The sequence below is a fragment of the Cyprinus carpio genome, chromosome B12 (assembly GCF_018340385.1).
Source record: "Cyprinus carpio isolate SPL01 chromosome B12, ASM1834038v1, whole genome shotgun sequence".
NCBI lineage: Eukaryota > Metazoa > Chordata > Actinopteri > Cypriniformes > Cyprinidae > Cyprinus > Cyprinus carpio.
This window is the reverse complement of record NC_056608.1, coordinates 3,750,533-3,894,711: the sequence shown is the minus strand read 5'-3', so window position 1 is coordinate 3,894,711 and position 144,179 is coordinate 3,750,533. Positions and strand designations below refer to the sequence as shown.

Genomic DNA, 144,179 nt, shown 5'->3' with positions numbered 1-144,179 from the left:
TTTTTGTAGCCAAGACATACAGAAACAGATGTTTAAAAATTAAACTACACTGTAAAAAAAAGATCATGTTAAATTTACGGTAAAATCTGGCAGATGTGGTTGCCAGAAATTCACTGTAAAAATGCTGTGACAATATTTCAGGTATTCAGGGAACAGCATATTGGTAAGCATATATTTTGTTAATGATGTCATTTTAATTTACCAAATGATACCGAAACCTGCTTTTTACCTAAAAATGTAACAATACCCACTATAATACTACATAAAGAAGTATTATGATTCGTAGTTGGTGTGTTGTTCATAACATGTGGAATACTACAGACGGTGCACACAAAGAGCATCAGAGTAACACAAATGACATTAAAATAATGCAATAAACAACTAAATAACATAACACACCCTAATCTACATTACTGACAACAACAAAAAATATTTATATAAAATATAACAATATGTAATGTTACGCAGGGACTTCTATGAACACCTTTTTACTGTTTTTCACCAAAAAAAATAAAAAATTGCAGTAACCTTACATATCCGATTTATACTTTTGAAAAGTAAGACAACTAGACTATTTCTAGAAAATTATTTGTGTTACTCAAATATTTTGAGTGTTGCTTTTACAAACATTTGTGGACTCAATACAGCAGTTTCTAACAAAATTCTAAGGAAGAGCAAAGAAAAATAATACAAATCCAACTCACCAGCCGTTACATTACAAGCAGCACATCCACGGCAGCAAAGCAATGTTATCCCTCTTTTTGAAATGTTATTGAGGGTTTCCTGACAACTTGCTTTGTTAACAATGAACTGTGTGTGTGACAGAGAAATAGAAATGCATCTGCAGGCAATTCTACCCTTAGAGAGAAAGAGAGAGAGAGATGAGAAGAGTGACACAGCGAGTCAACATCAGTGTCAAGTTTGAACTTAATGCCAGTGAGAGAGAGCAGCAAAAAGAAGAAGCTACAGATAATGGAGTGATGAAAAAGAAGAAGAGGGGAATAGCAGAAAAGAGCAGAGTTTAATATTAATTAGACTGCACATATGAAAAGAAAAGTGGGATTTGGGAGGGAAAATGAGAGATCACTGGACATTACTGAAGTGGACATTTTTGGATTTCTTCTCACAACTTAAAAACACATTTATTTTTTTGTTTTTGTTTAGGATTGATTGATTTTAAGGGTTTGGTTTGGTTGGTTTCAAAGACTTGTTTCAATAAATGAAACAAAGCAAAACCAATTGAGCATTTTTTTTCTTTCAATGTTCATTGTGATTGAAAATAAAGCATGCTTTTTTTTTTATCCATCGCTTTAGTTTATCTTTTAAAAACAGTTGGGTTAAATATTTAACCCAACCTTCTGGGCAGTAACTCAACCGCTGGGTCAAAAACAACCCAATGGCTGGGTTTGTCCATATTTACCCAGGGTTTGTCCATATTTTGTTTTTTTATAAAAAAAAAAACAACCGCTGGGTCAAAAACAACCCAATGGCTGGGTTTGTCCATATTTTACCCAGTGTATTTAACCCGTTTTTTTTTGTTTTTTATTATATGGGTTAAATTTAAGTCATGTTTAAATTATATCTTTTTTGGTTGTTTATATTTTAGATTATATTATTGATCATTGATTGAATATTGATGATTTCTCATTAATTTTTAATTTTTTATAAATTATATGTTGTGTGTTGAGTATTGAGTGATGAGTGTTTGTTTTTGTGTGGGTTTGAATAAACCAGTGTGTTTGTGTGTGTGTGTGTGTGTGAGAATTACTCATGTATTTGTGTGTGTGTTGTGTGTGTGTGCAGCGTGTGGTGCGTGCGTCGCGCGTGTGCGTGCAGTTGTGTCGTGCGTGCGTGTGCGTGTGAGTCTGTAGGTTGGGGAACGGGGGATGCCACATTACTTTATTTCCAGTTGACAAGACTTTACATCCCCTACCTCTTTCTCTCTCATACACTGCACATATACTGCTTTATCAAGCAGTTCTTAAAAATAAAATATGTACAATAACATAAAATATATTGTACAATATCGAGCAATTATTATTAGTAGTAGCCATATAGTTTTACATTTACATTACATTTACATTTACATGTATTAAAACAGATTTTGTTATTTATTGTGTCTGAGTGGACATAATAATAATAATAATAATAATAATAATAATAATAATCGTTTACATCGAATAATAATAATAATAATAATAATAAGTGGTAGTAGTATTAAAACAGATTGATGTCTTTATTTACTTATATCTGAGGAGGCATCTTAATAATAACTATTATTATTAAAGCATATTTTTTTTATCTTTTGCTTTTCATAATGGGGCACATCATCATCATCGTTATAATCTTTATATCAGAGTTTATATATATATATAAATAATAAGAAACATAGCCAAGTGTGTCCAACCTTTTGACTGTGTATGTTAATGTCATTATATATGTGCACTATATCATACATATCATAACATTAACCAGATTTTTGGGTTGTGTTCAGATGCATAGTCACATAGTCTAGTGAAAAAGCACGTGCATGCGTGTATTTATGAGTCAGCCGTGTGACCGCGCGGGTCCGTGTGTGTGTTTCTTACAAAGATACATATAGCTTTAGGACATGCATTTTTTTTTAACTACCCCCAACCCCACCACCATCTCTCCATCCCTCTCTACCTCTTTTATTTTTTAGCGCTGGGGGTTAAAAGTGGGTCGGGAGGGGTTTGTGGAGGGACAAGAGATGGTCACCATAGCAACAATGCCACGACAAATATTCATCAAGTCCTTAAAACAAAGCCGATCGGAGCTGCTTTATCAAATAACTCGCGCAGTTCATCCTGGGACAGTCGGCAGAGAGACGAACTGCAACACTTCACTGAGGAGAATGAATAGCTTTCTCCCTCATGTATTCAAAAATAAACTTTCCCGTCTTTGCTTATGACTGGTGGTCGTGCTACTTTAGTGGAACCGTGACTTCCTTCAACACACTCTTTCCGTTTAGGGTCCAGTTCCGCGGTTTCTCCGTCGTTTTTGGTCGTGTTGTGCTGCCCCTGGCGACACCGCGCTGCATCCTCTCTCGCGCCCCTCCTCTGTCCCTGTCACCTTCAGTCGTGCTGTAAAAGCAGACACAGAGCCTGAGGACAGAGCGAGAGGAACACAACCGAGACAGAGACACAGCAGCAGCTCAACAGAGGAGGAAGGTGAACGCGGAGTCGTGTACTGATTATCGTCGGCATCTGTCCGCTTAAACCATTATTAATAAGTGTTAGCACCCCCTTGTGCCAGTTCCCAAATCTTAAACAGAAATTAAACGATTAAAGGGAATTTTTTTTAATGCAACAAAAGAACAAATACAAATAAAAGACAGTATAAGAACAAAATACAAACAATGAGGGTTAAATACATTAATCCAAAGCATAGCCTACTATGTTAGCTTATAAGATAAAATAGTCTTACATGCAATAGAATTATTAGAGTTTCTTAAGAGTTTACATAAACATCAAAATCTTTCTTGAAAACAGGCAAGAAATAGCAATAAATTAATAATAAATTTTAAGTGAGAAGGGTCCAGATCCAAGGAGTAACCAAATAAATAAAGAAATAAATGAAAAAAAAAAAAAAAAAAAAAAAAAAACCTTTTTGGGGTTATACAGAAGTTTGGACGTAAATATTTTTTAACAAAATTGGAAGTCAACTCAGAACAGTTTACAATAAGCACAGTCCCAAAATAAATAATTGATTGTTTCTTCAGACTGAAGACAAAATGAGCAATTGGGGGAAATCCTATTATTAAATTTAGCAAGTTTATAATTTACCTGGCAATTATGGACTTTAATAGAGACTTCAACAACTTTATTAGATAAGAAAAAAAAAATTGTCGAAGAAACCAAAAATCTTCCCATTCTATATCACTGAACATGTTATTTCAAAAACTTTGGTCAACAAATAAGTTACTGTTGTCAAAAATAGGAGAGTTTAAAGAACCTTTAGGGCCAGACTTGACCTAAGTATAATACAATCAGTAATTGCAAAAAAAAACAATGACATGTTCTCTTGTGGGACAGGAAAAGAGAATTCTTGCATAAATTGTTCATACTGTAAGTGAACAGGACACCACGATCATCTAAAAGTTGGCTTACTAAAAGTATATTTTTATCAAACCAATTATGAAAAAATACATTTATTTTCCTGTGTTATATTTTTATCCAAATAAAATAACTACGTGGAGAGAGAAAAAATAAATTATATATACATATATATATAAATTAAGTATATGATTTGAAATAAAGTTCCAACAGGATGTGGCGTTGTTTTAAAAATGTCTTTAACTTTAAATGAATTATTAATAGTGGAAAAATCGACTCTAGCTGAGTATGTGAATTATCTTAACAACAAGATATTACTAATATTCATATGAAATATTAATATTTGTGTGTAATATTAGTAATATTTGTTATGCTTATATAAATTTAAATGAGATTTAGAATTCCAAACAAAGTCTACTATAATTTTGTCCAGTGTTCTTCAAATTTCCACAAAAACATCCAGTGCCATTGCAGGATAGATAACCCGAGATAACCCATCTGCTTTACAGAAAGCAACACTGTAACCCCATTTAAAGGGACAGTTAACACAGAAATGAAAATTCGGTCCTCATTTACTCACCCTCAATTTGTTCCAAACCTGTATGAATTTCTTTCTTCTGTTGAGCACCTTCTGTGGGTAACCAAACAGTTGTAGCCAACGGTAGCCATTGACTTCAATATGTGATGTAAACCACTGAATTCTATATACAGTATATCTATAAAATATATATATATATAATTCTTCAGAAATTCCTTTGTGTTCAACAGTAGAAACACATTCATGCAGGTTTGGAAAGACACAAGGGTGAGAGTGAACCATGCATTTAACAGTTTAACTTTCTGTGTAAAATAACTGCTAATTTCACTGCAGCCTTTTCTGTACATCTCTTTTACTGCCATTCCAACCATGGAATGCAGTCATATATTTTTAAATATTTATTTTATGTTTCCTAATGTAACTTCTAATATTGTTTAAAGATGACATCACTAGATATGTTTTCTACACTGTTTTTGGCCCTCTGGTTAAAATACTCTGCTTTAAGAGGCATTTCTTCTTTAAGAAGTCAGTGTAAACGCCCACTGACCGGGCAATAACTTTGCATATTATACTTGTGAAGCACTTATGATTACAGTTTTTTTTATGATTGCTACAGTTGATTACAGGTGCAGCAGGACGTCTTGTACTGATTTATTCATCTCTATAGGCTTATAAAAGTATAAAATGGGTCATTCTGGCAGCTTGGTTTCAGTAAAAGCTGTTTTTAAACTAACAAGGAAGTTTTGAGTTCACTTCAACTTGCACTATGTTTTTAAAGTACTTTTGAAGATTTAAGATTACACTGGTTGCACTGGTTATTGTAGTGTAAATCCTGACTGATTTAACACTTCAACATGTGACCACCACAAAATCATGATCACAAAATAAATCCACTTATTCTTTGTTGATAACATCTAGGCATTTATGATACACTGAACCTGTTATGCTTGTTTCTCAGTCATGTGCATGTAAAAAAGGTACTGATTGTTAAAACCTGTTTACAAAAGTCCCTGCAACCCACACAGTAGTATTAAATCACATATGCCACACAATTTAAAACCTAAGTAATTCAGCAGCTTTTTAATGGGAAACAATTCAATCAGCCATTTTTCAACAAGCCACAGAACAAGGTAGAAACCTTGAAGCCTTACTAATTTGTTCAAATTACACAAATGATTGACTTGGAGCCTGTATTTTGAAACCTGCATTCATTAGTACACTGCAAACACCTTGCCCTGCCACATTCTCGGACGAATCACCCGAAACAACACAGAGAAACCAAAACTGCTAGGTGAACGAGTGGGCGGGGTTTGTGCTCATTGAGGGCGGGACGGACGCCCCTGATTTGTCATTGTTGGAAAGGTAGACAGATCGTTTGGGGAAAAAAGCGTAGCTAATGATTTTTCTTGAGCGAAACTTCCGAAGTCTTGATCTTCAGTTCTCCTGACTTCGTCAAACAAGGAAGTGATTATTTCTAGAAACATTCGTTTTAAAGATTTGCGTCCATCGCCTCTGAATTCTAAACAAAGTTAAAGTTTTCAGAAGTCCCTGGAACAAAGGTAACGCTACTTTGGTAGGATGCGGTCCTCATGTATTCGGACTGCCTTCGTCATGCTGATCGGTAGGTGCATAACTTTAATTTGTTTTTCTTTCTAAAAAAAAGAACAATTTTTGTTAAAGAATTAAAAATTAATGTAGGTTTGTAACTTTATTGTTTTGTTTTATGTTGGGCGCCATTCAGGGTTCTGGATGGGCGAGGCTCAAGGTAAGAAAATGACCTAATTTGCACTAGGGTTGTGTTTGTCTGTCAGAGAGAAACATACCAGCTAAAATCAACACTTAAAACATTATTATATCCGTTTATACTTAAAATGTGAATTGGTTCACTTAAAACATTATTATATGCGTTTATATATATAGATATCCTATATATCTACCACAGTTTAAAAAAAAGAATCAATGTGTTTGTGTCAGAATGTGGTCGGCCACCAATGGTGAACAGGATAGTCGGAGGTTCCGCTGCGTCAGAAGGTGCGTGGCCTTGGCAGGTTGATGTTAAGGTTGGCAGTTCATTATGAAATATTGTATTTTTTTAAAATTGGGGAGGGTTTAAAGGGTTTTGTTTAATTGGATTATTTTCTTTTGGTTAGTTGGAAAAAAAAGGGGTTGTTGTTTTATTGATTTAAATGTATGCCCTGAATGAAAAATCATTATCATCACGGTTTTTTTATTCAGGTCTCATGTACAATTCTATAATAATTCATAATTTTACATATTTTATTTATTACATATCAACCGAAAAGCTGTAGGCTGAAGCCTTATTTTGCCTAACCTTTTTTAATTATAAGTGTTGTGTCCACTGTCACATTTAATCTATACAAAAATATACAAAAACAGTTACTTAAAGGAGTAGTTTGAAGAAATTTAGCATTTTTTCACTTGCTCACCAATGGATCTCTGCAGTGAATGGGTGCCGTCAGAATGAGAGTCCAAACTGATAAAAACATCACAATAATCCACAAGTAATCCTCACTTTAACACTTCAGTTTGATTTTACTAGGAAAGGTTTTAAAATCTTTTATCATATATAAATGTAAAACATCTTGTATAATCTTAATTGCTGTGTGTGTGTATATATATATATATATATATATATATATATATATATATAGATATATATTAGAGATACTTAGATATCTATATATATATGATATATATATATATATATATATATCTATATATATATATATATATATATATATATATATATATATAGATAGATAGATAGATAGATAGATAGATAGATAGTGTATTTAAGCAACTTGTGTATTTTTTGTTACTCAGTCTTTGAACATAGCCTGATGTTGACATGGAATTAAAATCTATATTACTGTTGCAAATAATTCTAGTCCATCAATTAATGACTTGTGAAGTGAAAAGTTGTGTGTTTGTAAGAAATCCATCATAAAGATGTTTTTAAACTTCAGTCCTCTATGCATAATACTTTTTGTCTAGTGCAAAAGTTGTCTAGTCTGAATCAGGCGTGAGATCGACACAAATCAAGCACCATGTACAAGTTGAAAATAAGTTTAGAACAGTTCTGAACAAATACATTGGTGGTTTTTGACTGGAGAAAGCATTATTATGAATTATGGCCAGAAGGAATGGTTTAAAATAATAATAAAAAAAGGTTGCGTCATGTGGGTTACTTGTGGATTATTGTGATGATTTATCAGCTCTTTGGACTCTGATTCTGACTGAAAATTATACCTTTTTTATGACATTCATACAACTGTTTCAAGTACTTTATGTAAAAGTTGTTTATGAGCTATATATTTGTTTATCACCTTTTTAAATTTACACATTACACACTACACATTTTTAATTCCTTATTGCAGGTTTTCCACAATATACAGTATATACATCTATTTTTCAGGTTTCTCCTTTCCCTTTTTTTTTCTTTTGTTTTATTTTAATGAACAAAAAGCCTTTAAATCTCAGCTGAATCCAGATATCGGTGAAACCTTTAATTATTTTATTGTCTAGGTTTAGGATACATTCTAAATTGTCTGTCAAATCTGGTTTCTTTTCGATATCCTCCTGATGTCTGGATGATGTGCGTTTAGAATGACGGTATGGGAGGTTGTGTGTGTGTGTGTTGTGGTATTATAGTATTGGGTAATTTGTTCTGTGTCTTTTGTTTATTGATTTAAAGAGTAACAAGTATAATCCTTGTTTGCTTAGTTTTCGATATATATATATATATATATATTAGTGCTGTCAAATGATTAATCACGATTAATCACATCCAAAATAAAAGTTTTTGTTTACATAATATATGCGTGTATGCTGTGTATATTTATTATGTATATATGATTACAAACACATGCATGTATACATTTAAGAAAAATTGTTATGTTTATATATTAAATATATTTTATATATATATATAAAAAATAAGAATATAAAATATATAAATGTATATACATGTAAATATTTTCAAAATATTTACTGTATGTGTATGTATTTATATATACATAATAAATATACACAGTACACATACATATAGTATGTAAACAAAAACTTTTTATTTTGGATGTGATTAATCGCGATTAATCATTTGACAGCAATAATATATATATATATATATATATATTGGATGTGATTAATCGCGATTAATCATTTGACAGCAATATATATATAATATCTCTCTCTATATCAATTTCTCTTCCTTGTCCAGCCCTAATGACATCTACTCTTACCTGGTTTATGCGGGCCGGCATCAGCTGAACGGCTGGAATGCAGACGAGACCAGCCATAGGATCCGCCGCGTGGTGGTTCCTCTGGGTTACACAGACCCTCAGCTGGGTCAGGATATCGCTCTAGTGGAGCTGGCCACAGCTGTCAGTTGGTCTGACCGCATTCAGCCTATCTGCCTGCCATATGCCAATGTGGAGTTCAGCAGTGACATGAGGTGCATGATCACTGGATGGGGTGACATCAGAGATGGAGGTGAGTGAGAAACCCATACTACAGGCGTCTGAAATTTCATTAAATATATATTTAACTTCGAAATTACAGTGACATTAAATTCAGTAGTAATCAGTAGTAGTAGTGGTGTGTATGAGTAGATAAATAATAAACAAACAAACAAAAAAATAATAAAAACTGGTTTTAAATGCTTTTAAGTGAAATAAGCCTTTATTAACATTAACATTATTTTAACATGAAATGATCAGTGTGAATGGATCGTCATTATGGGATTTGCTGAAGATTACATGTATTAGTGTTATTATAAAGATCAAGTGTGTTGGATGACAGCAAAGATATCTTAACACCCTAAAACCTTGCACACTGAGTCCAAATGCTTGCTACGGATGCGAGAAATGCAGAAAATAGAACCTGATCTGAATTTTTTTTTTTATGATTGATGTAAAGTTTCGGACGCAGTTTGTAAATGTGATGAAATGTGAGGTCATATTTATTTTTTAACGTGCGAAAATGTCCCACTCAGTGTACGAAGACCTTTAGTCTCTAATGCGCACCAAGGCTGCATTTATTTGCTCAAATTTACAAAAGAGCAGTAATATTGTGAAATATTATTAAAATTTCAAAATATTTTAATATGTAATTTATTTCTGTGATCAAAGCTGTATTTTCAGCATCATTACTCCAGTCTTCAGTGTCACATGATCTTCAGAAATCATTCTAATATTCTGATTTGCTGCTCAAGAAACATAACTGATTATCAATGTCTTCATTTTTTTTTTTTTTTTTGGAAACCAAAAGTGTGGGCTAAGTAAGATTTTAAATAAATTAAAACGAATTGATTCAAATACCTTTATTCTGTAAGGATGCATTAAATTGATCAAAACTGACAGTGAAGACATTTATTATATTATAAAATATTTCCATTACAAAGAAATGCTGTTCTTTTTAACTTTCTTTTCATCAAAGAATCCAGAAAAAATTATAATGGTTTCCACTAAATTTTTAAGCAACAAAAACAATTTTCAACATTAAAAATTAAAATAAGTATTATTAATAATTAAGCACCAATAGTAATCGATAAAGAATTCTGAAGGATCATGTGACACTGAAGACTCAGTCTACATTTCCATCCCAGTTTAAAATATATTATATTAGTAAACAGTAATTATAAATAGTAATAATTAGTGCTGTCAAACAATTATTCGTGATTAAACGCATCCAAAATAAGTTTTTGTTTACATCATATATGAGTGTGTACTATGTATATTTATTATGTATATATAAATACAAATAAATGCATGTATATATTTGAGAAAAATGTTATGTTTGTATATTAAACATTTATATATAAAATATAATAATATAAATGTATGTGTATATATGTAAATATTTTCAAAATATATAATGAATGTGTGTGTATTTATATATACATAATAAATAAACAGTACACCACACACACATATATTATATAAACAAAAGCTTTTATTTGGATGCAGTTAATCGCAATTAATCGTTTGACAGTACTAGTGATAATATTTCACAATACTACTGGTTTTACAAAAATTTAGATCAAACAATGCAGCATTGGTGAGCAGAAGAGATTTCTTTAAAAAAAAAATATTGTAATTATTGCAAACTTTTGGTAGTGTTTGTATATTGTGTGAAATATTGGCAAGTGCTACAAGCAGTGCATAAAGAAATTCTTGTTCCTTCAGTGTGTACAAAGACACAAAAGCACTCATCTTGTTGTTTCTCATGTCTTGTTCAGTTGCTCTGCAGGGCGTTGGGGCATTGCAGGAAGTCCAAGTGCCAATCATCGACTCAAAGATCTGTCAGGATATGTATCTGATAAACCCCACAGAGAACATTGACATCCGCCCTGACATGATGTGCGCTGGATTCCAACAAGGAGGCAAAGACTCCTGCCAGGTAAGGAGAGCATTGCTTGAGGAAAACATATGATTTTTGAAATAAAAATGCAGATGATCCTTATTGTGTCTAATACCCTTCTGTTCTTATGTATTTCTGCATGTGTGCTTTTTCAGGGCGACTCCGGTGGACCTCTGGTGTGTCAGATCAGTGACGGAAGTTGGGTACAAGCTGGAATTGTGAGCTTCGGTCTCGGCTGTGCTAAAGCAAACCGACCAGGAGTCTATGCCAAAGTATCCAGCTTCACTAGCTTCATCCAGAACCACGTTGGAGGAGTCCAGCTCAAGAGCGCATCGAGTCACATCTGGGCTGACCGGGTCATGTTGGTCATCAGGACTCTGGTGATACTGGTATTGGTGCAGCTGCTGAGATAAACACACACTGATCCTCGCACAAGCCAAAAACCTCCTGCCCCAAAACACTGTCCTACGTAAAAAGAGATTTTAATGCCATAGTTTTAATCAGTTTTTAAATGACTTTATTATGTAGTTTCCTATTTGGTTTGTACCAAAAATACACACCAAATGATTTGAAATTAAAGATAAAAGTATGTCTTTTACCACTTGATTAATAATATATTCTTTTAATCATTTGGAACTGTACTGATTAACATTGAGATGATTAAACCATGTAATTAAACTGTGCAAATAATGCCATTTTTAAACTGAAATACTCAAATGGTTCTTGTGGGCAGCTTAACAATTGTGAGATTTGACAGTGCATACTGTAAGATTAATGGACACTTATTTGATCCAGCGTTTTGCACAGCAATTATAAATGTTATTTACCTTTGCATCAGGACATGTCAAATTTTTAAGATCACCTGTGCAATTATGATGTGAAGGATTTAATGCTTTTCTAGAGTTAGTTGTATATTTGTACCTCTTGGTGAACGTTTCTCTTAAAATGCTGTAAATAAACTTTGTAATAAAGTGATTTTTGTAATTGATATATTTTGCATGTTTATATTTATGGTAGCGGTAAACACTGGGGAGTTGACCTGTCTTTAAGCATTAGCATTACTAATACTATCATAGCAACTGTTGCTGTCTGGCATGTTCTCAGATAAGCTTCTGCTCTTTTAATGCAAGTCTATGGAAGGTTTGTATTTGGTTAATAGTAATTTTATATAAAAATCCAAAAATTATAATATTGTTAATGTGCATTCTACATCAGTATTTTTTTTCTTTCCAGGGAAAGTAATCTTTCATTTACATACTGATTCAGGTTCTAAAGGTAATTTGTGTAATCATTTAAATAAACACAGTTGATTTATCTAATCACAAAATAAATTTGACTATGAAAATGCCCACAAATGATTATTTAAAGCTATTTTTGTTAAATGAGAAAATATCACATAGACTTTACAAATAGTAGCTTTAGAAATAAATATTTTATTTTATTCAACATAAAATTTATTACACATAAACATTTAGGCTTCAACGACCTAATATAAACTATGGAACATAAGAGATAAATTGAGAAACGACTGCTGGCTTTGTTACCAACAGTCATCAAAATACCTTCTTTTATGTTCACACAAGAATGGTTTGAAACGACATGAGGGTGAGTGAATGATGACAGAATTTGTTCATTTGTTTTGGGGTGAACTATGCCTTTGTTGTTGTTGTTAGTATTATAGTGAAATTATACTCTAAACGAGAAACTAATTCTGCCAGTAGGTGTTGGTAAATGTCTTTGAGTCATTCATTCATTCGAATGGCTGATTCTTTCAGGAATTAAGTAAATGGTTCTCTTTATGAATGAGTGTTTGAATCATTGGTTCACACAATTCATTCAAAATGCATTTATTCAGTTGCTCGGAGATGGCAACAATCCTGTTATGGCTTTAAAGGTAATTTGTTCTCTGCAAAATTGAGCAAAAACACATATTGTGTTTAAAATATAACACAATATCAACTTATTTACTGAACTGTTGTATAAAATCACATTCAAACTTGTGATATTCGGGACAAAATCATCACTAGTGTGATATTGCTCTAGTATTGCACCAGTATCTCAAATTTTAGAGCATAATTACATTAATTGAGTTGATGCCCTGCATCATAACAGTCAACTATATGAAATGTAAGATGACGTACAGGTGGGGGCGGGGCCAGTGCGTTAAGCTAAAAATCGGGTTATTTCATTATTTTCGTTATTTTAAGGAGTTAAACTGTATACACACACACACACTTTAAGAAGCTTTCAGTTTGATATCATAACATACAGTATACTGCATGATTTAACTATTCCCTGAAATAAAAACAAGAAAATTGCAGTGTCTTAATTAGGCTGATGTAAGAGTAACAAAGGGGGCGGGGCTTAGTCAATATCAATTTGCATATTACTAAGAAGTGCTTTCTATTTATGAAATCATATGATTTGTCAGGGGTGTTTAAGTGGTCTCTGCTATTTTCATAAGAATAATGTGTATTTTTCTTGTGGCAAAGGCTATCATACTTAGCCTTTAGCATTGCATATACTGTATATCCATAAATAATATATTTCTGCCTCGTAGTGATCTGAATCCCATCGGATTGGAATAAGAAGTTCGTTCAGATGCTCGCTGCATCTGAAAGTGAGTTTTGAGCTTTGAAAGGTCCCGTTTTAAATGTCTTACACTGTATATACACCTTTAACATTTCTCACATTATCACAGTTTATTCGCTAACAAAATATGACGAACTCAGAGCTTAACTGTGTCAGAACGAATTCCTCTTGATGATGTCAGATAACTTTGATAGAAATGCATGTAATGAATCAGGTTGAATAGCTGTTAAATTTAAGTACACAATTAGATAATACCAATTTAGGTCAACCAATTACAAAGCAATGATTAATTTTGTTCAGTTTGTGGTGTAAAAAGGTTTAGCAATTAAAGAAAAATACTTAAGCAAAACATGGTCAGGTCAAAGTGTCTGAATAATTTTTGGTCCCAAATTTTTACATATTTTACTGGTAGTCAAGTCACCTTTATTTATATAGCGCTTTTAACAAAACAGATTGTGTCAAAGCAACTGAACAACATTAATTAGGAAAATAGTGTGTCAATAATGCAAAATGACAATAGTAAACACTTATTTTTCAGTTTAGTGCAGTTCATCATTGAATTCTGTGATGTCATAATCCAGCTGAGTTCAGTTTAAATAGTATCTTTGCAATCATTTGCAATCAAGTCAACGATATCGCTGCAAATGAAGTGTCCCCAACTAAGCAAGCCAGAGGCAAAAGCGGCAAGGAACCAAAACTCCATCGGTGACACAATGGAGTAAAAACCTTGGGAGAAACCAGGCTCAGTCGGGGGGCCAGTTCTCCTCTGGCCAGACAAAACCAGCAGTTCAATTCCAGGCTGCAGCAAAGTCAGATTGTGCAGAGGACTCAACAGGTTCCTGTGGTCTTGTCCCGGTGGCCGTCTGAGACAAGGTCCTTAAGGGGATCTGTATCTGGGGCTCATCTAGTTATCTGGTCTCTGCTGTCTTTCAGGGCTGTAGAGGTCCTTTCTAGGTGCTGATCCACCAACTGGTCTGGATACGTACTGGATCTGGGTGACTGCAGTGACCATCTGTTCTGGATAAAGGATAATATTAGCGTAGATGCCATTCTTCTAATGATGTAGTAAGTACATTGGGTGTTATGGGAAGTGTTCCTGGTTCCGATTGACCTAATTAATGCAGCCTAAAAATCCTTTAACTGATTTGGATATTAGAAGCGTATTAGTATGTTATGTGTAATCCAGGTTTAAGAGATGTGTCTTTAATTTAGATTTAAACTGCAATAGTGTCTGCCTCCCGAACAATGTTAGGTAGGTTATTCCAGAGGATTTGCCGCCCGCAGTTGACTTTGATATTTTAGGTATTATCAAATTGCCAGAGTTTTGACAACGCAGCGAACGTGGAGGTCTATAACGCAACAAGAGCTCGTTCAAATACTGAGGTGCTGAAGCATTCAGGGCTATATAAGAAGCAAGATTTTAAAATCTATACAATGTTTAATAGGGAGCCAATGCAGTGTTGACAGAACCGGGCTAATATGGTCATACTTCCTGGTTCTAGTAAGAACTTTAGCTGCTGCATTTTGTACCAGCTGGAGTTTGCTTATGAACCGTGCAGAACAGACACCCAATAAAGCATTACAATTATCTAACCTTGAGGTCATAAACGCATGGATTAACATTTCTGCATTTGACACTGAGAGCATAGGTCATAATTTAGAAATATTTTTGAAATGGAAAAATGCAGTTTTACAAATGCTAGAAACGTGGCTTTCTAAGGAAAGATTGCTATTAAATAGCACACCTTGGTTCCTAACTGATGATGAAGAATTGACAGAGCAGCCACCAAGTCTTAGACAGTGTTCTAGGTTAATACATGCAGAATTTTTAGGTCCTATAATTAACACCTCTGTTTTTTCAGAATTTAGCAGTAAGAAATTACTCGTCATCCAGTTTTTTATATCGACTATGCATTCTGCTAGTTTTTAAAATTGGTATGTTTCGCCAGACCGCAAAGAAATATAGAGCTGTGTATCATCAGTGAAAGCTAACACTGTGTTTCCTGATGATATCGCCCAAGGGTAACATGTAAAGCGTGAAGAGTAACGGCCCTAGTACTGAGCCTTGAGGTACTCCATACTGCACTTGATATGATATGACACGACATGATACCTCTAAATTCACTGCTACGAATTGATGGCGATCATATAAGTATGATTTGAACCATGCTAATGCACTTCCATTAATGCCAATGGTAATTTTTGGGTAAAGGCTAATGCCACAGTTTACTTTATTTTGCTATCCTCACTTACATGAACTATAATGTCTTGCACCCACTAATACAAAAAAATCCAAAAATTCAGTTTCTGAATTCAAAATCTCATGTCTGAATAAATTTTGGTTCGACTGTAAATAACAAAATACTGCAAAAGAATACAAACACACAAATCCCTTTGATAGCTTTATTCAAGACAATACTCTTTGTTGCTGGTGTAAAACGGAACAAATCTGCATGTGGTGCAGCAAGTTTCACTATTTTCTACAAGGCATTCATGCAACATCAAATGAAATCTTTTTCTACTTTCTACAGTCATAATGTCATTGTGCTCTGCTGTGTTTCGTCCATCGTAATACTGCTGCCCTGCTGATGACTCCTACTGTAGTGTACTAGAAAATAGCTTTAAACACTGGTCTGCTAAACAAGTCACCATTTCAAGTGAACTATTCTTTAAACTGATTTAAACTGACTTGATATTCCAGGGTAAATGAATGGCACTAGCACCGCTGAACTGAACTCTTTCTCCCTGGATCTCAATTGCTTGGTTATGGAACTGAAATTCTGAGAATGGAAACCCCTTGAGAACCAAACAGAGCATCATACTTTAATGTTGGCACAAATAAATAATGCATTCGAACCCATTAAAGATAAAGGCACTTTTCTGGGTAAGATTCTAGGTAAAGGCCTTAATAATTTGGAGCCTAAAACATATTCTCTGTACTGTACACCAGTGCACAATACAACCATCAATTTCCTCTGTTCAAGGCCCTCAACCGGTTCTACAAGGGGATGGAGACGAAATGCATGGACTGATCAGGTATCAGGAAGCGTTGAGTTGTCGGAGAGGATCATGGGAGATCCCAGCTGGAGCTCCTGCTGAAGTGACTCCATGTCAGCAGAGGTCATGTGGTGTACCTCGAGCCAATCAGAGAGCAGGGATGCAGACAGGGGGGCCAAGTCATTGTGACTAATGAAAGAGAGAATTGAGACCATTGAAACGCACGTTACATTCAAGTACTGTAATTATCATTGACGTACAGTTAAAAAAATAGAGCATTCACTTTGTGGTGCCCGGGATCTGAACTGACCTTTCCCTGAGGTCGGAGTGCTGGAGTTCGGTGAGAGACTGAGTGAGGAGGTCATCAAGGTCGAAGCCGACTCCGTATCCTGCTCCACTGCCTTTAGGAGTCACTGAGAAAACCGGCGGCAAAATGTCTTCAACCTGGCAGGAAAAACGATTGAGAAAAGAATTAAATAAATGAAAATAGAATCTCATAAAAAATACAGAAATATGTTTTCCAAACGCAAGTTCCAAACAGAGCCCATATGTATGGAAGCTTGTTTGAATCAGGAGTAAAAAAAGTTAACTGCAATTTTATTTCTTTACTTTATGTCTAACAGTGTTAGCTTACTTTATTTTCATAATGCATTTTTTCTTCATTACCTCGAGTTAGAAACAGGCCTCCATGCATAACATAATTTGTGTCAAAAAATAAAACAGAAAGATAATAATAATGTCTTGTTATGACCACTAGGGGGCAACAGTTTTATTTTCAAATAATCTAACAATAAATTAATCAATCACTAAAAATAATACATCATAATGAAACAGAAAAAACAATGCCTTGCATGACCTACTAATATTAATTATTTTTTAAAAATTAAAAAAATAAATTTTTCAAGTTAATTTATTGCTAAAAATAATAAGTAATATTGATAATATGTAATGTTCATGCTTACTTTAAATTTAGAGGTCACTAGAGATGATTTCCATTTTTATATCATGATTTAAATGAATATTTTCAAGTGATTATTTTTGTACAGTTAGACCCTCAGTTCTGGCTTGCAGTCAATGCTTGCTTTATTTCTAGCTTATGCAACATTTTGGAGCAGAGCATGAGTACTGAGAAATGCTGCCTTGGTAACTAGTTGAAATAGTTTTCTATATTTTATTTTCAGTTAACCCCAGCCTGCAAATATTTATTTTAAAATTCCCTAATTATTCCAGGTTATCCTTGACCGCTATAACCCAATAACCCAAATAAATGTCTTTACCCAAATTCAAAAGAAATGATAACGTTTTGTTTTTCTAAGCAAACAAACTTTCACCTGGAAGAAAATAAGCTACTACTAAATATATTGTAGAAATTTAATTTTCTGTAAAGTTGCTATGCAACGATTTGTATGAAAATCGCTATATAAATAAACTTGAATTGAACTGAGAATAAAAATGCATAACAATAATAAAAAAATACCATATGGTTTATATTGGAAGAAGACCCATGATCATCAATTAAATGTTCACCTGTGACTTTGAGAGCTGCTGTGTGACTGTGTGGATGTCAGGGATGCTGTTTGCCGGCTGTCCCGTGTCAGTGAGACCAAGGCAGGATTGAGCTGCAGCTCCGGGAGGCTGTTTTGAAGGGCCCTGGGCATGAGAGCCATTTTGTCGCTCTTCTAAAACGCAAAGTTTGTCCAGGGCTTGAGGACCATTACCGATCTGTGGAATGGAAAGAGGCGTGCTGGTGTCCGAGACGCCAATGCTGGGGTTCAAAGCTGATGGTTTGGTCATAAAGGATTCCAGCGGCAGCAGCTGGATGTGAGTGTTGGACTGCGACTGCGCATGCATGACAGGCTTTGGTTGCGTCTGCATGTGCGCAAAGCCCGTGTGAGCGGGGTTATTCAGTTCAGGTGGAGGCTGGTGGGATTTCTGGGGTTGGTGAGGAGTTGTTCCTGTCCAGTTCTCAAGACCGGTGAACATTGTTCCAACAGTCAGAAACTGAGGTTTTATTATGTTTTTGGCAAAGGCACATGGGGCGGTTGCCACACCAACACTTCCGCCTCCTCCTACAGCAACTATCCCAACGTCTCCATTCTGAGCTGGACCTAAAGAGACGGGCTGTGCATCATGAGTCGGAGTTGGATGGAATATTCCAGCTGCCAAGCACTGTCCCATTTGTGGCAGTATTTGTGGCGGTTTGAAAGCCTGCACTTCGTTGGGTTGTTTTGGCACCATTGATTCTCCCCCATCTGAGTTTGTCTTTACGACATTGCTTCCTTTTGTTGGCTGGATTTGGACCGTTTTACCCTCACCGGTCTTGGCACTATTGGTTTCCGCAGTCTGTGATTTGTCCACCCGGTTGTCCATCATACGTCCCCAGCGCTCCAACAGCTTCTTGTCGTTGTCGCTGAGTAACATGCCACCCAAAGATTCGCCTTGTTTTCCCTCCTTTTTCTCTTTCTCTTTCAGCTTCCTCTTTCGCTCCATCGCACGCTCATGTCTCTTCCTCCGCTTCTCTTCTCTCTCTCGTTGTCTCTCCTGGGCCGTGACTGACTTCTTCTGCTCTGATCCAGAGTTGGAGGAGGAGATGGATGAGGATAAACCTCCAGCAGATCCTCTGAGTAATTCGATACCAAGAGCTGCAGAGCCTCCATCTGGGGAAGAGAGAACCAGTACATTACTGACATGACAGTACTTGTCATTACTTGGAAATTGGAAAAATTGGATAAACGTTAAATTTTTTTTAGATTTATATATCATCTGAAAGCTGAATAAATTCTTTCCTCTGATGTATGGATAGGACAGAATAGGACAATATTTGGCCGAGATACAACTATTTGAAAATGTGGGATCTGAGGGTGCAAAAAATCTAAATATTGAGAAAACCTTTAAAGTTGTCCATATGAAGTTCTTAGCAATGCATATTACTAATCAAAAATTAAAATCGATTTTTGACGCTTTCGACAGCGGCGGTGTGTACGCACAGTAACAGTTTTTGAAGGTCACATTAGCTCACCGGACTGCATTAATTTAATCGGAAAATATTGTGAACTATAATAACAAATAAAGCATTTATTTAAAACTGAATTTTTTTGTAATATTGTAAATGTCTTTACTGTCACTTTTGATCTTTGCTGAATAAAAGTATTAATTTATTTAAATAAAATAAAGAAACTAATTTTACAGACCCTAAACGTATGACTGTTAGTGCGTATTTAAAAGACAAACATTTTTTTTTAATAGTAGAAAATGTGTCTTAAAATTGGGAATTAGTTGGTTTTTATATAGTTCCTCACATGGGGATCATCAAATCTGGGGGTCTGTGGCAGGAAATTTGAGACAACATTCAATGTTAAGCAATCTATGGCCACACTGTGAACTCTCTCACCTCGGGCCTTCTGCCTTAGTGCTGATTTAAGCAAGGCAGCTTTGAGAGCTGCTTTTGTGTCTTCAGAAATTGCTCCCTCTTTTTTTGTACCTTCCCCAGTTGTCGCTCTCCCTCCTTTGCCCAGGGAACGAGTGAGATTTTGAGAGAGCGACTGAGCCTGGGACTGTGTGAGAGAGAGTGAAGGGATCGACTGAGGAAGACTTGAAGTGGGCAGAGTCTGAGAGACGGGGAGGGACGGAAGCATTTGATTGGATGAGTCAAGCTCCTTCTTTGAGCAGTTCGTCACTGTTTCGGTAAACGACGTGTCCTTGTCTGTGGGAGTGGTCAGATCGATGGTCTCAGGCTGGCCGTCAGAGTTCGCGCTGGGCATGTCCACATCCTGGCAGCTGGCCTGAGCCAAATTTGGCAGAATCTGAGTAAGGTGATGTGGAGCTTGAAACGAGTTTGCATTCGTTTGAATTTGTGTAGTGTCTGTAGGTTTGAAGCTGAGATTTGTGTGAGTTTGTGCTGTTTCTGTCAAGCTTTGAGACTGCGGAGTCGCGCAAAGAGTGCTATCAGACACCCCGACCCCCGCCGAACTAGAATGGAGAGGTCTAAACAGGATCTTCTTCCTGATGCCCTGCTTCTTCTTATGGAAGTCCTGGATTTCAGCTAGTATAGCTTCTTTGATTTGTTCTTTGCCCATCGGCTGCTGATCAAACTCAAAATCAAAGGCAGGAACGCACACTGGCTCATCGTCTGCATCGTGGTACTTGGCGAGGTAAGGGTGTGCGAGGGCTTGACATGCACTGATGCGCTCACGAGGGTCAAATCGGAGCATTGCGCCCAACAAGTCCATTGCACTGGGCTCAGCTTGCGGATACAGTGCTGCAAGCGGCTCTGCTGCTTTTGAAGGGAGGCTTCGCACGTAAGAACGCACCCGGTCCGACCCTATTGAGCCAATGATGCTCTCGGGTGGCGTTCCCAAAACCGAAAGAATCAACTGAAGCTGATGCACATAGTTTTTCCCTGGAAACATCTGCCTCCTGCCGAGCATCTCGCCAAAGATGCAGCCAACAGACCAGAGGTCGATGGCCAAGCTGTAGTGGTGAAGCGACAACATGAGTTCAGGAGCGCGGTACCATCGTGTGGCCACGTATTCGGTCATAAATGAACGTGACTCATCGGAGTGGGCCGCGCTTAATCCGCGCGCCATGCCGAAGTCGCCTATCTTCAGTTCGCAGTTTTCATTCACCAGCAGGTTGGACGGCTTGAGATCACGATGAATGACGTTGGCCGAGTGAATGTATTTCAGGCCTCTTAACAGCTGATACAGAAAGTAGCGTGTGTGTTCAGGGGTCAGAGGTTGGTGGGAGTGAATAATCTGATGCAGGTCACTCTCCATGAGGTCAAGAACCACGTACCTAAAGAATGAGAGTCACTTTTAGCACATTAAATATGAGGAGAGAATATGCTTACTGCTTTGAACTCAAGCTTACACTGATTTGAAAGCCGAGTGAGGGACCACAGGCTGGAGAATGTCCTTAATGGCGATGATGTTGTCGTGTTTGAAGTGCTTGAGAATCTTCAGCTCTCGCAGAGTGCGCTTGGCATTTGTCACAACCTCAAAGGCATTAGGGATCTTCTTTATTGCCACCTGCTGGCCTGAATGCATAAATAAGTTCAGATATTAGACAAATTACCAAATAGCTATCCAAACAGATTCAGAATGAACAGATATACACCTTATTGTTCAACACAGAATAAGCTATTTTCCAATTCAATAGTTGCTATAGGTAAATGGCTAGAAAAATAAGTGTAAACACAAACTATTTGCGCTACAAACTAGTTTGTTTATGACTACAATAAATTAAAGCTGCAAGCAGCGATGAAAGGGCCCTCGCACCCGGACTCACCGCCACCCGGTGGCTTTAGGAAAAAAGTGAATGGTGAGCAATATGCATTTAAAGTGTTAAATATAGGAGGAATATGTCAAAGTCATTTATATGTGCCAAACTTCCAGCTGGTGGTGCTATGATTATAACTGAATATTCTTTAGATGTGTTCAGGCCAGGACTCTTATCAAACATGTGAAGTTTGGGGCAGATTGGACATTGTATGCATGAGTATGCATGAGATACAGCAGCTTCCTGTTTCATGGTATTAACAGCATGGTTTATCACTTAGTAAGTGTTTCTAGCATGTTAAGCACTCAATGGCCTATTTTAGTGAGCTGCTAATAGAGCATCGCAGTGTTAAACATGTCACTTCCTGTTGACAGTAGATGGCACTATGACTATAACTGAATATTGTCATTTAGAACTGTTCAGACCAGGACTCTTATCAAACACGTGAAGTTTGGGGCAGATCAGACACCGCATGCCTGAGTTACAGTAACTTCCCGTTTTATTGAATTAATGGCATGCTTTATCACTTAGCTAAGTGTTGCTAACATGTTTTAGCATGTGTGTAGCATGTTGCTAGCCTATTTAACACTTGGTGATGCTTTTTAAGCACTATAACTGAATATGGGCATGGACGTGTATTCAGGCCAGGACTCTTATCAAACGTGTGAAGTTTGGGGCAGATCGGACATTGCTTGCCTGAGATACAGCAACTTCCTGTTTCATTATTAAAATAGTTTGAAGATGTTGGAGGTTTTAGTTTGTGTGAGGGGTTTGTTAATGGTAAGAGGCTTGATTAAAAATCATAGAGAAGATTAAAAATAGCTCACTTCCTGTTGGGTTTTGGATGTTGTACCTGGTGTGTTACATGTGTGTACTGAGTTTCGTAAACGTACGTGAAACGTAGCAGGAGGGGCACTTTGTTGAAATTCATTTGAGAGAAGAGTCGGAATAATAATAATAAATGGAGTAATTCCAATAGCGTCCTCACACCATCGGTGCTCGGGCCCTAATTTAAATTATATGAAAACAAATACCAGTTTGCAAAATTAAGCATCATAACAGCAATTTTTGTGCAGCTAAAATAACTGGAAGTGACACTAGAAGCCAAGTTTAAAAAATTGCAGTGTCCGCTGTTACATGAAAATAAAGTGGACAGCCTACATAAAATTTACATTTATGCATTTTGGCAGAAATTAATGTAATAAAAAAAATTCATTAAAAGAAATGAAATTAACAGTGAATTCATAAAATAATATGGCAAGACACACCAATGTGCAATTTCAAGCAGCAAAACGAGCAGTTTTGTACAGCTAGGAATAGCTGGAATAGCAACGTTTTCAGCCAAAAACGGTAAACTTTTTATGCGTTTTGCCTGTTTGTTTACACGACAACAGTGTTTTGGGGACTGAAAATGCATATTTTTGAAAACAGCTTTCAAAGTGCAAGTTTTTGAAACGCCACCATTTTCGTTTCTGTGTAAACACCCAAAATGGGAATCTTTGAAAACGGTGAGGTCATGCGCGTGCATAGTACATGTTAGGTATGTAGACATGTGCAGTACATGTCGATTTTAAAGGCAAGCACGAACAAACATACACAACAATGGCGGAGTACATGGTACTGTTGTTGATACTCAAGAGTTTGCTAACGCTTCTTCTGCAAAGTGTAGATTTACTTTACCAAATGCGGAGACGCATCATATACAGTACATTATATAATCATCACTTTCCTACAGGTACTAAGGTGACAGCGCCAACTACTGCCCTGGAATACGTAATACAGCATTTTTGGCCATTTTTGTGGATGTGTGTAAACGTGAATCGTTTTGAAAACTTTGTCTTGTATACATGAAACTTTTTAAAAACGCAAGGGAAAAAAAACGTTTCCATTTTTGAATACATCGTTGTCGTGTAAACGTAGCCTATGGTGGATAGGAACATTAATTGATTATTTACATTTTGAATCAAAATAATTACATGATATGCATTTTTCTACACCAAATATACTTATACTATGTTGCAATGGTAAGAAAACCCCTTACAAATTTACATGCAAGTCAGGTAACATGATTGTGTTCTTTTTCTTAATCATTTTTAATCCCCTTAAATTAACAGGCTAAATTCACAGCCCCAATTACAATACATTATCTTAAAAAATACTAATTGCATATAAAATCAGTATACAAAATATACTTATTACATATTAGTAAACAAATTAATAATAACGAACAAGACATTTTTAAAAATACATTTAATTTGATATTTATAATATTATAATTATTATTTATTTTAATATTATCAATATCATTTTATAATAACAATAAGAATTATTACTATACATTAATAATGTTTTAATAATGGTATATTAATAATTATGTAATAAATAGTTAATACTACTACTAATAATAATGAATTTAGTCAAATTATTTTAAGTAATTGAAATGCTTCTTAGCACACTCACCATTGTCTCGTCTTCGGGCTGATGAGACCACACCATAAGCACCCGTACCAATGGTCTCAATAATGTCATATTCTTCCCCAACTTCAAACTTCACATCCAGGGAGTGGGCTTTAAGCAGAGCCAAGTTCTTATCTGCGACTGTATTTGTATCCGTTACAATGGATGTGTCATCATTAGGCTGAGAGGGACCTTCTGTAACGCCTCTGTGATGGTTCTCGTCAGTGTTGCCCTCTCTCCTGCTGTTGCCCTCAGAGGCTTTTCGGGCTGGCACTGCTTGGGTGTCATTTGTCTCGTCCCTCTCATTGGTTGACATTCTGAAACAAAACATTCAGAAAACGGTTAAAGATTTTAGATTTTACTTTCTGTCCAGCTTACTATAATGGCCTCTAAACTTCTCTTGGACATGCCAGACAGTTAATGCACAGTCGAACTAATCTTTCCTATTAATCAGTAACAGAAAAGACAATAATTTACAGTACTTCAAAAACAGAACCACTTTCATGTAACACACACACACACACACACATACGTTTACAGTTTGTTTGAAATAACAATACAAATAATCCAAATATAAAACAAGCATTTATGTATTTATTGTTTCAAGAAATATAATTATGCGAGGTGCACACAACTGCAAATAGCTTATAAACGAAACCATAAAATTACGGAAGCAGATATCACATATATGTAACTGCTCGTAATGGGACACATATACTACATGTCCAGCAGGGCGTAACGTTAGCTGTTGTTTGCGAGCAATTATTCCTGCTTACATGCCGCAGGGGCGTGAGAGCCTGGAGTGGCCCAGAAGAGCTTTAACGACATGTTCACTCTTTCTTTCTTTTCATATTAGAACACAGACCAAAAAACGCAAACATTGTGTAACGAAAGCGGTCATAAATACCTGTTCATATATGAAAGCGGTGGAAATTCTGAGCGGTTCTTTCAAAGCATGTCTATTCTTTGCTATCACGAAGCACCGTTTTACTTCCCTGTGTTCTTCCGTATTGTGTTTGAATGGCAGCAAAGCTACCAATCGGCTCTATGATCGCAAGATGATTAACCAATGAGATTCGACGACTTTGCTTAAGGGGCGGGCTCCTTTGAAGTGTAAAATAGGGTCATTCTTTGGGCGGCGTCGAGTGTAAATAAGAAAGACGCGCATGCTATAACATGTCATAATTTAAATATGGGAATAAATAAATAAATAAATAATGCATTTTTGGTTTCCATGCAACAAAACATTCGTTTACAAATTTGATCTTTCGAACACGTGGACTAAAGACTTAAACCGTACATACATTTATATTCGGGGCCAGTGTTTATAATGTCAGTCCTATTCATCTAACTGGACAATGATCATCTGCTTCCAGACCATCTGCACCGTCCAATTAAAGGCTCACGTCCATATAAACAGAAAAAGGAAAAAAAAAAAAGTAGAATGCTAATAAGCAAAGCAACAGTATAAATTGCGCGAGATTTAAATATTTATTTTTCTTTTCAATTTGCTCTGCATTTTGCTCGGCGTTTCCTCAGTAATAGTTTTCTGCCAGTGCTTACAGTATAAGAGTGCTGAGGTAGATTTAAAACTGAATGTCAGGTACCAGTCCTTGCAACTAACAGATAAAAACGATTACATTTTATCGTATTAGTGCTAAAATGTGTCAGAGACCTGAATGCGGCTCATCAGTGGGGCTGGAGCCTCCACGCGCCACCTGCTGGACAAAAGCGCATCGTCCCATAGGAAACCGTTATAGTCAGTAACATCGCTCGTGCCACGCGTCTCAGTTCTTTGCTCCAATCACAGCACTTCTCTCAGACTTTTCCACGTTGCAATACTTTCAAGGTGGGAGCCTGGCAATTCGAGCATACATAATCTACATTTACACATTGCACGTAAGAGTAGCAACTTTTTAGTCTTCAAGTATAACCTACAAAACAGGTTTTTGTAAATTACTTGTCATAACTTTTAACACTGTTACTGCAATGCCCTCGAGCCATTCCTCTACAGGAGTTCCTAAATGGGAATATCGCGTCCGCCTCGTCCTGTGTTTTCTGGGTTTAGTTCTGTCGGTTTACGCGTTACATGTCGAACTGTCCCGGGAGAACGATCCCGAATATCGCGCGATGTGCGACCTGGGCCATTCCGTGAGCTGCTCTAAAGTCTTCACATCCAGGTAATCAGTGTTGCCATCTTAGCAATTTTGTTGCTAGATTTAGCAACCTTTCAGACTACCCTAGTAATTATTATTATTATTTGTTTTTTTTTGTTTTTTTCAAGAAGTTTTTTTTTACAAATTTAGCTGTTTTTAAAAAAGTTTTTGGCAACTTTTAGCAACTTTTGTAAAGTGACTGAAATGATAAAAAAGACACACATTTTCAACTAAATTACACAAAAAGAGGAAACCGCTGAACAGCTAGCCAGCCAAGCAGCACATTAACATGGAGAGGGCTGGAGACAGATGCTTAACAGTACAAACATCAGTTGCTATTTCCAACAATAATATATGCACATTTATGATACAGCATGTTATTAGCTTGTATATATAATCGTTGTTCAGTTAGGTATACTGTAAGAAAAAATATGTAGAAACACTTAAAAGCTACTAGTCATTTTCTGACAGGATGTTATCCTTTAAGTTGTAACCCCGTAACCTTAAAACACAAAATACAATGTGGAATTTAAAACACAAAATAAATATGGATTGTTCGTTCATATTAACAGTACATTGTATTACTTTTGTGTAGCATACTAACTACCAATACACTGCTTAAAACTATAATTGTTCAGAATGTGCGGTTTGCTGTTTTACTAGTTAATAATAGTTTATATGAAATTTGTATATGTTGTGTTACTGTTAAGTAATTAAATGTTGTAAAAAAATCTGATCATAAAGATGTTACTTGTTACTTTTACAAATTTAAATATTTTATGTTTTATATTATTTTTATGAACAAATAACATGTAAAAACATATCTTTCACTGAGATTTGAGTAATCTCGTGTATTCTACATCAAAACGCTGTTTTGTGTAATGGTTATGCAATGACATCATTACGCAATGACATCACTACGTCATTTAGCAACTTTTAGCAACAAATTGATCTGTCTTTAGCAACTTCCCCTGAAAATTAGTTGGCAACACTGCAGGTAATGCGTTCAGTTCAGGCAGTTTTCATGCATTGATATCACACAGACAGTATTTTAAGGCAAGACACCTCAGGTGAATAGGGTACAAATTTAAAATGTAGGCTAGCTAATGTAACTAACTTTCTTCCTCAGCTAACTGACTAGCCCACATTAGGAATTGTAAACATTTATTGTATTATAAGTTTTCTGAATTGTTTAAATATGCAAATTATGCATAACCTTATTAAATATGCAGAAATGTGCATACTTTTTAAGAACAGAATTCTGAATTTTGCATAAATACAAGTTCAGAATTTTTGGATTAAAAAAAAAAGAAATTCTAAAGGAGTACTAAAGTGGAGATTTCTGGCTCAGTGCAGGAGAAAAAAAGCTAATTTTCTAAAACCAGTCAGGCTATTGTAATTCAAATCTACAGCTGAAAATAGATGAAGTGCAATAAAAATAAAAAAAAAACACTAAAGCATGTATTTTGAATGTTTCATCATTTCCATTAGTCAAACAGTAAATCTCAAAATTGACTAGTGCATGGAATACAGTGTTGTGTCATAGTCTTTGCTAATAAGTTTAGTCTTATGCAACCTGCAAACAGTGAATATTTGCCTGCAAAAACATCCATTATCAATTGATGTATTGGTGGAACTTTGCTCTTTCTCAGATGGGGACGTGGATTTGGGCTCGTCCAGATCTTTACTTCCAAAGACAGCCTGTTAAACCAGCCAAACAGTGTATTGGGAATAATTTTCTATGCATTGCAACTGGGTTTAGGTAAGTGCTGTTAGGCCACTAATTGTTTGTACTGGGACCCCAACAGCTATTTAACCAATAATATAAAACTAAGTGTCATCTGCAAATACATTTTAATCAACAGGCCAGCTGGTGTCCAGTAGAGCAGTGTTCTTCCTTGTCATGTCTTCTTGGGTGTCAGTGGCTGGATCTGTATATCTGGCTGTTATTCTGGCATTCGTCTTGGGTGATTTCTGCGTGGTCTGTGTCTCAACCTACATCATAAACTTTGCTCTCCTCTACACAAACCTAAAGAGAAGGACGGGACTGGAGGGACGTCTGAAGAAAGGGAAGAGCGAATGACACTTTTTTTTTTTTTTTTTGAAGACATCTGGGATTAAGCTGCCTCTAATTTCTGGGGAAAAAGAGAGGAACATGCATAAAATAAATGTTTACAGATAATTGTTTATTACTGGAAATCTTGGCACTTTGCAGACTGGTCTTAGTAAAAAGAAAAATACTAACAATAATCTGGACTTCACATGTTCATAGACACAAATAGGGGAGGAAGCCTCAGTTTATAATCTATTTCAGAATAATGAAAAAACATGTTCATCGAAGTGATGATACAGTTATCAGAAAGTGTGTGATGCTCATCATGTGTTTTGCATCCAGGTCAGAATTTTACATGTACAAGTAGGCTAATGTGAAACCAAGTTCTGATAAAATATTGATTAAAGCTCTATGTGATTAATAAAGTCAGATTTGCCATTAAATCCTGTTTGATTATGTGCTCATGTCTAGTGTATGAACATTTAAATATACAATTTTGCCCTAATGCTGCTGCTGCTTACAGAGATACAGATACTATACTGTATGTATAAATTTCAACATCAGGTCCACTTTGTGACCAAAATAAAATAAAATAAAATAATAAAATAAAATAAAATAAAATAAAATAAAATAAAATAAAATAAAAAAATAAAATAAAATTAAAATAAAATAATAAAATCTTATGATAAAATCAAAAAGTATTAAATACTAGAAGAAAAATAAGTACTAATAAAAATAATATAACTTATTATTATTAAATTGTTAAAATTTTTTTTTTTTTTTTTTTTTAATTTTTTTTTTTTTTATTATTTAATTAATTTTTATTATTAAAATTTTAATTAATTTTTTTTTTTTTTTTTTTTTTTTTTTGTTTTTTAATTTTGTGTATAATCTATACACAACCCCCCACCCCACCCCACCCCCCTATATATATATATATATATATATATATATATATATATATATATATATATATATATATATATATATATATATATATATATATATATATATATATATATATATATATATATATAAAATGCAACAGCCATGCAAAAAAACAAAAAACACCTCACTTTTTCTTCTTTTTGTTTGGTATGCTAAATTGTTGTCCTAAATTATTGTAAAAAAAAACCTACTTATTCTAAGATACTCTTTAAAATTATATTTCTTAAATAGCACATGCATATTGATCTGATGCCTGGCAATTCAGTCTGTAATAGCTTAATGTATTTACTGTTTGAGGGAATTGCTGTTTGAATGGTGACATCTTCTGGACAGAATATGTCATGTGCTTACAGTATGATTTTGGCTATGGTAGGCTAAAACAATTCTTGCAACAATATTCTCACAAATGTTGTACTAAGCCTTTTCAGCTTCTGATCGCAAGTGTAGCCAAACTTTGAAGCACTTAGATTAGTGAGCAAGGTCCTGAAAGAAGAAAAAGAAGAAAAATTAAATGATGATGATGAAGAAGAAGCTGTCCTTGTCTTCCTACTACTCCACAGATACAGAATTTACAGTTCTGGGTCATTCTACAGAAATGTCCACTTTGGGTATGGCAAGATGTCTTAAAATGTATTTCTTTTTCTACAAATTGAAACCACATTATTAGATTACCTTTGACTTTATGAATAGCCTACACATAAATGACAGCCTAATGATTTTTTTTTGGGGGGGGATTTTTTTAAATCTTTTTTGTGCATTTATTTACCCATAAGGAAGGTGACACCAGTGACAATTTTCATGAAAAATGCATTTTACAAAATGGCTGCTGAAAGGAATCAAACCACATGTCGCCAATCATGGTATAGTCACTGAATGAAGTAGTTTAATCAATTTGTATTCTATTTTTTTTTTTTACAATTCCCTAACAATAAAGTAGGTTGTACCAGTGAGTTCAATTAAAAGCTTCACGTGAAATCATGAGATAAATAACAACATTTATGATAACTGAAAAGAGACAGTGCCTTTCTTCATAGATCTTCAGGAAATAGGAAGAAGGAAGACAAGTGATGTCATCAGTGTGATTTCTATTTCCAAATAAACATTTTTTGTTAAATGGTAACGCCAGTGACACAACTCCAGGGGACCACTACTTTCATTATATATTTTATATTATTTATTCTGCATTTTGTTTTTTAATGCCATTTACATCATATATTTGATAGTTATGAATACATTATTGTGTTTTAAATAGTATAAAAACCTGTTTTTGACCTCAAAATAAAGCACTTTTCCTCTGCACATGGCTGTGGGGACGAGCAGTTTTGTGGTGCTTGGAAATTCTATATAATTAATTTGAAAAACAAATATTGCTATATTGATGGCTTAAGAAGGTGTAATTGTTCAAATAACATATTGTTTCATATCAGCGCCAAAGTCGCAAAATTGCGACAAGACGTCATACTTAATAAAATAGACTAGTTCCTAATATGGCTTAATATCTCATTTGTATTCCCTACCACTAGATGGCAGACATGTAGTACTTCGATTCTAGACCAACATTATGTCATGTAGCAAGTGAGCTCTCGGCTGCATCCGAAAACTGAAAAATGCTGCCTTCGGAGGACGCATTCCAAGGTAGGAAAGCATCAAGGCACTGAATTCAGTGTTAGTTTCAGTTCCTGTCTCCTGAGATGCCTTCATCTGGCCGATTTTTGAAGGCAGCATAGATGTATCCTTCGCTGCCTTTGATATCCCACAAACCTTTGCGTTCCATTCTGTGACCGTTAAGCCAAAAAATAAAGATGCCGTCTGAAAGTTGCGGTTGGTGGTCAGTTTGTGAGTAAATGTATGTTTTTGATCAACGTTTTCCACTTTTTATGTCATTTCTAGCGAGAAATTAATATTGCAGTAATGAAATATCCACTTAGTTATCACCAAACCTCTCTATATTTTGCTGTAGATCATTAAACCATTATTCTGCCTCGGAAGCCTGTCCAAAATCAGTTTCATGAGGTGTCTTCATGCAAAAACGCTGCCTGCAAAGTCATTGCCTGATACGGCAGTGAGGCAGCATGTCACCTCTCTAAGTTTTCAGATGCAGCCCTCGTGTCATTGATGCGGAAGCAGTTCAGTTCATAGCATGCAAGTAAATGGTGAAATGGCTAATAAAAAGTTGTATCGTGAGGATGTGTTGCAAATGTTATTTGCCGATTCTGACTCTGAAGGGGAATATTTGCCTTTTGGAAATGACGATCGGTCGTTTAATAGTCGCGCTTCTCCTGGTACATCTTTGCAGCGCATTGGTGCTGCCGTGCAAGGCGAGAGCGAGAATAAGAATAAAAAGACAAAAAACAAACAAACAAAAAAAACCTTGCAAATAAGTTCAAACATCCATTCAATACCTATTATTTCCTGAATATTACTGATGCTACTGTTCACATGCGTTTTACTACTATATAGTGTAGTAATATAGTAATAATTTAGTGCTTTCTCCTGTTTTATTGTTGGCTTCCTCTTTTCTGATAATTTGGAATGAGGAGAAAAAGACACACACACACACACACACACACACACACACACACACACACACACACACACACACACACAAGTAGAAACTTGGGATCTTTGGAATGAGTTTTAAGGTCAATTCGGCATTTATTATTTGGTGAGTGTGATGAAATTCAAGATGGCCGCCCCTGATGACGTCATAATATGCAAATTAGATGTGTATATTTAAACCCCAAATAAACTTTCGGTCACAGTTCAATTCACAGTAGATCTCTATCTTTAAACCCTTTCAAGCCACAAGCTTTTGAAAGCTTGATGTCAAAATACAGCATTTTTTCCAAAAAACCCTGGCGCCTAAAGGGATAAATATAAAGAAATTGTAACCCTAAGGGTTTTTCAAGTGTTATATTTCTGTAAAGACTAGAGACAGAAAAATGGACATTTCCATAGAATTAGCTTCCTATCTTTTGCAACATCTCCTCCACAATTTTTTTTTTTTTTTTTTTGCTATTATGTTTCTGTTGCTTTCACAAATACTTGCCTTAATACTTAATACTTTTATTTATTTATTTATTTATTTTTGCAATGAAACCCTACCATTTTGGGTCAGTAAGATCTTCTATTCTGGAAAGATGCATTAATTTAAACAGATGTGAAAGACATTTATAGTGACAAAAGTTTTCTAATCCAAATAAGTGCTGTTCTTTTGAAAATATTCACAGAATCCCCGAAAAAAAAAATAAAATTGAACACACACACACACACACACACACACACACACACACACACACATATATATATAATAATATATATATATACATATATCATGGTTTTCACAAAAACATGAAGTGGCACAACTGTTATTACATTGGTATTAAGAAATGTTTCCTGAACAGCAAATTAGCATATTAGAATGATTTCTGAATGATCATGTGACACTGAAGACTGGATGTTGAAAATTCAGCTTTGCGTCACAGGAATGCATTTATTTTAATAGGAAACAGCTCATTTAAATCATAATAACATTTCATAATATTAAAATAATGCAACTTTGGTGAGCACAAGAAACTTATTTCAATAACATTTAAATTTTGAAAGGTAGTGTATGTACAAAAATAGACAACAAAGTGATGAAAACATGATTGGGGTATATGCTCAGTCAAATACATACTGTAGATGAAAAGAGTTTTGATCTTACAATATTTAACTGGGTTTTTTTTTTTTATAATTTTTACACAATTTTAATTTTTCACTGACTTTTGTATAGCTCAAGTGATAATTTATTATTTACTCTTTAATTCTATTTACCTTACCAACATATAAATTATTTGTCAAATATTTTTGTGATTTGTGAAACACAACATGAATCTCTTTCTCACAAATTAGTTTATTCTACTTAATATTTATGTAGATAATGTAGATTTTTTTTTTACCACTTTCTATTCTATTTACTATTCTGTTGATGTTTTATACTGTGTATCTTTATAAATCTTACTTGATGGAAATACTCAACTAGCCAGCTTTTCAAGTATGACATCACATATGGACAATATGATCAATGTCATTTCAATTGATTAATTGCTGTATCACTGTTAGACTGACATCTGGCTGGCCTGACGGACTTTTGTAGCATTGTGGTGCAAAATTAAATTTTTAGTCTTCTGTCTGTATCCTTTTCACTGGATGTAATTATTAAACACAACTTGCAATACACTTTTCAAGAACATGTAATACACTTCTTAAAACTAATAATACATATGTCAGAATTTCATTCTGGTTGTGGTGGTATAATTCCTATAACAGGCATAATTATATTATTATTATTATATTATTATTATTATTATTATTATTATTATTATTATTATTGTTATTATTTAACCTTAAAGACTTTTAGAAAAGTTACAGCCAGGCAAACTGGTTACTACAACATAAAAACAGATGTAAATGCCATGGTTAGTGGTTGAATAAAACACAATGAAGAACACACAGTATGTTTATTGTGCAGCCAGTAATGAGGTTATTTTCATATGTGGAAAAAGCAACGCTTTTCCCCTATCACTTCCTCATCTTTTCTTTCCTCTAACTCCAGATAATTTCCCCAGATAATTTTTCTGAGATATTTCCATCAGTCTATCAGCTGTTTCTGCATATTGACCCTCATCTATTTTCTGGATATTTGTATTCTGAATAAATGCAAAATCCTTGTAAATGTGTATGAAACAATAAGAAAAAAATTTAAATGCTCTATACTAAACTGTAAATGACTGTGGATGCTGGTGATTCAGCCATGTTAGTTTTGTTAGATCTAACTGCAGCCTGTGATACAATAGATCACACAGTGCTGCTTTCATGGCTAGAAGAGTATGTAGTGATTCAGGGGAAGGCTTTAAGTTGGTTATACCTGACTGCTAGAAGCATGGCAGTAAGTTTCGGCTCATATACATCGAGCTCAGCATCGCTTATTTGTGGTGTGCCTCAAGGCTCTATTCTGTGCCTTGCACCAACTTGTCTATCAGATCTGCTAATTGAGTTATCAGAGTGGAAGAACATTGAGATCCACAACTCAAAATTTATTAAAAATTCCAAGGACTAAGTTAAGCCAGAAAGGGGATTGTGCATTTGCGGCAGTAGCTCCTTGGCCTCTGGTTGTGAGGGCCCACTTTGCTAGGAGTATGGCAGCAGCAAAAATTTTACTGTCAGGATTTTCCTTCTAGGAAGTGTGTGATGCCACGGGCTGGTCTTCCCCACACACATTTATCAGGTTTTATAGCCTGGATTTGAACTCTACACCTGGGTCATAAGTACTATCATCCTAAGCTTTGCTCAGAGTCACTCAGGCATTTTTCAATTGTTCAGTAGGTATTCTCCATAGCATCGTCATTAGACACAGCTTGAGGGACCTTGAAAGGGAATGTGTAGGATATTAGAGTGAATCAGACAGTTATAATGTTATCAGATCACTGATAAAACTGACCAAGCAGAAGAATTCCAGGGGGCCCCAAGACAACTTGAGTGACCATAAATCAGGTATCTTGCTGCCAACAAGTCTGGAGCAACCTAACCAACTAACTCCTTCACACATTGAACAAAGAACCCTACGGAAGATGGTTGTGAAATTAAGGCAGGTAAAACAAGATTAATGGTCAAAGAGACAACACATCAAAAATATCATGAGGAAAATCACAAGTGAATACTGAAAGGCTTTGGTTTCCTCCACCCAAGACAGGGAGATTTGTGATAGTTTTTTTGTTAACTTTAGAATATCAATATAGCCACTTTGTGCAATTATATTTACAGTGCACCCGGGAAGTATACACCGCACTTCACTTTTTCCACATTTTGTTATGTTACAGTTTTATTCCAAAATTAATTAAATTCATTTTCCTTAAGATTCTACAAACAATACCCCATAATGACAATGTGAAAGCAGTTTGTTTGAAATCTTTGCACATTTATTAAAAAAATAAAAAAAGTATTCACAGCCTTTGCTCAATACTTTGTTGAAGCACCTTTGGCACCGATTACAGGCTAATTTTTTTTGGGTATGATGCGACAAGCTTTGATCATCATCATCTGGCAATTATCTGCCATTCTTCTCCTTACCTCTTCAGCTCTCAAGCTCTTTCAGGTTGGATGGGGCAGACACACATTTTCAGGTTTCTCCAGAAATATTTGATTGGGTTCAATCTCGGGCTGTGACTGGGCCACTCAAGGAGATACACAGAGTTGTCTATAAGCCACTCTTGCTGTGTGCTTAAGGTAATTGTCCTGTTGGAAGATGAACCTTCTGCCCAGTCTGAGCTTCTGAATGCTCTGGACTAGGTTATCATTAAGGCTATCTCAGTAGTTTGGTGCATCGAGCTTTTCTTCTACTCTGACGAGTCCCTCAGTCCCTGCCACTGAAAAACTACCCCATAGCATGAGGCTGTTACCAGCACACTTTACTTTTGGGATGGTACTCTGCATGTGATGAGCAGAGCTGGTTTCCTTCAAACATGATGCTTAAAATTGAGGTTCATCAGAGCAGAGAATCTCGTTTGAGGGTAATTTAGGTATAGAAAGGTCTGAGTATAGAAATTTAATAGTTTAAATAACTGAAATTATGCTTTAATTAAATGAATTTCTTCACTGATAAAATAGATAACATCAGAAGTACAATAACAGATGTAGATTCTACATCGTGTAGTACTTCAGCTTCATTCATTGCACCCAAAGAAAAACTGCGGTGCAGTTTATGTAGGACAGGAAGAGCTAAATAAACTTATCACTGCATCTAAACCAACATGTTTATTAGATCCTGTACCCACTAAAGAAAGATTTGTTACCTGTAGGAGAAAAACGTCTCAGGATACAAATGTAACCATGGTTCCCTGAGTAGGGAACGAGACACTGCGTCCTCTAGGGGTCGCTATAGGGAACGCCTCGTCATGACTCATGTCTGAAGCATACATTGAAATAACACCAAAAAGTTGGCTGGCGATAGCCCCTGACGTCACTACCGGTGCGACTATAGAATAAATAGGCAATGGGAGAACATGTCATTCACTTCTTCATCTGAAGCTTGCGTCCGAAGCATGGCAGGAAAGCTAGAGGACGCAGTGTCTCGTTCCCTACTTAGGGAACCGTGGTTACTTTCGTAACCTGGGAACTTCAAACTGCGTACTCACTATGGGGAACAGTATACCCACGCCACCATGCTGAGGGAAGTGCAGGACAGAACCATGGCGAGCACTAAATACCAACTCTACCATTTCCATGGAAGTTGCCCCTGGGACGTTAGGCGGCTATCCGTGACAATATTCCTTATGGCCAAAGGCCTAGGCTATATACCCAAACTTACCTGTTAGGGCCTAGACCCGGGGTAGAGCTCAAAGCTTGGAATCAAGAAAGATTCCTTTAAAGGGATACGGCAAAGAGCCTAGCATTTTATACTAAGTCTTGCCTGTCACACAGGAGCTACTGCTTGCTCTTGCATAAGCTTGCTGGAGGAACTGTCTCAACAGATCCCTAGTAGCAACACCCTGCTTAAATAGGTATCCTGAGGATACATAGGTGGAGTGGCACCCAAGATGAATGGGGCTTTTACCAGCTCAAGAAAGGGCATGAAGCAACCGTGCAAAGCCCTCACCATATAGGATTTTAGAAAGAAGGCAGAGAACTACCGTGTGAACTTACCACAGGGTGGATTTTAGAAAGTGCGCAAAGATTTATGTGCACACTTACCATAACATGGACTTTAATACTGTTCTAAGGGGCTCTCGTGGCACTCTGAAAAGCAGCTCATAGATGGAATGGTGTATCCCAAAAACAATATGTTTGAGAGTCATTAACTCAACCTATGGTAATAATGCTGGAACAGCTAGCCGTAAATATCTAGCTGAGGGGAGGGGCAAACACCCATCTCTCAAACGAGAGGGGAGCTCAAACAGCTAGCAGTAATTTACTTAGCTGAGGGAGCACAACCCAACTCTCACGAGAGAGGGGGCTCAACCTGCAGACTGATTGTGAAAATCAGAAGGGTAAGCATACTGCAAGCTAGCCAAAAAACTCAGCACATCAGAGATGCGGAGGGAGGGCCTAGTTCACCTGATGCTGCTGGTTGCCAGGTGCTCTGGTAAAACAGAGAACTCAACTCTCATGTGAGAGGAGAACTCTGAATTCAGGAAGAGAGTAGCGTGCTCATAGGCAACCCTTTGGTAAAGGGGAGCGCTGCTAAACTACAAACCCGATACCAAAAAAGTTGGGACACTGTACAAATTGTGAATAAAAACAGAATGCAATCATGTGGAAGTTTCAAATTTCAATATTTTATTCAGAATACAACATAGATGACATATCAAATGTTTAAACTGAGAAAATGTTTAATTTTAAGGGAAAAATATGTTTATTTTAAATTTCATGGCATCAACGCATCTCAAAAAAGTTAGGACAAGGCCATGTTTACCACTGTGTGGCATCCCCCTCTTCTTTTTATAACAGTCTGCAAGCGTCTGGGGAGTGAGGAGACAAGTTGCTCAAGTTTAGGAATAGGAATGTTGTCCCATTCTTGTCTAATACAGGCTTCTAGTTGCTCAACTGTCTTAGGTCTTCTTCTTTGTTCTAGAACTTGGATATACCTTTCAGCTTTGATGGTGCCTTTCCAGATGTGTAAGCTGCCCATGCCACACGCACACTCATGCAACCCCATATCATCAGAGATGCAGGCTTCTGAACTGAGCGCTGATAATAACTTGGGTTGTCCTTGTCCTCTTTAGTCCGGATGACATGGCGTCCCAGTTTTCCAAAAAGAACTTTAAATTTTGATTCGTCTGACCACAGAACCTTTTTCCACTTTGCCACAGTCCATTTTAAATGAGCCTTGGCCCAGTGAAAACGCCTGAGCTTCTGGATCATGTTTAGATATGGCTTCTTTTTTGACCTATAGAGTTTTAGCCGGCAACGGCGAATGGCATGGTGGATTGTGTTCACCAACAATGTTTTCTGGAAGTATTCCTGAGCCCATGTTGTGATTTTCATTACAGTAGCATTCCTGTATGTGATGCAGTGCCGTCTAAGGGCCCGAAGATCATGGGCATCCATCATGGTTTTCCGGCCTTGACCTTTACGCACAGAGATTGTTCCAGATTCTCTGAATCTTTGGATAATATTATACACTGTAGATGATGATAACTTCAAAATCTTTGCAATTTTTCTCTGAGAAACTCCTTTCTGATATTGCTCCACTATTTTTCGCCGCAGCATTGGGGGAATTGGTGATCCTCTGCCCATCTTGACTTCTGAGAGACACTTGCACTCTGAGAGGCTCTTTTTATACCCAATCATGTTGCCAGTTGACCTAATAAGTTGCAAATTGGTCCTCCAGCTGTTCCTTATTTATACATTTATCTTTTCTGGCCTCTTATTGCTACCTGTCCCAACTTTTTTGGAATGTGTAGCTCTCATGAAATCCAAAATGAGCCAATATTTGGCATAACATTTCAAAATATCTCACTTTCAACATTTGATATGTTATCTATATTTTATTGTGAATAAAATATAAGTTTATGAGATTTGTAAATTATTCTACAGGGTTTGTACCATGAGAAAAGCCCACAGAGTGATGAATTCAACTACTCAGAAGGGGAGAGAACTCGTGCGCTTAAGGGGAAGCGCCATGCTCACTATAGCCCTTCATGTTGAGGGAAGTGATGCTTGAAAGTCTATTAATAAAGACACTCTGGTTGAGTGGAGCCCAAGGAACCAAGGTTTAACCAACTCGGAGAAAGGGAACGAAGCTGAGTGCGTAACCCTTACCGTACAGGATTTCAGAAAGTGCGCAGAGTCTTGTGTGCACACTTACCACTTATGTGGATTTTAGAAAGTGCACAAAGTGCTAGCATGCACACTTACCACTTAACGTGGATTTTAGAAAGTGCGCAAAGTGTTCAACGTGCACACTTACCACCATATGGATTTCAGAAAGTACACAGAACTTAGCATGTGTGCTTAAAGGTTCCTAAGCATCGCAGAGGTGCTTAACTGAACGAAAGAGGCAAGCTGAAATACAACCCTCTGAGACGAAGGGAGCACTGCCTGAGACAGCATTATACAATAAGATTCTGGCAAATGCCCCCTATACTTCCCGCTCAATGCGTCAGCCAGAAGCGATAACCAGGTACCCAGGAAGCCCATCAGGGCGACCTAGCTGGATATCCAAGAAATTTTTGTCGCCTTGTCTGGATCACATCCCTTAGGACTTCCTTTGACTCGCAATTCTTCCTACCCCTACCCGCAGGTGCAGGAAGATTGAGAAGGCTCAGCCTCAGCTTCTTCACCATCCTCGGACATCTCCTGCTCTTCCTGGGCCAAACCCAGCAGAGCACTAGCCCATGGATCGGAAAGTGTTAAGCAAATAACATCATTCTCCAGCGGTTCTTTCTTGTCCACAGCCGACAAGCGTGAAAGGGAAAGTCCCTCTCTAAACTCCTCAGCCAGATCCACCTGTGATCCCCATGAGCTCATTCTCAGTGACGGGTCCAGAACCCCGGGAAGCAGATGGCTGCCCCTCTTTCCTTGAAAAGATAGACAAACGAGAGCAGAGTTTTTTCTTTGAAAAACGCTCACAATGCACGCAGATTGCTCCCTCAAGGACATTGCGTGCGTGCTCTTCACCCAAACAAACAATGCAAAGATTGTGTGTGTCATCGGGTGTCAAAAAATGATGACACGGATGCACACACCCTCTAAACGCTTTGCTAGTTAGTTGCTATGATTGATAGAGAAAGATCACTCTTACCACGTTCAAATGCATGCTTCAAACAGAACAGTCAGTGAAGACAAAGAAGAGAATGACGTGTTCTCCTGGTGCCTATTTATTCTATAGTCACAGGGGTAGTGACGTCAGGGGCTGTCGCCAGCCAACTTGTTGGTGTTTTTTCAATGTATGCTTCAGACACGGGTCACGACGAGGCGTTCCCCATAGCGACCCCTAGAGGACGCAGTTCGAAGTTCCCTCGAAAGGGAACTGCTTCTCAATATTATTAACTCGTTCTTATCTTTAGGTCACGTCACAAAACCATTCAAGCTTCAAAGTTGTGTCTGCTTAATTGTGCTTCTTGTTGCAAAAAATGATCTCTATGAAGAATTTCAGTCAGGTTTCAGGCCCCACAATAGCACAGAAACTGCACTTGTTAAAATTACAAATGACTTGCTTCCTGCATCAGAACAAGGCTGCATCTCATTGCTAGTTTTACTTGATCTAGTGCTGCGTTCGACACAATAGATCATGACATACTCATAGACAGAGGTGGGTAGAGTACCCAAAAACTGTACTCAAGTAAAAGTAAAAGTACTAGTCTGAATAGTTACTTGAGTAAGAGTAAAAAAGTATCGGATAAAAAAAACTACTCAAGTAGTTAATTACTAGTTACTCTGGATCATATACTGAATACCTATAGTCTATTTTTATTTAGATATATAGATTAAATGTATCTGTGTGTGTGTGTGTATATATATATATATATATATATATATATATATATATATATATATATATATATATATATATATATATATATATATATATATATATCAGCCTATACTCCAGTCTTCAGTGTCACATAATCCTTCAGAAATCATTCCAATATGATGATCTACTATCAGTGATGTTCTTTTTATCTTTCTATTCATCAAATATTCCTAAACAAAATGTCACAGGTTACAAAAAATATTAAGCAGCAAAACTGTTTCCAGCACTGGTAATAAATCAATATATTAGAATTATTTTTTGAAGGATCATGACTCTGAAAACTGGAGTAACAGCTGATGAAAATTCTGATTTGCATCACTGAAATAAATAATATTTTAATGTATGTATTATATATGTATAAATAACCTCTGACACAGAGAAGAGTGAAAACTCCTCACATGAGTTACTGAACATCTGAACATAACGAACCAAATGCACATTGACGGATCTTCTTCTGTCTGTTCTGCAAAATGTAAACGTATGTATATTTATGCAAGCGTTTATTTTGTGTATGTATGTTAATGATAATTTTGTCTTTGAAGGGTCATTCCTCCTGGAACAGAGCTAACGCGGGTTTGGATGGTAGGCTTATTTATTTCATACTCTGTGACAGCTTATTTAATGTAAAAATAATATTTCATTTAATGTATAAGCAGAGGAGTCATGCACTCATTATTTTTGAGGGGGTATGAGTGGGGGGTCGTCATGTGACACACAGGAGCTACAACAGCATATTGGCAAATTATTATTAAGCATTATTTATTTATTTTTCATTTATATCAGAAACATTCCAAGACGCATGAACTGTATCATGAAATATCTCGATTCTCACCTTCATAGATTATGTTAGATAATATGCGATGGTCAAAGTAGCCTAATAATGTAGGCTAATCTATTAACCATGCATAAAAACCGTCTGTTTATTTAATTAACAGATATGGGTGTCATGCCATAACATATTTTTAATACAACTGACTTTATATTAAATGTGAATTTAACATTGAAAGTTAATGTGATATAAAAACGGCTACTAATCTTTCATTGTACAGAAAGATTACAGCCAGCGAACAGAGATCTGAATTTAGCAGCTGATAATATGACTCGCTGAACGTTCTCACGCCGGTGTAATTGTATCAAATTTAGAAAATATTAATCTGCTATTTTTTGTCTTTTGGAAGCTGCATTCAACTTGGCTCCCCTCTGTTATAAGTTACATGTACAACAAACTAATGTCATAGTGGTATTGTGTATTGTAATCGAGTGTAGCCTAAGTTATACCTGTTGAACAGTAGACAGCACACGCGGTGTTCATCTAATAAAGATCTTCATCGCTAGCAAACAATAGTCTTTGCAGATTTGCTTTCAATTCAGTGCAGATCCAGAGCCATGTCTTCAGCGCTCTTGATGTTCTTAAACTTTCTGTTACAACTCTGAGTGAGAAGAACCGCTTCAGACGCTCAGTGCGCGCGGCAGGGAACTGAACAAATCATTCAAACTGATTCACGAACCAATTCACTGGTTTGATCCAGTCTATGGTTTGATCAAGCGTTTGAACAGAATTGACTCAAAAGAATGAATCATTCGCGAATAGGCATCGCTCATTGCACAGAAAAAACGGCGCGTTTGGAATAAACTGAAGCATTTATAACTTTTATTGCATTAAGATAAAGTAAGGAGAGGAGCGTGGCCCACAGTAATGAAGTAAAACTACACACCCCCCCCAAAATTTTTTTACTTAAGTAAGAGTAAAAGTACCCATCTTTAAATATACTCCAAAAGTATTAGTTACCCAAAAAATGTACTCAAGTAAATGTAATGAAGTAAATGTAACTCGTTACTACCCACCTCTGCTCATAGATCGATTACAAAACTATATGTGTTTTAAAGGTCAGGCTTTAAGATGGTTTAGATACTACCTGTTCGATCGCTACCACTTTGTTTATTTAAACAGGGAGCAATCTCATTTATCACCAGTAAAGTATGGAGTGCCACAAGGACCTGTCCTAGGTCCTCTGCTATTTTCAATATACATGTTACCCCTTGGTAATATTATTAGAAAATACAGGATTAGTTTCCATTGTTATGCTGATGATACTAAACTATATATCTCAGCAAGACCAGATGAAATTTCTAAATTATCTAAGCTAACATAGTGTGTTAAAAATGTAAAAGATTGAATGACCAACAATTTTCTACTATTAAATTCCTTATTAGACCAAAAAACAGTACACAGAATCACTTAGATTACAATTTGCAACTAGAAGGATGTACTGTTAATTCCTCTACTGTCAAAAATCTGGGTGTTATATTAGACAACAACTTGTCTTTTGAAAATCATATTTCCCATGCTACAAAAACAGCATTCTTCCATCTTAGAAACATTGCCAAGCTAAGAAACATATTACCTGTTTCTGATGCAGAAAAGCTAGTCCATGCATTCATGACCTCTAGACTGGACACTTGTAATGCACTGCTAGGTGGTTGTCCTGCATCTTCAATAAACAAGCTACAGGTAGTCCAAAATACAGCGGCTAGAGTCCTTACCAGGTCAAGAAAATATGATCATATTACCCCAGTTTTACAGTGTCTGCACTGGCTACCTATTAAGTTCCGTATCAGATACAAAATATTACTACTTACCTATAAGACTAGTCTTCTACCACACTACATTCCAACATGCTCCCTAAGGTCACAAAATTCTGGACTTTTGGTAGTACCTAGGATAACAAAGTCCACTAAAGGAGGTAGAGCTTTTTCGCATTTGGCTCCCAAACTCTGAAATAGCCTTCCCGATAATGTTCGGGGTTCAGACACATTCTCTTTTTAAATCTATATTAAAGACACATCTCTTTAGCCAAGCTCTCAAATAATGCATCTCATAATTTTGTACCTGCTGTTTTATCTGATCAAATGCACATTATTATTCTTTAGCTTGGTTTAACCAAATAATTTTTGCTTGGTTGGAACAGCAGCAATGCTAATTATGTCTCTATTTGTTTCTCTGTTTCTGCCACAGGATTGACATACCGTGGTAACTAGGATTTACACAAGCTTCAGTCTGGATCCAGAACACCTGAGAAGAGATGATGCCAACCCCTCAGAGGACCTGAAACAACATACAGAACTACAAAATTTAGCTTTAAATTTATTGCAACATAAAATCATTGCTGTTAATAGTGTTCATCATCTGTTTGATTACGTCTTTAACTGATTTGTACCGTACATTTCTGCCATATGTACATCAACTTGACATAGTCACCACTGATAAGCTACTACTAAATATTGTAGAAACTATATTTTTTGTTTAGCTGCTTTGCAACAATTTGTATTGTGAAAGGCGCTATATAAATAAACTTGAATTTAATTTAATTGAAAAATCCTGCTGACTGATATGGCTGCTGCTCCATTACTTTTATTTATTTACTTTTTATTATTCAATTTTTTCCCCTGCCTGATGGATACATGTTATTTCTGAGTTTGGCTTTCAATTGTAAACAGTGGATTTGAAAAATAAATGTGACAGTTTGATAAAAATGAAATCGACAGCCTAATAAATCATGGATTCCCTAATGTTGTCTGCAACGTTATTTACCTGATCTCCGGTGAAGGGCTTCTGCACCAAAAGCCCTGCATGAACACACAGGGTAATGAGTGGCTTTTCCTGACAGATCTCATATCTATAAGATGAATATCTGTGTGCGATGTTGCAAATGTTTTTTCCTTCTCTATGCATGTTTCTTAAAAATGCACTTAACATGAATGCACAAGTATGCATCTGGGATAGTTTAAAAGTATTCGGGTCCTATCGGGGTGGAAAAAGCTCTTTTATTTTACAGTACTCAAGACCCGAGGCTGCTAATAATTAATCTGACCCATGTCCGAGGTACTCATAGAAGTGTTGGACCTGAACCCACTTGGGTCTCGGGTGGGACCTTGGGTTTTTCGGATCCAAGTGGACCCGTGAAGATCTCAACTTCCGAGGGCAGACCCCTTTGGGGAAGAGCGGTGCACTCCTCATGATACGGTGCCATCTATCCTCAGTGCCCTCGGGGGGGTCAACCCTTCCATCTCCAATGCTTCTGGGCACAGTGGTCTCCAGCAAGCACACTTCTCAGCCTTCACCCGGGAATGTAGTGGTCCTGGGAGGCTCACATTTTCCAGTTAGGATTCCAGAGCAGCCAGACCAGTCAGTCCAGTAATCTACTTATGGGCACCAAGTGGGCTATTCTGGGAATAACAGATGCCAGTCTTGAGAGGTTGGTTCCCTTAGTAGACTTTTTGGCAGCTTGGAAGCGCCTGCCAAACGTGTCTCAGTGGGTCCTGCAGACAGTAGAAAGAAGCTACAGAATACAGTTTGGTTCTTGTCCACCTCGATTCATGTGGTCACACTCACTATGGTATGCCCTGAGCAGGCTTTGGTGATGGGACAAGAATTGCCTACCCTCTTGAGAAAGGATGCTACAGAGAATGTTCCTCCACTTGAGAGGAAGCCCACGATTTTACAGCTGATAATTCATTGCTCCCAAGAGGGATGGAGGGTAGCATCCTATCATACTGTAGATATGTGCCAGCTCAACCACTCTGTCAAGATTCAAGATGTTGACGTTAAAACAGATCATGACTCAAATAAGGTCAGAGGACTGGTTCATCACCATAGATTTGAAGGATGCATACTTCGATGTATCCATCCTTTCCTAACACAGGAAGTTCCTGAGGTTTGCTTTCAGAGGTGAAGCATACCAATACCCTGTTCTTCCATTCAGTCTAGCACTGTCACCTTGCACTTTCACCAAGTGTGTGGATGCTGCCTAAATTCAGTCTGCTATGTGAATAGTGTGCAACGTTGATAGGATTTATTTCTTTGTTTATTTAACTGCTATTTGCTGTCACTGAGTGCTTGTATATATTGAAACATTTATTTTCCTAATGTGGAATATTGTGGGTTAAAGTTTCATGGATTTGATTGCTATGGTTTTTGATTAAAGTCAACAAAGAGGACTGCTTGACTAAAGGCAAACTCTTGTCTCTCTTTCTTCATTATAAAATGTAAAACAGATTTCTCATCTGTTATGTGGACTTCTGGGGCAGGGTCTGCAACGTATTTATTTGTAAAGGTTCTGATCTTTATTCATTTGTTCAGTTTTGTCAAATATAGAATTACACAGAAGCCCATAAAACTTTAAGGAAAGAAAAATTATATTAAGGTATTATATTATAGGTATCCATACTAAATTAAATATGCTTTTTAAAAATGATCTTGGATAATAAAATAATATGCTAAATAAATACATTTAAACAATTACATGTATTACTCAAAATTAGCAGTCAACAGCTAAACAAATTTTCACATGTTCCTTCAAAACATAATGCCACTAAAACCTTTCTGAAACTTCAGCTCCAAAACAGATGCAAAACAACCCTAGATAAAACACTAGAAATAATGCAGTTATTGTTTTCCTCTTGCACAACAGGTATATGTATATGTATAATGTATATGTTGTGCAAGAGGAAAACAATAACTGCATTATTTCTAGTGTTTTATTTAGGGATGTTTTGCATAATTTTCCTCTGCTGATAGGACATCACTGGATACAATGTAGGATATCTGAGATTATTGGTAGTAGATACTGTATATCAATCTCAAAAGCAAGCTAAAGATAGATAGATGATAACCTAAAAACAAAAATTTAAGAGAAGATGTCATGAGAAGAAGAATTTGCATAATTTGAAAGGCAAAACTGTTCTGGAAAGAATACAGTGAGCAATGAAAAGGGCAGGCATTAAAACTGTCTGTGGCCCAGTCACAGTCTAATCATTATAAGGCCTGGTGAGATTATAAAGTATATACAGTAAGTTCATAAAAAAAGATGGTATTTAAAAACAGAACAGTGTACAACAATGTAGCAGTTAATTCAGATAACAGCCTCCATTAAAGGTTGCACGGATAACTCTGAACACTTCAACAAAATGTTTTTCTTGCTCGGTTTGATTTACTTTACAGTACAAATATCTAAACATTCTAAAACCAATATTAAACTATTTGAGAAGCAAAAGTGTTTTCTAAAAAAATTATCAAAATTAAGCGAGTTTATACTTAAATCAAGAAAAAAATATCTGCCAGTGGGGTCAGAAAAATAATTCAAAAGTGAGAATGAGTTTTATTTTTCTTACATCATGAGCAGTTTTTTTTTGTAATTAAGCGTAAAATCACTTTAAAAAATTTTTTATCCATTTTTCAGAAAACAAGACTTCAGAAAACAAGACAAAAGAGATCTTAATGAGCAGGGAAGCGAACGGGATGACAAAGCTGAGATATTGTGCTCTCTGAGCAGCTCTCTGGTAGGTTGGAGTGGTTGGAGATGCAGATCAGCGACAGTGAACCGTAATCAAACAGTATGTATGGTAACGATGCTTTAGAAGTCCACACGTCTGTTTTAGGGTCATAGCACTCAATGACATCATGACTGTTGAGGAAACGTCCTCCAGTCATATAGAGTTTGTTACTGATGACTGTGGCTGCATGGTGCATCCTTCTCTCCTTCATGTTGGTGCACTTCACAGATTTATTAGCTTTGGTGTCATAGGCAATCACTCTTCTTGTGTATCCTACAAAATAAACATCAGTTCAAAGGGGTCATATGATGCTGCTAAAAAAATCATTATTTTGTGTATTTGGTGTAATGAAATGTGTTTATGCAGTTTAAGGTTCAAAAAACACATTATTTTCCACATACTTTACATTATTGTTTCTCCTCTATGCCCCGCCTTCTGAAACACATCGATTTTCACAAAGCTCATTGGTCTGAAAAGCGAGGTGTGCTCTGATTGGCCAACTATCCAGTGTGTTGTGATTGGCCGAATACCTCAAGCGTGTGATGGAAATGTTACGCCCCTTATCATATTGTGATGCCCTGTCCGGCCAGAGCGATGAGACATAAACATTAAAACCCATTATTAACGAGTCATTTGTTGCATCCAGTGGGGACATAATTACTGATTATAATGACTTATCCTATCTTTTTACGTGTTGCAGTGCATCGCTCCGCATAAACATAAAAACATGTCTGCATTTGTGATCAGAGAAATGACAAACAACAAGTGCTATTCTACACTGCTCAAAACTCGCATTTGAATCATCAGTGGCAAATCCTTTTAAATATAATAAAGCACTTACAGTCTGTGAGTCAGAACAGCCGGCATTGTAGTCTACTCTACCAGGATCAGGAAACAGACCTCCATAAAATGTGCCGGACACATCTGAATATTTGCGTTAAACTGTTCTGGAACGGTGTTGTAAATACAAATTAACCACTGATTTCTAGTCGTGTCCTCTGTTAGAAGGTCAAACAAAGTAGTTTCGCTTTCTCAATGAAACAGCATCACACAATGCGGCCTTGAGTGAGCGGAGGCCAGAGGCCTAGAGTGAGCCGCAGCCTAGATTGAGCGGAGGCCGGCTTGAGTGAGCAGAGGCGGGTGGTCAACCACATGTGATGACCCCGGGCTGGACTCAGCTTCGTCGACGGTGAAAGCCGATCTGGTGATTCACAGCGCAAAGTTGATGTATTTCCTCAGCGACCAGCACGATCAGCTCTAGGCATGACAAAGCGAATATGATCCTCTTTTTGAAGGTCAAACAAAGTAGTTTCATTTTAACAATAAAAACACAGAACTTCCACAACATGGCGGCGCAGCAACAGCAATACTACAGCGATTTGGGTGGCATTATGCAAATCTTACCACATCATGACGTAGACATGTGGGGGCATGTTAGAATGAGCCATTTTAGTGGGGAATATCTCTTTGGATTTGAGACTTTAGTCTTTGCAACTTTACAGATCTTCCTTATGCACCGAGAGTTGTAACACTCCAAAGAGAAAGGAAAAATTGAAATCACATCATATGACCCCTTTAATTAATGTATCAATTCATCAAATGATGCACAATGTTTCATGGTTGGATTACTGTGTGATCCTAGCAAGGGGCAAGATTTTCCCCTTGACCATAGATGTCATTAAATTTCATCTAAACATTTATTGAATGCTGCTCTATTTATTATGCTCTGGTTAATCTTGATTTCAATCTTGACAACAGCATTTGTCAGATTTATGAACAGATTAGCTTGCTAGCTAATTTGTTCAAGACATTTATATTTGTAAGAAATAAAATGTTGTGTTGATTTATTTATTGAGATGTAGACTTTAAATATCATCATTATTTATCATAATATAGGCCAAGTGAGTGGAACCATTCAATCTGAAATCACAGTCTATTCAACTGACCCTTCGTAGGAAGCTTGATTGACAGGCGATCTGACCATTCATGATGCAGAATCCACCATTTTGTTGACAAACAAATCAGAGAGGAGAGTAAATTAAATTTGTTTTATTTTTTAATAATCATAGCAGCAGGTGCGCCGACTTTCTTCACTGTCCTGGTTTCCAGTCTACTCTAGACCACAAGTTGTGGGAGATGTGATAAACCTTGGGGAGACAAAATGCATTTGTCATGTGGGATCATGGGTTACATATGTAACCATGGTTCCTCAAGGGGAATGAGATGCTGCATCAGCTTTGGGAATGCCTCTGTGTGACTGTGTCCTGAAGCATGTGAGAAATCAGTTCAATGGAATGGCGAGATGTCACGGCCGGGTTGACTTAGAGACCAGGAAGCTTTAAAGTGCATCCGAAACAAACAGTGTTAGCTTCTGATAGGTCGAAGCAAGCCGCTCACAGGGATGCAGGAAGTATGGCACGGCGATGCAGAATCTCGTTCCCCTCAGGGAACCATTGATACATATGTAATCTAGAGATGTCCCCCCTTTAGGGAACTCACGCTGCATCAGAAATGCTTTGGGAATGACAATGCCCACTCCACCATACTGACAAATGCTTGTCTAGTGTGAAATCATGGTGAGCACAGCTAAGACAGAAGCACCTGAGAGTCTCGAGTGGTACGCAAATCTGGATTGTGAGTGGAAAGGCCCAGCCCGCTGCATCACACACATCTTGCAGGGAAAACTGTGAGAAAAGGCTTCAGAAGCCGCCATATATTTCCTGGCCTCAAGCACGTTACCAATTGGTTTTGCCCCAATGACTAACCACTCAAAGGGGCATGGTTCTCTCGCTCTCAGTTATGTTGCTTCTACCAGCTGTTTATTGCTGTAGATATGCAATGCAGAGAGATGTATACGCAATGCTCTCTTCTGGAGACAGGGTGAGAATATGCAGCTCATTTGCATTTTTCTCTCAAGTGGACCATTGGCAGTCCTAATTGAGATTGTAGATAGAGTGTCAATGGTCCACTTGAGAGATAGGTGGTGGTAATGCACTTCTAATTCTAAGTCTGGGATCCGCCATAAAGCAAGAAGAAGAAGATGCCTCAGTCGCCTGCTGCTGAGAATGCGCTCAGGAGGGCGCACTCAGGAGAGTTCTAACAGTTCAGATACTGCGTGAAAAAGAGGTAAAAAACGATACAAATACTGTTCAGTTTCTTGCACAGACCAATCGTTTCATGTCTATACACATCAATGTATCATCACGAGCAGCAGGGTTTAATTTGGATTTATTTGTGTATGTTTTTTGGTTTTTGTTTGATTGTATGTTTTAGCCGTGATTCCCATCCACTTCCATTATAAGACTGACAGACTGCAATGGTTTGTGTTAAAAATCTTTGATTGTGTTCTACGGAAGAAACAAAGTCACGTACATCTTGAATGCCCTGGGGGAAATCTGATAAACATAAAATTTTCATTTTTGGGTGAACTATCCCTTTAAATGACTTGGCACAGGCTGATTGGTTCATGTTTCTGTGACGAGAGGGGTGGGGCTGAGAGCCGTGGGAATGGAGCGAGGCCGGTGGAGTGAATGTTAATGCATGACACCTGCGCCACTCACCGGTCTCGAGTCCCACGGAGGAGCTCCGGAAGGATAAAAGGAGGAGTGACGACAGTGTAAGACGAGAGAGGACCAGGCCTGGATTTTATTTTGTGTTTTGGTTCTGTTTGTGTGCGACAGTCATCCTCAAGGGGCTGTCGCACCATTTTGTGTTTACTTTATTATTAAAGTTTTTATTTGAATGTTCGCCGGTTCCCGCCTCCTTCTTCTCGACCTACCAACTTTGTTACAGTTGCATACACAGCCAATGAGCTTGCTGCTTTACATTTAAATGGCTGGTTAGCATTCACTTGAGCATTTGCAGCTCACTTTCAGAGTTCCTCTGAAACACTCCACTTTCCCCAGTTCCACCTGTATAGATCTGCTACGAGTTATTTTATATGCTATTTGTGCGGTAGTATTTCTTAAATACTCGCAGCACGGTATCGCCGTATGCATTGGCAGTAATAGCAAGTTCATGTACTTGCTTGCAGCAGCAGCAATATTCTACAACTACAGCAATAACCAACAGCAACAGCAATTCAGTAGCAGCAGCGCAGCAGATCTGTACCGCCAAGACCAAATACATAAACATTGTCATAACCATTACCATGCTAAAATCTTTATAGAGTTATCATGGAGATGTAGAATTTAGATAGATAGATAGATAGATAGATAGATATTGATGTAATTATGGATATTTATATGAATATAAATATAAATATAAATATAAATATGATAGATAGATAGATAGATAAATATTAGGCTTTCTGATGCATTGGAGTAAAAACATTTATTTCGTCATGAGACCCCCCCCCACTTTCAATTGGTTTACTTCAATGAGTTTCAATGTACTAAAAGAACTAAAACTGGAAAAATAAATAAATAAATAAACTAAAAAGAGTCTACTTAAAATTTTCATTGTTAATTCATTGTTACTTGCAGTTTATTTATAATTTTTGTTGTTGTTGTTGTTGTTGTTGTTGTTGTGAAATTTACTATAAATTTTTGAAAATTGCTTCAAAACCATTTTGTATGTAACATTTCTTACTCATTCTCTTTAGCCTGTCATGTAGTACTTTAACAGTATTTGTTCTACATTAACTCTTAGATTCATTCCAAGATATTTCCCCGCCAGAAACTTTAATTTGCTTATATGTGTTGTAATATTTCCTTGTTTTCCTATTCAGAGAACAGGTAAAAAGAGAGCATGCTTGCATGCTAGTATGCAAATCTATTCAGTGCTATGGCAAAATTTGGAGCGCATATTAACGTTCTTCATTGAATGTGATGCTATTCTATACAGTAGATTTGCAAAGATTTTGCCCAGAAAACAGCTACATATTTCAGGTATGCACAGTTTTTATAATTATCATTTGACTTCTGTTGGTACATACTAATAGCATAGGACTTTCATAGATCTATTGCTATTCTATATATTGATGCATGTTTGTATTTCTATATTTATTTTTCTCCTCAGATGCAAAATCTGCCTTTTAAGAGAGCCAATTGAAACTGTTTTTATTACAATGGAATTGCTGTATCTGATGCTGATATTTATCATCAGTAAGTTTCTTGGTTTTTGTTAACATTTAAAACAAGATTGATTTAAATTAGAAAATCTATCTATCTATCTATCTATATGTATATACAGTATACGTATATATATATATATATATATATATATATATATATATATATATATATATATATGTGTGTGTGTGTGTGTGTGTGTGTGTGTGTATATATATATATATATATATGTATATAAATAGTGCTGTCAAATGTTTAATCGCAATTAATCGCATACAAAATAAAATTTTTTGTTTGCATAATATATGCGTATTTTGTGTATATTTATTATGTATATATATAAATACACACACAGTATATATTTTGAAAATATTTACATGTATTTACATGTCTATATTTATAGTCATATAATTTATATTATAAATAAATATATTTAATATATAAACAACATTTTTCTGAAATATATACATGCATTTGTGTATTTATGTATACATAGTAAATATACACAGTACACATTCGTATATTATGTAAACCAAAACTTATTTTGGATGCAATTAATCGTTTGACAGCACTAATTTATATATTAGCACCAAACAGGTATTAACTGTGGGAATTTAAGTGGCAACTAGCTAGATTTTTATACAGAAAATAAATAAACAAAATGATCATCAAATGATCACAGTTGAAACAAATAAATATGCAAGTTACCAAACACTTGTGACGTGTAGCTGTGAAACACTATGTATTCATCATGTCCAGTGACCCTCGGTAACTGTTGATTCTGGAAGTCTGGACAAAAATATTTCAAACCTGGAAGACTGTGAATGTTCAAGTGTTTAAATTATTTTTATTTAACATTTTTATTGTAAGTTGCTTTGGATAAAAGTGTCTGCTAAATGACTAAATGTAAATGTAATAATTATTAGCTTTTTATCAACTTAAAAACCCACAACATTTCTTACATTAAGCGTGGTTTGTGAAACCCTGGTTTAATGTAATGTTCAATGCATTTTATTATGATGCTGATATCAAAAAATTGAATATATTTTCTTTCTCTTTGATTTTTTTTTATATTTGTATGGTATGTTTAACGGTAAGTTTAAAACAGGTTTGATAAAATCTAAATGTAATCTAAAATATAGTCAGAATACATTACCTAAAATAAGTAACCTAGATTACGTTATTAGCCAGTAACCATAGTGGTTCAATGGGTCATAAAACTCACAGTTCAGATCATTATTTGATTTTTGAGTCACAGTCAAGATAATTTTTCAGATTACATTTATATGTAATTTTGCTTGCATTGATTACTCAGCTACCTGTATAAGTGGTCATTATGCCGCAATAAGCATTGCTATTGACAACAGCCATTATCGGTCATAATAGATGAACTTGGAATGTTGCGACTGACTAAAAAGAATCAAGAATTTCAGTAAACTGTATGAAAACTGTAAGAATAACATTTAAGTTTGGTTTCGGCACTAAGCAGACAGGTAGGCTAATGATCTTACTAAGAACTCAACAGCACTTGCTATACAATTAGTGACCCCACTTTTCATGAACATATGGAAAAAACAGGAATGTATATACATAAAAATATATCAATTTTTTTTTTTTTTTACATATTATAATAAAATAATTTGTGTACCAGAGCCCTGTATTACAAACATTAATATTAATGATTTCCCTCTGTTACCTTTAATTAATAGGTGGAAAAATGCCCACCATACAAAATTCTTCAGTGCTGTGCATGCATTATAATTATTTGAACTATTTCTAATTGTTTGATGACCTTCATCTGATACTGAGCTTTAAGAAAAAATTGTTAGTTGTCCACAGTGCTTGGTAGATTTCTTACAAACTGTAGTCCATTACTGATTACAGATTACATGATTTAAACTGTAGCTACTGAGCAGACGTTGCCTGAAAGGGACTTTGAAGTCTTGAACACAAATACATTGTGTGAAATGTTTTTATCCTCTCTCCTTTTACTTTACAGGTGACACGAGAAAAGCTATAAAAGGTAATCAAGGTAAGTATTTAAAGTACAAAAAACATCTCAAATTTGGTCCATTATTGACAGCTCTCACTCTTCTCCTCAGCCCAGCACTGTGGGGTTTCCTCACTCAGCACTCATATTGTAGAGGGTGAGGATGCAGCTGTAGGTGTTTGGCCTTGGCAGGTCAGTCTACACAGTTTTGGCCGTCACGTCTGTGGAGGGTCCCTTATCAGCTATGAATGGGTGCTCACTGCAGCTCACTGCATTGAATATCTGTAAGAACATAAAAATAGATGTATAAATCACAATGTGTGATTTAATGTGAAGATGCAGTTGTTATTTTCACTGAGACTTTTTGCTTCCTCGTTCAGATCCTCAGACACTGGACTGAATGGTACTGTTTATCTGGGTAGACAGAGCCAAAATGTTTCAGTCTCTAGCTCACACGAGGTGATTCGAGGAATCCGATCCATCATTCCACATCCAGACTATGACCCCTCATGGTTTGATAATGACATTGCCTTGCTGAGACTGAGCGAGCCAGTCAACTTTACCAGTGACATCAGCCCGATCTGCCTTGCTGCTAATGACAGTGTCTTTCACAACGGCACCATCTGCTGGGCCACTGGATGGGGAGAAGCTGGCTTTTTTGGTAATGATCATCATTTTAACACACTGGACTACATGTAGTCTAGTCTAACCAGATTACAAAATGTAGGCCTACGACATTACACTGCAAACTTTACTTGATGGACATTTGTAAAGTGGACATGTTGGCAATTTATTTTCCTTTAATTGTATATTAGAATCAGGCAATAATTGGAAAGTACAGGACACAACATAAAGATTACACTCATTAAATGATTTAAATCCAATTGAAATATCCATTAATTTATTTCCATTTTCTAAGTAAAAAAACTTATATATCTGAATAAACTTCAATTGTAAAACACATTGTAAACAATTGTAACATTTATGAACATTAAGTGAACTTTTACTCTTTTTTTTTTTTTTTTTTTAATCTAAACCTTAATTTTTATGTTATCCATAAAGTAAAAAGTTCATTCAGCCTTACACGGACATAAAATAGAAAGAGTATGTAATAAATAGACTAGCAGCAGGAGATCGCGTGAACATACTATACAAGCATTGAATTTAAATGCATTACAGTCAATGTAAATACAGTGATCCATATTTCTATCTGAACACCTCAAAAGCCTGTTTTCTTGATATAACACTTAGGCACTCAGCACACTTATGGAACTCTGCAGGAAGTGGAGATGAAAATAGTGGGGAATAAGGAGTGTGACTGCAGTTTTATGGACATAATCACTCCGACAATGATCTGTGCTGAAGGAAACGCTGACAAAGGAACATGTTATGTAAGTTATAACAGTTTATGACAAAAGGTGGTCGAATTCTTGATTCTGACTGATGCAGCTATGAAGTAGTTCCAGGATATTGAACATTGTAGCATAATCACTTTGTTCAGTAACACGTCAGGGGCTGTACGTTAACTTTTATTAGCAGCCATGTTGGATATCGGAGTTGGAGTTGTTGTGATTCCTCTGAGATTCCGAGTTGGAATTTCCAGCTTCTGATTACAAATGGAATGCAGCATAAGAACAACTGCTGTAGTGTAATAAGATGCAGATAGATGTGTTTTACCTGATGAAACATCAATACAACAAACATACAATTGCGAGAATAAATAGTTTATCTGTGTTCTTCAAGCCACCTTGGGTATTTTCATAAGAATAAAGTATTTTAACTGACTTAGCCTTCTATCACGGTATAGAATAGGCCTAATATAAATAGTTTGGTTTCTTCCTCATTCTCTGAAGCCACGTCACTCGACTGGAGTTAAGTGAATTTTGACTAAAAACATCATTAAATTTTCTCTTTGTTTGACAACAGGGTTTGTCAGCAAGCTCACACACATTGCAAAACTGTATCGTACGCATGCTACCGTGGTAAATTTATTCATCTCACAGACAAAGTGAGATGCAAGAAAAAGAATATTCCTAGGGCTAGCGTGGGTCTTCGATCAGCGAACAGTATCCAGAGGGCTTGACAAAAGGGGTAATCCAATATAAACAGGCAGAAGGTCAGGGAACAGACAAGGTAACATGAAAAGGACTAGCCTCAGACTGAAGTGGAATAGAGAAACACGGAATGGCTCGGTAAAGCAGCTAACACTTGGGGGAGTGATAAATGCAGAACAATAAACGGCAGTTTGAAAGGGATTTGAGTGACTATTATATAGTGAGTGTGTGATTGGTTCCAGCTGTGTGCAACCAGTGCAATGGATGGTGGGATATGTAGTTCGGGATGACATGCAACAGTTTGTGTAGTGCGAGAGTTAATGTAATGGAAGGATGACCTCTGGTGGTGATCGGATGGAAGTTCATGGACCAGATTTGTGACACATGTGCAACATACATATCACACTGTACAGCCCTATACAAGAAGTTTAAGCTTTCTTCAGACAAAATCTGGTTCATATAGCTCAAGTTAGTTTTTTTAAAAATTAATATTTTAATATGGTTTCACATCCCTTGCTTTCATTTTTAGGGAGATTCTGGTGGTCCATTACAGTGTGAGCAGGATTCTGTCTGGATCTTAGCTGGCGTCACTAATCCTTCTTCTTGTGGCACTGGAATTGCACCTGACATCTATGCTAGAGTATCCAAATTCCAAAACTGGATTATGGAGAATGTTAATGGAACAGATATCGGCTTTGTGACTTTTACATCTGATGGTGAAGACAAGGACAGCAGCTTTCTGTGCAGTGGAAAAGATATAGGTAAGACTGAAAGCAGGTGACAGTTAACTGCCAGCAAAGACAAAACTGAACCTTCTTTCCCTCACTCAAAACTTCTCTTTTCAACTATTTTGGCATGATCAATAGTTTTTATTTAATTCATACAACTTTTGGGGTACTACTAGCACTGTTTTGCCATCCAGCTGGTCCTGTTGCAAGAGGATAATGATGACCACATCATTGGTTTTTATACTTTTCCTCATTAAATAAGATTTTGTTCAGGTGATCAACTAATTACTTTGTTAAGCAGAATAAGGTGTGCCTATGTTTAAATTAAACGGACCCTTGAACTGAAGTGCCATACACGTAGAGATGCTGATTTAATTATTTGTAGAGGTATGTTGCTTATTACCTGCAGTTAAGTTTTCATCTGCATTTGGTCACCCAAGCCGAAAAAAAGTGCACTTCCATAATGTACTTAAAGTGCTTTTTTTCACGCACTAATTTTGTACTTCGTTTTTGTACTTCATATACTAAGATAAACTTATGAACATAGTGTACTTAAATGTGCTATTTTGGAACAAAATGAATATAAACTAAAATGTTATTTTAACATACTGTCTCTGTATTTAATAAATGTATTTAGTTACCACTTATAGTACACTTGTATATTTCATACACCAGTGGGTTTAAGTGCACTACAAGAGGTAATTAAACATTTTTTTTATACATGAGTTTGTTATCCTGACTTCACAAAGAGTTTTGACTATCAGTGTAACATACACATTGCTGCTCATTCTTTCCATGCAACTTTTTTTAACATGATGTTTAAGATCAGGTAAACTACTACTTCTTGAAATTCAGACAAGTGCGCTTAAAATATCTTATCTAATTGCTTTTCAGTATCTCATATCTTTTGCAAGCATACCGTTTCCTGTAGTCTGATTAAACCAATGAACCCCAACCCCTGGAAACTATGTAGAAGCCAGTTAATAGACTGAAATCGAACATTTTAATTTCAGGCAATTCATGCAATTTTTTGAGTGCAGCATGCATCAAGTCCATGGATATGCTGTGAAACAAAGTGATGTGTAACAACATTTGCTACAAAATAATTATGTTGTGGATCACTATAGTTTATTTATTTATTTTCCTATTTAATTGTTTTTTATAATTTCAGGTTTTTTTCTACCCATTTTGAAATGAAGACATAGAGAATCCCTCTGTAGATGATGGAAGCTCTAAATTTAGTATTATTGGAAGAGCCCTTTGTATATTTTGGACATGTTTATCAACAGGTTTATGTAAGAGCATAGTCTTCATAAATTGTGTGTGTGTGTACAGTGCATTCAGAAAGTATTCAGAATTCACTCCATACGCCATCATGAAAAAACAAATGGTGATAATTGTGCAAATGTATTAAAATATTGCTCTGAAATATCACACTGACATAAGTATTCAGACTCAGTTGAAGCAGAGCATGCACTATCCAATTGTTGAAAGAAAACAAACTTAACTTTTTAAGAGTTTTAAGTTCCTTTTTGTACTGCTCTTTTATAATATTGTTTTACCTCTGTTTCAGGTTAATAACAATGGCCATTTGACATTTGATGAGCCTCTTTCACAGCCGATACCCAATTATTTACATTCGCAGCTCAACAGAGACATCATTGCTGTCTGCTGGACAGACATGGACAACAGAGTCAATGGAACAATCTCCTATCGTCAGGTCACCAGTGGTAGACTCTTACTAGCAGCTTCAAACTACTTAAACCAGTATTTTCAAAATATGAACTTCACTGCCTCATGGCTGTTCATTGCCACTTGGGATAAAGTGCCGTATTATAACAACCCACAATCGGTAAGCTATCTGTTACTGTTATTACTCATCTGGTAGTTTCTGAATGTTTAGGAAAATACTTTTTCAATTGTGTTCCAAGTATTTTTCAAGTAATTTGATGTGGTGTCTTAACATATTTAAATGCAACATCATTTGGTCTTTATTCATTTATTTACTTTAATGATGAAGTTTGGTTTTCTCTTGACATGTTTTTATTTCTCATGTTCCAATCCACAACGACCTTTAACAATAGCTGTAAAACTAAGGAAAAAGTTGCGGTCACTAAGGTAAAACTTTAGTCGCGGTCACATTTCATGTGTGAAACTCAGTCATTTAAACAGGAATCCACCTTCACATTAAGATGGAAAATTTCCCCATCATTTTCAAGTTGGTCAAGTAAAAGTGACCAACAGGAAGCTGCTTAGTTTTAAAGTGACTTCTGCATGAGCTGTGCTATATAATTTTCTATGCTATTAGGCATTGGAAGTGTTTTACTTGCACTAATGTGGCCTCAGATAAATTGAGAAAGAGAAAAGGGGAAGTTCTGGTAAAGAAACAGCATCCCACGTTATTTGTATTTATAGTTTTTACTGTCATCTTCCAGGAGTCGACCTTTCAAGTGGTTTTGGTGTCTGGCAAAAACATGTCATTTATACTCATGCATTATGGTCATCTCGCTCCGACCACATATCCTGTAGAGGTAAAGTGAAATGAAAACCACACTGATCAAAATATATCTCTGTAATTACTGTATGATAAGCGTTTTGTTTTAACTGAACTTTTTGTTGTCTTGTTATTTGATTGACAGTCTGGATATGACACAACTGATTCAACTGATTTCTTTTCAATTCCTGTCTCTGACGTCACATATCTGCCATACACAAGCAATGTCAATGTAAAGGGTCGGTGGGTTTTTCGAGTTGACCATGCATCAGAAAACAATGGTACAATAATATAATTATTTAAAATACATGGCCTTTATTGCATATCTTGGTTAATAGTTGCTTAGCAGTTGAACACAGAACAATTCATTGGACAAATAATAAGTAGTGAAATGGTGCAATGTTTACTCTTGGTCCAGTATGTACTGTAACAAGGCCATTTCATCCGATGACATTTCTTCCTTTTCAAGGGCTTTTTTATCCATCTGGCTATCAGAACACACAGAATCCCTGTCGAAGTAATACAAGCTCACCAGCTCTGTACTTGCTGTATCCTTTCTTATACTTTGGACGCACATATCAAGAAATATATGTGAGAGATTACATTAAGAACATTACATCTGAAGTACATTAATGTATTACAAGTCATGTTACATCAGTTAAATGTTTAAATCTTTACTATAGGTCAACAATAATGGACATTTGACGTTTGAACCATTTTATGAAAGCCTTCCCGAGGCTTTCCCTGTCAACTCTCCTAGAGACATTATAGCTCCACTCTGGGCAAAGTTTGACTGTAGTGTCAGTGGAAGCATCTCCTACCGCATTGTAACTCGAGGCCGTATTCTGGACAGGGCGAGAAATGATGTCAAACAGCATTTCCGTCAGTTTGGGTTTTCAGTGCATACAGTCTTTATTGCTACGTGGAATAGGGTGCACTACTTGAACAGCCCCACTACGGTATGTAGAATGACAGGTTACATTATTTTTCTTAAACCTAAGTTTAGTAGAAATCTATGGCGAAACTGAAAATGAGTTTTCCGTCCCTGATTATATCAAACTTACTAAAAGCATTGCATACATTTAGCTTAAATGAGTTTTGTTTATAGAGAGTTTATAGCTGTGTTGTTTTTAAATTGACTTACTGTTTTTACTGGACTTTTCCTAGGAATCCTCCTTCCAAGTTGTTCTAGTCATTTGCAGAACTCTTTCATTTGTCATAATGAACTACGGAAATATCTCCTCAACTGATCAAAGTTTTCAGGTTGGACAAAATAAAATCTTGCTACAAAACTTTGAGATACATATGATACTAATGGGGCCATCATATTAACTGGTCATATATATTTCAATTATTATTATTATTTTTTTTTATTTACTCGCAGGCTGGCTATGACACAATAAACTCAACAAATTATTTTTCAATCCCTGTGCCTGACGAAAACAAGCTGTTCAACTCCAGCAATGTTAATGTGCCGGGACGCTGGGTATTTCGTGTTGATGGTGGACCTGAGGATGGTAAGGTCACTGTTTAATATCTACAATATCACAATATTTAATAAATATAAAAAAAAAAAAAAAAAAATAAAATAAAATCATGCTTATAAAATATACTCTTTACATTTTTAAACATGCCTCATAATAATATTACTGAAAAATATTAGGAATATTCTATCCATATGGAGATGAAGAGGATGAGATGAGCCCGCAGTCAGATGATGGAAGTTCTCCACCGATTCCTCTCCTGGAGCCATTTGTGTACTTTGGCCGTGTATATGACAAAATATTTGTAAGAAGCATTATAATATTCATGACTATTCCATATATATTAGGGTTTTTCAATGTGGGCGCTCCGATAGCATAAGTGGGCACTGGAAGCAATATTTTTGAAATATTTGTCTGGGCATCTAATGGAGTTCTTCAGAAATAAAATTTATCTGTTTACTGTATTCTATGACAGAAACACTGATTATAACTTTGACGCAACGTATCACTGCATTCGTGCCCGGTGTAGTAGTGTTACCTGCTATTACACCGATGATACTAGACTAGACAGTGTGACACATGCAGGCAGGAGTTAACCACACTTCTTTATAACTCTGGGGAGCAAACCAAAATCTTCTTTAATGCCACAAAGTTACCACTTCTTCAAAAATGCCTTTATTTTACAAAATTGAAATCGGAAAGTAAATTTGAAATTTAACGTACTCATGACTAATAACAAATATATAAATCAGGGCAGTACTAAAAAAGTAACTATTTTGACAAGGAGCAATACGTATCTTCTACTTAGTTTTCACTGAATGCTAATTGCAAACATCCACCCAAAATTTAAAGGTAAAATCACAGCAGTAAAAGGGTGTTCAAGAGTTCCAGGAAAGGAAGAACAAACTGAAATCTCTTTAAAAAAATAAAATAAAAAATCCTTTGTGAAATTATTGTAAACAGGATTTTTTACCTTTACCCCAAAGGTTAAAGTCTCTTTAACCTTTGGGGCAACATTTCCAAAGCACTGAAAATCACAAACATGTTTAAAAAGCTCCGTAAATTAATGGTCTTACACTTATTGTCAAATAATTTACTGTAAAAAAGCAGTTTACTGTCTTTTTTGAACAGTTTAATGGATCATTGAATTAAGTATTTAATTTATTAAAATTGTAATGACCCCAAACGTTTGAATGGTAGCCTACTGTAAATATAATAATAGTTCTCATTATAAACACAAAATAATAATCAACTTTAATATTCAGTGAAAACAATTAGACTATATTTAATTTAATGGTAAGGGATGTGGATAATGGGTGGGAAGTGCTAGCCCAAAAAAGGTTGAGATCCACTGATAGATGATGAAACTTCAATATCAGACTGTTTTTTATTTTACAGGTGAATAATAATGGAGACCTGACCTTTGATAAGCCATTTTCCTGGTATCATCCCTATTATTTTCCTGCATACTCGACTAAAGACATCATCGCTCCGCTGTGGACAGACATTAATAATAATGAGGAAGGGACCATCTCTTATCGACAAGTAACAGATGCTCATCTTTTGAATCGTACTTCAAGAGACATAAACAAATATTTTCCAAACTTGAACTTTTCTGCCTCTTGGGTTTTTATTGCTACATGGGATAAAGTTCCTTACTATACAAAACAAGAGGCGGTAAGTTTTTGCTTTCAGTTAGTTTTTTGTTTTTAGATATTATTTTCAGTGAATATCCAGAATGATGCTGTACTCTATTAATGAAGGATTTCCACTCTCATCCAGGAGTCGACCTTTCAAGTAGTATTGGTGTCTGGCAAAAACCTGTCATTTACTCTCATGCATTATGATTTTATCACTCCCACCCAAAGTGTAGAGGTAAAGTGTGAAAAATATGTGAAAATATTGTTACCCCAGGTTACAATCTTTAGCAGTGTGAAATGATTTTGGATTTAATGGGATTCTTTCTTTGTTTTCCTCATTAACAGTCCGGCTTTGATACAATTCATTCTACTAATTTCTTTTCAATTCCTGTTTCTGACATTGAAAATTTTCTAACCATACACAAGCAATGTCAACATCATGGGTCGATGGGTATTTCGTGTTGACCATGTATCAGACAACAATGGTACAATAATTTAATAATTAAAAATACACTGAATTTATTGCATATCTTGTTTAATAGTTTATTTATTGAGACATATAACAATTCATTGATATGCAGTTAAATGTTGAAATGTTTAAGCTTGGTATGTACTATAGGCCAAGGTCATAACATGTAATGACATTTTTTTTTTCTAGGTCGGTTTTATCCAACTGGCTATCAGGACTCTCAGAACCCCTGTCAAAGTAACGCAAACTTAACAGCTCTGTACTTGCAGTATCCCCTTTTGTACTTTGGACGCGAATACAATAACATATATGTGAGATGTGATGTTAAACAAATTACATTTGAAGTACTTTGCTGTATTACAAGTCATGTTGCTTCAGTGTAACGGTCAGTTAAATATTCTTTACTATAGGTCAGCAATAATGGACTTTTGACATTCAAACCATTTTATGAAAGACTCCCCAAGGCTTTTCCTGCCAACTCTACTGAAGACATTGTAGCTCCACTCTGGGCAAAGTTTGACATTAGTATCAATGGAAGCATCTCTTATTGCATTGTAACTCAAGGCCACATTCTGGACCGGGCAAAAAATGATATTAAACAGTATTTCCCTCAGTTTGGGTTCTCAGTATATACAGTTTTCATTGCTACGTGGCATAGGGTGCCCTACTTGAACAACCCCACTACGGTATGTAGATTGAATGATCATTTTAATCTTTTTTAAACCTACATTTAATGTAAATTTAGGTAGAGATAGAAATTAAGCAATACATTCTTGATAATATCAGATTTATTAAATGGATTAAATATATTTACCTTGAATGAGTTTTGTCTATAGACAAATCATAGCTGTGTTTTTCATTGAAACTTAATGTTTTTACTGGACTTTACCTAGGAATCCTCCTTCCAAGTTGTTCTAGTCATTTGCAGAACTCTTTCCTTTGTCATAATGAACTACGGAAATATCTCCTCAACTGATCAAAGTTTTCAGGTTGGACAGAATAAAAATCTTGCTGCTCAACTTTAAGATTCATATGATAATAATTGGACCCTGAATGTCTTTCAGTGGAATTAGAAAAAAGAAGAAAAAAAAAGTTTCAAAGATCATCATATTACCTGGCCATATTTCATTTATTAATATTTTTTTATTTACTCATTTAGGCTGGCTATGACACACTAAACTCAACACATTATTTTTTCAATCCCTGTGCCTGATGAAAATAAGCTGTTCAACTCCAGCAATGTTAATGTGCCGGGACGCTGGGTATTTCGTGTTGATGGTGGACCTGAGGATGGTAAGGTCACTGTTTAATATCTACAATAGCACATTATTTGATAAATAAATATGAATATAACAAGAAAGAAAAAAATATAGTAATTTTAATGCTTATAAAATGCCCTCCCTAAAATCCTTCAATGCTCATAAAAACATTATTGGAAATATTAGGAATATTCTATCCATACGGATATGAAGAGGATGAGATGAGCCCGCAGTCGGATGATGGAAGTTCTCCACTGATTCCTCTCCTGCAGCCATTTGTGTTCTTTGGCCGTGTATATGACAAAATATTTGTAAGAAGCATTTTGATATTCATGGCATTCATTATTATACAGGTGCTGGTCATATAATTAGAATATCATCAAAAAGTTGATTTCTCTAATTCCATTCAAAAAGTGAAACTTGTATATTATATTCATTCATTACACACAGACTGATATATTTCAAATGCTTATTTCTTTTAATTTTGATGATTATAACTGATTATAACTAAGGAAAATCCCAAATTCAGTATCTCAGAAAATTAGAATATTACTTAAGACCAATACAAAGAAAGGATTTTTAGAAATCTTGGTCAACTGAAAAGTATGAACATGAAAAGCATGTAGAGCACTCAATACTTAGTTGGGGCTCCTTTTGCCTGAATTACTGCAGCAATGCGGCGTGGCATGGAGTTTGATCAGTCTGTGACACTGCTCAGGTGTTATGAGAGCCCAGGTTGCTCTGATAGTGGCCTTCAGCTCTTCTGCATTCTCGGGTCTGGCATATTGCATCTTCCTCTTCACAATACCCCATAGATTTTCTATGGGGTTAAGGTAAGGTGAGTTTGCTGGCCATTTAAGAACAGGGATACCATGGTCCTTAAACCAGGTACTGGTAGCATTGGCACTGTGTGCAGGTGCCAAGTCCTGTTGGAAAATGATATCTTCACTCTCCATAAAGTTGGTCAGCAGCAGGAAGCATGAAGTGCTCTAAAACTTCCTGGCTGCATTGACCTTGGACCTCAGAAAACACAGTGGACCAACACCAGCAGATGACATGGCACCCCAAACCATCACTGACTGTGGAAACTTGCCTCTCCTCTCTTCCTCCAGACTATGGGACCCTGATTTCCAACGGAAATGCAAAATTTACTTTCATCAAAGAACATAACTTTGGACCACGCAGCAACAGTCCAGTCATTTTTGTCTTTAGCCCAGGCGAGACGATTCTGACTCTGTCTGTTGTACAAGAGTGGCTTGACACAAGGAATGCGAAAGCTGAAACCCATGTCTTGCATACATCTGTGTGTAGTGGTTCTTGAAGCACTGACTCCAGGCTGCAGTCCACTCTTTGTGAATCTCCCCCACATTTTTGCATGGGTTTTTGTTTTCACAATCCTCTCCAGGGTGCGGTTATACCTATTGCTTTTACACTTTTTTTCTAACACATCTTTTCCTTCCCTTCTCCTCTCTATTAATGTGCTTGGACCCAGAGCTCTGTGAACAGCCAGCCTCTTTTGCAATGATCTTTTGTGTCTTGCCCTCCTTGTGCAAGGTGTCAATGGTCGTCTTTTGGACAACTGTCAATTCAGCAGTTTTCCCCATGATTGTGTAGCCTAAAGAACTAGACTGAGAGACCATTTTAAAGGCCTTTGCAGGTGTTTTGAGTTAATTAGCTGATTAGAGTGTGGCACCAGGTGTCTTCAATATTGAACCTTTTCAGAATATTCTAATTTTCTGCAATACTGAATTTGGGATTTTCCTTAGTTGTTAGTTATAATCATCAAAATTAAAAGAAATAAACATTTGGAATATATCAGTCTGTGTGTAATGACTGAATACAATATACAAGTTTCACTTTTTGAATGGAATTAGTGAAATAAATCAACTTTTTGATGATATTCTAATTATATGACCAGGACCTGTATATTCCACATAGAAGATAAAACATGAAAATCCAGACTGGTTTTGATCTTTCAGGTGAATAATAATGGAGACCTGACCTTTAATGAGCCGTTTGACCAGTGGCATCCCTATTATCTTCCTGCATACTCATCTATAGACATCATCGCTCCACTGTGGACAGACATTAATAATAGTGAGCAAGGAACCATCTCTTACCGACAAGTAACAGATGCTCATCTTTTGAATCGGGCATCAAGAGAAGTAAACAAATATTTTCCCAGACTAAACTTCTCTGCCTCTTGGGTTTTTATTGCTACATGGGATAAAGTTCCATACTATGGAAACAGAGAGTCAGTAAGTTTCTCTTTCAGTTAAGATGCACTACTGCATAGCATTCTCATTGAACTGAAATTTATGGAATATCCAAAATGATGCTTGCAATAATATGGAATTTACTCTCTCGTCCAGGAATCAACCTTCCAAGTGGTTTTAGTGTCTGGCAAAAACATGTCATTTACTTTCATGCATTATGATTTTATCACTCCCACCCAAAGCGCAGAGGTAAAGTAGCATGGAAATGTGTCAGAATATTGTGTTAACCCAGTTTATAATCTTTAGCTGTGTCAAATGTTTTTTGGATTTAATGGGATTTTGCTTCTTTTCTTGTTTTTTTTTTCTTTCAGTCTGGGCTTGACACAATTAATTCTACCAATTTCTTTTCAATTCCTGTTTCTGACATCGCAAATCTGCCATACACAAGTAATGTCAACGTCAAGGGTAGATGGGTATTTCGAGTTGACAATTCATCTGAAAACAATGGTATATATTTGTATTTATGAAATTGTCATTTATCTCAATTTCAGATATCTAAATGTATATTTTTGTCTCAAAACATGCAGTTTATTACTTTAAATTGTGTTTGTAAGAGTCTTTTAGGTAGAAATCTATGTAACATGCCTCTGTTTTGTTTTGCAGGATTCTGTGTCAAAACTAACCCCCAAGGTACTGTACATTAATACTTCAATAATGAATAATTAATAATATTTATTGATATTTCATGTGGGATTAGGAATTATTTATTTAAAAAACAGAGTTTTTGGGGGGGAGGGGGAGGGGGGGTCCCCTTTAAAAAAAATGAGGTGTATGATGTGGTCTGTAGCAGTGGCAGTTGAGAAGTTATTGGGTAGCCTACATCATTGTATTTTGTGTCAGCTTCCTCAGATGTTTTTTCTAGTGCTTTGGAATGTGGAAGAACCCCAGTTACTACCAGAAGCAGGATAGTTGGAGGTCAGAACGCTTCAGCTGGACACTGGCCCTGGCAGGCTAGTCTTCTTCTGTTAAGCAGGCACATCTGTGGAGGTTCTCTCATCAACAAACAGTGGGTGCTGTCTGCTGCCCACTGTGTTCATGGGTAAACTCATTCAACTACTTGCAGACAAATACATCAGCTTTCATTGATTCTTTGAGTAGGTTACTTTTCAACTGAGGAACTGATTTAACCCTTTAAAGTCTACTGTATCATATTTGATATACACATTTCTAAGGTCTTTTAATTATCAACATGATCAAAACTTTGCGTACCGTACGGTAAAAGATCCAAGAGAGGAGGGAGGGCGGGGGCTCTGTAGGAGGTCGCAGAGCAGGAGAAAAGCCGAGACTGAAAGAAGATGATGGCAGGAAGAACCATGGTGGAGATGACTGAGGGAGAAGTAGTAAACCAAGAGGAGCCATGGTGGAGAGGGGCTCAAACAACACCATGTGGATGAGCCATGGAGACAGAGCCACAGGAAATAGAGACCCAGTGGGACCCGAGCTGATGGAGAGCCAGAATGAAACTGGAAGTGTAGCTGATGGCTTTTTCTAATGTATTTTGATTGTGGACATGATCAAAACTTTGCGTACCCTACGGTAAAAGATCCAAATGCGGATCCAGAAGGAAAAACTATTTTGAATCTTCAGTTCTCCTTACCTGCATGTCTTTGGGAGGAAACCGGAGTACCGGTAGTAAACCCACGCTGTCAACTTGACACAGGGAGAACATGCAAACTCCACACAGAATGGTCTCCCATCCATGCCAGGGCTCGAACCAGAGATCTTCTTGCTGTGAGACAATGGTGCTAACCACCGAGCCTCTGTGCCACTCCTGAACTCAGGCAGGTAAACGGTAACAGAGAGAACACAAAACCAAACCAGAACATATAAGAATGTGCATGTGACAATATTTTTGTACTGTATAATTCAAAAAAAAAAAATAATTCAAAAAAAATCCAAATTCAGGTTGTGGTTCACAAGTTATTTTACTGTGTAATCTTTACTGTTTTTATAATATAAATGTCAGAATAATGTCATGTTATGGTGGCTTTGAAGAAGCTCACATCATTGGAGAATAAACAGAAACAGTCTTTATTTCAAAATCGAATAATATACATGCAGGAGAATCACAGAGAAACACAACTTACAATATTAACAAGACTGAACAGAAGGAACTCAGGGCATAAATACACAAAGAGAAATATGCATTCTTGCACTATAAAAATACAATCCAACAGAGGAGGAAGGGTGGGGCAAGGAGGTGGACGAGGAGCTGGCAAAGGGCAGGGAACCATAGGAGAAGGTGCCGGCAGGAGAAATCAGGGTGGAGAAGACAGAGGGAGGAGAACAGAACAGGAGAAGAACAGGGGAGGAGTAGCCAGGCGGAGACCCAGAGCCCAGCCAGAATAGAGGTCCACGGTGGAGTCAAGGAAGGGAGGTGACATGGTGGAGATTTGGCTGAAAAAACCATGAGAATGACGGATGGAGACAGAGACAAAGGCTGTGGATACCTGGCCAGAACTGAGGAGACTGAGACCCAAGTTCTCAAAAGGCCACAGGACCGAGGTGGAAATTGGGGCTCAGCAGGCTGGGGTAGAGCCAGTTGGACTGAGGGCCCTGGTGGAGCCGGAGGCAAGGAGGAGTCCAGCAGAGCCACAAGGATGGAGGGATGAGGTGCAGACAGAAAAGTTGAACACCATGGTGGAGGCAGAGCAATGACTGACTAAGGCAGAGCCAGAGGGAGGAGGGAGTGCAAGGACGACAACCAAATTCTCATTCTGATGAGATAAGGCTTCATGGACAACAAAGGAATGACTTTTGCCTTCAGATAAACAACACTACTACTTGTGGACAGGAAGGTTAACATTAACATACAGTAACCATACGAAAACATACGAAACCAGAGACACTGGAAAATTACTTATTAAGAACTTATTAAGGTGGCGGATGGTTTTGGCCATCATTTTCCAAGTTTCGCAGGCGTTGGTAGACGTTGGAATGACGATGGATTTGAGCAGCCATACCTTGGTCTCAAGGGCGATGGTGTTCGTGTGCTAAAGTGGTTGGAGGCATAACATGATGCCGCATTTCCAGTATGGTAGACAATGTCGTGGTCCGCGTCGCCATCCGCCGAGATGACGCTGCCCATGTAGGTAAATCGATCGACCTCTTCGATTCACTGTTGGCCAATTGTTACGGGTACTCGTCCACTGGTGTATCCGATGCACATGATTTTGGTTTTTGAGCCACTGATTCGGAGCCCCGATCTTTGCTGACTCCCGCTCCAAGGCCGTCGTCATGTTCGCCAAGCTGGGTTGGGTGGAAGCCAGCAGCGCGGCATCATCAGCAATGAGGAATGCAAATAAAACCCAAACAGAACAAGACATAACAATATGATCCATAAGGCTTTTGAGAAATGTTTATTTGTTCATCTCTTAACTGCATTGCATTACATGTTTTGAAACTACAGAGTTTTGAGCATAAAACTAATCATTTAATATCATCTTACCAGTGGTACTTGAGTAAAAGTACAGATATGTATAATAAAATAATACTCCAATAAAAGTAAAAGTACTCCTTTTTCAATTTTCAAGAGTTAAAGTACAAAAGTACTAAATTTTTTATGTACTTAAGTAAAAAAGTACTGATAGATTTATTTTGCAATTTTATATAGGCTACTTAATTTAATTTTATATTAGCACATTTTTTTTATATATATATATATATAATCCTACTGCTCAAAATACCTGGAATTTTCTCAAAATAACCACTATATGGAGTCAAAACATATTTTTGTTGTTGATATGGACTACACTAATGAGAGTGATGTAGTAATGTTCACTATAAAGCTTACACTGAGATGTACCTGAGAGAAAACAGATTTGTGACCCTGGACCACAAAACCAGTCATAAGGGTCAATTTTTCGCAATTGAGATTTATGCATCATCTGAAAGCTGAATAAATAAGCTGTTAGGAAAGGATGATATTTGGTCGAGATACAACTATTTGAAAATCTGGAATCTATGGGTGCAAAAAAATCAAAACATTAAGAAAATCACCTTTAAATTTGTCTAAATTAAGTTCTTAGCAATGCATATTACTAATAAAAAATTATGTTTTGATATATTTACGGTAGGAAATGTACAAAATATCTTCATGGAACATGATCTTTACTTAATAATTTTTGCCATAAAAGAAAAGTTGATAATTTTGACACATACAATGTATTTTTGGCTTTTGCTACAAATATACCCCAGCGAATTAAGACTGGTTTTGTGCTCCAGGGTCACAATTGGCCATCAGATTTTCACCAGTAAGAAAAAAAGTGTTTTAAAATGTGTTGTTTTGCAGAACATCACAGTTATATATGACATGAGAATAAGGCCTGAAGTTAGGAAGAACATTTTAAGGAAAAATAATTATATTTTCATATTTTTTTTCTTCTCAAACCTTGTCTGTGGTGTAAAAACACCCCTGGCCAAATACCCCCAGAGGGCATCAGTTCCCACTTTGATAATTACTGTAGTTAATGTTCTGAACATCACATCCTTTCTTTTACCCCCAGATGTAATCTATTTAGGTGGTTGAATAAAAATATTTGGACTTTATTTTTAAAAATTACCTCAACTTATCACCAGCAAGCTTGTTAGCTAGACAGTAAGCATCAGCTACCAATATTTACTTATTTTCAGTATGGTTATGAATAAACATTCATATCTGTCTACTTGGCTAGTTAATTCAAACATTATAAATATTTATACTGTTGATAAACAATAAAAACAGACGTCACATAGGGCTAAATGCGTAGCATTTTAATAGAACTGTTAATGTTATGGCAGCGGAATTTGAACGTGCATTAGTTATTTTATTTAATCTGTGTTATTTTAAGGTAATATTTTTTTTTTTGACCTAAGAGGCACTGATGCTGATGTGTTTGCATTCAAGCATTTCAGTGGGCTTAGATCACCCTTTACAGCAGATTTCGTTCACAAACAAATGACAGTTTTGTATGGAGCTAAATATGATTTTCAGTTACAATAATTAATCCTAAAATTTCTAGAACAGCTCTAGAACAGATGCAATCGGATCATTCTAATTCGTGAATGAATCGTTTGGTGCGATTTGCGAACCGATTTAAAAGGTTCATTGAAAAGAATCAGTTCGTTCTTGAATCAGAAACCGCTTCTGCGTGTCAGAGCACGTGATATAAAAGTATGATCTTATGCTTTGAAATGTAGTGAAGTAAAAGTAAAAGTTACTAAAAATAAAACTACTCCAGTAAAGTACAGATACTTGAAAAATTTACTTAAGTACAGTAACGAAGTAAAGCTACTCCGTTACTGACCACCACTGCATCTTACTAAGACATTATTGAGAGACATAGTTTAACAACTGATATAACCTACTGAAAGCTGTAATTTAAATATACATATTATATAAATATACTATTAATAGTACAAACCCGATTCCAAAAAAGTTGGGACACTGTACAAATTGTGAGTAAAAAAGGAATGGAATAATTTACAAATCTCATAAACTTATATTTTATTCACAATAGAATATAGATAACATATCAAATGTTGAAAGTGAGACATTTTGAAATGTCATGCCAAATATTGGCTCATTTTGGATTTCATGAGAGTTACACATTCCAAAAAACTTGGGACAGGTAGCAACAAGAGGCCAGAAAAGTTAAATGTACATATAAGGAACAGCTGGAAGACCAATATGCAACTTATTAGGTCAATTGGCAACATGATTGGGTATAAAAAGAGCCTCTCAGAGTGGCAGTGTCTCTCAGAGGTCAAGATGGGCAGAGGATCACCAATTCCCCCAATGCTGCGGCGAAAAATGGTGGAGCAATATCAGAAAGGAGTTTCTCAGAGAAAAATTGCAAAGAGTTTGAAGTTATCATCATCTACGGTGCATAATATCATTCAAAGATTCAGAGAATCTGGAACAATCTCTGTGCGTAAGTGTCAAGGCCGGAAAACCATACTGGATGCCTGTGATCTTCGGGCCCTTAGATGGGACTGCATCACATACAGGAATGCTACTGTAATGGAAATCACAACATGAGCTCAGGAATACTTCCAAAAAACATTGTTGGTGAACACAATCCACCGTGCCATTCGCCGTTGCGGGCTAAAACTCTACAGGTCAAAAAAGAAGCCATATCTTAATATGATCCAGAAGCAAAGGCATTTTCTCTGGGCCAAGGCTCATTTAAAATGGACTGTGGCAAAGTGGAAAACTGTTCTGTGGTCAGACGAATCAACATTTGAAGTTCTTTTTGGAAAACTGGAATGCCATGTCATCCGGACTAAAGAGGACAAGGACAACCCAAGTTGTTATCAGCGCTCAGTTCAGAAGCCTGCATCTCTGATGGTATGAAGTTGCATGAGTGCATGTGGCATGGGCAGCTTACACATCTTTAAAGGCACCATCAATGCTGAAAGGTATATCCAAGTTCTAGAACAACATATGCTCCCATCCAGACGTCGTCTCTTTCAGGGAAGACCTTGCATTTTCCAACATGACAATGCCAGACCACATACTGCATCAATTACAACATCATGGCTGCGTAGAAGAAGGATCCGGGTACTGAAATGGCCAGCCTGCAGTCATGATCTTTCACCCATAGAAAATATTTGGCACATCATAAAGAGGAAGATGCGACAAAGAAGACCTAAGACAGTTGAGCATCTAGAAGCCTGTATTAGACAAGAATGGGACAACATTCCTATTCCTAAACTTGAGCAACTTGTCTCCTCAGTCCCCAGACGTTTGCAGACTGTTATAAAAAGAAGAGGGGATGCCACACAGTGGTAAACATGGCCTTGTCCCCACTTTTTTGAGATGTGTTGATGCCATGAAATTTAAAATCAACTTATTTTCCCTTAAAATGATACATTTTCTCAGTTTAAACATTTGATATGTCATCTGTGTTGTATTCTGAATAAAATATTGAAATTTGAAACTTCCACATCATTGCATTCTGTTTTTATTCACAATTTGTACAGTGTCCCAACTTTTTTGGAATCGGGTTTGTAATATGTATAGTTAGGTTACAGCTTTCAGTAAGTTAGCTATGCATAGGTTCAAAATGGTTTCTTATTTCTTTTGTTGTATGTTTATATTCATGTTTAATAATGTAGCACCGTGGTCCTGTGAGACACGACATTTCGTTCTACTCTTTGTCCACACATGTAGTGGAATGACAATAAAGCAATGACAATTTATGTCATTATGTATGTAGTCTGTTATACTGTTATAAAGATAAACTGATTTCTATTATAAGGTCTCAGAATTTCATCTAAATATTTTGGCCATATAAATATGAGCATCTGTACCAAATTGCATATTTTTGCTAATTTTGGGCCTCTGATTAAAATTAGGGGTTTTTTTTTCTCCTTAAATGTGAGTTCCATATTCCCACTATATCATACTATATAAGACGTAAATGTATCAGCCAGATGCTTAAGATTCAAAGCATGGAACATATGCACACTTGTAGAAATACATACATACATATATTGTAATTTAAGTGTTCCATTTAAAAATAGATTTCTGACTATTATTTTATATGTCAGGCTTAAAAGAAACGTTTCTTGACTCTTACTTTCTCTCTGTCTATTCTGTAATTTTCTCAGGTATCCCACGTCTTATTTCACTGTGTTTTTGGGGCGACAGACCCAGGGAGGCTTCAACCCCAATGAAGTGTTCAGATATGTGAGATTAATCATCAAACATCCCAGTTACAACAATTTTACAAATGAGAACGATATCGCTCTTCTCAAATTGAGATCACCTGTCACCTTCACTGACTACATCAGACCCGTGTGTCTAGCAGCTCATAACAGTGTGTTCAACAGCGGCACAGACAGCTGGATCACTGGATGGGGAAACATTGGTGAAGGAGGTGAGAATTCATTTCTGTCACCTCTTAGTTATATTAAAGTCAGCATATAAATGGGATTATAAATAGTATTTCACCTGTAACATGACATATTTCTTGGTGAAACGGGATACTCAGTGACTATGCAGAGTAAATAACATCTCATGTTTTCTATACAGTACCCCTTCCATCCCCTAATGTTCTTCAGGAAGTGGAGGTTCCTGTAATTGGTAACAGACAGTGCAGCTGTCTGTATGGAGTTGGAGAGATAACAGACAACATGATCTGTGCTGGTCTACTGGAAGGAGGCAAGGACTCGTGTCAGGTACAGAAACCCTCTGTTCAGCTCACTTAGTCCCCAAACTTGTTTCTAAAAGGTAAACAGTAAGTGCTTCAAATGACAAATACATGGTTAAACTTTTAAGGATCATGTCCAAAGAAAGAAAGTAAAAGATAATCAGAGATTTTTTAAACACTGTGTAACAAGCAAACATATTATTTCTAAGTAACCGGTGTTTGGAACATTTTAGTGAACAAAAATGTGGTATTTTTTTACAGATTTATTTGATTTATAAAAATAGCATTTCTAAATTTATCAATGTCTTTACTCTCATTTTTGATTAAACTGTTATATCCATTATAAATAAAAGTATTACTTAAACATATAATACTAAGACTGAATTTTTGAATGGTGGTGTATGTTACTTTCCACAATGTATGTATTGATGTGTATTTTCAGGGGGATTACGGAGGTCCGATGGTGAGCAGGCAGAGCTCTGTATGGGTTCAGTCCGGTATCGTTAGCTTTGGGACTGACTGTGCTCGACCTGAACTTCCTGGTGTGTACACCAGAGTATCACACTATCAGGAATGGATCAGTTCCTTGGTTTGCAGCGATCCTCCAAGTTTTGTGCAGTTTACCTCCGCTGGAGCTGATCCTGACAACAGTTACAGCTGTCCTGGTCTTACTCCTTCTTCTTCCTCATTAATAGAATCTAAAATTAGATCTTCTGCAACAACTCCTCCACAAAATTCTTTGCTGTCATATTTGCTTTTGCTTTTAGCAGTACTTTCTTTATTTTATATGTAAAGATGTATTTGGGGTAAATACCTTCATTCAAAAGGAATGTATCAAACGTGACAGTAAATGCATTTATATAAGAAATAATACAATAAGAAATGTTTCACATCTGCATATAAGAATGATCTCTGAATGATTATGTGACACTGAATACTGGAGTAATGGCTGCTCAAAATTGTCTGGAATAAATTACATTTGAATATATATATATATGTATTGGTTTATGAATGTTGTCTGGATTATTTTACATTTGAATATATTTTTTTTTTTTTTTTTGTGTGTGTATTGTATATATATATATTTTTATATCTTGAAAAGTTAATTTTTTTGTAACTTATTTCAAAGACTGAAGCTTTCATATATTCTAGATTCCTTATATGTAAAGTAAAACATTTCAAAAGGTTTTTTTGTTTGTTTTAATTTTGATGATTAATTGTCAACACACACACACAAACACACACACACAAACACACACACACACACACACACACACACACACACACACACATATATATATATATATTCAAATACAAAATTCTTTAAGTTGTAATATTGGTAAGCATGAGACTTCTTTCAAAAACATTTAAAGCATAGACAACAAAACTGGATAAATGTACGTGGGGTATGTACTCAGTCAAATGCACTGATGAAGAGTTTTGATCTTACAATATTTAGTTGTTCGTGATCATTCTTACAAAATTTTAATCCTTCACTTACTTTTAAATAGCTGAAAATATAAATTTCATATCCTGCATTCCATCTGTTTATATATATGGAGAATGCTAATTTATTATTTACCTATTATTACTAATTACATTGTCAACACATATTGTTTGTCAAATCATTTGTGAAGAAACAGATGCATGTTGTTGCACAAATCACAAAAATATATTTATTGCACTCACTATTGTTACATGTACATGTCTTGTGTTTTTCCCCACGACCTAGTTTCTCAGTCTGTTGGATTAATCAATTAATCTTTAATTAACTCATCAGTTCCTTTGTTTCCTACCTTTACTTGAACCCTCAGTTCTCCATTTGTCTCTGTCCATTCTCAGTTATAATAGTGATTGGTAATGTTTCTCTGAGTTTGTTATTAAAGTCTATTTCCAGTTAATCTCCTTCATCGTGCCAGTTCTCATTCTACCACTGTGTTACAACTATTCAAGTAGCAAGAATTTTATTTCCTACTCTGTTTTATCTTTATACCCTAATTTAGTTTAGCAAAGGAATAAATAAATACTTTTGTGATGCATTTTTTAAATATGTACATGCATTTTAACTTATATGTATAATATGTAATACACTTTTCAAAAATATAACTGCATCATAATTGCATTGTTGTGGAGGTGTAATGTTTATAATATGCCCCCTCACGTGCCCCCTCAGATTTTTGAGCCAAGTGGATTTTAAATGCAGCTTTTAAAAGACAAAAAAAAAAACAAAAAAAACAAAAGCCAAATAATATATTTTAGATTTGATACGATGACACGAGTGTGATTAGTACGTTCAGTGCAGCATATAAGCATCTGCTAAATTCAAATCTGGTTTGTGCTTTGGCCGAGTCAGATGATTTTTTACAGTGCTGCGATTTATAACCAATCACACACGATTCTGTTGAGCTTATGAATGCAATGGCCAGTCAGTGGCGTTCAGATCAGTCATCGTTGAATTCTGCTCTCTGGCGAATTCTCTCATCAAAAACAACAAAGTGCAGATGTGTGTACGATGTAAGTAAAATATTCATTTCACAATGTAAACAGTTTCAGTGATTATAATGGGGGTTTTGAGAGTGCTTTAACTCTAATAACAATCTAAATAACGATTAGGACTTTTGAGTTGGTAGTATTAAAAATATTTTATGGCATGAAACCCATATCCGGTACTTAAGTAAAAAAGATTGGTCTAATGCATAGTTACAGATCAACTAACACGATCTATAAAGGTGCAAAATGCATTTACTTGCACATATTTGAAACTCAAGATATTTCATGATATAGTAAACATGTCTGGGAATCTTTCAAATAAAAAGGAAAAAATAAATAAAACAAGCTTGCATCAGCGCTATAGTGGCTGCTGTGTGTCACATGACAAGCATGATGAGATTGTTTCTCTTCATTTTAATAAAGATAATACAGAGTTTGTTAATGGAAAGCTTATGATTTTCATATAAGCAGAATATCAATAATATTTCTATGCTTATGCATATAAAAAACCTCATTAATAAAGTTGGTCCTGGAAAGTAGTTTCACTTGCATGTAAAGCCACAGTTGAATTTTTAATACACCACTATTGTGGTTGATATAATGGGGCTGGTTAATTTTGTTAACCTATTTTGTGGTTGGCCCATCTTCAGGGCTTTGTTCTGCATTCTCTAGCAGCTCCTTGTAATGGCTTTTGAAGAAACCAGCCTGAGGAGAAAAAAAAAGAAAACATGCATTACAACTCAGAAAAAGAAACTCAAGGTATGTAGACCACTGAAAACAAAAGGTTTGAAACTGAACCTCCAGTATACACACCTTATAGAGGGCCACTGTGATAAGAGCCAGTAGCAGCAGTCCTCCTATTACACCTCCAGCGATCTCTTTGGTCAGATTCACCTCCTCATACACCTCCACTTGAGTATCAATCTACATACACACATACTGTATATCAATACAATACTACCTCTGACAATCCACCTTCCCATAAATATATCATTATGGTTTACATTGTGGTTGCAAAGGTAAACGTGGATTGGAAAATCTAAGATCTAGCATATGAACATTTACATTGCATATTATAACCGTATATTTTTAGGTTTCAATTGTATTCTTTTTGAAATTTTATTATCTTTCTGGCTAATTTGTAAAAAAAAAAAAAAACTATTACCTTAACGGACCATGCAGTTTGTTGAGAATCAGAGGAAAAGAAAACATATTTGCTCTTGTCATAATCCAGAGACGCTGAACTAACCAGCTGAAAAACAGCAGCTCTGAGTCCAGTCTAAGAGAGACAGATCATGACATTAATAAATGATGACACAAAAAATATGAATATATGGTCTGTTTTGCGATATGAATTTGCTTTAAATGTCATAAACCTGCTCAATCCATCCAGAGCTCACATTGCCAGTTATATTATAAAATTTCCGTTCATTCTTTGAGAGAGTGTCATCACAGCTGAACTCGGCACACACCGCCACAGAGCAGTTCTGACACACACACACACACACACACACACACACACACACACACACACCCAGAGAGGGTCAGTGGGCAGAAAAGATAAAACATTGTATTTTATGGACTTATTTATGTTAGATCAGGGAATTAAACTGATTCACTCACCACCACACGTTCCTTTCTAATTACTTCAACAAAATCAGTTACGACAGGCTGCTCATCCCTCTGTTTTACACAGCCTGGAATCTAAAAGCACATACACTTGTGTTTGGTTGTTTTTATTTTGATGAATGTGAATCAATATGGGCTTTTTCTAACACATTCATGCTTACCTGTATGTTTTTATTAGCCCAGATAGATTTATCTCCCAACATCACTGGTACTCTGATGAAAACTTTGAAACTTAATTCTCTAAAGTCATTTTCAACCTGAAAGAGACAATTTTTGCCATGAAGAGACATTAAACTCTAGTTGTGGATGAGAAAATCTTTATTTAATTCCATTTTGTGTTCATGGAAGTGCGTGCATTTCATTTCAGTACCTTTAGTATCTGTTTGACTGGTTTATCAGAATCAAATTTCTGTGCAGTAAAATTAATGTGGAGGGTTGAATCTTCATGCCTTATTTAAAAGGGAAAATGTGACAGACAGTTATTTAATAGTTTGTAATATACATTTTTTTTGTAATATTTCACACACACACACACACACACACACACACACAAACACACTACTGGTCAAACGTTTAGAATCCTTAAGATGTCTTTTTTTTATGTTTTTGAAAACACTTTCCTCAAGCCTGCATTTATTTGGTAAACCATGCAATAAAATAGTAATGTATGAACAAGTTGTCTAATGAGATTTATCAGTCTGAAGAATATTTAGCTTGGCCAATTACTAACTACAGTGTAATACAATTTTTTTTTTTTTTTTTTATTAGATTTCATGTCAAACAAAATATAACCTACCTAACTAAATTAAACATCAAATTTCAATTGGTTTTGCTTTAGAATCATAGATTTAACTTTAACCATCAAGTGGAAACGTAACATCCATTGTCGAATCTGGGTGCTTACGTCTGTTATAGAGGAACAGAGCACTAACCTTATTAAGGCGATATAGATGCCATATTTGACACCAATGCTTTTCTCTCTGAATAATTCACTGGTTTGAGAGTGTTGGTCATTTCCACTGTAAGTGATGAAGGGTTTCGGTTAGTAGTAGTATTTCCACTTATCATTTTCTCATATGCGAACAACTACTCAACAGCTCACAGATGAACAAAGCAGATGAAGGTGATATTCATGTGTCATACCTGTTGATTCTAGCAGTAAATGTGACGTTTTGATCGAAGGTGTTCTCTTTACTGATGCTGTATGTAATATGAAACACAGCCTAGAGGTGGACGCAGAGAAAATGAGGAGTGTTAAAAAAGAAAAATGCACATGACCATTTTAAAAGTGACCTCACCTTAGAGTTTCCTTTGAGGATGGGTTTGCTGATGTGGCAGGTGGTCTCTCCAAATGAACCTTTTTGCTCACTGTCAAGAGATACACACTCCACTCTGCCCTGCACAAACAGAAAATGATGCATAAACAATCATTCAGTAACAATAATTGTCATCCAGAATCCTATTCAAACCAAGAATGATAACTATAATGATATATTATAACTCTATGACAATAGAGACAATAAGTCCACACCAAAACTATAATGGTAACGGCACAGAGGAACAATATAGTTCAAATCAATTTCAGAATGATTTTTTTTCCAGCTGATGAATGATAAAATCATTGACAGCCAATCAGAATCCACCCAGCTTTAAAGATCAGCAGACTACAGTGCACAGTTAAACATAACGTTATTGTGAAATGGTGTTTTGTGAAATGGACTTTAAATTAGTTATATTTCCATCATGACAACTCTTGGAGTGATTGGCATGATAATGTACATGACAATGGTAATGTGTTTGGTCTTGGCATGTAAGAAATACTGCTGCTGTACATATAACATATATAGAATTACCCCCATTCATAGCATACATGAATCATGCCAATCATGCCATTGCAGATCTATACAGGTGGAGCTGGGGAAGGTGAAGGTTTTCTGAAGTGTGCAGCAATTGCTACAGCAAGCACTAACCAAGTATTTGAATGTTAAGCAGCAAGCTCATTGGCTGCTGATACAAAAAGAACCAATCAGATGTGCAATGTAATAATGACATCACTACAGTATGTCAGTGTTTTTATTAAAAATGATATAAGTTTTACCTGTTTAGATATGATTCTTCTGTAGGAAAGTCCAAAGGGGTAGCTGAGGGTGAAGAGTGTGTTGTACGAGTTTTCTCCTCTGTTTTCTACAAACACTGTCACATTAATCTCCTGCATGATGCCAACCTCTATATTTGTAGATCTGGATCACAGAAAAAAGAGAGAGAAAAAACATCACCTGGAATGAAACAAGGTTGATTCCATTATTCAACATTGTTGTATGGAAATACAACAATGCGTGCTTGCAAAACCTTTGTAAAGGAAATGGTATGAGGCTGGATGAAAACTGCTAAATTTCTTGGTGGACCGCAATACTTTTGCAAGTTAACACAAATGTTTTTGTGCTGCCACGTTCTGTTGTTTGACTTTTAGTTTTTTTTCCTTTTTTCCTGTTTCCTTGTTCCTATGTCCCCGTTTATCATCAGTTGTCATGGGTATTCATTGTAACTAATTAGAGAACTGTTTTGTACTGAGTTTGTTTCCCTGTGTATTTGAGACCTTTAGTTCCCTCAGTTCATAAGCTGGTGTTGTTAGTGTATAGAGCACACTGTTACGTTTATTCTTACCCTGGAATATTGCCTTTGGTTTTGTGCAAGTTAAGCACAAGTAATTTTATTATTTGCTAATTTATTTGTGTCGTTCTTTAATGTAATACAGAATAACTAAACGTAAATATTTGCTCACCCAGAGAAATTGAAATCCATCCTGAGGTCATCCACACAAATGTCATCACTTCCACAATTTATCTCAAAGTCCAGCTGTGGAATGAAGATATTAAGATGGAAAAAACATTCTTAAATCATAAAAAACTAAAACACGTATTACACAAGATATATAGTTAATGGGCCCTAATGGGCCCATTTAGACCGGGCGCCCGGGCGCATGGTCTAAATGCGTTGTCCCTATTCTCTTAATGAGTAACGGGTGTTTTTTGGTCGTAACTTGCAATAAACCAATCAGAGTTTCATCTCCCATCCCCTCTAAAAGCCAGTTGCGCTCGTGCCATGGTGGGTTCTCTATTTACGTGGCGGAATGTGATTTTTCATTTTTAAAAATGTTTGTTTGTATGCCTTGTGTGTGTAATAAGCAAAGTGTACACGCATTGTGCACCCGCCTATAGGCACCTATTACTAATGCACTCTTTAAATAACAAAGAAAAATATTGTGCCTGACTTTAGAATGGGTTTGAGTTGGTCTATGGCGCAATCTATTTTTAGTTCCTTAAAATAGCAACGCATCTGAACACACCTCTTTTTCTTAAACTAGCACGCCCATAGGCGCACAAATGGGCGCAAATGCATTTCCTATTTAAACAACACGGCACAGGATGAGAAAATGAGAACTGCGTCGGGCTGAAACTAGCAAAAACACTTGTGCCACGCCTTGCTCTGCATTGCGCCAGGTGTATTATAGGGCCCATTATGTTTAGTCATACAGTGCTGCTTAAAAGTTTGTGAACCCTTTACAGTTTTCTATTTCTGCATAAACATAATGTAGAACATCAGATTTTCAAAGAGGACCCAATCAAACAAATGAGACAAAAAATATTTTCTTTTTCATTTATTTATTGAGAAAAATGATTCAGTAGACACACAAATGTGTGGTGTAAAAGTATAAGAATCTCTAGGATTCGCCGTTAATTTGAAGGTGAACTTCGTGTCCATTTGTTCAGAGGTGTTTTAATTCATTGGAATGATGACAAGGTGTCATTGCCTGCCTTGTTTTAATTTAAAGAACAGGGATCTATCAAAGTCTGATCATGTGTGTGGAAGTGAATCATGGCAAGAAACAAAGGAGATCTCTGAGGACCACAGAAAAACAGCTGCAGTTGCTCATCAGGCCGGAAAGGTTTAGAAAACCACCTCTAAAGAGTTTGGACTTCACAAAGAAGTCCATAGACAGATTGTGTACAAATGGAGGAAATTCAAGACCCACTGTTACCCTCCCCAGGAGTAGTCTACCAACAAAGATCACTCCAAAAGCGAGACATGTAATAGTCCACGAGGTTGCAAAGGAGCTCAAGCTAACTGAACACTGAACAACCATGGTGTCCATGGCAGAGTTGCAAAAACAGCATTGCTGCCTGATCATGTGGACAAGCCAGAGGGCTACTGGAGAAAGATTTTGCAGATAGATCCGACCAAAATATAACTTTTTTTGTTTAAAATGAGAAGCTTTACGTTTGGAAAAAAGAACACACTGCATTCTAGCATAAGAAACTTATCTCATCCATGAAACATGATGGTGGTAGTATGATGGTTTGGGTCTGTTTTGCTGCATCTAGGCCAGGGCGGCTTGCCATCCTTGATGGAACAATGAATTCCATCTTAATCCAATTACATGTTGATAGAATTTAATTGTTGTGGAAGGATCAACATGACAGAATTGAAGCGGTTCTGTACTGAGGAATGGGCTAAAACTCCTACAAGCGGTTATGCAGGACTGATCAGCAGCTACGAGAAACTTTACCCGCAGTTATTGGTGCAAAATGGGGTCACACCAGATAGTAAAACAAAGATTCCCATACTTTTGCAATGTTTGTTGATATGTAACAATGAACCATTTTCTCAATAAATAAATGACAAAGAAAATACTGTATGTTAAAAAGATTATATTGGTGTAATACCATGTGTTTTGAGTTGGATAGAACTCAGAATTCTGTCATCATTACTACTGTTTCATTCCAAATGATTTTCTGTATATATATATATATATATATATATATATATATATATATATATATATATATATATATATATATATTTTTTTTTTTTTTTTTTTTTTTTTTTTGTAGAGACTTTTTTTTTTTATTTTGAAGAATGTTTTAGCTCATCCAACAAAAGTCAATAAGGTCCAAAATAACACTCAACCCCCCCAAATAAAAGGTAACATGTGACATTGCAATTGAAATTGAAATTGGTATGCCTTCTCTTACATTGTGGTCTGTGGTGGTCTTTATCCCCGGCAGCAGTATTGGCCTTATGTTTTGCAGTTTGGCAGATGGTAGACCGTCAAAAGTGAATGTTAATTGATTGGACAATGGGTTCAGAGCATCTTCTGAGAAAGCCTGATAGGATACAAATAAGATATTCATGTACCATAAAATCATGATTTTCAGTTTGTGTTGGCACATTGTTGCATCTTATGGTAAAGTACAACACTTCATTATTCCCATTCATAAACATTATTTCATACAGCCAGAATAACAGACTCTGATATTTAAAAGTATGAAAAAATGTTTCAGACTTACGTCTATAAGGAAAGGATGACTTTTGCAAGTTGGTTTATTAAGACTAATGTTCATCACATCATTGACGAAGCGGTTTTTGGGTAAGAAATATGCTCGATTTTTCTGTCGCTTGGCATCCAGAATTATGGTGTAATTAATATTTGCTGTTAAGCCTAGATAATATATAAAAAATTAAAAATAAAAATCAGCAAAAGTAATGCACAGGACATGTTATTTTTTTTTAAATTTTGTGTTTTCAAATTTTTAAATGCTTTACCTTTTAAAAATGCAGTACTGTTTAAGTCAGACATAATGTTTTGACCATATTTATTATATAAATACAGTACCATGTTTGCAATCGTTACAGTAATAACAGTAATATTGTGTCATATTATTACAATTTAAAAAAAAATTAAAGTGCATTTTATTATGTAATATTATGTTTTTATTTATTCATTTCTTTCCAAATAAATAAATAAAAAATACTAGCCCCAAAATTTGAGTCATATCTGCCTCACAGTCCTGCCCCCAAATTCACGCTATTGTTTGAGCCAATGCTGCTGAGTTGGGATTATCATGCAAACATTTCGGTACACCACAGAGACAGTAAATTGATAGTTGTCCCTGCAGTTTAAAGTGGCACAGGAAAAACTATCTGCACATTGACTTTACAACACACTTTACAACATCAAAGAATATTTCTAATTTTAGATAAACCTTTTATGTTGTGTCTGTATGGACTCATGGTGAAGCACACTTTCATGGTGTTTTTCAGTGACTGCTCTGTTTCACCGGTTAGTATTTTGGATGGGTTGTAAGTTACTTTGGTTCCCAAATGCATGATGGGTCTGGACCTGAATGATTCACATATAACACATATGAATGCTGATGACTGAATCTGTAGTTTTGTATATGTAGAGTTCTTTATAAAACAAAAACACACCTGAGTAGCAGAACTGCTCCCATGGCCCCAACAGCAATATCAGGAAGGCTGTCTCTACTCTGATCTAGAGAGGACTGACTCAACGAAATCCCAAAGAACCGCAAACCTGGTCTCACAGATGACCCAGCAATCCTCTGTCATCACATACAGTGAAGTAAAGAAGGAGAATGAGACACAGAGGATTTCAGCATGTCTTCAGGTAAAACAGAAAAACAGTTACAGTTAAGACAGTTATAATAGACACTGACCACAAAGGATATGTTTTGTTGGTGTGTTTTGACAATAAATACTTGGATTGTCGCTCTGTTTTTATTGATAAAATTATTTTAAAATTATATTAAAATTAAAGAAAATTAGTTGTTTGAATTTTTTTAAATCTGTCAAATCTGTAATCAGAACATTCCTAATTTTAAATAATTTTATTTTGAATATTAAAAGTTAAAATATCTAATAGTTCTCACAACAACAAAAACAGAATGTGTTTTAATCCTATTTGTGCAAAGTACTAAACAGCATATTTAACTGTTAATTTGTCTTTTTTATTATTAACTCTTTTCCCACCCATTGCACCTGTGAATATGTGGGATTTATTTGATATGCTCCACCATTGAAGATATAGATGCTGCCCTGTCCGTCCTCCTCTAAAGGAGCTCCGATCAGCACATCCATGTAACCATCACCATTCAGATCTGCTGGACTGGCCAGAGAAGAGCCAAACCGACCCCTCTGACCTGTTATTCCCACCAGCTCCATACCCGAAAAATCAAAGTATGACTGTAAAGATAGACCAGAGAGAGAAGTAAACAAACAAACACATCAAATATCTAAACTTAAATCAGAACTGATTTTCAAAATGCTCTAAAACATTTAATGCCTATCGCTTACCCGATGATTGAAGGTGTAAACAAACACTTTGCCCTCCCGGTCAGGCTCTATGTATGTTGGTGCCGATACCAATAGGAGGACTCTTCTGGAGTCCCTGTTCAAATCCACCACACAAACCTCAGCTCCAAAATATGAGCCAATCTGAGGCTGAGAAAAGAGAAAGGGAAGCTATATAGTTTAACATGCAGTCTGTTTTGAGCTTACGTTAACTTGTTTGTGCCATGTGCTAATATTTTACACAAATATGAGTTTTATAACCTTAGGAGGATCCAGTTCTTTTAAATTCCTTGGAATATTATCAATTCTTGAAACAGTTACTTGTCCCTTATGCTTGTGTCTTGGTGCTCCCATGACTGCATACTTTTTTCCGAACGCTGTCGCTATTGCCAAGGAATAACCTGCAAATAAAATAGACTTTATAATATTCTGCTGTATTTGACTGATTACATTTTGATATAAACAGTCAAAGAAGAGATCTTACCTAAATAACTGTCATGCTCACGTCCAGCTTGAAAGACATTTAACTGATCATTTTGTGTGTACAGCTGATATCCACCCTTCCACTGGAAAGCTCCCACTGCAGTCATTATTATATCTGTCTGATGATGTTAGAAGAGTGATAAGCTGCTTGTATTACAAGCATACAAGTTCTATTTAAGGCTTTTAACACTTGAAATATCAACCCTTGGTCATTCTAACCAGAATCCTGGTTATCTTGCTTCACACCTTCACATTACTCATTCTTTAACCGGCATTCACAATTAATCATGTGTATTCATAAACTGCTAATTCACCTGTAACCTACGTTTCTCAACCCCGGGTTAATGTTCTTATTTGCATATTTGTTGTGTCAGCATCATTAATTGGATGAATGCTGCATGTGACTTGTTTACATAACGGCACTGGGACATCCTCACATTACTGATCAAGTTTTCTAGAATGGACTTTTCATACTATAAAGGTCAGAATGAAACAGTCTTTTCTTTTTCAATGTGTTACTTGGGTTTCTTTGTATTTATTTCTGAAATTTACTAGAAAAGTTAAAATTTTATGTAGTAAAAAATTAAAGTAAATCCCACAGCATTTTGTTATTATTATTATTATTATTATTATTATTATTATTCATTTTTTTCAGATTTCCTATTTGGTTTTATTTAATTATTAAAATGTTCCGTGTAATTCTAACCTACAGTGAGAAAATAAGAAAACAATCACCCCCTTTAAACTGATCATATATTGTTGCTTAGCAGCCTGAAATGAAGACAGACACAGTTTTTGTTTTTTTAAGCTGTATTTACTCAGTGCAACTTATAACATCCTATGAAAGATATAACACCAACATGTCCGAAAATAAATAAATAAATAAACAGAATCGATGAGTTTTTCTTTTTTTTTTTCTGATATATTGGTGCTATATCTTTTTCCAGTACATACAGCTGGATAAAACAAAAACTGTGTCTGTCTTCATTTCATGCTGCAAAGCAACAAAATGTGATTATTTTCTATACCCACTGTACATGTTTCATATTTTCATATAATGCCTTTTTAAGTCTGGTATAATAAAATTACATTTGATGTTAATGCTGCACTAAAGCCGTCCTGTGCAAACTCCATCCGAGATGAATCACCAGTAGTCTGGGTTCCTAGCCAATAAAAGAAGTAACAACACAGTTAACTAGTCGTTGATTATTATTATTATTATTATTATTATTATAAATCAACCCACTGCATATGGTACATGAACTCACATAACAGCTGATAACTGAAAAATGTAAACATTCTGTCATTATTATTATTATTTATTTATTTATTTTTATTTAATCTGCAAACATACCTTCAATGGCAATAATGTTCTCTTTGAGTTGATCACGAATACTTTCCAGCGCGTCAAAGTCAGTTACTTTGAACACATGCTTATTGGTGGGTAAAGATGCAATAATCGCAAGCTCCCTTGCTGCTTTGACATTATTAAAAGCATTGCCAACCTAAGAAAAATTCAAAGTAGGGATAACGCTCCATAAATATAATGTTTATAACTTCTGGAATTATTTTTTCAACCTCATGTCATTCGAAATATGTATGAACCCCCCCCCAACACTGAACACAAAATAAGATATTTTAAACAACGTTTCATCAGTTTTTGTCTATAAAAAAAATGAAGGTCAGCTGGGTCCAACACTGGTCGCCATTGACTTTTATTTCATGGGCCAAAATAATAAATAAATAAAAAACCTTAAGAAGAAAGTGAGTCATACAGGTTTGTATTGACATAGGGTGTGAGTAAATGATGACAGAATTTCCATTTTACATGCATTTCATTTACACAGCAAACAAAATCATTTTGAAAACTTCAAACCTTTTCCAAGACAAACACATAAGGAAGGGGAACATATTAATCTTACCCCTATTGCATATCGTATTATATTGTTTTTTTGTGCTTGTTGAACAGCTTCATTCAAGAACTGTTCAGTTGATTCACCATCTGTGATAACAACCAGAATTTTGCTGGCTGATGGTCTTGCACCTCCTTCACTAACGAATAGCTCCTTCCTGTTGATGGAAAATAATACAGAATAATGATGCAACTGTATAAGATATTAAGTTGTATAACTGTATAATACTGTATGTTAATATTATTCATGGTCTTAGTTTTTCTTTTTAAGTATCTTTTTTAAGTAAAGTATGCTATGGTTAAATAGAATTTTAATGAAATATCTGAAAGTATGTTTTACACAAGTTTTTTTATAGCTGTTGCAGTATTAGTCCATCCCCACTGTTGATGTATCCGAGTCACTGCATCTTCCCACGCCTTGGCGTTTTTGACTTTTTGAAACTTGTAATGAATTTGACAATCTGTAGAAAACTGTGCAATGGCAAACTGTAAGACAGATAGATAGATTTAGTTCCTGATGGCAAAATTGGTGATAGAATCATATATAATCTAGAACATAATAAATGCATGGATCGTCCTACCTGTGTGTCATGGTCTATAAAACTTTTGATCATTTCTATGACAAAAACCTTCATCTTATTAAAATCCACATTAAGTACACTTCCAGATCCATCCATTAAAAAAGCAATATCAATTTGGGATGTTGGGCATTCTGAGGTTGGGGAAAAAAAGAACTGCATCATGTTTCCATCAATCTGAAGATGTCATATACAGTATGAATATTGATGTGTCACAACCCCATTCAAATACCTCTCAGAGTGCTTGGCACAGATTTGCTTACAACATTTTTTGAACTGATTTTAAAGCACATGCCGTTGTAAGTGGTTACATCACAGTTCTTAGGTATGGTTGGACCACAAACCTGAGAGAAATTAAAATGTTAATTCCAATATGACAAACTCTGGACACTAGTGTACAATTGTAGGGCTCTTTATGATTGTCTACAAGTTGGAGGTTTATATCTAACAATGATTCAAATAATACAAATACTAACCAAAATCATGCTGATGTCCTTACGTTTTTACATTAGTACATGCACCGATTCTTTTCTTGGTTACACTTTATTTTGATGGTCCCTTTAACACATTCTGTTGACTATAAGTAACGTTGCACCTACATATCTACTAGCTTTCAATAGAGTGTTGGAAGAGTATTAGTATAGACTGGTAGGGTTAGGGTTAGAATAAGAATCTCAAAAAACGTTAGCAGATATTAATCAGACAGTCTACTAATACTCTAATGAAAGTTAGTAGATATGTAGATGCAATGTTACTTATTGTCAACAGAATGTTCAAAAGGAGCATTAAAATAAAGAAAGTGTTACCCTTTTCTTTTTATGCTTTCACAGTACAAATGCGGTGTATGCACATATCCAATGTTGTTATATTTATCTTATTTTTCATATTCATGTATACAGCATATTCATTATTTAAGTTAATCTAGAGTTATTCTTTTGTGATTCTTTTATATATTCTGTTAAAACTCTAAGAGAGTAATCTAAAATCTAAGTATAACAATCTTCAAAAGTCAAAAGACAAAGGCCTTTGCAGCATGTGATGCAAAATAGATCAGATTAAAAATAAAGATGGGGCTGTGGTATTACACATTTAGATACAGTTTGATTTTATCTTAGCAGTCCTTAAATATCACTTTGCAAATACCAGACTGCTAAGATCTGCTGTATCTACAGATGTATCTGATCTTATCTGTTGCATTTCATTGTCATGTTAACATGACTGGATGGTGCATCTGATGTCTCCAGTATATATAGGTCCAATTGGCGTTTCAAAAAAGTTTCTTCTTTTCCTTCGCTTCTCATCACATGCTCCAAAGGCCTTTGTCTTTTGACTTCTGAAGGTTATTATACTTAGATTTCAGATTACTCTCTTAGAGTTTTAGCAGAATATATTCTGTTTGGTTTTTGTATTCATTTTTTAAAATCCTTTTCTTTAATTTCAATATTTCAATTTTATCATCTGTAATTGTCATCACTTATGATTTAGGATTTTTTTTTAAATAAAATACAAATTTTCAAAAAGTCTTCATCTGCCTAGATCTCTCCTTGCATCATTAACAATATTACATGAATACATAATATATTACATAGTATAATAAAACAATTAGATTATCAATGTTAGAAACCTATGGAAGTTCATGTAAATTATATAGCCTATTGTTATATAATTTCCAATCATTTCTGATGTGCAAATATGCGTCTTAGTTTGCCTCATTTGTTATGCACTGTTACATTTAAAAAAAAAAAAAAGAACAAGTTCATGAACTTTTGAAGAGTATCATGGGTAAGATACGGAGAAGCTTCTGGTATGCAACATAGTAAGAACAATTACATGAGAAAACCAATAATTCAGTAGTCTCTTTTTTTTCCTGCATCATGAAATAAATCAGGAATCTGGTTTAGAGTGTATGAACGAATATATTTATTAAGCATTTATATCATGTGAGTTCATAATGACTCACTATTTGCAGGTATTGCATTAAAATTGCAATAAAATTATTTTTATTCATGCATTTGTAACTGCTTATCAATAACTTATAAAGCATTTGTAAATGACTTTACAAAGGGAACCTTAATGTAAATAGCTACCCTAAATTATTTCCAATTTTGCATTGAGATTTTTAATTGGTCTGACATTTCTGTAATGAAATTTGCCACAAAATAATGAGCCATGATCCCCATATTAACAAATTCACCAGCTTATTGTGGGCAGCTCATTAAAACAGTTTATCCTTTCACTTTTACTACGCCTTTGTGTCTTTGCGTCTTTGGAGTGTGTTGCAGCCATCAGAAGTGGCTCCCACTAGCCACTGTGGCACATTGAATTTTAATATGCTGTAACAAAGCTCAATATTAATGCTTGTCTGGGACGTATTTTTTTTCTGAAGGGGCAAATGAAAGAGAACTTTACTTGCTTGACTGGAATGTTGACAGTTTTTGCTCGATTTGTTGACAAAAAGTGTTGGAAGAGCATTAGTATAGACTGGTAGGGTTAAGGTTAGAATAAGAATCTCAAAAAAAGTTAGCAGATATTAATCAGACAGTCTACTAATACTCTAATGAGAGTTAGTAGATATGTAGATGCAATGTTACTTATTGTCAACAGAATGTTCAAAAGGAGCATTAAAATAAAGGGTTACCCTTTTTTCATGCTTTCACAGTATAAATGCGGTGTATGCACATATCCAATGTTGTTATATTTATCTTATTTTTCATATTCATGTATACAGCATATTCATTATTTAAGTTATTCTAGAGTTATTCTTTATGATTCTTTTATATATTCTTCTAAAACTCTAAGAGAGTAATCTAAAATCTAAGTATAACAATCTTCAGAAGTCAAAAGACAAAGGCCTTTGCAGCATGTGATGCAAAATAGATAAGATCAGATGAAAAAATAAAGATGGGGCTGTGGTTTTACACGTTTAAATACAGTATATCTTAGCAGTCCTTAAATATCACTTTGCAAATACCAGACTGCTAAGATCTGCTGTATCTAAAGATGTATCTGATCTTATCTGTTGCATTTCATTGTCATGTTAACATGACTGGATGGTGCATCTGATGTCTCCAGTATATATAGGTCCAACTGGCATTTCAAAAAAGCTTCTTCTTTTCTCTCGCTCTCATCACATGCTCCAAAGGCCTTTGTCTTTTGACTTCTGAAGATTATTGTAAGGTTTAGAAGTGGAGTTCATATTTCATGTTGAAAAGTTGTAATGCTTAGAATTTAATATGATTTATATTTGAGTTAATATACTAGAAGTATATTTACAATGTTTAGTCAGTTAATTATTTACACCTATGTGTTTACATATTTAATGCAGTAAGGATATTCTGCTGAATCTGCCTATCTGATTCACTCACGTTTATCTCAGTCTAAGTCCTTGCTTCTGATTGGTTAGTGACGTCACGTGAAAGGCTGTGTTTAAGGAAGTGTTGTTGTTGTGACGGTGTTCAGTAAAAGTGCCGCTTGAGGAAGTCTTCTGTCTCCATTCTGCTGTTCATTATCATAAAGAGTGATCTACCACCACATACCGAACCTTCACGTTACATTATTATACTTAGATTTCAGATTACTCAGAGTTTTAGCGGAATATATTCAGTTTGGTTTTTGTATTAATTTTTTAAAATCCTTTTCTTTAATTTCAATATTTCATTTTTATCATCTGTAATTGTCATCATTTATGATTTATGATTTTTTTTTATAAAATACAATTTTCAGAAAGACTTCATCTGCCTAGATCTCTCCTTGCATCATTAACAATATTACATGAATACATCATATATTACATAGTATAATAAAACAATCAGATTATCAATGTTAGAAACCATTGGAAGTTCATGTAAATTATATAGCCTATTGTTATATAATTTCCAATAATTTCTGAGGTGCAAAAATGTGCCTTATTTTGCCTTATTTGTTATGCACTGTTATATTAAAAAAAAAAAAAAAAAAAAAAAACAGAAAAAGTTCATGAACTTTTGAAGAGTATCATGGGTAAGAAATGGAGAAGCTTCTGGTATGCAACATAGTAAGAACAATTACATGAGAAAACTGAAAATACAGTAGTCTATTTTTTTTCCTGCATCATGAAATAAATCAGGAATCTGGTTTAGAGTGTATGAACAAATATATTTATTAAGCATTTATATCATGTGAGTTCATAATGGCTCACTATTTGGCAGGTATTGCATTAAAATTGCAATAAAATTATTTTTATTCATGCATTTGTAACTGCTTATCAATGACATAAAGCATTTCTAAATTACTTTACAAAGGGAACCTTAATGTAAATAGCTACCCTAAATAATTTGCAATTTTGCATTGAGATTTTTAATTGGTCTGACATTTCTGTAATGAAATTTTCCACAAAATAATGAACCATGATCCCCTTATTATCAATTCACCATTTTTTTGCGGGCAGCTTATTAAAACAGTTTATCCTTTCACTTTTACTACGCCTTTGTGTCTTTGCCTCTTTGGAGTGTGTTGCAGCCATCAGAAAATGCTGTAACAAAGCTCAATATTAATGCTTGTCTGGGACGACAAGACGTCCGGTTTACTTTCAAATGTAAAAGTAGCCTATCATTGCATTTTTTTCTAACATTTCATATTTGTACAGTATATTAAAAAAAATTATATAAAACTCTAGAGTCATAACATTTATGCAGCTGTAATTTTGCATTGTTAATGCATTAATGCTTTGGAAAAAAGCATCTGCTAAATGACTAAATGTAAATATAATATGACTAAATGCATTTTTCTTTTTCTTGCAGCTGAAAGATCGATGTTGTTGATACTGATTTCATTTGATTGGTAACAGCCCTAGTGTCTTATTATAATAACTGAAATTATTAATACAATATAAGAATTTGATATGAAAGATGACACATACGTTCAATAAGGTTAGGAAAAAAACTGCTTTATGTATAGGCAAAAAATTACCTGGAAATCAATTTAAGTACATTTTAATATTCAGTTCCTTTAATCATACAAAATTTTATTTCCCAGCAACAATATTGTGGCCAGTGAAAATGCTGAGTGGCTTGTAATTTTCAGTAGCCCCTCACTGCAGAACACAAGATCCAGGGGGCGTGGTTGGATCCCCATCTAGGAGGTGGAAATTGGTAGGTTTACGAGTGGGAGATGGGTAGGTTTAGGGGGTGGCGGTGGGTGGGTTTAGGGATCAGGGGGTGGAAATGGGTAGGTTTAGGTATTTTTGTGGTTTTTGGTGTTGTATGTGTGTTGGAAGACGCCCCCTGGATCTTGTGTTCTGCAGTGAGGACCATCTCGTAATTTTGGAAAACCACTAGCGACAGTCGCTAGTGAGCAATGTCAATGTCAAGCCCTGTATATATATATATATATATATATATATATATATATATATATATATATATATATATATATCTATATATATATATATATATACATATATATTGTGTGTGTGTGTGTTTTTGTTTTTTTGTGTGTGTGTGTGTGTGTGTGTGTATGTGTGTGTGGTCAGTGAAACACTGAAAATTGTTTCTTGTTACTTCTATATATTAAATAAATGTTAAAGAAAATTAACAAATTCTTGATGTTGCTTCATTTTACAAAACATCCCAACTTTTCTGGAATTGGAGCTGTATAAAACTTACCACTGCACTTGAAGACTGAGGATCTAGAGACATTGAAAGTCCGAGGGACATGTTGACAGCTTCATCTGGGACTTTGTTGAATAAAAAGAGGAAATATTTACCATCGCAAATAATAAAAGTATTATCCTATTTAACATATTTGAAAGCATCATACAAAAAAACTAAGTACCAGTAATGGCCAGTGGCACGCAGTTTCCTCTGGTGACAGAGCAGTCATAAATTTTTCCTCTTTGAGTATGACTGTGTTGTATTAAAGGATCACTCACAAGCAGACTATGGAAGAAGACAGAAAGAATATGAAAACAAGCTAAAAAAGAGAGAGAGAGAGAGAGAGAGAGAGAGAGAGAGAGAGAGAGAGACTTGACTTTATAATCTCTTTATTTATAAACAGTATTAGACAAAACATCAAAATCTAATCAGAACACAGCAGTTAAAAAAGAGGAGGATAAGATTAGAAAAAAGAAAACAAAAAAGGAAAACAAAACAAAAGGATTTAATAAATATGCACACCTCTTAAGAAAATGTTTAAAAAACACATCCATCACTTTAAACATTAGTTTGTAAACAACCATCAGGGTCAATTTCACAGACACACTGATTTATGCACCATTTGAGACTGAAAGTTTCCAAGTCATCAACAAGCTTGTAATAGGCATACTCGATATTGATACGAGATTTCAGTAATCCCCTAAAAACCGAGATAACATCAGTTGATCCTATGCTAAGTAATTTCCTTTTGCGCGACACCCAAATTGCCATTTTTGCCTGGCCAAACAAAAAATTTATTAAAACGTGAACTGGCATACTGCTCCTTTTGTACTTGGGACAATAGATAAAACACATAGGCGTAAAAACTTCCCCCAAAGACTGACAGTAATCTTCTAATAGATGAAACAGCGGTTGGAGTCTCGAACAATTAAGAAACAAGTGAAAAATTGTTTCTTGCAGCCCACAAAAAGAACACTCTTCCCCTACTAGTGGATCGAGGTGTGCTCTGTGTCTGTTTGTAGCTATTATACCATGCACTATCCTCCATTGAAGGTCTCCAGACCTTTTCTCAATGGGGGTTTGTACAGGGTCCTCCAGCAGCCTTTAGGGGAGGCGCCCATTCCAAAAAACTCTTGCCACTTAGACTCCCTCACGTTTTCAAGAGTGTGAAAATGTGTCACCTTAACACACAACACATAAAGAGCCTTCTTTCCTACGTCACCAAAACAGCTCAGTTCAGGGGTTCTAAAAGAGAGCAATTTGCCCTCCGTTTCCTGCCATTCTCCAGTATCAAACAAGAGAGTCATCTCTGGGAAGGGAGGACTGTCCACATCAGATGTTTCCAAGGAGAGTCTAAAATCCGATGGTAAAGACTCACGTATTTGATTTAACATTCAGCTCTGCCACTCTAACTGACCTCATGCCCAGTTTTAGGGCTAAGGTTTCCGCAGATATCCATCCTCTCTCAGTGATTAAATGTCCAACTTTAGTGATCTTAGCAGACCACAAGGCTTTGATGAGGGATTCTGACCTAAGGATATCTAGGTCCATGGTAGAATTAAAAAGCAGTGGTTCTTCCCTTAGCCAAAGTCTCTGTGCGCTATTAAAATCTCTGGAAATCTTGAAGGGCGACCATGCTCTCAACAATGTCCTGTAGAAAGGCGTTATTCCAGTCAGATTCAACTTGTTAGTGTCCATGAGAAACAGGTGACGGTCTAATCCCATGTTACCAGCTCTCCTCAGAAGGGCACAGGCTACTTCAGACCAGGATACATCCTCTCCGTATAGAAGTCTCTGAACAGTCTGAAGTCTGAAGGCTTTAATTCTGGAATTAATGTCAACAAGTCCTTGTCCTCCTTCTCGAATGGGCAGGTAGAGTACAGGTGCCTTTAGCCAGTGCTGTCCCGACCAGAAAAAAGTCTACCAGCTGCTGTTGAATTTTCCTCACCAGATCTTCAGGAGGCTCTAAGGTCATCATTTTGTGCCAGAGAGATGAGGCTACCAGATTATTGCAGATTAGAACTCTCCCCCTGTAGGACAGCTGGGGTAGCAACCATTTCCAGTGAGACAACCTCGCACACACTTTCTCCACTAGCCCCACCCAGTTTTGTCTCCTATATTCTCCTGTGCCTAAAAACACCCCTAGGTATTTAAAACCCGTTTTACCCCACTGCAAACCACCTGGAAGTACAGGACCTTGGCCAAGCTGACCACACCATAGAGCACTGCTTTTCCCCCAATTTACTTTGGCTGAGGAGTTTTTGAAGTTGACCACACCATAGAGTTCTAGGAGAAGGACATCAATTTTGATTTCTGATTAAAACTGTGACATCGTCAGCATATGCTGAAAGCTTAATAGGGTTCTTGAACCTTTAGTTCATTAACCCTTAAACCTGTTAGTTGCCTTCTAAACTTGCACAGCAGAGGCTCTATGACTATGCTGTAAAGTTGACCAGACAGGGGGCAACCCTGTCTAATACCTCTGTTAACTTTAACAGGGACACTAAGGCCACCAGCAATTTTTATCATACATGTAGCATCATTGTACAGCAGTCTAATCATAGAAATAAACTTGTCTCCAAAACCAAAAGCCTTAAAAGTTTCAAAAAGAAAAGCATGATCAACACGATCAAAAGCCTTTTCTTGATCTAATGATAAAAAACCAAGGTTAATGTTGTTATTAAAAGCAAAATCAAAAATGTCCCGTACTAAATGTAAATTATCTAAAATACATCTCTCTTTTACACAGTAAGACTGGTCTTTGTGAATGATTGCATGCATTACATTATTTAGTCTGTTCGCCAAACATTTTGACAGAACTTTATATTCAAAACATAAAATTGCGATGGGCCTCCAATTTTTTAAGAGGGTTAGATCCCCTTTTTTGGGTAACAGTGTTAAAACAGCTCGCTGACAACATAAAGGAAGAGACTTTTCACCAATACATTTCTTGAGCACGTCAAAGTAGTCAGGTCCTATTAAAGACCAAAACTTTTTATAAAATTCGGCAGATAAGCCATCCAGCCCTGGTACCTTCCCTGAAGAAAGACCCTTTACAGCAGCAGTGACTTCCTCAAATGTTAAATCAGTCTCCATGCGTTTTTTTTTTTGGTTGAAGTTAGAACAGGGAGGTCCTGTAACAGTTCATCCTTAGATTGTTCATCTATGGCTTCAGCAGCAAAAAGATCAGAATAAAAGTCAACAGCAAGTCTGCGCATTTTCACAGGATCTGAAGTTTCTTGTCCATCATTGTCTTTTAAACAGTACATTTGTTTCTCCTGTCCTGCTTTACGCTCCAAGTTGAAAAAGAAAGAGGTTGGGCCATCCATGTCCTTTATGTTCAAGAAGCGGCTCCTTACAAGCGCCCCTTTTACTTTTTCATTTAAGATGGAGCTGAGCTGGTTCTTTTTTTCAGTCCAAAGTTCATGCAATTGTTCTGCATCATTTACAAACATACTTTTTTCAATATCAAGAATTTCCTTTTCCAGCTGCTCTACTGTATTTTTTAAAACCAGGGAGGAAAGGCCTTTGTACTGTTGGCAATAAGTCTTTATGTGCACTTTTTACCGATTTCCCACCATTGAGTAATACTTTCATAAAGGCACTTCTCACTTTTTCCAAGTTTCCCAAAAAGATTTAAAATTTTCACAAAAACATTTATCCTCCAACAGTTTATTATTAAAATGCCAGTAGTAACTCGTATGGGATCTATTCACCAATACACAATCAACAGTGATATATTTGTGATCAGAAAAAGACGCAGGAAAAATAGCTGCATTGAACACTCTATTTTCTCATGTTTTGTGATGTATAAAACCTATCCAAACGTGCTCCAAAAATCCTATCATTGCTATTTTGACCCAAGTATACTGCTTTATTAAAGGATTATTCTCTCTCCATACATCTGCCAGGTTTAAAACTTTTTATGACTCTAGTCAGACAAGAAGATGACTGCATATGAGGCTCATCGCCATTTCTATCTTGTGTGAAATCTAGAGTGCAATTCCAGTCTCCTCCTAATATAATAAAATCACCAGTTTGCTGCAAATTTTAAAAACTGCTCTAGTTTCACAAAGAGCTGTAATCTGTCTGCTCCAGTATTAGGGCCATAGATGTTGATAAACAAAAAAAAGAGAAATTGTTAATTTCAGCTCTGACAGCCATCAGCCTCCCAGGTTCTAGTTCATTTTTCATCAGAATTTTAACATTCACATTAGGAGAGAAGAGTACAGCCACACCGGCAGTAATATTAGTTCCATGACTAAGCACTCTCTCTCCTTTCCACCATAATCCCCAATCAGCTTCATTATCAAAATTGCTGTGGGTCTCTTGTAAAAAGACAACACTTGGGTCCTTTAGTCTTAAAAAGTCTAACAATAAACCTCTTTTTTTATAATCCCTTAATCCATTTATGTTTAAGGACCCCACCCTCAAAACTTCCATAAGGGGGAGAGAGAGAAAGAGAAAACAGTAAAGAAAGAAAAAGGAAGACTTATCCATCTTAATTATTTGGTCTTTCCCCTTGCTTTAACTGGTTTCCTTCCAGGTCTGATAGCAGTTAGATGCTTTTTTGAGACGAAAACGCTTTTGTTGTGAAAGCTCATCGTAACTACTCATTCTTCTAGCCATCATAACAGAGGAGACAAACTTCTCACTCCACATCTGGAAAAATAATCACAAACCTCAACACCAGCCCTACCTTTAGTTTTATCAAGAAATGAGTTGATTTGCTCAAGAGTGTACAAATCATCAACCACTTTTGAAACGTCAGACCATTGCTCATCATCTCTTAAACCATCATCAGTGCACTGTGACAACCCTTCCATCTCATCAGCCATGTTCTCCTCTGAGACACCTTCCTGCCCTGTAACATCCTCACACACATCTTCAACATCACTTTGAGCATCATTCTGTTCATTATCGTCACACTCACTCACATCCTTATGTATTACAGTAGGCCTACTACATTACAAAGAAAAAACTAACTCATCTTCAGAAACAACACACAATGCTCCATTACAAACACCAAATCATCTCAAAAGTAGACAAGTCATCCATAGTTTTATAAAATTTAAAATCAGTCACCACTCTTGATTTCACCAACATTAAAAAAAAACTCAGTGATGCTTTGGCAAGGTTTTTGCTCTATTTTCCTTTTCCTACGGGTATATATTGCCAATTTTGCTTGTCCCAAAACAAAATTAAAAAATTGACAGTTATACCTCTTGTTCCGACTACATTTAAAACCCAGAATAAAAGTTTTTTCAGAAAAAATCTCTTTACAACCGTTAAATATTTCTTTTAATAACGTAAATAACAGTTGTAATCTAGAACATTGCATAAAAGCATGAAAAACTGTTTCCCTTTGAAAACAAAATGGACATTCCGAACTAACTTCTGGATTTAAAACAGAAATAAAAGAGTTTACAGCAATGATACCATGAAGGATTCTCCACTGTAAATTCCCTGTCCTCTTTGATAATGACGGCTTATACAGAGATCTCCACTCAGGTATTACATTTTCATCTAGCCCAAAAAAAGAGCGCCATGATGTATCAACTTTTCTTTCAAAATATGTCTTATTAAAAGCCATAACACAAGCTCTGTACAACAAATTACCTTTAGTTGACAATAAATCCAACCACAAAGATTGCCAATTCTTTAAAACCAAACCTGTACATCCATCAAGATTAGGTAAAATCTCTAGACAGGGAAAAAGGTCCTGAGCATTGGGAGTGTATGTCCCAGAGTTGTAAACATTTGGTTCTCTTCATCTGTGAGAGCTGATCTCAGTTTAAACAAAAACAAGGAAACAAGACGAACAGATCTAATACCCAAAAGTTGGGATGCCATCTCTGCGTTCCCCAAATTTGAGCCAGCCAAAATCAACATCTGTCCTAAAGTGACAGCCCTGGATTTTTGGAGAGTAATACTGAGCCCATTTAAATTACAATTGTTCGTTATATCCAGACGTGCTCCAAATATCAAAGGTTCCTCTAACAGCCAATGAAGAGAGTATGAGCTTTCAGTCTTTTGAATCTGAAACAAACTCCACACTTTAAACAGGTTTTTATAAAAGTACGGCATCTTTGAAAAGTCCATTTTTAAAGGGTTCATCAAAAAAGTTCACGAGTCCTCCTTCTTCCTTGGGCAGGTATAAAATACTCTGTTGTACCCAGTGTAATTTGTCCCAGAAAAAGTCCACAAGGACAGCTTGAATTTTGACTAGAAGTTGCTTTGGAGGATCCACACAAGCCAACCTGTGCCACAGAGAGGAGGCAGCCAGATTGTTTACAACAAGCACACGTCCTCTATAAGACATTTGGAATTAACCATTTCCATTTTTCCAGACGCCCCTTAATTTTTTCACACACCCCTTCCCAATTTTTCCTTTGAGTTACATCATCACCCCCCCAAAGAAAAAACACCTAAATATTTAATCCCTCTTTTACCCCAAACTAACCCATCAGGAAGATTTGGTTTGCCATCAACCCACTGACCAACCAACAGTGTCTCACATTTTGTGCAATTGACTTTAGCAGAGGATAACAACATAAAATCTCTATTTAATTTAAGTAAAGTTTGTACATCATTCTGCCCACTAATTAAAACCATCACATCACCAGCATAAGCTGACAAAACAATGTTATTTTTACAATTGGGTAAACATAAGCCACACACCTTTTGTCTTATTTGTTGTAACAATGGTTCAATGGCCAAAGAATATAGCATCCCAGATAAGGAGCATCCTTGTCTTATACCCCTTTGAACCTGGAAAGGAGCGCATAAGCTGCCATTTATCTTCAGTACACTCTCAACTTTACTATAGAGTACTTTGACCTTGTCTATAAGATCTTGACTAAAACCAAAAGCTCTCAAAGTCCCCCACAGATAGGAATGTTCAACTCGGTCAAAGGCTTTTTCTTGATCCAAAGAAATCAAACCAGCGTCTAACTTTAACAACTTTGAAACTTCTAATACATCTCAAATTAGTGAAATGTTATCAAACATTGATCTACCACGTACACAATAGGTCTGGTCCGGATGGATGAGCTCATCCAATACTCCAGCCAGTCTGTTAGCTAAGGCCTTGGAGAGCAGTTTGTAATCGCTACACAGAAGTGAGATGGGGCGCCAGCTCTTTATCTCAGTGAGATCTCCTTTTTTCAGTATGAGGGTGATTATTGCTATACGACAACTCAGCGACAACTTATGCAGCTCTCCCAAGCTCAACGCACCTGAAAGGGCTGCATTACCCTCTTCAGACATCTGGGGTAAGGAAGTGAAAAAGGCATTTCCTTCACTATTCCCCGACTCAGACTCACTTCTGTATAGATTCTGATAAAATCCAACTGCTCTCCTTCGAATATCAACAGGTTCTACTAACAACCCCCCTTTCTCAGAGCGCAAAGCTTGAATTAAACATCTTTGCCCATTCTTTTTCTCAAGGCTGAAAAAAAAATTGGACGGGCCATCCATTTGGGCTATACTCTGAAATCTTGACTGGACCAGTGCCCCTTGTATTCTATACCCCAGCAGATCATCTAACCGAGCCTTTTTCCTTAACCCAGTTTCTAAATACTGATTGTCTCCAGTGGATTCTGCTAACTGTTGGCATTCATTTATTTCAGTTTCTAAATTCTCCAAAGATCTTCTTATCTCTCTAGTAACATTGTGAGTGTACTGCTGACAGAACTGTCTAATTTGAACCTTGCCAAAGTCCCACCACTGTTGTACTGACTGAAATTCGTGCTTTGTATTTCTGTATTCCTCCCAAAAAAACTAAAAGAGCCCCTAAAAAACTTGTCACTCAACAGAGAAATATTAAAATGCCAGTAAGCACTTCTAGGTTTGAGAGAACTTAACATGAAACTGATCTGAGAAGCCTATAGGAATAATGAAACATTTATTAAAAATATTAAGATGATGCTTAAATCCAAACTCTATCCAATCTAGCAAACGACATTACGTTATCTCTTGTATGAACCCATGTGTACTGTCTCTCAGTTCAATTTAATTGTCCCCAGATATCACATAGTTCATACTTCTTTATTATGTGGATGAGCCGTTTTTGGGAAGGCAAGTGAGGTTCAATGTGGTTTCTGTCTAACATATGTTCAGTACAATTAAAATCACCCCCCAAAAATAAATACTCTTCAGAAGAACAGTTTTGCAAGATAGAACATAATGTGTCTAAAAAAAAAACCATCCTTTCAACTGCAGCAGTTGGAGCATAAACACAAATAAAAACAAACACATTATTTTCGAAACAAGCTCTTACTTTTAAAAGTCTGCCTTTAATGATTTCATCAACAACATATGAAACTGGACTAAAACTTTTTGCAAACAAAACAGCAACTCCAGCACTTGTTGAAGTATGATGGCTCAGTACAGAAGTACCCTCAAACTCCCTCACCCAATCAGCAGCATTTTTTACATCACTGTGTGTTTCTTGTAGTAAGATAACATCTAGGTTCTTCTGTTTCATCACTTCATTCAACATGGCTCTTTTCCTAATGTCTCTGGCACCATTCACATTCAAGGTAGCCAGGCGTACTTCACTCATAACAAAAGTAAGCAGAAAAAAGAAAAAACAGCCCTTCAGCACACAAGAAGTCATAAAAAAACTGGCATCTCTTAAAAAAACATCATCATGCAACTCTGTCTAAATTCCTCACAATCTTTTTCAAACGATACACTTCTCTATTAGTAAAACAACCTTCCGCCATTAGGCTTCTTGTTTTTTCAACAAACTGCTTGATGTCAGGGACATATTCTTGAACACAAACACCTCTTTTGTTTTTTGTTGCCTTAAGAACATCTTTATATCCTCATTATCATAGCTTCAACCAGAAAAAAACACTTTGAGAAAGCACTACACTGGAGTCACTATCACTTTCAGTCTCCTGATCCTCACTAACTTGTACATCCATTTTTTGCAAGCTTTTTCATCCTGCAATTGACCAGGTTTTTTCCTTTTTTTGGGCACTTTGAACATATTTTTTTTTTTCTTTTCTGTAACAACACAATCCACCTCACATACACTCTGCAACAACGGCAAGTCATGTTCTCTGCACCATCAGATGATTTTTTGCCTTCTGTGTTCCCAGAAAACTGTACCCCATTCACTTTTCCATCATTGCAAATAGTTGTTTCAGCGCCTGCAGCCAGCAGCATCCAGCCTCTCACCGGGGGGATCCTTCCCTGTGACCAAAGTCTCCGGCTTGGCCGGGCACCTCACAACTCAACAAAACAGTCTCAGTTGCTTAACTCGTACCGAGAACGGAATTAACGTTACTTTCTTGATTAGCTTCGGTTTCCTTTAATTTAATCGAAATATATGCCCTGATTTGCCGCAACCGAAACACTTTGCTTTCGCAGTTGTAACAAATATCACGTAGTCAAATCCCTCAACTCGAAAATTAAGTGACAATTCTAACTCGGCATCATCTTTGACTACCATATATGCGAAACACCTAAAAGAAACAACGTGTTTCAAAAGAGGAGATTCACTACTGATTGCAATCTTTTTGATTGGGGATTCCTAGTTTTCCATAACGAGACAACGCGAGTTAATATTTCATCACTAAGAAAAGGAGAAACATTGGATAAAGTAACTCTTTTAGATGGTAGTAAGAGGGGCAGCACAGTAACAAACTCGTCGTTGAACACAATTCCTTCCTCAACTAATTCGTTTGCTTTTTCAATACTGTTAAGGAAAATCACCATGGCATTATTCATCCTAGAGGCAGATACAATACATTCATGCCCCACAACCACTCCGACAGCCATGCAACATTCCTCAACACCTGCAGCGGACGCCGCGTGAGTGAACCCAAAACCTGCGCACTTTGGGCCGTCATGTTTCCCTGATAAAACAGGTAGCACAAGGCCCCAAAGGCAAACACAAGAAAATAAAATAAAAGAAACCAAACAAACACGAAAAAACACAACAAGAAATAAAAGGAGAAAAGGAAAGATTCACTTGAGTAAATCCACCCACGCTCACAACCGTCCACTCGCACCCAACACTCACGCCGGAAGCAGAGAGAGAGAAAGAGAGAGAGATCTGTGCTATTCTTGGCTGGGTGTACTGGTTGAGTATGAAGCAACAAATGAAAGATAAAAAAAAAATGTGTAGACACCAGCATGGTTTTCGTTAGTGTTGCAAAATATTTTTATATTAGTCTACTGAAAATTGCAGAAAGGGGAATTAAAACTACTGGCCAAGGTGGGATTCAAAGTTTTTTTTTTTTTTTTTTTTTTTTTTTTTCTCTGATTAAACTGTAATAAAGTTCAAAGAATATTTAACTGGACCAGAACAGTCTGCAGTGGCTCTGTTTTATTTGAATTTAGTCTAGCTTGACCTGCATTACAGTGACAAATGTAGCTAGCTGCAAAGTAGAAATGTAATTGCTTTGCAGTGCCTTCTGACTAAAAATAAAAAACAGAAATAAAATAGCACAACTCAGATGTAGAAAGTTCAGCTTAGTAATTCATTTTACTTGAGTAATTCATTAATTTGTTACACACATTAGGGTTTTTGATTGATGGTTTTAATATCGACATAAGTCTTGGATTCAAATATTCTGTAGCTCTTAAAGTCAGGTGTTTGTTTTGAGTGATCTGTGGAAATGCAAGTGAGCTCACCTTTCTCCTTTCTGTATCACTTTATAGCCAAAGCCAGTATTTTCATTGCTTGTGAAGTTCTTCCAGGTCACAGGATCAATGTTGAAGGCCATTAATGAATGGCATACTAACACGTAAAAGAAAGGAAAATGACAAGTCTTTAAATGAATTATGAAACTAAGTACTTTCCTCCTTAACAAGGTATGTCAGTGCAAGTTTCTTTCAGTTAAAGCAGCTCAGACATGTATTTTAGTCTGGGACTAGGCTTAAGCCTTGTCTGTAAAACCGGAGGTATAACTATAAATAAATTCCCTTAGTAAGCTTGTATTTAAATATTTATTTTTATGATCAAAGATCTGTAGTTTTAAAAATATAATGCAATGCAATGCAATGATAATGGAGAGATGAACAAGCATTCTTAAATTACATTTTAAAATACTCACATTTTTGTTTCAGTCCTGTTTCAGTCCATGTTTACTTTATAATAATCAGTAAAGATTTCACAGCAAAAATACACATTTTTACAATTATAATAAATATGTTTTACTTGCTAAAAAGTATAACTATCAACAGACAACAGAATGCATAGGAGATCATGTCATTTATTTATATATATATATATATATATATATATATATATATATATATATATATATATATTTATATATATTTATATATATATATATATATATATATATATATATTATATTTGCAAAGATGCCTTATAATTTTGCATATCAAATATGTTTCAGTGGGTTTGACAGCAATGCATATCCAACAGATCACACAAAATAACTGTGTGCACACTGAAATTTGATTGTAATAATGCTTATTTATATTATCAAGCTATTAAAATTCATTAAGCAAATATCACAGAATCCACAATCTGTTCAGTTTACAGCAAGTATACAAGTGAAGAAAAAGTTATGTTTCTGATTACTATCTTTATGACGTTAGGCAATTTCAGTATAGCTTATGCCACATATTTAATTACACATAAATTTGATCTTACCATAAAACAAACACAAAGGCAACTGGAAATTCCAATCCATTTCTGCATCAAGGTACAAACAGAGGTGAAGAGTGGACAAAAGAGACTGATGTGTGTTGAGTCGCAAGTTTGAGTGAAGAATCTTAGGTGGGACTGACCGAAAAATCAAATAGAGAGTGATGCATGTGACTAAAGAGGAACTACCACAGAGGATACAAGATTCTACCAACAAAACCTCTTTTTTCTCAATCCCTCTTTTTTGTATCCATTACTGTGACTAAAAATAAATGCATTTCGGAAGTACTACTTTGTGTTTATCTTGAAGTCAAAATCAACAGCAATTATTCTGACATAAATGTAGGTGAAACAGAAATGCCAAAATGCAAACTAATTCACAGTCGCGATTCTTAAAGACCCAGTACACAATTCTAACATAGCGCATATTTTCAGTGTAAAATAGAGAATATTTGTCCAAATGACACACATGAATAAAGTAAGTTCACAAATGCAAACAATCCAAACAAAAACATTCAAAGCTGAAATGCACCACATAACTTAACATTGGTAAATTAATTTAAACAAAAATAGGCTCCTACAGGTGCTGCACAGACCAATTGACATATGAAATGAAAGTATACCGCCAGAGTAATTGGAGAACAGACAACTTTTCATGCTTTTAAATTGTAGAGGGTTCTGCTCCCTGCCAGTGGAAGTCTTAAAGGGGTCATATGATGCAATTTCAAGTTTTCCTTTCTCTTTGGAGTGTTACAAGCTGTTCATGAATAAATAAGATCCCTAAAGTTACAATCTCAATTAGGAGTGTCAATGGTCCACTTGGGAGATAGGTGGTGGTTATGCACTTACAGTATAAGTCTGCGATCCACCATAAAGCAAGAAGAAGAAGAAGACGCCTCAAGCACCTGGCTGCCTGCTGCTGAGAACGCGCACAAGAGGAGGTGCTCAGGAGAGTTCTAACAGTTCAGACATTGCCAGAATCAGAGGTAAAAAATGATATACTATAAATACTGTTCAGTTTCTTGCACAGACTGATCGTTTTGTGTCTTTAAACATCAATGTATCGTCACGAACTGCAGGATGTAATTTGGTTTTGTTTGTGTATGTTTTTTTTTTGTTTTGTTGTATGTTTTAGCTGTGATTCCCATCCACTTACATTATAAGACTGATAGACTGCAACAGTTTGAGCTAAAAATCTTGGTTTGTGTTCTACTGAAGAAACAAAGTCAACTACAACTTGGATGCCCTGGGGGTAAGCTCCATTATTTTTGGGTCAGCTATCCCTTTAAGACTCGTCCACGCCCTCCTAAAATGCCTCATTTAAACACGCCCCCACATGTCTACGCAACGATGTGGGAAGATTTGCATAACACCGCCCAAATGTTCATGCAAAGAAAAAAGGCGTAACTTTATTGTTGCTGCCACCACAGCTGCCATGTTGTGAAGACACTGTTTGTTTCTTTGTGAAAGCGAAAATAGTTTGTTTGGCCTTCCAAAAGAGGACACGACAAGAAATTAGTGGTTAAGTTGTATTTACAACACTGTTCCAGAACAGTTCAACCCAAATATTCAGATGTGTGTAGCGCATTTTATGGAGGACTGTTTCCTGATCCTGGAAGTAGACTTCAATGCCAGCTGTTCTGACTCACAGTCTGTAAGTAGGTTTACATATTTAAAGGATTTGTCACTGATGAATCAAACGTGAGTTTTGAGCAGTGTAGAGTATCGCTTGTTGTTTGTCATTTCTCCAATCACAAACGCAGAATGGTTTTATGTTTACACAGTACGATATGCAATGCAACGCGTAAAGAGACAGTATAAGTCATTATAATCTGTAATTATGTCCCCACTGGATGCAACAAATGCCTTGTTTATAATGGGTTTAAATTTTTTTTGTCTTGTTGCACCAGTGTTCTGACCGGGACACGGCATCACAGTATAGTAAGGGCCGTAACATTTCCGTCACAGGCTTTAGGCATTCGGCCAATCACAACGCAATGGATAGCTGGCCAATCAGATCACACCTCGCTTTTCAGAACGATGAGCTTTGTAAAAATCGATGCATTTCAGAAAGGCGGGGCATAGAGGAGAAACAATAATGTACAGTATGTGGAAAATAATGTGTTTTTTTTTTACCTTAAACCGCATAAACACATTGCATTACACCAAATACACAAAAGAATGTTTTTTTTAGCAAGATCATATGACCCCTTTAAGTGCGGGGGTTGTAGACAGAGCTCGGATGAATCAGACAGGAAGTTTTTTTTTGGCTCTTCTTGTTGACGCACATAACACAATAATTATTTATGTGTCTAATTCTGAGGAATTACTCATTCTGAGGCGTGTGTATTAATATTACTTAAGTTATAGCTTACGCCAATGACAGAGTCATTTCTGGAAACAATTTTTGTCTGTATACTGCCTGCCACTGTGAGCCTTCTGTTTTCCTTTGATCTCCACGCTGAGGCAGAGAGATTGTAAGGGATTCCATGGAAATGTGTCAATGCCTCTTTTCTGTTTCTCAGTAGCTGAGGCATCCTCCTTGAAGGCTCTGACCTGGCCATTTGGGTTTTTATGTTCTGTTTAATGGAAAATTCAGTAAGGAGCTCTGCTCTGATAGCATCATCAAGTTGTTAGGCTTTCTGTAAGCCTCCCTGGTAAGATGTTCTGAGTATAGGATGTAGTTAGGCTCCCTCTCATTTTAGAGAGTTGTCATGCTGATGCCTCCATTCTCAGAGCTCCATTATGCAGTGGTGCTAAGTTGTTAAGCTTTCTGAGCCTCCTTGGCCACTGCTTTTAGGAAGGGTACCTATGAGCCCAGCTATAGGCTAGCAAGTCAGAGTTAAAGACTTTATGTAAGTCCCCTTAAAAGATGTCCTGAGCATAGGGCATGGTTAGGTCTCCTCTCGATTTAGAGTCGTCATGTTAAGGCCTCCATTCCTAGAGCTTTGTTAGGTAGAAGCCAAAATTGTTAGGCTCTCTGTGAGCCTCCTTGGCTATGGCAAGCGTTTCTTGGCCTCCTCTCACTGGAGAGAGTTATCTTACTGAAGCCTCTGCTCCCAAGAGCTACGCTAGGATAGCATTGCGAGTGGTAGGCTCTCTGTCATTTTTACCGTGTATCACTAAGATTGATGTAATACTACGATGATTGTGAATGTTTTTGCATAGAAAAAAGGCTCCTGACTCAGAGAGAAATGTTTTGAAAACCCAGTAGTGAATAATAGCAACCAGTCGAATCAAACCATATGACAAGCTATTTTAATATTTAATCTATGAAACAATAGTATCTATTTTCATTTTTTTTCTAGTATTTATTTTTTTAGCTACTATCTATTTCATTAGGATCTACTGCTTATTTGTTGACTAACTAGTGCTTATTCTTTAGGTACAAGTATTTTTAGTTTTTTTAAAGATAGTACTTATTCATTAGATATTATAATTTATTATAGTATTAATTATATACTAGTATTTATTTCAGTGGTGACTATTAACTATTCTGTTGTTACCAGTAAACCATTTAATTGTTTTTGCAATTCACTTCTATGGGGATCTGTCATTCAGCTATCAACTATTCAGTTCTGACTAGTATGTATTCCAATTGTGACTGATATCTTTTAAAATACTACTATTAAATATTCATTAGTTAATAGTACTTATTTTTTAAATATTACTACTTTTCATTAGATGCCACTACATATTTAATAAATAGTAGTAGTTATTCATTAGGCACTGGCAAATAATTCTTATCTTACTAGTTAAATCTTTTTACTTATGTTATGACTAGTCAGAAAAGCCATTAAATAAAATATCTTACTAGTTGTGACAAGTCAGTAGCTTGATCCATCTGCAATTTAGACAAAGGCAGTACAGGGCAGTAAACAGCAGTAGTATAGGAAAACCAAAAGTAGACACAATCCAGAGAACAGGCAGAGAATCAGGGCAGCCGGCGAGCAAACACAGTCGATAAACAGGCTAAAGGGGTTGGGGCAGGCAGCAAGAATCAGAAAACGAGATAAACAGTCCAAGTCAATACACAAATTGGCAGAATAACAGAAAACGCTCAGAAATGATAACTGGGGCAAATCAAGACTTTACACAGAAGAGCAGATAAGAATGCCTTAAATGGGTGTGTAAGTGTGTGTGATAATTTATGGCAGGTGCAGGGTGATCAGTTCTAGGTATGAAGGCTTATGGGAAATTGAGTCCAAATGAGGTGGTTAATACTCAGGTGACGGCTCCCTCTGGTGGTGTGAGAGACTCAGTGCGGGAGTCTCATTTGTGACGCTAGTAACATTTGAAATAAATATTAGTATCTAATAAATGTGTACTAGTAGCAAATCAATAAGTACTAGTATCTAAAAAATAAGAACTAGTAGCTAATAAATACGAGTACATAATAAAATGCTAGTAATAATAAAAGACAAGTAATTATTTATATAAGAACTAATGCCCAATGAATAAGTACTAATATAAACATACACACGCACACACACACACACACACACACACACACACACACACACTACTAACGCAGCTACTAGTAGTCATTAACATTTAATAAGCACTAGTATCTATGGTAACTCTTTATTTTAAAGCGTTAGTTCAACCAAAAATGAAAATTATGTCATTAATGACTCACCCTCATGTCATTCAAAAACCCGTAATACCTCCGTTCATCTTCGGAACACAGTATAAGATATTTTAGATTTAGTCCGAGAGCTTTCTGTCCCTCTATTGAAAATGTATGTACGGTATACTGTCCACGTCCAGAATGGTAATAAAAACATCATCAAAGTAGTCCATGTGACATCAGAGGGTCAGTTGGAATTTACTGAAGCACTGAAAATACATTTTGCTCCAAAAATAACAAAAATTACGACTTTATTCAGCATTTTCTTCTCTTCCGGGTCTGTTGCGAACGCGACTGTTGACGTACGACGCTGCTGACGTGTTCTCTGGTGTGCCAAATAACAAAGAAAACACGTCAGCAGCGTCGTAAGTCAGCGGCGTCACCGCACTGTTGTGAACGCACTCACAACAGACCCGGAAGAGAAGAAAATGCTGAATCAAGTCGTAATTTTTGTTATAGTGCGTTCACGATGCTGCTGACGTAAAACGCTGCTTTCTAACGGACCCTCTGATTGTCACATGGACTACTTGATGATGTTTTTTTATTACCTTTCTGGACAATGCTGAATAAAGTCGTAACAGACGTCAATGGAGGAACAGAAAGCTCTCGGACTAAATCTAAAATATCTTACATTTTGCTCCAAAAACAACAGGAGGTCTTACGGGTTTGGAACGACATGAGGGTGAGTCATTAATGATATAATTTTCATTTTTGGCTGAACTAACCCTTTAACGTGTCCTTGTTACATGTTACTTGTACGTACTATTATAATTAGTGATCGACCTATATTGATTTTTTTATAACTGATACCGATTATTTGCATACCGATTATTTGCAGTAACTTACGTTACTTTTTTCTCCATGAAATTTATGAAATCCCAGCATACACACTCCCGATAAATATTTATTAAAACGTCAACATTCACAGAACACTGTTATTTCTAACTTAAACAAGCGGCTGCTGCGTGCATGGTTTGGCATGGCAGAATGCCAGCAAAGAATGCTGCATTTATAATCTCCTAAAGACATCTCAGTTCATCACAATCTCACAAATCATATTGTGTCTTATAACACAATACATATATGCATAACGAATCTTTCATAATGTCAGGAATTTGTGTGTTATAATGAGAGGATTCGTGAGCATGTAAATTTCAGCACTGCATTGCTCAACGCAGCAAACATGTTTTGGGCTATAGCCTAATAACTCTGCATAAGCTCGCACCTGTTAATTGTTTATGTTTTATATTACTTCATGATGCTTTTGTGCAATAGATGAATAACAATTTATTTGTTTAAGATATTTTATGTTTAGATATTTCTATTTTGTGGGAGTCCCGTGAATCATTTTAGTCTCCCGCATCCTGCACACACACGAGTGTCTACCCGCTTGCACCAGCACTCGTCCATCCGGTCCAGCGCTGTTGCGTCGGGTCTCACGGGAGCAGGTCTCTAATACACTGCCACTTGACTTGTCAGTGCGTGTGCTACATCCGATTTACAATCTCTAGATTATAAAACATTGCATTCTGTCAGCAATGTAACGCGGTAGTAAAGTATAGAGACCTCGGCTTGTAACTATACTCTAATTACTATTTTGAAAATTATAAAGCATTAGATTACTCCGTTACTAAAAAAGTAATCAAATTACAGTAACGCGTTACTAAGTAATTCGTTACTGCCCAACACTGCCGATAACCGATATGCAGAACAGATATTTATTTACTGTTATACTTCTGTTTTGATGCAATAATTACAACACCAATGAACTGAACAAACCATTTTATTTATAACAATGTTCATCTTAGAGATAATCACCATGTTTGAAATGAAACCATCATATTTAAAATGTGATATTAATCATATCATTAATGTAAATAAAATATAATTTGTTGTTACTACTGTAAATCTATTTTAAATTATTATGGGATCTCCTTCAATGCTTTTTAGAATCTACTTTTTAAAATGATTTTGTTTCTGTATTTTAAAATATATGTTTTATATTAACATTTTTAAGACAGTATTTTAATTGAACAAAAAATTACTATTTTATTTATCAAAATAAGCAGAAAATAGTACAAACTTTCCTAAAGTGATTGTTTTGAACAAGTATTACCTTAGACATTATTTTAGCTGAAGTATTTGTATAAATACTGTGTGCCTTTTGCCCTCTTGCCACCTCATACATTTATATAATTTTTAAACAAAATAAACGACTTTCCACACAAAATCTGTTGCTCCATAAATGTTCAATACAAATGTATATATTTTTTCTGCAATCAAACACTTCGGGCACAGTGAAAAGCACATTTTCTCTTAGGGTGTGCCTTTAGCCCCATTGTACCCAACTAGTAGCATGAAAATACATATTAGTACCTTTTAAGGAATAAATGTAAAACAGCTTGTCATATGAATCATCTTTACAATCACACTGAATACACATAAATACACACAGCATTACACAAAAAATACAGAAGCATGACTGAAATAACTTCCAAATGCACTGAACAGTAAATATTAGTCATCAGCAGATGACACTGAATGAAACTGGTTACGCTGTCAGAATAGTTGCAACACTTTTGAAGCATGTCTGAAGTAAGTTTCCACTGCCAGAACAGAAACAGAACAAAGTTTTATTGAGCTTCCACATCATCTTTGTGTGATACTTCTTATGTACTGTCATCATGACAACAACAAGCATCTTCTGTTACTACTTGTATGTACACTTTTCAATTTATTTGAGTATATTTAAGTTTATAATGCGCCAGGTTCTCACCTTATTAATGAACTGGAATTGTAGTTTGTGAGTAAAGCTGCAAATTCCTCCTCAGCACCAGCTGCCTCTGTAATAATTCTATGATATGTGCAGCAAGATTCAGTCAAAATGAATCCATAAGCAAGAACGCTTTTCTTCCCTTTTTCATCAAGGAAGAACTTGCATTGCATAAGCACAGTCGAGAGGAAAATCACGCTTGGGCGCCTTAGGCTAAGGTAACTGTTAGAAAAAGCACACTCCCTTCCAGATGTTTCGTCTTGTTGTTTGAATGTGAGTGATCTCATCTCCTATCTTACTCCTGCCCTCCCTTTCTTTCCCCTTGTTTTTCTCCCTCCTCCCATCTGTGCTCTCTCTCTCTATTCTCTAGTCCTCTATCTCTTTACGTCAATGTATACATGCATGTGCAGATGATACATAGAGTTCAGTCGGTGAAGAATGGTGGGGGACCTCTGTAGGACCAGGTTACTGGGTTTAGTTTGTCCTTTACTGAAAGTTGAAGAGTCCCACTGCCAGTATTATTCCTTGTATGTCCAGTATTTCCTGATCATATGTTTGCCTTATATAACTTGTTGTTTTGGCTCATACTCAACAAATATGTAATCTATATCTCATTGGTTGAAAGGGCTGCACCACCCTTATTGTATCCTTATATATACCCAGTGTAAGACAATAAAGATTTGAAGTGAAGGTATACTCAGATTTTGTGTCTGTTGTGCCTTTTCTTCCCAGGGCCGTGAACACTTCTGGAGGACTGAGAAAACTTTGGTGGCGACGAGATAGAACGGATCATTCTAATACTTAGTAGTTTAACAGTAACTGTGTGCTTGATGTATGTGTTAAAGCACAAAGACACCTCAGCTACACAACCCTCCTTAGACATATAATGTAAATTACCTGCATACAATAAGAAAATTTAGCAAAACAAACAAATTCTCTCTATTAAACAGAAAGCTATAAAACATTTTTTAATGCACCCAGAGAAAATCCCTATTATAGTATGGAGGCCATTTCTTCCACGAAAAAAAAAAAAAACTTATAAAATAAAGGTAGTTGCGACTCTCACAACAAAGTCCGAATTGTAAGATAAAAAGGAGCAATTACCTTTTTTTTATTATTCTGTGGTGGAAACAGCCTTCCATGTTATAGAAATCTAAAGAAACATCTATCAATAAAAACAAAAAAACAGTGTCCATGTGAGAAAAGGCACTAAATTTATTAGTAAATAAAAACTTTGTTAAATTTCAACTGATCAAGCTACTGATTAAGTTGGCTTGAAAAAGCCAATTTACTGAAATCCTATTTAAACTTCTTCTTCTTCTTCTTCTTCTTCTTCTTCTTCTTCTTCTGAGACTAAATGTTGGAATGTATCTCCTCCTAGAATTTTAAAGCTACAACCACCAAACTCGGATCAGACCTTCAGACTGGTCTGACTCGGGTTGCTATATATTTTCTAACTGATCCAGATTACGGTTTTTGTAAACCAGACTATCAAACCACCTAAAATCCCATAGACTTTCATTGAAGTGGTGAAAACCTTTATACAATAAGACTTAAAGGGATAGTTCACTTTGAAATTAAATTTTGGTATATTAGCTTACCTCAAGGGCATCCAAGATTTAGGTGTCTTTGTATCCGCAGTAGTTTCAATTTTGATATTTTAGGTCAAACCATTCTTGTCTGTCAGTCATAAAATGCAGGTCTATGGTCACCACCTCAAAGAGCATGCAAAGAGAAGTCCAAATTAAACAATTCCCCATCGTATGTACATATTGATGACCTAAGACACAAAACGAGCGGTTTGTGTAAGAAAATTAACAGTATTTATTTTGGTTTTATCTCCTGTACACAACCACGTCCAAGTGATCTGAGGGCGCGCGCGCTTCCTGGTGTGTGACGTATGTGCGCATTCTGGCTTAGTCTGGGCAAGTGCCGGAGTGATCTCTCGTGAGTGTACATCACTCATTGTTTACACAGAACAGAGATTGTAGGTAAGACGGCTAATAGAAATGGTACTAATTTGCGCTTTTCCGGGATGTTTAAACTGTATTAGTGGGGGGAGTATAATTTCCACAGGTGCAATATTAGTGTTGTGAAAATCACACTCCCCCCACCAAACCTGTCCTGTTGAAGCTACAGTATGGCAAGCCGAATTGACTTTTATTCATTCGCAGGATATGTATTCTTGATATCAACAATTCAATTTTCACTAGTTAAAATGTTAATTATTGATATCAGGAATTAGATTTCTACTAGTAACAATTGCTATTTTTGATATCAACAATTACATTTCTACTAGTAACGATGTTGATTCTTGATATCAGGAATTATGTTTCTACTAGTAACAATTGCTATTTTTGATATCAACAATTACATTTCTACTAGTAACGACGTTAATTCTTGATATCAGGAATTATGTTTCTACTAGTAACAATTGCTATTTTTGATATCAGCAATTGTATTTTCACTAGTTAAATGTCACCATAGGCTGCCATTCAAATTTAATTGTTGATATCAAGAATTACTTATTCTTACTAGTGTTAAATGTCACCATAGGATTCAGTAATCACGTGGTTACTAGTACAGACATCGATTCTTGATATCAACAATTTAATTCTTGATATCAACAATTTAATTCTTGATATCAAAAATTTAATTCTTGATATCAACAATTGAATTCTTGATATCAACAATTTAATTGTCACTAGTGACAATGTTCATTTCTGATATCATGAATATGATTGTTACTAGTAAGAAATCCATTTTAGATATCAGAAATTACCCTCCCAAATTTTGATATCAGAAATACATTTTCAGATATCAGAAATTAACATTACATTAACATCACTAGTGACAATTAAATTGTTGATATCAAGAATTAACACTTCAACTAGTGACAATGAATTCTTGATATCAAGAATTAACATTGTTACTAGTAAAAATGTCATTGTTGATATCAAAAATTATATTTCTACTAGTAAGAAATACAAAGCTGATATGTGCATTTAGAATTGTAACTAGTAAGAAATGCATTTTTGATATCTGTAATAGTTTCGGCGCCGTTTTAACATTTAAACATATGAATTGTTGATATCAACAATTTAATTGTTGATTTCAACAATTTAATTCTTGATATCAAGAATTAAATTTTTGATATATACATTTTAATTGTCACTAGTAACGACACGTATTCTTGATATCAAAAATGACGTCATCACTCGCAGAAATGCGTTTATCATATCAAAATTGAAATTACAACTAGTAATACACATACTTCTTGATATCAGTAACTTAATTCTTACATGTTAAAATTACATTTTCACTAGTAAAAAATTGTTATTTAAGATATCATTAATTCCTTTTTGGATATGTGCATAGTAATGAATTCCTTTTTGGATATGTGCATAATTTAATGACGAGTGCAACCCTTTATGAATGTTTTTTTTGTCAAAGGCTATTTAACTCCGCCTACCAACGTGTGGTAGTGTTACTCAACAATACAAAAAGACCTTGATGTTATACCAAATGCTGTGGCGCAGATGGTTGGACTTTAAACGGTTGTTTTTTGACGCGACGGACCCGGGTTCGATTCCGCCTTCTACCGAGCTGTTTCTTCACCGTTTTCACATCCCGTATCACGGGAAAGGCATATATTTTCTATAAAACTGAACGAAATTATCGAAAAGTGAAAAATAACGTGGATATTGTGTAGGGTTAGGGCTAGTTGTAGCGGCGGCGTCCATTTAATAATTTTTAAATAAAAATGATAATTTACACTCAATATGTTATTATTGTAGCCTATACTGTTTTATAATGCGGCCTATACAATAATGAGGTGCAGATATTGGTCACTATTTGCACTAAGTAATACGAACAGCATCAAATTACTATTACTGGAAGAAAATACTCATATTATTAAATAGTGTAAATAGAATATATTGCTAATAAAATATGCTATTTTCACTTAGTGTAAACAGAATTCATTGTATTCAAAACAGCCCCTGCCAAAATCAAATTCTTAACTAATCAGCCATTTCAACTGGAAGATGAAGGCTGTGGTATTAAGTTTATCCACTAGAGGGAGCCACGCTATAAGGATTTATTTATTGAAAATAAATGCAATAAATGTGTATAACCGTAGTGTAGCGACAGTAGTATAATATTATTAGTGTGTATAGAAATATGTGAAATGCTTGTAGATCATTTACTGCAATATACAATCAAACTTGATTAAATATACAGTATCTCACAGAAGTGAGAACACCCCTCACATTTTTGTAAATATTTTATTATACCTTTTCATGTGACAACACTGAAGAAATGACACTTTGCTACAATGTAAAGTAGTGAGTGTACAGCTTGTATAACAGTGTAAATTTACTGCCCCTCCAAAATAACTCAACACTTAGCCATTAATGTCTAAAGTGCTGGCCACAAAAGTGAGTACATCCCTAAGTGAAAATGTCCAAATTGGGCCCAATTAGCCATTTTCTCTCCCCGGTGTCATGTGACTCATTATTGTTACAAGGTCTCAGGTGTGAATGGGGAGCAGGTGTGTTAAATTTGGTGTTATCACTCTCACTGTCTCATACTGGTCACTGGAAGTTCAACACGGCACCTCATGGCAAAAACTCTCTGAGGATCTGAAAAAAAGAATTGTTGCTCTTCGTAAAGATGGCGTAGGCTATAAGAAGATTACCAAGACTCTGAAACTGAGCTGCAGCACGGTGGTTTAACAGGCCTCGCCATGGTCGGCCAAAGAGGTTGAGTGCACGTGCTCAGCTTCATATCCAAAGGGTGTGTTTGGGAAATAGAGGTATGAGTGCTGCCAGCATTGCTGCAGAGGTTGAAGGGGTGGGGGGTCAGCCTGTCAAATTGGTCTGCATGGCTGTCGTCCCAGAAGGAAACCTCTTCTAAAGATGATGCACAAGAAAGCCCGCAAAACAGTTTGCTGAAGACAAGAAGGACATAGATTACTGGAACCATGTCCTGTGGTCTGATGAGACCAAGATAATCCTTATTTGGTTTAGATGGTGTCAAGCGTGTGGCGGCAACCAGGTGAGGAGAACAAAGACAATGTGTCTTGTCTACAGTCAAGCATGGTGGTGGGAGAGTCATGGGGCTGCATGAGTGCTGCTGGCACTGGGGAGATCAGGTTCATTGAGGGAACCATGAATGCCAACATGTACTGTGACATACTGAAGCAGAGCATGATCCCCTCCCTTCGGAGACTGGGCCGCAGCCAGGGAAGTATTCCAACATGATAACAACCCCAAACACACCTTCAAGATGACCACTGCCTTGCAGAAGAAGCTGAGGGGAAAGGTGATGGATTGGTCAAGCATGGGCATCCTCAAATGGAAGATGGAGGAGCGCAAGGTCTCTAACATCTGGAAGAGGACTCCAATGGCAACCTGTGACACTCTGGTGAAATCCAAGCCCACTGAAATGGCTGAGACAGACATGAGAAAGAGGTTCGATAGACTTTATCATTCATCTTGTCCACCGATGCTTCAAGAACTGGACAACATAAAAATAATGCCTATTAGGACACGACTCATTCATGTAGACAACGATATTATAAAAAAAAAAAAAAGTCCAGTAAAATGTTTGTATGATGCATTATTATCCGTTATATTTTTCCTTTTGGTTGTATTGTTTTTTTTTTTTTTTTTGATGTATTAGAAGAAAGTGTAATAAACCCAAAAAGAAACACCTGAAAAAACGGCATGAAGTTATTTTTAAAACTAAATGAATGCCTTGTTCACTTTTCCTTTAATTATCTGAAGGGCTTGGTGGCCAATAAAAAGAAACAGCATAAATGTACTTTTTTACAATTAAAAAAAAAATTAAAGAAATGAATCCAGCCATAATATAATTTTCAGTTTCACTGACAAAACAAATAAATAAAGGAGGAGCCGTTTCTGCACATGGATGTTCTTTTGTTATGTTTTGTTTATGCTGTGGGAAAATCTCATTAATATTCATGATCTAATTACCATAGCTATTCTTACGTGTAAAAATGGCATTTCTACATATCTGTAAAAGTATTTTTACTAGTTAAAATGTTATTTAAGATATCAGTAATTCTATTTTCACTAGTTGCAAGGACAATTTCAGATATCAATAATTACTTTGTTACTAGTAAAAATGTTAATTCTTGATGTTGTGGCAAAGTGGTCTTTTTGCAGCAATATTCAACACTCAAGAGATATACAATAGACTACGCCACCCTGGGACTATACCAGGGAATCACAGTTCACTTAAAATGTTATAAGGAACCCAGGTTCATTCCACTGAATAAAATGAGCAAGAGACGTGGGTAGCAAAATAGAGTTTGTTTATTAGTACAAAAGTTTAAAATGCAGGAATAATAGTCACCCAGCCAATTACTAAGCTGGAAATCACAATCCACAATAAGGATTCACATTTACTTCGGAGCTGTAGCCTATTGGCATCAAATGGGCTAAGAGAGGGAGCAAAAGAGGAGAATCACACTAAGTGCACACACACACACACACACACACTCACTCCAATACCCGTGATTTTATCAGTGGTGCTCACACAGCATAACACAGCACACGGTGAAGGAAAGCCTCACTGCCGTCGGACACACAGCTCCTGTAATTGTAATACAAAACAGAATAAATCAAATCAATAGAAATTAATCAATAAAAACTTATTAAATGCAGGGGAGCAAAAGAAACCCTTCCAACATAAAGAAAAGAAATAAATTCTAGCTTAAACAGCTAGATAATACCACAAAAGGAAAAGGAAAATAAATTTAAAGACAACAATGTCCAAGAGAAAATCTCAGCATTCTGAACCAGTCCAAAATGAGAAACACCACAAAGGGAAAATGAAGAAATAATATCTGAATGAGCGCGGCCCTTGAACTCGTTATTTCCCAACGTACGAGGAAAAGATCTTTAAAATACAGTCACAGTAGGAGCAGGTTTTAACCAACAACTCCAAAATCGGGCCGCGCTAAATCACCCAGGACAAAATGATGAAAACACACAACAAAAATATACAGAAAAGAAACGAAAGCAAATCCAGCAGGAACAAAACAGCAGCGTGCTTCTATATGTAGTAGGGAAATGCAGCACGCACACTCTTAGCCCCTAACAGATAAGAAGACGATTAGTAAACTAGTTATAGTTTATGAACAGCAATCGGAAATATAAACACACATACCAAATAACGCAGCCGTTTGCCACACCAGAAAGCAGAGCTGACGTCAGTATCCACGGGATAGAAATGAAGTAGATGCCAAACAGCATATATTGGATGTCCCCACTCAAACGGTAAACACACGGGAATGCTGCGGTAAAGATAAACATAGCTGACCCCCACACCACATCACCTAAAACCTCTGGCAATATACTAAATCTTACGTACCTGGGACTAGGCAGTGTAACGAGCCAGACCGCACGTAACGGTTGTTTACAATAGACTCTCCAGTGTACGCAAAGCCCCACAAAATGACACAAGCGGTGTTAAAATGCCCAAACGGCTGTGTTTTAACCACAGACCTCTGTTGAATGCCGGTAAACAGGAAGAGCGCAGGCACAGAACAGATGACGCACATCCGGCCCGCACCAAACAGCCATTTATACACACCTCCCTGCGGGAAGATAGGCTACCAATAACATGACGTCACTACAGGGAGGATCTGACTAATCTGCCACAATCTACCCCTACTTTTTGTATCGTCGCCCCGACGATAGAATACGGCAACCCTACTTATCAATTCCAAGGCCTGTAAATGACAGAGATCCCACTAGAGACAGACCCACTTAGGGGCACAGCCTCACCAGGCACCTCCACTGACCGTGGGCAGGTGATGGACATTGGAGTGCTGGCCTGCTCTGGGTCTCGTTGATCTCCGCAAAGCCATTACCTCAGTGCCTGGTGGGCCTACAGACACAGTAACAGATCCCGGAGCGAGACCCATTTCTCCAGAACGGTGTTGTCCTTGGGCTACTGGTATCCCCAGGTACCGTCACAGGGGGGCAAGGGTCCAAGATATCCAAGGGAGCTTGGACAGCTGCAGGGACTAAATTACTAACAGCCGGACTCTGAGCCTGGGGGGTTTCAGGGACGAACAGTAGCAAATCGCCCTCGTCTGGCTCATCCTCTAAAGGCAGCGCCCCCTCCACCAAAGGCCTATCCTGAGAGCTCGAAACTGGACGGTCCCCTAAAATCTTAGCCTTCAACAAAGAGCGATGAACATGCCTTACCTTACCCAACTCATCAACCGGTGCAATTGTATATACTGAACCCCCTTCAACAGGTGCCTTCACTACTTTATACACAACTGGGCTCCACAAGTCTTGGATCTTATGGCGACCTCTCATGCCACACTCACGGAGGTAAACCAACTGGCCCTCCTCAAGTGACACACACCGCACATTCTGATCATGATGTGTTTTACGTCTCTCCGCGGCCACCCTTAGCCGATCACGTGCCCCTTCAAAGGCCACATGGAGCCTAGTTTGATGTTCCACAACCCACTCATGAACATTACCTACCCCCACCTCCTGGACTCTGCCCAACAAAAAGTCAACTGGGAGCCGTGGTTCTTGCCCAAACATTAGGAAGTATGGGAGACTCACCAGTGGTCTGATGCGGGGTGGTGTTATAACAGAAAAGTACTTGTGGAAGGCAAGACACCCAGTCCCTCTTCCGAGAAACAGGCAATGTACGGAGGAGATTATGCAACGTCCTATTGAAGCGCTCGCATTGGCCACTTACCAGCCGGATGGTAAGGAGTAGTGCGAGACTTCTCGACCTTGTACAACTGACAGAGCTGCTGGATGAGAGAGGATTCAAAGTTACGGCCCTGATCGGAATGAATCCGACCAGGGACCCCAAACTTGTAAAACCACTCGGCCACAAGAACCTGGGCCACAGTCTCCGCCCGTTGGTCCCGTGTGGGGATAGCCATGGTGTACTTCGTGAAGACATCAGTCATCACGATGACATTTTCAACTCCTGAACGAGAAGGTTCAAGCACAGTAAAGTCAATGGCTACGATCTCGTTAGGTCTTGATGCCAACAAATGGCCCATAAAACTACGGGCAGTGGGACCCCCATGCTTAGCAACTTGGCACCTTTCACACTCCTGGCACCATCGTGCCACTTCTGAGGACATTCCAGGCCAATAGCACCGCTGCTGTACCAACTCAGTGGTACGCTCATTCCCCTGGTGCCCATGCTCCTGATGAAGCTGCCTCAAAACCTCAGATTTTAAGGTAGTGGGTAAAATCAATTGAAAACACTCCTCACCCCCATCAGAGCGGAACACTCGTCGATACAATACACCCTCTCTCTCAATGAACCGATCCCACTGACGAAGCAGGATCAATCCCAGCCTAGACAACCGTTTGCGTTCTTTCCGCTCTAGGGAACACCTTCGTTTCCAAAAGGGCAAAATTTCATTAATCACAGGGTCTGCCTGTTGCAAAGAGCTCAATTCTGCAGTGGTATAACTGGGCAGGGCTGTGATCACCGCTTGAGTGGCTTGAACAGCTACCTGCGTACCAGCCCCCTGCTGTACAGCACGATGAACTGCAGTGCTTGGAAGCAAGTGCCCTAACATGCTAGAGTCGAGTGGGTGCTGCCTCGACAGAGCATCTGCGTTTCTATTACATCTGCCTGATCGATACCTCACCTCAAAATCAAAAGCTGCAAGTTGTGCTGCCCAACGCTGTTCAGTCGGCCCAAGCTTTGCCGATGATAGATGGCTAAGGGGATTGTTGTCGGTGAAAACAACACATTTGTGCCCCAACAAATATTCACGGAATTTTTCAGCCATGGCCCACTTGAGCGCCAAAAACTCTAATTTCATAGAGCTATAGTTGTTCATATTGCGCTCAGTGGGCCTAAGACTGCGGCTGGCATATGCAATTGGCCGCACGGTTCCTCCCTGTTCTTGGGAAAGAACTGCCCCAAGACCACTGAAACTAGCGTCAACCTCCAGAATAAATGGCAAAGTAAAATCTGCGTAGGCAAGCACAGGGGCAGAGGTGAGTTTCCTCTTTAATGCTTCAAAACTATCCTGACAATTCTCACCCCAGGAACCGTTAAAACTCACATCTCTACGTTTCTTTGTCTTGCCACCTGCCAGTTCGGCCACCAATTTATGCAGAGGGGCCGCCAACCTGGCAAACCCCTCCACAAAACGGCGGTAATAACTGGCAAAACCCAGGAACGAACGCAACTCGGACAGACTTGTAGGAGTGCGCCACTGAGCTACCACTTCAATTTTACTTGGGTCTGTGGACACACCTTGAGACGACACACCACATGCCCTAAATACTTTACCTCACGTTGAAAGAAGGCACACTTTCCTAACTTGGCTTTTAGTCCTTCAGCCCCTAACCGACCCAAGACCACTTCCAGACGCTCCAGATGTTGAGCCACCGAGGAAGAGAACACCACAATGTCATCTAGATACAAGAGCAAAGATTGGCATTGTTGGTCACCAAACAACCTCTCCATCAGACGTTGGAAGGTACTGGGAGCGTTACAGAGACCAAATGGCATCCTGTTCCACTCGAATAGGCCAAATGGGGTACAGAAAGCAGTCTTAGGCCGGTCAACTTCAGTGACAGGTACCTGATTGTACCCGCTGGCTAAATCCATAGTGGAGAACCAGCGGGCACCAGTCAGGGCATCAAGGGACTCCTCAATACGGGGCAAAGGGAAGGCATCCTTCCTAGTTTTTAGAATTAAGTTGACGATAGTCTACGCACATTCGTAGACTACCGTCTTTTTTCTTAACTAAAACAATGGGAGACGCATAGGGGGCTGCAGCTTTCCCTGATAACCTGTGCCTCAAGAAGTTGATTAATGTGGGACTTTACTACCTCATATTCCGAAGGTGGTATACGCCTGTACCGTTGCCTGAAAGGGGTATCGTCCAGAAGCGGAATATCATGGGACAAGAGGTTAGTGCACCCCAGATCACCCTCATGGGCTGAAAACACAAATTTGTACTTGTGAAGCAAAGCCCGGACCCGGCTTTGCTCTTCCCCAGCCAAAACTGACAAATCTATGGCATCAATCTGGTCCTCCACAGTAGAGGGGGCCAAGGAACTATGGGAGCCTACAGTAGCAGTTAAGGACCTTACTTCAGTAATACCTTCTGGCAAACTAATGACAAAGACACCACTCAATGTGCCCAAAGACGTCCTGGGGTAAAGAATCACCTCAGTGGTACCCACATTCACAACCGGGATATATACACCGTGCCCCCGGGTCACTTGAACCAGTGCGGGGGAGGCCAACAAACCAGCAGGTAAGCCTGAATCTGGAGGCTCAAACAGCACGGGACCGGAAGCATAATGTTCTGAGCAGGTTGCCGCTACCAGCTTCATGGTACCACCTGGAATGTGACACACGCCCCGCCCCCGCACCCTAACCCCCCCCAACACGACCAACAGAGGTCTGGACACTAACCTTACTACAATGTTGTAATGCCTTTGTGACGGAGCTAGGGGCCTGTGACACCACCGGTAAGTCAAAAAGGGATGTACCATGTTGTCCAAAAAGTTCCTGGTAGCACCGGCCAAGGACATTCATCCCCAAAACACCCGGGACATGTCCACCGGCGCCACCAGGAGGATCTCGGACAACCAGCACTCCACACTCCGGTACTACTTTACCACAAAGTTCGACATCGAGCTCCATATACCCGATATAAGGAATCGCAAGACCATTCGCAGCGGTAAGTTGCAACCATTGACACGACCTAAGACGCTCCTGCCCCCATGGTTCAAAATACTGGTGAAAGCAACTCTCGGTGATCGTGGACACCATGGAACCGGTATCCACTAAACATGGCACTTGAACACCACCGATGAGCACATTAAGATGAGGACAGGAGGACACCAAACGAGAGACAGAATTTAGACGGTTTACAACATTTGAGTCAAATGACTCCCCATCCGCGCTGTGACTCCGCAGCCCGGTGGGGATTAGTTTTTCCGACGGCTGTGAAGATCGAAACTGCCTAGACCCAGTCGAAGATGTACCCACTGCTGGAGCGTGAGGGAGAACACGTTCTCCATCACACTCTCGGGCAAAATGGCCAGACCGTTGGCACCTCCGACATACTATATTACTGTGACGTGGGGACCGGCTATATGAATTAGGGACCTGCAAGCGAGCCAACCCTTGGGTAAGTTGGTTTAACTGTTCTTGTTGTGACTTCAACATTTCCCGTAACTCTGCTAGCTCCGACTTGGGAGGGGAGCTCAACCGAACTACCTGCGACTCTCCCCCTGTATGGCATACTGGGCCCCATAGGCCACTGGTACAGACTGACTTCGCCCCTCTCGCACCCCCAGGCATTCCCTCCCGCTCCCAGCGCATTGCCTCGCTACGAACATCTAAGAGGGAAGAGGTAGGGTCACGGCAGACTAATTGTTTTAGTTCCCGACGAAGACCAATATCGAGCACGTGCTCGACAAACTGGTCACGCAATAAAGCTTCTGCATTTGGTATGGCATGCGGCGACTGCTGTTTTACCCCCTCCAAGAGGCCCATCAATGCAATAGAGAACTCTAAAAAGTGTTTCTCCTTCCTGCTGCCTCCTGGAAAAAAATGCCTGTTGCAATGCTACATATGACAAAGAACACCCATACAATTCCTATAAGGGCCCGAATTATCTTATCTGGATCCCCCCTCTCTGTCTCAGACCGATACCTGATCTCATCCCGAGCTTCTCCCTCTAAATGATCAAAAAGAAAGAATGCTTGATCAGCTCTAGACAAATGGCGAACCCGCATACAGGCTTGTGCCTCCTCTACCCATTCATTTATGGTAATACCCGGGTCTCCCGCTAAAATTTTGGGCACTTCCTATCTCGGGGAACAAACACAAATCGCTCAGTAGATGGGGCACTTGCACCAGCAGATTGCTGTGCACCAGAGGGTAAGGTGGTAGAAATAGGAGCTGTACTGGGACCTGGAATAACAATTTGAGTCTGTTCTTGTCTAAGTCTCTCATTATCAGCTCTTAATTGGGCCACAAGATCCTGAAGTTCTTGTAATTCTTCTGCCATAGCTAACTTTTAGTAAAACACTTACCACCAAGCAAGGCGGGGGCAGAAAGAAAATTTGGACCTGAAACACAATCAGGGGAGGTAGCCAAAGAGACCCTTCAAAGAGTCTACGCTGCTGTCTTGTTCCTGTGAAATAAAAAGAAAAGCAAATAATGGCAATACCAGCTGGCAAAGAAATCTTCACCCACGTCTCTGTTCAATTTAGTGGACCCTGCCGACTACGCCAAAATGTGGCGAAGTGGTCTTTTTGCAGCAATATTCAACACTCAAGAGATATACAATAGACTACGCCACCCTGGGACTATACCAGGGAATCACAGTTCACTTAAAATGTTATAAGGAACCCAGGTTCATTCCACTGAATAAAATGAGCAAGAGACGTGGGTAGCAAAATAGAGTTTGTTTATTAGTACAAAAGTTTAAAATGCAGGAATAATAGTCACCCAGCCAATTACTAAGCTGGAAATCACAATCCACAATAAGGATTCACATTTACTTCGGAGCTGTAGCCTATTGGCATCAAATGGGCTAAGAGAGGGAGCAAAAGAGGAGAATCACACTAAGTGCACACACACACACTCACTCCAATACCCGTGATTTTATCAGTGGTGCTCACACAGCATAACACAGCACACGGTGAAGGAAAGCCTCACTGCCGTCGGACACACAGCTCCTGTAATTGTAATACAAAACAGAATAAATCAAATCAATAGAAATTAATCAATAAAAACTTATTAAATGCAGGGGAGCAAAAGAAACCCTTCCAACATAAAGAAAAGAAATAAATTCTAGCTTAAACAGCTAGATAATACCACAAAAGGAAAAGGAAAATAAATTTAAAGACAACAATGTCCAAGAGAAAATCTCAGCATTCTGAACCAGTCCAAAATGAGAAACACCACAAAGGGAAAATGAAGAAATAATATCTGAATGAGCGCGGCCCTTGAACTCGTTATTTCCCAACGTACGAGGAAAAGATCTTTAAAATACAGTCACAGTAGGAGCAGGTTTTAACCAACAACTCCAAAATCGGGCCGCGCTAAATCACCCAAGGACAAAATGATGAAAACACACAACAAAAATGTACAGAAAAGAAACGAAAGCAAATCCAGCAGGAACAAAACAGCAGCGTGCTTCTATATGTAGTAGGGAAATGCAGCACGCACAGTCTTAGCCCCTAACAGATAAGAAGACGATTAGTAAACTAGTTATAGTTTATGAACAGCAATCGGAAATATAAACACACATACCAAATAACGCAGCCGTTTGCCACACCAGAAAGCAGAGCTGACGTCAGTATCCACGGGATAGAAATGAAGTAGATGCCAAACAGCATATATTGGATGTCCCCACTCAAACGGTAAACACACGGGAATGCTGCGGTAAAGATAAACATAGCTGACCCCCCCACACCACATCACCTAAAACCTCTGGCAATATACTAAATCTTACGTACCTGGGACTAGGCAGTGTAACGAGCCAGACCGCACGTAACGGTTGTTTACAATAGACTCTCCAGTGTACGCAAAGCCCCACAAAATGACACAAGCGGTGTTAAAATGCCCAAACGGCTGTGTTTTAACCACAGACCTCTGTTGAAATGCCGGTAAACAGGAAGAGCGCAGGCACAGAACAGATGACGCACATCCGGCCCGCACCAAACAGCCATTTATACACACCTCCCTGCGGGAAGATAGGCTACCAATAACATGACGTCACTACAGGGAGGATCTGACTAATCTGCCACAATATCAACAATTCAATTTTCACTAGTTAAAATGTTGATTCTTGATATCAGGAATTATATTTCGACTAGTAACAATTGCTATTTTTGATATCAACAATTGTATTTTCACTAGTTAAATGTCACCATTAAATGTCACCATTTCACTAGTTAAATGGCAAAAAAAAGTTAAAAAAGTTAAATGACAAAAAAAAAGTCACCATTTCACTAGTTAAATGGCTGCCATTCAAATTTAATTGTTGATATCAAGAATTACTTTCTTACTAGTAACAACCTTTATTTTTGATATCAGTAATCACGTGGTTACTAGTACAGACATCGATTCTTGATATCAACAATTCAATTCTTGATATCAACAATTTAATTCTTGATATCAACAATTTAATTGTCACTAGTAACAATGTTAATTCTTGATATCAACAATTCAATTTTCACTAGTTAAAATGTTAATTCTTGATATCAGGAATTAGATTTTTACTAGTAACAATTGCTATTTTTGATATCAACAATTACATTTCTACTAGTAACGACGTTAATTCTTGATATCAGGAATTATGTTTCTACTAGTAACAATTGCTATTTTTGATATCAGCAATTGTATTTTCACTAGTTAAATGTCACCATAGGCTGCCATTCAAAATCAATTGTTGATATCAAGAATTGCTTTCTTATTAGTGAAAGTGACGTGACATTCAGCCAAGTATGGTGACCCATACTCAGAATTCGTGCTCTGCATTTAACCCATCCGAAGTGCACACACACAGAGCAGTGAACACACACACACTGTGAACACACACACCCGGAGCAGTGGGCAGCCATTTTTATGCTGCGGCGCCCGGGGAGCAGTTGGGGTTTCGATGCCTTGCTCAAGGGCACCTAAGTCATGGTATTCAACGTGGAGAGAGAACTGTACATGCACTCCCCCCACCCACAATTCCTGCCGGCCCGAGACTCGAACTCACAACCCTTCGATTGGGAGTCCGACTCTCTAACCATTAGGCCACGACTAGTAACAACCTTTATTTTTGATATCAGTAATCACGTGGTTACTAGTACAGACGTCTATTCTTGATATAAACAATTTAATTATTGATATCAACAATTCAATTCTTAACATTTAAAATTTTGTTCTTGATATCAACAATTATATTTCCACTAGTAACAACACGTATTCTTGATATCAAAAATGACGTCATCACTCGCAGAAATGCGTTTATCATATCAAAAATGAAATTACAACTAGTGATACACATACTTCTTGATATCAGTAACTTAATTCTTACACGTTAAAATTACATTTTAACTAGTAAAAAATGTTATTTTAGATATCTTGAATTCCTTTTTGGATATGTGCATAGTAATGAATTCCTTTTTGGATATGCGCATAATTTAATGACGAGTGCAACCCTTTATGAATGTTTATGGCGGATAGACGACAAGATACAGAGCCCAAAAGAGAATGGGCACGTTCGATTGCCCTCTCATGAAAATAAAACGCTCCTGCAGGCTATTTTTTAATAATTATTTTGTTTTCATTTTGGCAGAGGCTAGTTAACTCCACCTACCAACGTGTGGTAGTGTTACCCAACAATACAAACAGATTCTTACTGTTTGTCGGATTCTGTGGCGCAGATGGTAGAGTACTCAACAGTTGCTTTTGACGCGACGGACCCGGGTTCGATTCCGCCTTCTGCCGAGCTCTTTCTTCACCATTTTCACATCCCGTATCACGGGAAAGGCATATATTTTCTATAAAACTGAATGATATTATCGAAATGTGAAAAATAACGTGGATATTGTGTAGGGATAGGGCTAGTTGTAGGAGCGGCATCCATTTAATAATTTTTAAATAAAAATGATCATTTACACTCAATATGTTATTATTGTAGCCTATACTGTTTTATAATGTGGCCTACTACAATAATGAGGTGCAGATGTTGGTCACTATTTGCACTAAGTAGCACAAACAGCATCAAATTACTATTACTGGAAGAAAATGCTCATATTATTAAATAGTGTAAATAGAATCTATTGCTAATAAAATATGCTATTTTCACTTAGTGTAAACAGAATTCATTGTATTCAAACAGCCCCTGCCAAAATCAAATTCTTAACTAATCAGCCATTTCAACTGGAAGATGAAGGCTGTGATATTAAGTTTATCCACTAGAGGGAGCCACGCTATAAGGATTATTTATTTATTGAAAATAAATGCAATAAATGTGTATAACCGTAGTGTAGCGACAGTATAATATTATTAGTGTGCATAGAAATATGTGAAATGCTTGTAGATCATTTACTGCAATAAAACAAACTTGATTAAATATACAGTATCTCACAGAAGTGAGAACACCCCTCACATTTTTTGTAAATATTTTATTAAACCTTTTCATGTGACAACACTGAAGAAATGACACTTTGCTACAATGTAAAGTAGTGAGAGTACAGCTTGTATAACAGTGTAAATTTACTTTATCATTCATCTTGTCCACCGATGCTTCAAGAACTGGACAACATGTTATATAAAAATAATTCCTATTAGGACACGACTCTTTCATTTAGACAACGATATTACCAAAAAAAAAAGTCCAGTAAAGCGTTTGTATGATGCATTATTATCTGTTATATTTTTAACCTTTTAGTTGTATTTTTTTATTTGATGTATTAAAAGAAAGTGTAATAAAACCAAAAATAAACACCTGAAAAAACGACATGAAGTTATTTTTAAAACTAAATTAATGCCTTGTTCATTTTTCCTTTAATTAGCCGAAGGACTTGGTGGCCAATAAAAAGAAACAGCATAAACTTCCTTTTGTTTTGTTTTTTACAATTAACAAAAAATAAAGAAAAATGAATCCAGCCATAACATAATTTTCACGTTTCAATGACAAAGCAAATAAATAAAAGAAGAGCCGTTTCTGCGCATGGATGTTCTTCCGCCATCTTTGGCCAATGCTGACGCTAAAAGGAGTGTCTGAAATTCTCATTAATATTCATGATCTAATTACCATAGCTATTCTTACATGTTAAAATGGCATTTCTACATATCTGTAAAAGTATTGTTACTAGTTAAAAATGTTATTTAAGATATCAGTAATTCTATTTGTCACTAGTTGCAAGGACAATTTCAGATATCAACTGCCTTTGATGATATCAACAATTACTTTGTTACTAGTAAAAATGTGAATTCTTGATATCAACAATTTAGTTGTTACTAGTTGAAATGTTAATTCTTGATATCAGTAAATGTATTTCAACATGTTACAATTGTTATTTCTGATATCTGAAAATGCATTTCTGATATCAATATAATTTCTGATATCTAAAATTAGTTTCTTACTAGTAACAATCACATTCATGATATCAGAAATGAACATTGTCACTAGTGACAATTAAATTGTTGATATCAAGAATTAAATTGTTGATATCAAGAACTGAATTGTTGATATCAAGAATCGACGTCTGTACTAGTAACCACGTGATTACTGATATCAAAAATAAAGGTTGTTACTAGTAAGAAAGCAATTCTTGATATCAACAATTAAATTTGAATGGCAGCCTATGGTGACATTTAACTAGTGAAAATACAATTGCTGATATCAAAAATAGCAATTGTTACTAGTTAAAACTGAATTGCTGATATCAAGAATTAGCATTGTTACTAGTGGAAATCTAATTGTTGATATCAAAAATAGCAATTGTTACTAGTTAAAACTGAATTGCTGATATCAAGAATTAACATTGTTACTAGTGGAAATCTAATTGTTGATATCAAAAATAGCAATTGTTACTAGTAGAAATCTAATTCCTGATATCAAGAATAAACATTTTAACTAGTGAAAATTGAATTGTTTATATCAAGAATACATATCCTGCGAATGAATAAAAGTCAATACGGCTTGCCTATTGCCATTCCCAGGTTAAAAATTATTGATATCAAGAATTAACATTTTAACTAGTAGAAATCTAATTCCTGATATCAAGAATTAGCATTGTTACTAGTGGAAATCTAATTGTTGATATCAAAAATAGCAATTGTTACTAGTAGAAACATAATTCCTGATATCAAGAATTAGCATTGTTACTAGTAGAAATGTAATTTTTGATATCAAAAATAGCAATTGTTACTAGTGGAAATCTAATTCCTGATATCAAGAATTAACATTTTAACTAGTGAAAATTGAATTGTTGATATCAAGAATAAATATCCTGCGAATGAATAAAAGTCAATTCGGCTTGCCATACTACAGTCAAATGTTTTTGCACACACAGTCTGTAGGGCAAGATGTGACATCAGCATAAATTTGGTTTCACTGTGACCTTTTTAACCTGTATTAGTGGGGGGAGTATTTTTCCACAGGTGCAATATTAGTGCTGTGAAAATCACACTCCCCCCATTAAACCTGTTCTGTTGAAGCTACAGTCAAATGTTTTTTGCACACACAGTCTGTAGGTCAAGATGCAAAGGCACTGTTAAATAATAAATACTGATCGTACAATAAATATTGCGTGATAATAATAATACCTTAGATATTATTATTAATAATACATATTATTTTACGAGAACTAAATTCTAACTATATTCATCCTAGTTTAACAAACTAAATGTGATTAAATATCAATTTAAATGACAATGAAAAGCAGGTTTTATGGGAAGAGCATTGCGAGATGATAAAGTTGGTGCAGTTAATAATTTCAGTGTAAAACTTGCACTTTTACTTTGGAAATTGCGGTTTAATTCCGTTGACGACCTTCTCCATTCGGCGTTTTTGCATCTGTTAGCTGCTTGTTAATCAGACAACGCTTCTATGTTCGTTCTTGGTGCCAACTGTGGAAAAAAAGATCAATAAAAGGCTTATAATAAACCACCGAAGGTTTAACTGCAAGCGCTGCGTTTAACTGTGTGATGCGCGTGCACGCTCGTTTGTGTCTTAGGCCATCAGTGTGTACTTACGATGGGGAATTGTTTAATTTGGACTTCTGTTTGCATGCTCTTTGAGGTGGTGACCATAGACCTGCATTTTATGACTGACAGACAAGAACGTTTTGACCTAAAATATCAAAATTGAAACTACTGCGGAGACAAAGACACCTACATCTTGGATGCCCTTGAGGTAAGCTAAAACATACCAAAATTTAATTTCAAAGTGAACTATCCCTTTAAGGTGTATTTAAGCTGTCTACTGCAATAGCAAAGCTTAGAAACTCCCGACTGAAAATACAGCTAAAACCAGCCTAAGATGATTGGTTGCTTTGGCTGGTCTCCCAAGATGGTTTTTAAGTGGTTTTGGCAACTGCCATGCTGGTCTTAGCTGGTTTTTAGCTTTTTTCTTTACTGAATCAACTGGTTTTAGCTGGTTTTAGCTGGATTAGCATAGAAACATGCTAACAACATGATAGTAACTTGCTAATCAGGCTAGAAACATGCTTTTAACATGGTTTTAAAGTGCTTTTGGCCTCTGTCACGCTGGTCTTAGCTGTTTTTTAGCTGGATTAGCATAGAAACATGCTAACAACGTGTGAGTAACTTGTTAATCGGGCTAGAAACATACTAGTGATATGCTAGTAACTTGTTAATCATGCTAGCAACATGCTAGTCACTTGCTAATCATGCCAGCAAAACATGCTAGTCACTTGCTAATAATGCTAACAACATGTTAGAGACATGCTAGTCACTTTGCTAATCATGTTAATGACATGCTAGTCACTTGCTAGTCATGATAACAACATGCTATTCTATTGATAATCGTTATTAAATTGTTTTTGTTGCTTGTTAATTGTTATAGCAAAACATGCTAGTCCCTTGCTAATCATGTTAACAACATGTTAAAGACATGCTAGGCACGTGTTAATCATGCTAATGACATGCTAGTCACTTGCTAGTCATGCTAGAAACATGTTAGTCACTTGTTAATCATGCTAGCAACATGCTAGTAACTTGCTAATCATGTTAACAACATGCTATCAACATGCTAGTCACTTGCTAATCGTGCAACATGCCAGTTTACTATTTCTTATCTATTTATCTATCTGTCTATTTATCTATCTCTTTTTTCTGATAGACTGTATTGCCTTCAAAACTTTAAAACTACTTCAAATTAGTTGAAACTGAAAACCCTCAAACTTTAAGCTTTTAAAGCTATTTCACACTTTCTGGCTAGCCTTTTTCAAGCCAACTTAAAGTTTGCCCTACAAACTTTACTATATAGTTGAAACTTGTTCTTTTAAAATGAAATTAACTGTTTGAATAATGTAAAAAGAACAAAAAAAAAAAAAAACTTGTAGACCAAAGGTTGACCCTTACAGCTAGTTGAAACATTGTTTACTATGTTCAATCTCTTGTTATAATGCATCTATTTTTATGTGACTGTGCAGCATTTCTCAATCCATATAAAGTACCAAAATAACTAGAACTAAAATTTTAGAAAAATTTATATCGACATTCAGCAAATAAAAAGACAAAAACATGCTACCAATTAACTAAAATTAAAATGAGAACAGGACGCATAAAATATAGATTCATAATTTAGTGTACACCTGTAAGTAGCCTAATAATCACAGTTGTCCAGTATCGCCAAGACATGTTTAACTAGTGAGCTATCCATTAACGGCATGGCCGGAGGGTGAACCAATTCCAGGGTAAGGCTAAAAGCAGCCAAATGTATTAAACATCTAAAAACCCATCTTTTTAGGCAACAAGACATAGGAGTTATGTAGGCTAATGAAATATGTTTAATGGGACTGAATTTGTATTTAACGTGAAGTGATTACCTTTAAACAAAAACATTAGAAATTGATAATTAGGCTATATAACATTTCCTTTCCACGGTTATTAGAACAGCGAATAAATTATATATAAAAAGTGACATTATCACTTACTTTGTTCTATCGCGAGTTTAAGCGAGCACTCTCAAAAAAAATTGTAAAAAATAATAAAAACTATTGTTTTAATCACTGAAGCTGTATACACTGTGAAATGAATCTCTTACATTGTACGTGCATTTGCACTTTGTTGTTTATGATGAGAGAATTTGCGGAATTCAGTCAGAGAAAGCATGCATACTCAAAACTGATGAGTTTCAGTGATGACTCATCTGAACGCCTCTGATTGCATTCCTAAGCTCAACAGAATTGTGTGTGATTGGTTAAAATGCGCAACACTGTAAAAACATCTAAAATTAAATATGGTGCAACATGATCAGATTTTAATTTGATGCCACAATCGACACTATCTGTTCATTTTCACTTGGTTAGCAACAGACATTATAGATTTAATTTGTTTGTGCAGGGGCATTTTTGGCCCAAGTCCCCATGGCCAGGAGTCAGCCTTATACATGTTCTGCCTTTGATTAACAGTAGATCATTTAATAGCACTTACCAGATAACAGCTAGTGCGCAGGTGTATAACTCTGCAGAGGTGGCTTATAATCAGCTAGCTGAACTAATTAGAGTTGGGAAATGCTGCTGGTATGTTCAAATGTTTATAGCACGGGTAGGCTAACGTGGACTGTTGTCAGCCAGGTATTTCTAGCTAGCTAGCTAACATGCTACCCACTAGCCAGGTTAGTCATTGCTAACTTAGCAAGAAATAACAGTTGAAATACATTTAATGTTGTCCACAGATGCACAGAACAGTGTTGCAGCATGGGCAGATTGCTCTTCAGAGATCTTCATCTGTGGTTTTATGGCGGTTTTGCAAGCCAGCATAAAAGGTGTTTACAGTACATACATTACCGCCACCTAATGATCTGGAGAGTGAAGTGCACACAGATTTGGAAGAAAAGAAAGGAAGAAAAAATAACAAGAGAGAGGGGGGAAAACTGGATTCTATCCATTGTTCCTATCTTTTTTAGATGTCATTTAGATGACATCATAGATTATATAATTTACTATAATTAAATTAATTTAGTAAAGATTATATAAGATTATAATTTAATGCTGTCAAAATCTCGAAATAATGTCATCTTTCTTCCTTATTTCTATATCTTTTCCACTTATTTCCAACACTCCTCTTCCTTTAGATCCACTGTTCCATATTTTTTGCCATTTCTTAAAGGTGCAGTAGGAAATCTTGGAAAATGCTAACTTTAGCCTGATAGCACTGAAAGCAAACATCCCATCCTCCCTGCAAATCGCTGTCCAAAACCACGCCTCCTGAATGCATTAACACGAACAGACCAGACGACCAGAGACAACATCGCTACAATACATCATGTGTCATTCACTGGTAAGAAAACTTTATAGTAAAGTTAGTAAAGGTACTACAATACCAGGAAGGAAGTCAGGTTGTTGATGTTTGCCTGCCATTTTCGCTCTGTCGGCACAGCGTACGTGAACATGCTGATGATGTACCGTGTCTGTGTGAACAGGGTGCACAGAGGTATGCAAATACATGTGTTGACAGGCAGGCGGGCAGGCATTTGGATCCAAGATGGCGCCAAGCAGAGTAAACTTTGCAGTTTTTCATTTGTTTTACTTGTTATTTTGTTGTCATACGTGTTGAATGTTGTTCTCACACCAACGAAAAACAAGGGACTGCTGCATTATTTGCCTCACAGAAAGCTGGATGTCTGCAGCGGTTCCAGACTCAGCCATTGAGCTTACGGGGTTGGACAGAACGAAAGAGCTCACAGGGAAAAGCAGAGGTGGGGGTGTTTGTTTCTTTATCAACAACTCGTGGTGTGATGAAAGGAACCTACACTCTATTAAATCCTTCTGCTCCTGTGATCTGGAATTTCATATGCTTCTTTGTCGACCATTCTGGCTACTGAGGGAATTTACAGCGGTCATAATCACCACTGTTTACATCCCCCCTCAAGGCAACACAGACCAGGGACTCAAGGAACTGTATGGGAATATAAGTGAGCAGGAAACTGCGTACCCAGATGCGGTGTTTATTGTTATGGGGGACTTTAACAAAGCCAACTTCAGAACAATAGCTCCAAAATAGTTTCAACACATCACAATCAACACGCGTGGTGATCGTGCACTGGACCACTGCTACTCTCCTTTCCGGGAGGCCTACAAATCTCTCCCCCGCCCACCTCTCGGCAAATCGGATCACTCTTCCATTCTGCTCCTGCCTGCTCATAGGTAGAAACTGAAACGGGAAGGACTAGCCCTCAGGACAATTCATTGCTGGTCAGACCAATCAAACGCTATACTGCAGGACTGTTTTGATCACGTGGACTGGGACATGTTTCGGGCCGCGTCTGATGATGACATAGAGGCGTACTCAGAAACTGTAACATGTTTCATTAGGAAGTGTGTAGAAGAAGTGTGTAGAAGATGTAGTGCAGACAAAAACAATCCGCATCTACCCCAACCAAAAACCGTGGATTAATAGCGATGTTAGAGCAGCCTTGCCAGTGCGGACATCTGATGATCGCAAACAAGCCAGTTACGATCTCAGGAAATCCATCAAAGCCGCAAAAAGACAATATAAAAAACAAAGTTGAAGAACAATTCAACACCAACGATGCAATAAGCATGTGGCAGGGAATCAATAACATCACAGATTTTAAAGGGAATAAACCAGTTACTGTGAACATTGCCGCCTCTCTACCGGATGAGCTTAATAACTTTTATGTTCGTTTCGAGGCTCACAACACTGCCCACACAGAAAGCGCTCCCGCGGCAGCTGCAGAAGAGGTGAGTGCACTCTCCCTCTCTGTCGTGGATGTAACCCGATCCTTCTGACGGGTGAATATATGCAAGGCTCTCCCTCTGTCTGTCTGTGGTTTCCTCGTGCTTCAAAAAAATCCACCATTGTGCCCAAACCAAAGAAAAACAAAATCACATGCTTCAGTGACTGGAGGCCCGTTGCTCTTACACCCATCTTCAGTAAGTGTTTTGAGAGACTTGTCAGAGACTACATCTGCTCTGTGCTGCCTGCCTCACTGGATCCGCTACAATTTGCATATCGTAGCAACCGTTCTACAGACGATGCTATTGCTTTCACTCTACACACTGCTCTCTCCCACCTGGAAAATAAGAACACCTATGTGAGAATGCTGTTTGTGGACTACAGCTCAGCATTTAACACCATAGTGCCTGCCACACTTGTTGCGAAGCTTCAGACTCTGGGACTAAACAGATCTCTGTGCAGCTGGATCCTGGACTTCCTGACAGGCAGAAGCCAGGTGGTCAGAATGGGCAACAACACTTCATCCCCGCTGACCCTTAACACTGGTGCTCCTCAGGGCTGTGTCCTCAGCCCACTCCTGTACTCCCTGTACACACATGACTGTACAGCCACACACAGCTCCAACGTCATCGTCAAATTCGCTGATTACACAACGGTGATAGGCCTGATCACCGACAATGATGAGACGGCCTACAGAGAGGATGTGAGCACCCTGACTAAATTGTGTCAGGAGAACCATCTCTCACTCAACATCGACAAGACCAAGGAGCTGGTGGTGGATTTCAGGAGACAGAGCAGAGAACACACACCCATCACCATCAACAAGACACCTGTGGAGTGGGTCAACAGCTTGTTCCTCGGCGTTAACATCAGTGAGGATGTCACCTGGTCTACACACACTGATGCAGTGCTGAAGAAGGCACATCAATGCCTCTTCTTCCTGAGACGGCTGAGGAAGTTTGGAATGAGCCCCAGCATCCTCTGAACATTCTACACCTGCACTGTAGAGAGCATCCTGACGGGCTGCATCATTGCCTGGTTTGGAAACAACACTGCTGGCAACCGCAAAGCTCTACAAAGGGTCGTGCGAACTGCCCACCACATTGTTGGAGGTGAGCTTTCCTCCCTTCAGGACATCTACACCAGGCGGTGTATAAGGAAAGCCCGGAGGATCATCAGTGACTCCAGCCACCCGTCCCATAGACTGCTCTCTCTGCTGCCCTCAGGAAGACGTCTCCGCAGCATCCGATCCCGCATTAGCCGACTGAGGGATACCTTTTTCCATCAGGCTATCAGACTAATGAACAGTCAAAACTAATACACCCTACAGCACCCTACAGCATACTCCCACAATATGGTATGCCACACACTGCACTTTAACTTCAACAGTTCAACACTGGACTATACATACACACTGCATTTAATACAATAATCTATGTGCTACCACTGGATACCGTCCAATGCACATCCATGACATTTTGTGTATCCAGTTCATGTATAATCTGTTGCACCTTAGCATATTTTTATGCGTATATATATCTACATAATGTAGAATGAAGAGACTTTCAACCAACATAACAAAGAAATGTTGCTGAAGACAATCACCTATTGCACCTTTAATTATTTCAATTGATATCAATTTCTTGATTCAGCTTTACTTGAAGATAGATCACTTTTTATTTGTGGATGATTTAATGCCTTCTTTGCCAGCAGATCTACTTCCTCATTTCCATCCACAGCCACATGTGTTGGAACCCGTAGTACGTTTACCAATATCCCAAACTGCCTTCTTCTAAACAAACACTGTAAAACTTCAAATACTAAATCTTGCTATTCTTCAGCTTTACCATTCAATAGTCTAATGAGAGCAGCCATTGAGTCAGTATCACAGTTCTTGCTGGGTAAACTTCTTCGATCCACTGTAGAGCTGGTATGATAGCTAATAACTCAGTAGTGTATACTGACACATGATCTGATCATCTCTTTGGGAACATCCAAGGGGGAATTGCTATTTGTAGTGATTGTTAATATTATTTATTTTTACTGACGTTAATGGTTGCTCATTAGCCTAATTTGTGAAGGGCCACTTGTAGGAACCCTTTGAGTGTTTATGAAGCATATAACAGCATAACAGTGACTGTAAAATATGTATTTTATGTATGGAAATGAGTTTTGAAACTTGGGATATGGTCACTACTTTGTGCTGCTGTTTGTACTCTACACTGATGTTGCACTATCAACTTTGGGTAGATTACTTATAAAACTGTAGTGCGTTACTCATGTAGTCAGTAATGTAATCCATTACATTACACATTTTAGGTGTAATACAGTATAATCAAAGTGCTTTTTGAATATATTTTTTTTGTTTACTTTTGACCTTACTTGTTCATCTCATTGATTTAAATAGGATAATCTTGTAGCATATTGATATAAAAAGACACAGATAAAGAAAATATATTCCATTCATTGTAATTAACAACATGAAGTGCATTAAACATTACATTATGTTAAGGCTGTCCAAACTGGGGTAGAACTGCAGGGGATTTGTGAGTTCTAATGAAAAGCTAATAATTAATTAAATAATAAAAATGTAAAATTAAAATAAATCATTTTAAAATAACACCAATCAAAATAAATAAAACACTTAGAAAGAATGAAAATGAAATATTTTATTTGTCATGTGACCATTAACCAACGTCATAGAATCATGAACATGTGATTTGTATTTATTTATTTATTTTCAATTCTCAGGAGTACTTCAAGAAAATATATTAGTTAAAAAAGGTTCAGATGACAAAAAAGTTCGGAAATACCTGCATTACATGCAAATAAGAAATAACATGAATTTAGCATTTTAATATGTTTGAAAGACAAAAGCCTCCCAATGACATAGTATTACATGGTTAAATAACCCACTGAATGGTAATTCAAATGAAAATGGACGTGTTCATCAGTAGTTGATGCAATGTAGAAACACTTCTAAAGCTTGTAATGATTTTTGTAAATCCATTGGTCAAATGCTGACTAGTGACTGGTCTTTGTGTGAATGTCCACAAAACTGGAAGACTTTCTGAGTGTATATAAGCAGTAGGCTATTTTCGAAAGGAACATTTAAAAGATAAAAAAAAAAATAATAATAAAATTAGGGAGAATCAACTAATTATGAACAATTTATTGCTATTGTATGAATAATATGTAATACAATCAATAAAAGTAACTGTAGTCTAAATAATAAAGTATTTTAAAAATGTTATTAAATCTCATTACAAGTACTTAATTTTTGGAATCTGATTACTTAATCCAGATTACATGTAATCAGTTATGTATAGTTTTTTTTTCACGGTTGTGCCATTATACAGCGTTCATCTGAACTGTATTGATGTATCCTGAAAAGGGACTCTTATCATGAAATACCAACAGACTGACGTCATTTTTCAGGAAGTTCGGTCTGCATCACTCTGTTCAATGACAGGAGATCACCAGGATCTGCACGTGTGTATTTCAGCTAGAATTGCTTTATATATGTATATAATTGCTTAATAATGGCACAGACTTTACATGCGAGTTGCTTGTTTTTCCTCTGACTATATAAACAGTAAAAAAAAAAAAAAAAAAAAAAAATGAATGACACTGTGAAGCGAGGAGGTTGCACGCGCACTCTTGCATTAACTGTGTGCTCAGCAGCCATTGGTGGCACTTTTCAGTATGGCTACAATATTTCAATCATTAATGCACCCACAGCTTATGTGCAGAAGTTCATTAATGAGACCTGTATGAAGAGATGGGGAACTGCTCTTGAGTCCAGTCAGGTGACACTAATATGGACCTTCATTGTCTCCATTTACTCACTTGGAGGACTTCTGGGATCCCTGCTTGCCGGCCCAATGGCTATTAAGTGCGGACGTAAAGGTGCACTGCTGCTAAACAACTGCTTCCTTTTTGTGAGCGCAATCCTGGCTCTGTGCAGTCGCTCCGCTGGCTCTTTTGAGATGATCATCCTTGCTCGTCTGCTGGTGGGGGTCAATGCTGGGGTTAGTATGAATGTCCAGCCCATGTACTTCGGAGAGAGTGCACCTAAGCACCTGAGAGGTGCCGTTGCCTTTTCTTCTGCGGTTTTCACTGCTTTTGGGATCTTGATGGGCCAGGTAACGGGTCTGACTGAAGTTTTGGGGAGTGAATCTCTCTGGCCTTATCTGCTGGCGAGCAATGCTCTCCCCGGCCTAGTGCAGCTGGTCACTTTGCCCTGGTTTCCAGAGAGCCCACGTTACCTGCTCATCGACCGAGGAGACCGAGAGGCATGCGGTCAAGCCCTGAAACGCCTCCGAGCATGCAGCGTTTTTACTGAAGAGATGGAAGAGATCCTCCAGGAGCGGGCAGGAGCAGGTGAAGCCCGTGCCAAAACGCTGTGGGAGCTGTTCGGTGACCGAAGTCTTCGCAGGCAGCTCTGCACCGTAATGGTTGCCAGCAGTGCCATGATGTTGTGTGGGAATGATTCCATTTACTTTTACGCCTCCTATATCTTTCAAGAAGTCGGTATTCCAGCGGACAGGATTCAGTATGTCACGATTGGCACGGGTGCCTGCGAGTTCACATCTGCTCTGGTGTGTAATCTCCTGATCGAGCGCGTTGGCCGCAGGTTGCTCCTCGCAGGCGGGTATCTGCTCATGGCTTGCTGGGCGGTGGTCTTCACTGTCGCCCTTTCGCTGGAGGGCAAAGTGGCCGGCATGCCCTATCTGAGTATGGTCTGCATGTTCGCCTACATCTTGAGCTTCGGCATGGGTCCCGCAGGAGTCACCGGGATCCTTCCCGCCGAGATCTTTGACCAAATGGCACGTCCCGCAGCTTACATGGTTGCCGGTTCCATGATGTGGCTTAACCTCTTCCTCATAGGAATGGCGTTTCCATTCATAGTTAAGGGTCTGGGACAGTTCTGCTTCATCCCCTTCTGTGGAGTTTGTGTGACGGCATGTCTTTTCATCAGTTTCACTTTGCCTGAAACCAAAGGAAGGACTCTAGCAGAGATCACTGAGAAGTTTGAGAAGCGGAATAAGAAAGGCACAGCTAATGGGCTTCCTAAATACGGGCAGCAATGTCAAAGTCTGACGGATCCATCAGAATTCCTAGAGACTGAGAATATCTGAGACAGATCAGGTTGATTTTGTGTTGCTCCTGTATTCAGATTTTATCAGTTTTGTCTGTCTTTTTTGCCCGGTCTATTAATTTATTTAAAAATACCTTGAAAATGCCATATATACTTCATCCAAGAAAATTGTAAACTTGTGTACACTTAGATGTATTAAAGGTTTTGGTTATTATGTATGGTTACATTACAATATTGTTGATATTAAATCATTAAATGGAAATGTTTCTTGAAAATGTCATAAGAAGACATATGCAACTAGCATGAGTTCCCCATGGAAAAAAAAAGAAGCTTTTCTGACGTGATGCACTTTAAGTTGCATCTGATTTAAAATGATGCATGTTGCGAATGTTTTTTTATTTTTTTTTTTATTTTTTTTTTTTTACTTTTATTATGTATTCTTATTTATCATCTGTCTTTTCTCCTTTCCTCCTTCCCATTTGATTGTTGAAGTTCAACTAGAAAATATAATACCAGTATGTGCAGTTGGGAAGAAGAAGAAGAAAAAGAAAAAAAAAACAGGTGCATGTTGGGAAATTGTGTAAAACTGTGATTTGATTCTCCTTATCAGGGATCCTTTTTTTTCTAGAAAACTTGAATCTTGACACCTGCAAAAGTGAAATGCATTTACAATTTGCACTTATGTATTTTACCTCATTCTGTGTCTCATAATGTAATGTTGTTAATTATGTATTGCAAAAAGAGTAACTTATTTTAAAAGATACACCCAAAAAGCAATGC

General features: G+C 36.8%; 7 protein-coding genes and 2 long non-coding RNA genes across 11 annotated transcripts in view; 6 read left to right on the top strand and 3 right to left on the bottom strand.

The window, feature by feature from the left end:
• The window catches only part of LOC109051712 (paired box protein Pax-6-like), a 5,987-nt gene extending 5,168 nt beyond the window's left edge, over positions 1–819 (bottom strand). For both annotated transcript variants that reach the window (XM_042734933.1, XM_042734931.1), the window contains exon 1: positions 705–819. The gene's annotated coding sequence lies outside the window, so the exon portion shown is untranslated. The remainder of the gene's footprint in view (positions 1–704) is intronic.
• A 5,158-nt stretch (positions 820–5,977) lies between these two features.
• LOC109051705 lies at positions 5,978–6,683 on the top strand. Its single transcript, XR_006156001.1, has 3 exons — positions 5,978–6,235; positions 6,356–6,379; positions 6,589–6,683. It is a non-coding gene; the product is annotated as an uncharacterized LOC109051705 (long non-coding RNA).
• Positions 6,684–8,241: 1,558 nt separating this feature from the next.
• LOC122134477 (prostasin-like) lies at positions 8,242–11,983 on the top strand. The gene is made up of 4 exons (XM_042736042.1): positions 8,242–8,247; positions 8,805–9,126; positions 10,874–11,034; positions 11,151–11,983. Exons 1-4 carry the CDS (start codon positions 8,242–8,244, stop codon positions 11,406–11,408), a joined length of 747 nt encoding a protein of 248 aa, XP_042591976.1. The 3' UTR covers positions 11,409–11,983.
• A 3,993-nt stretch (positions 11,984–15,976) lies between these two features.
• Positions 15,977–25,370, bottom strand: LOC109051709 (mitogen-activated protein kinase 7-like). Its single transcript, XM_042734930.1, has 7 exons — positions 25,226–25,370; positions 24,322–24,635; positions 21,454–21,619; positions 19,976–21,378; positions 18,112–19,241; positions 16,895–17,028; positions 15,977–16,773 (listed from the first exon to the last, which is right to left on the bottom strand). The coding sequence occupies exons 1-7, from the start codon at positions 25,231–25,233 to the stop codon at positions 16,620–16,622; spliced, it is 3,309 nt and encodes a 1,102-aa protein (XP_042590864.1). The 5' UTR covers positions 25,234–25,370; the 3' UTR covers positions 15,977–16,619.
• A 741-nt stretch (positions 25,371–26,111) lies between these two features.
• On the top strand, positions 26,112–28,970 carry vkorc1 (vitamin K epoxide reductase complex, subunit 1). The gene is made up of 3 exons (XM_019069185.2): positions 26,112–26,498; positions 28,127–28,236; positions 28,340–28,970. Exons 1-3 carry the CDS (start codon positions 26,308–26,310, stop codon positions 28,555–28,557), a joined length of 519 nt encoding a protein of 172 aa, XP_018924730.2. The 5' UTR covers positions 26,112–26,307; the 3' UTR covers positions 28,558–28,970.
• A 25,505-nt stretch (positions 28,971–54,475) lies between these two features.
• On the top strand, positions 54,476–74,982 carry LOC109055827 (the record flags this gene model as incomplete). Its single annotated transcript, XM_042736041.1, has 18 exons — positions 54,476–54,669; positions 54,766–55,046; positions 55,637–55,776; positions 56,969–57,200; positions 58,847–59,019; positions 60,345–60,620; positions 61,046–61,178; positions 61,325–61,449; positions 62,544–62,690; positions 64,454–64,547; positions 64,700–64,824; positions 66,493–66,771; positions 66,886–66,978; positions 67,101–67,236; positions 67,393–67,419; positions 67,630–67,828; positions 74,383–74,651; positions 74,807–74,982. Coding segments are annotated over 18 exons (3,099 nt in total), but the record flags the coding sequence as incomplete, so codon positions are not given.
• Positions 63,210–64,160, top strand: LOC122139128. The gene is made up of 3 exons (XR_006156000.1): positions 63,210–63,270; positions 63,444–63,565; positions 63,665–64,160. It is a non-coding gene; the product is annotated as an uncharacterized LOC122139128 (long non-coding RNA).
• A 2,565-nt stretch (positions 74,983–77,547) lies between the features above and the next one.
• LOC109055826 (integrin alpha-X-like) lies at positions 77,548–114,094 on the bottom strand. 2 transcript variants are annotated; one of them, XM_042734928.1, is made up of 31 exons: positions 113,840–114,094; positions 106,440–106,571; positions 105,449–105,554; positions 94,980–95,083; positions 94,811–94,881; positions 89,401–89,512; positions 89,172–89,302; positions 88,931–89,076; positions 88,601–88,748; positions 88,033–88,183; positions 87,768–87,841; positions 86,680–86,797; positions 86,457–86,596; positions 86,199–86,345; positions 85,884–86,087; positions 85,314–85,447; positions 85,088–85,224; positions 84,392–84,543; positions 84,077–84,208; positions 81,826–81,899; positions 81,142–81,283; positions 80,342–80,440; positions 80,187–80,266; positions 79,976–80,062; positions 79,414–79,492; positions 79,205–79,300; positions 79,038–79,118; positions 78,791–78,901; positions 78,580–78,693; positions 78,228–78,338; positions 77,548–78,119 (listed from the first exon to the last, which is right to left on the bottom strand). In XM_042734928.1, the coding sequence occupies exons 2-31, from the start codon at positions 106,477–106,479 to the stop codon at positions 78,039–78,041; spliced, it is 3,402 nt and encodes a 1,133-aa protein (XP_042590862.1). In that variant the 5' UTR covers positions 106,480–106,571; positions 113,840–114,094; the 3' UTR covers positions 77,548–78,038. The 2 variants fall into 2 exon arrangements, with proteins under 2 accessions (XP_042590862.1, XP_042590863.1); XM_042734929.1 differs by lacking the exon at positions 113,840–114,094 and having other exon boundaries at positions 106,440–106,651.
• Positions 114,095–141,707: 27,613 nt separating this feature from the next.
• LOC109060010 (solute carrier family 2, facilitated glucose transporter member 11) overlaps positions 141,708–144,179 on the top strand; it is a 3,205-nt gene continuing 733 nt past the window's right edge. The window contains exon 1 of the mRNA XM_042734927.1: positions 141,708–144,179. This exon is cut by the window's right edge and continues 733 nt beyond it. Coding sequence (XP_042590861.1) covers positions 141,919–143,439 — 1,521 coding nt within the window. The 5' untranslated portion in view covers positions 141,708–141,918 and the 3' untranslated portion in view covers positions 143,440–144,179.

Bases quoted from the DNA above. Each gene is read 5' to 3' on its own strand.
- LOC109055826 (XM_042734928.1), bottom strand. From the start codon at position 106,479: ATGGATTGGAATTTCCAGTTGCCTTTGTGTTTGTTTTATG. The intron at 85,225-85,313 runs GTGTGTTTTTGT...TGAATCATTCAG, and splicing joins GGAGCAGTTCTGCTACTCAG to GTCCAGACCCATCATGCATT. The intron at 78,339-78,579 runs GTAATAGTTTTT...GTGTGTATGTAG, and splicing joins AAACTGCATGGTCCGTTAAG to ATTGATACTCAAGTGGAGGT.
- vkorc1 (XM_019069185.2), top strand. From the start codon at position 26,308: ATGCCCTCGAGCCATTCCTCTACAGGAGTTCCTAAATGGGAATATCGC. The intron at 26,499-28,126 runs GTAATCAGTGTT...GCTCTTTCTCAG, and splicing joins TCTAAAGTCTTCACATCCAG to ATGGGGACGTGGATTTGGGC. The intron at 28,237-28,339 runs GTAAGTGCTGTT...TTTAATCAACAG, and splicing joins TGCATTGCAACTGGGTTTAG to GCCAGCTGGTGTCCAGTAGA.
- LOC109051709 (XM_042734930.1), bottom strand. The intron at 21,620-24,321 runs GTGAGTGTGCTA...TTATGCATTCAG, and splicing joins AGCCCGAAGACGAGACAATG to GCCAGCAGGTGGCAATAAAG. The intron at 19,242-19,975 runs GTGAGAGAGTTC...TCTCTTCCCCAG, and splicing joins ACTAAGGCAGAAGGCCCGAG to ATGGAGGCTCTGCAGCTCTT.
- LOC122134477 (XM_042736042.1), top strand. The intron at 9,127-10,873 runs GTGAGTGAGAAA...TGTCTTGTTCAG, and splicing joins GGGTGACATCAGAGATGGAG to TTGCTCTGCAGGGCGTTGGG. The intron at 11,035-11,150 runs GTAAGGAGAGCA...GTGCTTTTTCAG, and splicing joins GAGGCAAAGACTCCTGCCAG to GGCGACTCCGGTGGACCTCT.